This window comes from Cryptomeria japonica, chromosome 10 (genome assembly GCF_030272615.1).
Source record: "Cryptomeria japonica chromosome 10, Sugi_1.0, whole genome shotgun sequence".
NCBI lineage: Eukaryota > Viridiplantae > Streptophyta > Pinopsida > Cupressales > Cupressaceae > Cryptomeria > Cryptomeria japonica.
Genome location: NC_081414.1, coordinates 90,029,209 through 90,173,387, shown reverse-complemented (window position 1 = coordinate 90,173,387; position 144,179 = coordinate 90,029,209). Strand labels below are relative to the sequence as shown.

General features: G+C 38.2%; 1 protein-coding gene and 2 long non-coding RNA genes across 6 annotated transcripts; 1 reads left to right on the top strand and 2 right to left on the bottom strand.

Moving 5' to 3' along the window:
• Nucleotides 1–28,773: 28,773 nt before the first annotated feature.
• Nucleotides 28,774–34,902, top strand: LOC131057832 (uncharacterized). Its single transcript, XR_009359229.1, has 4 exons — nt 28,774–29,103; nt 33,505–33,530; nt 33,654–33,795; nt 34,501–34,902. It is a non-coding gene; the product is annotated as an uncharacterized LOC131057832 (long non-coding RNA).
• A 5,763-nt stretch (nt 34,903–40,665) lies between these two features.
• Nucleotides 40,666–47,034, bottom strand: LOC131057833 (uncharacterized). 4 transcript variants are annotated; one of them, XR_009359212.1, is made up of 5 exons: nt 46,953–47,034; nt 46,488–46,543; nt 42,104–42,129; nt 41,839–41,980; nt 40,666–41,120 (listed from the first exon to the last, which is right to left on the bottom strand). It is a non-coding gene; the product is annotated as an uncharacterized LOC131057833 (long non-coding RNA). The 4 variants fall into 4 exon arrangements; XR_009109075.2 differs by lacking the exon at nt 46,953–47,034 and having other exon boundaries at nt 41,839–41,989; nt 46,488–46,914; XR_009109074.2 differs by lacking the exon at nt 46,953–47,034 and having other exon boundaries at nt 46,488–46,912.
• An 8,464-nt stretch (nt 47,035–55,498) lies between these two features.
• On the bottom strand, nt 55,499–125,789 carry LOC131031533 (uncharacterized). Its single transcript, XM_059213131.1, has 10 exons — nt 125,736–125,789; nt 123,953–124,039; nt 123,480–123,589; nt 114,956–115,006; nt 114,628–114,799; nt 114,176–114,493; nt 86,359–86,547; nt 56,418–56,570; nt 56,231–56,295; nt 55,499–56,042 (listed from the first exon to the last, which is right to left on the bottom strand). Exons 3-6 carry the CDS (start codon nt 123,563–123,565, stop codon nt 114,284–114,286), a joined length of 519 nt encoding a protein of 172 aa, XP_059069114.1. The 5' UTR covers nt 123,566–123,589; nt 123,953–124,039; nt 125,736–125,789; the 3' UTR covers nt 55,499–56,042; nt 56,231–56,295; nt 56,418–56,570; nt 86,359–86,547; nt 114,176–114,283.
• Between the last annotated feature and the right edge of the window lie 18,390 nt (nt 125,790–144,179).

The window sequence follows — 144,179 nt, the reverse complement described above, 5'->3', positions numbered from 1 at the left end:
GAATGGGATAGCCAGCAAGTAGTGACGAAACTTTTGGATGACGTACACCATCCCAAGCACCTCCCTCTCTATTGTACTATAGTTTCGTTCAGCCCTCAACAAAATTTGGCTTGCAAAAAAAATGGGGTGATCTAGTCCTTACATCCCCACTTGTGCAAGGGTAGCACCAATGGAGAAGTTGGAGGCATCGACGTGTATGTGAAACTCTTTATTGCAACCCAGGTACATCAGTATTGGTACACTCACCAGCCGATCCTTCAGTTCCTTAAAGGCTCCTTCCTTCTTTGTACCCCATACGAATGACTCTCCCTTCCTCGTCAGCTTGTCTAGGGGCTAGGAGACTTGTGCAAAGCCTTTGATGAATATTTGGTAGTAGCCCACGTAGCCTAAGGCTGACTTCACCCCTAATACATTCATCGGATTCTCCATGTTGATGATCACTGCTACCTTGTCTGGGTTTGTCTTTGGTCCTTCTTTACAAACAATGTGGTCAAGGAGCTTTCCCTGTTGATGGGGAGTGTCTCACAAAAGAGTTGCTCCTTTGAATAATAGGTTGGAAAAGATTTTTTAGTGGGTTTACAATATTTTTCACACCCTACTCTTGTCTGATCTTAAATCAAACAACTGAACTCCTTTGGAGTTCTCCCTATCAACTTGTTGCTCCCATTTCTCACAAGCATAGCTAGGATTCATTAGAGTAAATCCAACCTTCAAGTTGCCAAATCTCTAACATACACCTGCAGGGGTCTCAGGGGGTGTAGAGAAGGTGTTTCAATACTATTCACATGGTTCTTTATTTGGTTTCTCTCCATGTTCCCATCACTTCCTCCTTTTCCTATTTTCTAGGCCTAGTAGCCCTAAGAGCCCCTATTAGCCCTACCTTCATGGTTTTTGTGTAGTTACTCAAAAACCTCCCAAAAGCCTTAGTGATCTGAATACCCTTTTGGACAAACTTTTAGGTTCAATACGTTAGGATTTTTGCAATGTTCGTACAGGTACGGACCCAAAAATGGCTCTTTTTTTAGGGTTTAAGGATTGTTAGTCTTCTCCAATAGGGTTTATTGGTTTCTACACCCTTTCATACCTCCCTTATTATTCTAAGACTCCATTATACTTCATTCTTTCATTACAAACACTTGGCACATCCACATTTTATCTCCCCTGCAAGCAATGACAAAAATGACAGTCAAATCCCTAGTCGGGCTATGGAAGAGCTCGCCTAGGATATGATGGAAAATGGTTTCCAAGCAACCTCTAGGACACGATAAATAATATGTACATTATTCATAGGTTCCATGACTTGAATCCCAAGGGCCATTGAAAAAACTCAATGGGATTTCAAGTTGGAACCATGTCTAGGGTCTTAAACCCTTGCTCAAACCGAGAGTAGTGGAGAAGACAAGAATTTGTAAACACACACTAAACCTGCACTAATAAAGAATAAATTTACTTCCTAAGCACCACAACACCATATACTAATCCACCATGAAAGGACAATACCAATATTAGATCATCTGGTATGGTCTGCTATAGCCAAATTTACAAAACTTAAGCAAAAACCTGGAAATTGCCTTCAAATTTTATTCAAAATATGATCATGAAACTTCCAACCCATTTACAGTCATGGAAAAATAATTTTATATGCCTCCTTTCTCATAACCAACCTCCCATCAATTTCCTAACCACCGATTTGATCAATTTTAAAAAGTTGCTCAAAAAGTTACAAAAAGTTGTCAAGCAACAATGACAACTTTTGCTCCAATTTGCATTTTTGCAATTTATGAATTTATATTCATTCTAAACCCCCTAGGATGGTTCCCTAACATCAAACTAACATGACCAAATGCCTAATTAGGCCTTACAGATATTTTTACACTAGAATGCAAAATAATGTCATTTTTGGCTCACAAGGGCACATTGGCCAAAACTGAGAAAACAAGCAAACTTTGGTAACAAACACTCTTCAAATCACTCCAAAACACACTTCTGGACCTATGAATAGTCCATTATTCCTTCATTGATCCCAAACATGATCAATCGCTCCAAAATTTTGAAAATGCAAAAATAAAACTAGGTTGCTCTTGCACCATACTCCCCCAATGAGAAAGAAGTCAAGTGACTCTTTTAGGAAACAAAGAGAGGGAAATTACAAGTTTAGGAATGTCTACTTCAGGTACCCAAGTGGCCTTAGATTCTGGAAGATTTTGCCACTTGATCAAATGTTCCATATAGGCGGTATGCCTAGTCTTCTTGAGGATTCTTGAATTCAATACCTTCTCGGCTTGTAGCATAGATGCAAGTGGCAAGGGAAGGTCTGAAAGTGATTGGGAGACCTCTGAGACTCTACTACATTCCTTTGGAAGTGTACCTTTGTACTGCACCAAGTTTGCAACATTAAATATAGGAGATAAAGCCATGTCCTTGGGTAGATCAAGTTTGTAGGCATTTTGCCCATACTTAGCTAAGACCTTACATGGTCCAATCCTCCTCATTTGAAGATTGATAGGAACACCTTTCTGAAGCATTTCTTTGTTCAAATGAACCATGACCAAGTCAACAACAACAAATTGAATATCCCTCCTCTTTTCATCCACTTTGTCCTTGATTATTTGAGAGGTGTCTAGTAAGGCCTTCCTAACTTGCTCATGAATCTCTTTCATGGACTGAGCCATGTCAACAACATGTCCACTCTTTTTTTTCCATCTTCCCAATATCTCTGAGCTTCAACACACCTATGGGATAAAGGCCATAAACTACTTCAAAAGGACTCTTACCGGTTGATCTATTCACACTGTCATTATGGGCAAATTCAGCTTGATGGATGATCTGATCCCAAGCTTGTCTATACTCCTTTGTCAAAAGCCTAAGAAGGTTCCCAAGTGACCTATTTACTACCTCTATTTGGCCATTTGTTTAGGGATGGTAGGTTAATCTGAAAGACAAGTTAGTACCCAATCTCTGCCATAAAGTTTTCCAAAAATGACCAATGAATTTTGTACCTCTATCTGATACTATACTGATGGGTAAGCCATGAATCCTAATGACTTCCTTGAAAAACAAATGAGCAATATGACTAGCATCATGAGTCACCTTACATGGAATGAAATGGGCCATTTCGCTAAATCTATCTACCACAACATAGATGCTATCAAATCCTGATTTGGTCTTCGGTAAACCAACAACAAAGTCCATACTTACACATTCCCATGGACAATTTGGGATAGGTAAAGGTTGATAGAGTCCAGCATTAGAAGAGGTCCCCTTTGCCTCTTGACAAACCACACATTGTTCCACATACTTTCTGATATCCCTTTGCATCTTTGGCCAATAGTAGAATCTTTGGACAAGTTCCAAAGTCTCGTTCAACCCAAAATATTGACTTAAACTGATAACTCAATGATGAACAAATAGTACCAAACCGGTACTGAGAGGGGGGGGTGAATCAGTACAGACAAAATACTGTCACAAACCGGTTTGACAACAAATACTCCAAATGACTGGCAAGCAATGACACTGGTTGAAACAGAGTGTAACCGGTAAGACCCAGAACAACTAAAACAATCATAAACCAGTTACTCACTTAGCTTTCCTCTTAGCTCAATACTATAGTACCTTTACACCCTCATGCATGAACAGGTAAACTATCATCAGATCTTCACAATAGTTAGTTCAATATGTTTTATAGATAGGCATAAAACATAGAACCATCATATAATAAACAGGTAATAATAAAGCATCACAAGATAAAAGCATCACACATGACACACATATTTTTCACGTGGAAACCCAACTGGGAAAAACCACGGTGGGGATGAATACCCACAAGCTGCTTTTTGAACTCTTTAGAAGTCCCCTCTGTTAGGAGCCTTGTCCGGTTAAAGACATTACAATAGGTTCTGCTAGGAACCGATCCTGTTAGGGATCACCCGGTTAAGGGATGGCTATAATACTCGGTTAAGGGTTAAACACAATTAGGGTTACCTTGTTAGAGGATTTCAAGAACTCAATAGCTAAAGGATCTCCAGAGCTCTATAGCTTCCCAGAACTCAATAACTTTGAGTTACCTTGTTAAAGGATTTGTATTAAGCTGGTTAAGGCTACCCTGTTAAGGGATTCCACAACTGTTGAAGTGGTTAAAGATCAACAGGAATTACAATGATCTGATAATAGCACTCAATGCTAATGCAGATTCATTTTGGCTCCTCTTCACCTTCTGCACATTCACTTAGCAGGTATCTCTTCTCTCTTTTGGTCTGGAAAGAATCATGTATCACTTCCCTTGGATACACACATACAACTTTTGCCAACAACTTTAGAAAGAAACACAACATCGACTTTATAGGAAATAGACAGGTCGGTAACAAAAAAAAACCTAAACCCTAAACCTGTTAGGTTAAGCAATTCAAACGGTTCAATCTTGACCGTTGAATCATACTGCATTAAATGCAACAATCTTGAATCGATCTCAATACATTCTCCATCATCCATTATCCATCAATTTCATGGCGGCTGATAAACCATCACGCATTATCATTGTTTAACAAACTTCGCACATTCCCAAGGTAGATAGGGATAGTCTTCTTCATGCAAGATCCTTCACGCGCATAGGGCTTACATGGCAACATGATCTATTCTTCATTATACTGCTAATTCGTCACACAAAGATCATTGATTGAGTCACACAGGCTTGAGGTACTCCAACCGAAAATCCTGAAGTGGAAACTACCTACCAACCGATAGTCATACAATGCTTCCATGTGCCAGTTCCCATTACTACATGTCGGTTCACCTTGAACAAATATACCGCTTCACTTTGGCATTTATACCGGTTCACACATATGCTGGTTCTCTTTTCCCACATATCACATATGTCGGTTCACTTCATATCACATATTGACATCAATGACAACATACAATATCATTATGTCCTTATCCCGGTTCACATAATGCCAACAATCTCCCCCTTTGGCATTGATGGCAATATACAAAGATATCTCTCCACTTCACATCTTCTCCCCCATTTTCTGCAAATATCTTTTCTACTTCACTCCTTCTCCCCCTTTGACAACAATGCCAAAGCGGAGGCACAAGCATCCCTGTTCCATTATGTTGCTCCCCCTGAGGAGTAGCATCCTTCAACACATCAATCAACAAAAATTTGACTATGCAATACCTAACTGATGTGGAACAAATACTTTTAGTTCACCTCCTGAAGGGGCAGTACCCCCAATTCACCTCTTAAATGCACAAATGTAGTCTTTGGGAGAGGCTTGGTGAATATGTCTGCTAACTGCTCCTTACTGGAAACATGTTCCAGTGCAATCTCTTTATTCTGAACCTTTTCCCTCAAGAAATGATACTTAAGCTCAAAATGCTTGGTTCTAGAATGTAAAACCGGATTCTTTGAAATATTGATAGCACTTGTGTTATCATAGAATATACTTACCGATTAAGATATAGGGATTTTGAAGCCATTTAAAACATGCTTCATCCAGATTGTCTAAGTGCAGTTCATGAAAGCTGCAACATACTCTACTTCCGCTGTAGACTGAGAGATACAACTCTGCTTTTTACTCATCCATGAGACCAGTCTACCACCGAGAAAGAATGCACCACCGGTTGTGCTTTTTCAGTCATCCACATTACCTGCCCAATCAGCATTTGTGAATACTTTCAAAATGAAATCATTGTTGTATGGGTACCACAATCCATAGTCAATTGTTCCCTTCAGATACCTAAGAATCCGCTTGACTGCAACCAAGTGGGATTCTCTTGGACTTTTCTGGAACCTTGCAGTAATGCCAACTGCATGTGCAATATCTGATCTACTATGCACTACATAATGCAACTTACCAATCATTGATCGGTATTCTTTCTCATCAACCAGTGCGGAATCATCCTCTTTTGACAATTTGCAACCGGTCACCATCGGTGTACCAACAGGTTTGCTATCTTCCATGCCAAAGGTCTTCAACACCTCTTTGACATATTTAGACTGAGTGATAAAGATTCCATCTTTCATCTGTTGGATCTGCAGTCCAATGAAGAACTTAATCTCCCCTATGAGTGACATCTCAAACTCTTTCTTCATCTCATCAGCAAACTCATGACTCATCTTGTCAACTCCACCAAAGATAATGTCATCAACAAAAACCTCACAAATCAAGATCTGATCTCCTTCAGACTTCAAGTAGATATTACTATCTTCACTTGTTCTCTCAAATCCAATCATCACAAGTTGGGAATGTACACATTCATACCATGCTCTAGGTGCCTGCTTTAGACCATATAAGGCTTTATGTAGCCTGCACACCATATCACTGTCTTCAGATAGGGAAAACCCATCTGGTTGCTCTATATACACCTCCTCTTCCAGTACACCATTTAGGAATGCATATTTTACATCCATTTGATATACCTTGAATCCTTTAAAAGCTGCATATGCAAGAAGCATACAAACTCCTTCCAATCTGGCTACGGGAGCAAAGGTTTCTCCATAGTCTTCTCCTTCTTATTGAGCATATCCTTTGCACACCAATCTGGCTTTATTCCTAATTACTGTGCCATCCTCATTCAGCTTGTTTCTGAACACCCATTTGGTGCCAATGACATTTTTATGCTCTGGTCTGGGCACCAAGGACCGTGTACCATTTTTCTCTATCTGGTCAAGTTCCTCTTCCATTCCCTTCATCCAGTCTTCATCTTTATGAGCCTCTTTGAATGATTTAGGCTCAAATTCAGAGATCATGCATGAGTTTTCTCTGATCTTTCTTCTTGTAAGGATTCCTGTATCCTTATCTCCTATGATCTGCTTAGGATCATGATTCAGCTTGACATACCGGGGAATGGTCTTTACTGGTTCTTCTTGCTTTTCCTCTTCATCCTCATATCCATCAGTATCAACATTCACCAGTTTAGGAACACTATTACTGGTACTTGGTTGACTGACAACCGGTTCCCAGAAGGTTGCAACCGGTTCATTTACAACTTGCTTACTATCGGTTTCCTCAGTTTTCTCAAAGGATTCATCAACTCTTACATTGATACTTTCCATAATTCTCTGAGTCCTATTGTTGTAACACTTGAGAGCTTTACTCTTGGTGGAATATCCTAGGAATATTCCCTCATCACATTTAGCTTCAAATTTGCCCTGATGTTGACTCCTCTTGATGTAACATTTGCTACCAAATTCCCTAAAGTAGCTAACCACATGTGTCTTACCGGTCTAATACTCATAAGGAGTTTTGTCCTTACCTTTCTTGATGAGTACCCGATTCATTGTGTAGACTGCAGTGCTCACCGCTTCTCTCCAAAAGGTGTGAGCTACCTTTCCTTGAATCAACATGGTTCTAGCTACTTCAACCATAGTCTGGTTATTCCTCTCTGCTAGGCCATTCTCCTGTGGAGTTTGGGATGCAGACAGTTGCCTCTTGATGCCAAATTCTTCGCAATACTTGTTGAATTCACTGAAAGTGAATTCCCCTCCTTGATCAGTTCTGAGACACTTGATCCTTTTACTGCTTTCCTTCTCCACTAATGCTCTGAAAGCTTTGAATTTCACAAAGGCTTTAGACTTATCTTTCAATAATGTGACCCACATCATTCTTGAGTAGTCATTAGTGAGAATCATGAAGTACCTATCACCCTGCACACTCCTAGTTTTCATAGGACCACACAAATCAGTATGCACAAGATCAAGCAAGTTGTCAGCAGTGAAAGATTTACCTTTAAAGGTTGAGGAAGACATTTTCCCCAATTGACACTCTCTGCACAAGGTATTATCCGGTTTGCTTAGCACTGGCAACCCTCTAACTGCCTTGATCTTACTAGCCTTCACAATGTTATCAAAGTTTACATGGCAGAGTCTCCTATGCCATATCCAGCTATCATAAAACTTAGCCATAAGACATGTACATATATTTGAGTTCAGATGAAATAGGTTACCTTTGGTCTGCATGTCAATGGCCACCAATTCACCATCTTTTCCATTGATTCTGCAGACTCCATTCTTGAATTCTAGAGTGAGGCCATTGTCATTCAGCTGGACAACACTCAAAAGGTTGTGTCTGAGACCATCAACCTAGTACACATTGTCAGCACTACTCTTTCCATTCAGAGAGATGGACCCTCTGCCTTTGACCATGCATGGTGCATCATTGCCAAAGCAAACCACACCACCATCATACTCCTCCAAGGATAGAAACTTGCTCCAGTCACCTATCATATGGTGAGAACAACCACTGTCAATGATCCACTCATTGGAATTATCAAACTGGGAGACAAGAGCCTTCTTGTCTGCCACATCTTCCTTTATAGCAACAAACACAATGTCTTCATTCTCTTCATCTTCTGATTCCTCATCTGTGACACCTTCATCAACTGCCACAAAACAGTTTCCTCCTTTGAATTTCTTGAACCTTTCTGGTTTGTCCTTGTTATTGCCATTAGGACAGTTTATAGCAATATGTCCTATCTAGTTACAAGAAAAGCATTTCAAAGGTAGCTTACCTTTGTATTTACCAGTTCCTTTAGGAAGCTTCCTGGCAAGGAGAGCTTCAAATGCCATTAGAATCTCCTCATCATTCATTTCTCTTATTTGTCTAGGTTCACCACTAGTGCTAGCTTCTTTTCCTTTTCTGGATGGTATAGCAGAGGCTTTAAATGTTGATTCAGTCTTTTGAACACTGCCATCAAAACTATTTAGCTCATAGGCTATCAACTTGGCTATGATGGAGTCCAAGGATACCTTAGTCTTGTCTATTGATCTCAGCTCCTAAATAGCAACAACCCTTAATGCATAGACCGGCAACAGGGATCTCAGGACTTTGCTTACCACAGTGGAATCTTCTATTTTACCACCTACACTCTTGATTTCTCCAACACCTGTTTTGATTCTTATTCCATACTGTTGGATGGTCTCACCTTCAACCATCTGCATATCTTCAAACTTCCCTCTCAAGCTTTCTTCCTTAGCCTATTTTACATGTTCATCACCACTATAGATATTTTCAAGAGCATCCCACACCTCTTTGGGATTTACCTTGTCCTGAACATCAATAAACTCAATGTCAGATAGACTACTAATAAGGGCTTCCATGACTTGCCCATTTTCTTGTATCTCTCTCTTTTGGTCATCGCTGAGAGCACCGGTAGGGACAACATAGACATTATCAACATAACTCCAGTGTTGAGCACCCATGCTTTTGATGAATATCTTCATCCTATCTTTCCATATACCAAAATTCTCTCTGTTAAACTTTGGACCTTCCCTCTTCATCATTTGACTGGGATCTTTACCTCAAGTGGTTAAGCTTACAACACAGAGGACCTAGAGTGCTTTGATACCAATTGATAACTCAATGATGAACGAATAGTACCAAATCGGTACTGAGAAGGGGGGTGAATCAGTACAGACAAAATACTATCCAAAACCGGTTTGACAACAAATACTCCAAATAACTGGCAAGCAGTGACACTGGTTGAAATAGAGTGTAACCGGTAAGACCCAGAACAACTAAAACAATCATAAACCAGTTACTCACTTAGCTTTCCTCTTAGCTCAATACTATAGTACCATTACACCCTCATGCATGAACAGGTAAACTATCATCAGATCTTCACAATAGTTATTTCAATATGTTTTATAGACAGGCATAAAACACAGAACCATCATATGCTTAATAGGTAATAACAAAGCATCACAAGATAAAAGCATCACACATGACACACATATTTTTCACATGGAAACCCAACTGGGAAAAACCACAGTGGGGATGAATACCCACAAGCTACTTTTTGAACTCTTTAGAAGTCTGCTCTGTTAGGAGCCTTGTCCGGTTAAAGACATTACAATAGGTTCTACTAGGAACTGATCCTGTTAGGGATCACCCGGTTAAGGGATGGCTATAATACCCGGTTAAGGGTTAAACCCAGTTAGGGTTACCTTGTTAGAGGATTTCAAGAACTCAATAGCTAAAGGATCTCCAGAGCTCTATAGCTTCCCAGAACTCAATAACTTCGAGTTACCCTGTTAAAGGATTTGTATCAAGCCAGTTAAGGCTACCCTGTTAAGGGATTTCACAATTGTTGAAGTGGTTAAAGATCAACAGGAATTACAATGATTTGATAACAGCACTCAATGCTAATGCAGATCTGTTTTGGCTCCTCTTCACCTTCTACACATTCACTTGGCAGGTATCTCTTCTCTCTTTTGGTCTGGCAAGAATCATGTATCACTTCCCTTGGATACACACATCCAACTTTTTCCAACAACTTTAGAAAGAAACACAACATCGACTTTATTGGAAACAGACAGGTCAGTAGCAAAAAAAAAAAAACCTAAACCCTAAACCTGTTAGGTTAAGCAATTCAAACGGTTCAATCCTGATCGTTGAATCATACTGCATTAAATGCAACAATCTTGAATCAATCTCAAGACATTCTCCATCGTCCATTATCCATTGATTTCATGGCGGCTGATAACCCATCACACATTATCACCATTTAACAAACTTCGCACATTCCCAAGGTAGATAGGGGTAGTCTTCTTCATGCAAGATCCTTCACGGGCACAGGGCTTACGTGGCAACACAGTCTATTCTTCGTTATACTGCTAATTCATCACACAAAGATCACCGATTGAGTCACACGGGCTTGAGGTACTCCAACTGGAAATCCTAAAGTGGAAACTACCTACCAACCGGTAGTCATACAATGCTTCCATGTGTCGGTTCCCATAACTACATGCTGGTTCACCTTGAACAAATATACCACTTCACTTTGGCATTTATACTAGTTCACACATATGCTGGTTCTCTCTTCCCACATATCACATATGCCGGTTCACTTCATATCACATATTGACATCAATGACAACATACAATATCATTATGTCCTTATACCGATTCACATAATGCCAACATAAATAACCATTGTGCTTCTCTTGCATCAAATTTTCTCTCATGGACCCTCTAGGTACACAAATTTGTCCTCCTTTAAACAAAAGACCATCTTGTAAGGTAAAATCTGCATATTCACCATGAAAATGATTTCTAAACTCTTGACAAACCTTGTAGATGGTAGAAAGGTCTTCATAATCTTGGTATAACCCTTTGAAACTATCCACTCCAATGCTTTTGAGTTGCACTTCTTGAACTGTTAGCAACCTTTTGCTTAATGCATCAACAACCTTATTACATTGACATTTCTTATGTTTAATGGTGAAAGTATAGGACTGCAAATACTCTACCCATTTGATATGCCTATGATTCAACTTTTCTTGCGAGTTGAGAAAACTAAGAGCTTGATTATCAGTATAAAACACAAATTCCTTAGGTAATAGATAATGCCTCCACTTCCTAAGTGATTGTACAAGTGCATATAACTCCAAATCATAGGAAGAATACCTTTTCTTGGCATCGTTGAGCTTTTCACTAAAAAATGCAACTGGTCTATTGTCTTGACTTAGAACCGCTCCAACTGCTATGTTGCTTGCATCACATTCTATGGTGAAGAGCTTGTCAAAGATTGGAAGAACAAGTACCAGTTGAGTAGTCACCTTTGTCTTCAAAAGATCAAATCCTTTTTGTGCCTCTTTTGTCCATTGAAACTTAGTCTTTACACCTCCTTTGATTGTATCAAGCATAGGTGCACATATCTTACTGAACCCTCTAATGAACTTCCTATAAAATTGTGCCAAGCCATGAAAAATCCTTACTTCACTTGTTGTTCTAGGTGTAGACCAACTGATTATGTCTTCCACCTTTGAGGTATCCATCTTCAAATCACCACTTGAGATTACAAACCCTAGATATACCAACTCCTATTTCATGAACTCACATTTCTCTAAATTGATAGTTAGTTACTCATCACATAATTTCTTCAATACAATCTCTAAATGATTAAGATGTTCATCTTTAAACTTACTAAAAATCAAGATGTCATCTAAATAAACAACAATAAATTTACCAATGTAATCCTTGAGTACTTCATTCATGAGTCTCGTGAATGTGTTAGGGGCATTTGTGAGTCCAAATGGCATAACAAGCCATTCATAAAGTCCTTATGTGGTCTTAAATCTTGTCTTCCATTCATCTCCCTCCTTGATTCTAATTTGGTGGTAGCCACTCTTGAGTTCTATCTTGGTAAAATACTCAGCACCCCCTAAACAATCTATCAAATCTTCAATTCTTGTAATGGGAAATCTATACCTGATAGTAATCTAGTTGATGGCTCTTGAATCAGTGCAAAGTCTCCAAGTACCTCCCTTCTTTGGTTCCAAAATGGTGGGAACTGCACATGGGTTGATGCTCTTCCTTATCAGACCATTGTCCAAGAGTTCTTGTATTTGTTTAGCTACATCTTTATTCTTCTCCGGTGTCATTTTGTAAGCTGCCTTATTAGGCAATGAGGCTCCAAGTACGAAGTCAATTTGGTGACTTATGGCACATTGAGGAGGCAAGGTTGCAAGTGTTCCATCACTTATGATGCCTTTGAACTGATTTAGTATTTTTTGCACTTCATTGGGAATGCTTACTTTCTTGTCCTTGCTTTCCTCTTTTGGTTTCACAACAAGGGAAAACCCCACTCCTTCTCCTTCCTTGAGAGTGTTAATGAATTCCTTCTCACCAACTAGTAGCACATTGGAACCTTTAGATCTGCCCTCGTCCTATGGACTAAATTTTATAGGTAATCCCATCTTTTTGAAAAGTATAGGAATTCTTTTCCCCATGGTGTATTGCTTTCCTATCAAATTGCCGAGGCCTACCTAGGAGTAGATGGCATGCATTCATTGGCAAGATGTCACACAAGATTTTGTCCTTATAGCCTCCTATAGTGAACTCCACCCAAGTTTGTTCATTCACCCAAACACGTTGCCCCTTGTTGAACCAAGTAACCCTATAAGGATCACTATGTGGAATTATTTGCAAGTTGAGTTTGCTTACTGCTTCTTCTGACACTATATTATCAGTGGAACCTAAATCCACCACCACTCTATACACTTTACCCATGATCTTGCACTTTATCCTAAACAAGGATCTTCTTTGGCTAGGTTCCTCCTTAACCAGTTCTTTGATCAAAACTCTTCTCATCGTGAGATTCTCTCCAACCTTAGAATGTAAACTCACTTATGATATCTTCACATTTGCTGCATCGTCCTGAATATAGTATACTCTCCTCTCACCTCCTTGGTATGAAGAAGACTTCTCAGGACATCTATAGGCCAGGTGTCCAAGTTGATGGCAATTGTAGCACTTCATTGAGGCAAAATAGGACCCTCTTCCTGATCCACTAGACCTTCCTCTACTAGAGTTGCTAGATCCCCTTCCTCTATAGCTACTCTTGTTATTGGAATCCCCACTCTTCTCTATCAACTTAGATTCCCCTTGGGATCTTTGGTCTACACTTCTTCCACCATAGCTACCTCTATGACCTCTGCCATCTCTTCCACTACCTCTACCTCTATTGCTTTGCTCTTGCTTCTTCCACCTTGAGTGCCAATTGATAGCACTTGTGGATAGTACTAGGACACAACAAACTTAGCTCTTCTTGAATATTCCATCACAAACCATTCAAGTACATGTCCACCTTAATGCTTTCATCTTCCACCACCTTAGATCTCAGACACAACTTATGAAATTCTTCAGTGTAGCTGCTCACATCTAGTTCTCTTTGTCTCAAATTTTGTCTCCTCTTGTGCAATTGAATTTCATAGTGTTCAGGGATATAGGCTTCTCTCACCTTGGCTAGTATTCCTTTCCAAGTGGCAATTGGGTTCTTACCCTCCTTTTGCCTCTCCTCTTGTATGAAATTACACCAAGTCAAGGCTGCTTCTCTCAATTTAGATTTGGCTACCTTCACCTTGTGTGCTTCACTAATTCCATCATATTCAAAGTGATTCTCCAACCCTTCAATCCACTCCATGACCACTTCTGGTTCCATTTTTCCACCAAAAAGTGGCACTCCTTCTAAGGACTTCCCTCCTAAGGCTTTGATGGCTCTAAGGAAAGGTTCTTCAAGTAGAATAGGATTTGGTTCAAGTGTGACATCCTCTTCAACTACTTCTTTACCCTTCCCTTCATTGATTTTGATTGTTACCTTCTTTGTCTTGTCTTCTACTTCACCTAGTTTGTTCTCCAATTGTTGCAATCTTACCCCGAGGAGTCTATTCGCTTCCTCTTGATCTTCTACCTTTTTGGCTAACTCTGCATTGGTCACAAACCTAAGGCTATTTTCACCTACTGACTCAGTCTCTGACATCAACTGGTTTCTTCCCAAATCTTAACTTGCTCTAATACCACTTTGATGGGGAGTGTCTCACAAAAGAGTTGTTCCTTTGAATAATAGGTGGGAAAAGATGTTTTAGTGGGTTTCCAACCTTGTTCACACCCTACTCTTGTCTGATCTTAATTCAAACTACTAAATTCCTTTGGAGTGCTACCCATCAACTCGTTGCTCCCATTTCTCACAAGCATAGCTAGGATTCACTAGAGTTAATCCAGCCTTCAAGTTGCCAAATCTCTAACATACACCTATAGGGTTCTCAGGGGGTGTAGATAAGGTGTTTCAATGTCATTCACATGGTTCTTTGTTTGGTTTCTCTCCATTTTCCATTGCTTCTTCCTTTTCCTATTTTCTAGGCCTAATAGCCCTAAGAGCCCTTATTAGCCCTACCTTCACGGTTTTTGTGCAATTACTCATAAAACTCCCAAAATACCTCCCAAAATCCTTAGTGATCCGAATACCCTTTTGGACAAACTTTTAGGTTCAATAGGTTAGGCTGTCTGCAACGTCTGTACAGGTACGGACCCAAAAATGGCTCTTTTTGAGGGTTTAAGGATTGCTAGTCTTCTCCAATAGGGTTTACTGGTTTCTACACCCTTTCATACCTCCCTGCTTCTTTTGAGACTCCATTAGACTTCATTCTTTCATGACAAATACTTGGCACATCCAAATTTTATCTCCCCTACAAGCAATGCCAAAAATGACAATCATATCCCTAGTCGGGCTATGGAAGAGCTCGCCTAGGATATGATGGAAAATGGTTTCCAAACAACCTCCAGGACACTAAAAATAATATGTAAATTATTCACAAGTTAAATGACTTTAATCCCAAGGGCCATTGAAAAAACTCAATGGGATTTCAAGTTGGGACCATGTCTAGGGTCTTAAACCCTTGCTCAAACCGAGAACAATGCAGAAGAAAAGAATTTGTAAACACACACTAAACCTGCACTAATAAAGAATAAATTTACTTCCTGAGCACCAAAAAACCATATAATAATCCACCATGAAAGGACAGTACCAAGATTAGATCATCTGGTACGGTCTGCTATAGCCAAATTTACAAAACTTAAGCAAAAACCTGGAAATTGCCTTCAAATTTTATTCAAAATCTGATCATGAAACTTCCAACCCATTTACAATCATGGAAAAAGAATTTTATATGCCTCCTTTCTCATAACCAACCTTTCATTGGTTTCCTAACCATCGATTTGATCAGTTTTAAAAAGTTGTTCAAAAAGTTACAAAAAGTTGTCAAGCAACAATGACAACTTTTGCTCCAATTTGCATTTTTGCAATTTATGCATTTCTATTCATTCTAAACCCCCTAGGATGGTTCCCTAACATAAAACTAACATGACCAAATTCCTAATTAGGCCTTACAAATATTTTTACACTATAATGCAAAATAATGTTTTTTTGGCTTACAAGGGCACATTGGCCAAAACTGAGAAACACAAGCAAACTTTGGTAACAAACACTCTTCAAATCACTCCAAAACACACTTGTGGACCTATCAATAGTCCATTATTCCTTCATTGATCCCAAACATAATCAATCACTCCAAAATTTTGAAAATGCAACAATAAAATTAGGTGCTCTTGCACCACCTGTGGTACCATAAACCTGCACTTCTTCGGGTTAAGAGCTAGCCTAGCTTTCTGGTACCTCTCCATACATTCTCCGAGTGCCTTCAAATGAGTGTCTCTATCACTGAAAAATAGACCAGACATCTAAGAACGCTCTGAAGTTCCCTACGAACATTTTGTCAAAGATGTGTAAAATTATTCTCTGGAAGGTTGTCGGCGCATTACATAGCCCGAAGGGCATGCAATTGTAGGCATACACCCCCTCTTCCACCATGAGTGTAGTCTTTATCTTATCTTATTCCACAATAATTCTCTGATTGTATCCCAAAAACCCATCCAGAAATGTGTATATCTTTTGCCCAACTACTTCTTCCAAGATGTTGTCCGTGAATGGGATTGGAAATGGGTATTTGATTGTTACTGCGTTTAGGTACCTAAAGTCTACGCATATCCTTATCTAGTTAGCCTCCCTTTTTAGAGAAATGACTATTGGGGAGACCTAGTCACTCGTCTCCACCTTAAATATAATCCCAGACTCCAACATTTTGTTGATTTCCTCATTCACCTTGGTCACTTAGTTCTTGTTCATTTTGTACAGTCTCCTCCATATGGGTTGGGCTCCTGGTACAAGGGATATGCGGTGTATGCACAGTTCTAAAGGTACTCCCTTCAAGTCCTTGTAGGTCCAAGAAAATACGTCCTTGTATTCCAGGAATATCCTAAAGGTTGCCGCCTTCAATACGGGGTTCCAATCATCCCCTACAAGTATCACCTGTGGGTCCTCGTCCTTGCCTAGATTGACTTTTTTCACATCCCTTTCGTCGTACTTGATAGGTTTGTCTCGTTCAAACTGGTGAGCCGGTGTGTCATCCACCCATGTCATCCCTTCCTGGTACCTACCCTACTCCAGGGGAAATGACTTCTCTTTCGTACTGCCACTTGATTCCCAAATTTCACATATTTGCAGCATGTGGCACTCCAAGTGGAAGACCTCGTAGTCCTCCATCTGCCAACCGAAGAGTCTGACAAATGAACTAGTTCCATTTTCATAGCATCTATCTAGTTCCAGCACTCCTTCCTCATTGGGCTCCCTCCCTCCTCTGTCTCCTTCAGAACCCCATTCCCATATGTTTGATTCCTCTGAGTCGGAGTTAGACAACGCAATCTCTTCATTGACGGCTTGGTTTCTCAGGTCAATCACATACTTATGACCTTCACTCTCGATTGAGAGTATGTTCTTCTTCCAGTTATGATTGGCTCTAGCCATGATCAACCATACCCTTCTGAGGAGGGAGTCGTACACTTTTCTCTCCAGTGGAATGACTACAAAGTCCAGAAGGAATTGTTGTGTCTCGATCACCACCTTTTGTGCCATGAGAGTCCCAAGGGGTTTAATACCATGTTGATCTGTACATACAAGGTGGAATGTTGGTGGCCAGAGGGTAGGCTTGTCAAGAGCCCTCCAAGTTTCTTTTGGTAGCACGTGGACTCCAGATCCGCCATCCACAATGGTGTTTGTGAGCTTTTTCCCCATTATCTCCATCTCTACCACGGCAGGTTTATGTCTAATACTTACGGTGAGCATCATAGGACCTATGGCATTCATACCAAGTTCCATCACCAAAGTCGTACTAGATGGTCTTGTCGTCGTTCAGTGTTCCTGGTCGGTGATGGTGTCACCGACTACATTTTTCAAGGTCATCCTCAACTGCGGCATGGTTTGTAGGAGGTTGGATACTCGTACGGGTATAGTGGTCTGTAACATCTACTTAATGATAAAAAAATTCGGTCCTGACCGAAGTGGGGTACTGGCAGCCAGATGCGAGGCCCTCCATTCTTCTCACATCACACATTCAATGTCTTCCTTGGCTTCCTGGAGTCTTTCCTTCTTCGTGTGAGGGTCAGGATACATGGCTTTCTTGTTTTGCAATCTTGTGATTGCCAATACACCTTCTTGTTGTGCCTTGCACACACTCCCCATCTTCGATAAGGTCCCCCCTTTCTATTTTCTCGTCTTGTCCTCACTCAGGTCCTGAGTAGGGAATTATGGTAATTCGCAGAGAAGATGAAACAATTAGGAATTTGAGGCATTAAGGAGGTGAAGGAAATTCGCCTTGGAGGTTGATCGCAATTTCATTTGCAAAGAAAAGAGGATGAGCAAGTATAACATTTTTAAAATCGGTAAAATGAGTCAAACCTGAGCCAAAGATTTAAAAGTCGGCCTAGTAAGTGAAAATTCAAGTCTGAATGCAACCAAAGGTAAAATTTTGGCCTCTGAGGGAAATGTAAGCCTAAACCCAAAACTCAACCCTTAAAGCATAAATTCAAAATACTAAAGGGCGAAATCGACTTAATAGCCCAAAATGCGAGGTTGTTTCATCAAAAGTCAGCCTCTAAAGTCAAAATTCAAATCAAAATGTCAAAAATCAGCCTAAGTACATAAGATGAGAACTCCAAAGAGTTGCAAATTGACCTCTTAAGCCGAAATAGAAGGCAAAATTTGCAAAATTGTCATATAGGCCGAAAATGACTTAAAAGTCGCACAAAGTCTTCTTGTGACCCAAAAATGGCACAAGGCTACAACTCGCAAAAGAAGCCTTTAGGCCGAAAATAAGACCAAAGCATGAATCGTGAAAAAGGGGTGAAATACCCGAAAAAATCATAAAGGCTTAACTTGCCGAAAATAAGACCAAAGGACAAATCACGCAATTCAGCCCATTTGACCGAAAATATATGACATTTTGAAATCTTACAAAATGGCTAAGTCAGTCAAAAATCGCTCAAGTTCGCGAAAAATGTCTTAGAGGCCAAAATTCAATAAGAGTTTAACATCGCGCAAATCGGTTCTTTTAGCCGAAATAATAAACGAGGCCTAGAAATCGTTCAAAACTTCCCTCTAAGCCCAAACACCAAAAGTGAGGAAATCATGAAACTTGCAAAAGGGAGGAAGAAGGCCAAAAAATAGCCAAAAAATCGCCAAAACTTTCAAAATCTTCTTCATACCCGAAAAGGTTAATCAAGAAATCGCATTTCGACTCATTTGGCCAAAAATAATAAAGAACCTCAAAAGGCCGAATCACGTGAAAGGGGATAGGGTATAGAGTTTAATCGCAAATTTCATTTTCAAAGCCCAAATTTCATCAAAATCATGTCATTTTGGACCAAAACCCCAAAATACCTTTCTCAACCCAATAATCACGAGATTCAAAATCGCATAAGGAGGGCATTTCTATTCTAAATCCAAACCGACTTTGCAAGCCGCCTTCAACTCGTGCAAAGAGGGGGATAAGTCGAATGAAGATTGTGCACTTTTCAGTAGAAATCCTGAAATTCACCAAGCAAGGGGGCATGTAAAGAAGTTTGGCACTTTACCGGTTTGACAAAAGGTAAAATACTTGCATTTCCTTCCAGAGAGTTGAATTTACAAAAGTCAAAAATGCCTGCTAAAAAGATCACATGTTTTCTGCAAAAGAAGCTCGAAGTTGCTAAAGCATGGTGCATACAGGGAGGAAAACTTTGAAAATCTGAGGATCAAAGCCGAGTTTTTCCTTCCAAGGGCATTCAAGATAATCTTTTCAATATTGCTAGGTAAGTCAATAGTTTCCCCAAATCGGTTGTGTTTGTCCAAACTGGTCATTTCTTTCTTAAACTAAGGTTATTATGTTGTTGCATCAGAGAAAAACACTGACTTAACCATCAAATTGTCAAATCCGACCTTCTATCCAAAAATCTTCAAACTTAGGCAAACTCAAGAGGTTCGGTCCACAATTGAAAACATAAACCAATCTTCCCAAAATTTTAAATGCACACTCGAAACGCTCAAAGTAAGCAAGTCTGAAAACTAAACAATTTTGGATATCAAAAAATGTTTGTGATTTTTAATCATCGGCAAAAAATGGAATGATAAAATCTTAAACTTTTTCGAAGTCAACAATGACACATTACCAAATCGGTCGGCCTCTAGTCAAAAATGTAACCTTAGAGAAGTATTAGAAATTTCAAGCCTAAACTAAATTATTGGAGGACTATTCCAAGCCTCCCCTAAACCGTTTGAATCTCTCTTTAATATCCAATGGATAAAACAAGTTTTAGAATAAAGCACTTTTAAACTGAAACCTTTTTTCCAAGTCAATAGCATAAAGAGCAACATTTTGAATTTTCTTAAACCAGTTGCTCAAACCGACCGACCAATTTTCCAGTATCCTAATCGTTTAAAGCACACAAAATTTGAATCGATTAAATAGCTTGTTTTAAAAATTCTTTCAAGTACTAATTATTTGACTGCTTAATAATTTTGGTGCTAATGCAGTCTTCTGGCACTACTAACTCCTATTTTTCGCATCAAGGCTTGCCTCATAATCCATGTCCGGTTGTGCAGGATAAATGCCTAAATCAGCGACAGAGTCCTCAAAAGCACCTGATGCAACTGGAACATCACGGATTTCCAAAGCTAACATTCTTTGCAAGGTCAAAAAAATGAAGTACCAGTACCAAGGAGGAGGAGTCAAGGAGTCAAAGGTCCAGAGTGTGTGGGACAACATAGGGGATACAAACCTAGGACATATTGATATTATTTTAGGAACATAGTGTACTCTCCTAATGTCTATGGCAAGCCGAGACAGATGATGGAGAGTGGCATTGCTCAGGCAGCTGGTTTCCCTTCGGTCGTGCAGAATTATGAATTAGTGGTTGAGGCTGCTAAACATTATCAGTCGAAAACCAAATTAGTGGTATTGAAGAGGATGGTACTAGCTGCCTTCACGCCTGAAGCCCTTGGGGGAGCATTTGATATCTCATTTCCTGATGATCCCATTGCCACAACTATCGATGAGGCTCAAGTTGTTTATGACATGAATCATGTTAAGTGCAAAACATTGATAAATGAGGAATGGTTCAATGAGAGAAGACCACCAAGCACTAGAAACAGTAAAAAGACCCCTAGAAGCAATTTTCAAAATGAGTATGGTGATATGGTTACCTTACTCAGTCGGGTCATGGGACTTCCTCAATCCAATCTCTTTGAGGAATGGATGTTCTACTTCACTGAGCAAGTCTTCGTTGGGAAGTCTAAGTTCGACTGGGCTCAGATCATCAGCGACAATATTCATACACAGTTGGTTGAGCTTGAAGAAAAAAAGTACTTTGCCATGACTTCCTACCTGGTCTACATGTTTGCTCGACACCAGGTGCTAATAGGATTAATTAAGAAAGGTGAGATTGGGAACGGGCCGAATCAGGTGAAAGTATATGATTGCTACCCTCAGTTGCATTACTATGACATTGCCCAAAGAGAAAAGAATAACATTGCATATGCAATTGGTTAGTAGGAGCGTGTTAATGACACTTTTACAATGCACCTAGTTAGATTAATGCAAGGAGGATTGCATATAAGGCTATCAAAACAAGCTACCACCCTGATCCGAAAATACGGTGCATGGTTCATCCAGTTCCCCAGATTCACCTACATCAGAATAGAAGGCTTTGAGGGAACACTATACTGACTTCCATGCTATCCATCTGACAAATTAGTCATCATGGAGGTAGCAAGGTAGGCACACCTAGTAGGTAGCTTACTCAGAGACAAAAAGCAATTGGGGTTCACCTTCCCCATGATTTTGGGTAATCTTGATGTGTATTTCAAGAATTAGGTGCAAGTTGAAGAGTCATTTGTTGAATTGGCGTCCTACTGCTTATAGGAGCATTTCCCTAGGAAACGCTTTGACCATGAGGGATTTGGAAAGAAGGCCTACGACAAGCATTACAGGGCCAAGGCATCGATAGATGACTATTGGAGCAATTATTCTGATGACTTTGAGGTCCGTCGGCTAGAATATTCAAGGTTGAGTGTTCAACAAATGAGGCTTTATGAGTACCGCCAAGTCCCAGATCAAGTAACCGACTATGGAAATTGTTTGCAAGTCTGTGAATTTGAGGCAGTCAAGGACCTCCTGCCACCTATTGATTGGACTCAGGACCCAATCACAAATTTTGAAACAGTCATGGAAGGTCCAAGAAGGTACACAGATAACTGGTTATCCCAATAAATTGAGAAGCTTACCCATGAAGGAACCAAATTCGGATACAATTTGATGGTAGTCTTTATTCCCAGTCATCAAAGGACAAAGGAACCTCAAGCGCGCCAAAGAAAGAGGTTGAGAAACTTGAAAACAAGATAAAGAAAGCAAGGGCCAATAGTGGGACTCGAACATCGAAAAGAGAAAGAAGAGAAAAGATCCCAATCAGGAGGGTAGAGGTTACTTCCTCATCCAAGGACCCCAGTTCAGAGGATGATGTGGTTGAACTTGATTACATACCCACTCCACCTTCACAAAATGATCATGTTGCATTCAAGGCAAATGATCCTCAAAAACAAAATGACCAAGAAGCAGAGGTGAGGATCATTGGTTTGGATGGACTTGGAAATCAGGTCGAGGAGGGAGAAATTGCACCTAATCAAGGGATGGTAAAAAAGAGCTCACGCAAGAGAGAAGGCATGAGTTACAACAGGAAAGCTGCAACAAAGATGACACCACAGTTGAGGGAGAACAGAAAGAAGATGGAACTCAAGAACCCATCAGGATTGAAGAGCAACCATTACTAGAGGATACCCAATATTTGCTCAGTGAAGTGGGAGAGAACTTAGACGTGAGTAAAGGATTGGATACTGCACCCATTCCTCTTATGCTCGATTAGTTACGGATAAGCAGTGAGACAGCTGAGGCCTCCAAAGAACAGAGTGAGAATCTAGCAATTAAATCCGGACAGACCATCCCTCAGGACTGGTTAATAACTTGTGCATAGTGAAAAGCAGTTGTCAAACCACCAATTAACCTGGAGGATATCTTTTCTTGAATAAGAGAAGTAAAATCCAAAGTCGGGAAAAGGCCGAAGACTTCAAGATCACTAAAGATGAGAAAAGGAATTCCATGATTCATATTGCTACCCCACTTGCACACAAACCAACAGATTAGATTGCATTGGCTGATTACAACGTCATGACCATCCCAATAGGGTGAGAAACCAAAGAGCAGGAGAGGGAAGAATTCAAAGATTCCATGCAGAACATGCTCAAACAGTTGGACGAAATGACCGTTGAGAGAGATATTTATCGAGCTTGTGCTGAGCACGCTGAAGGGTACATAGATCACCTGTTGAGACTATTGCAGCATGTCGCTCAATCCCATGTTCCCCCATTGGCATTAGCATAGAAGACTACAGCTGAATTTGACGAAGTGCGTGATATCGCCAAGGTCGTCAAGGAATGGATTCGGAACATTAAGGAAAAGGGAAAGAAAATCTTCAAAGATGTGCGAGAAATGGCTCTCCATAGGGAATCCACTCTTATCAAAATGTGTAAGCTAAGGAAAGAATGTTAAAATTCTCATGAGGCGATTGCCAAGACATTGCCCCTTATAAGGGCTTTATTTTGGACCCACAATCAGATCCCCACACTCCATATTATCCTAGATCCCTATGATGTCAATACTTTCAAAGAATGGTATTGGATTCTCAGCATGAAGAATGACATGAAGGATAACATCAACAAAATACAAAATAAGTGCGATGACGTTTTGTCAAACGTAAAGGAACTTGGTGAAAATATCATCATATCAATGGTCCCTGGCTGGAAGAGTAGTATGATAGATAATGAGGTACAACCACGGTGGAAGGATGGGCTGAAAACCAAAGTCACCTACTCCACAGAGGGCCTAGAATTTGCTAGTGGGCTACAGGTAGATATATTGTGTTTTAAAGATCATAAATTATATTGGAGAGAAGAGTCAGAGAATGTAGATAGCCTCCTAGAGGGTATTCAATATAAAATGTTCAATCCTTCTATACCTCCAACAACTGAACTATTTGAGTCGTGCCTAAGATTACAAGACTATGTTTGGGTAGAACGTGCAACGGATCAGGATATCTGGGGAGAGTAGTTGCACGACGAGGTCGAATTTGTGGAAAACAAGTCTACCTCGGGGAAGGAAAAAGTGCTTTCTTGAAAATATTTGTTTCTCTCAAATTCTAAATGCACTTTTTCAACATAAAGTTCCTTCCCAACTACCAAAGTCGTTGTAAATTTTTTGAGCTCCGTGCAAGTGCACTTTTTGGAGTAGCTTTATGTTTGGTAGTTGGTAGTTATTAGTCACTTTATGGTTGGTGGTGATATTTTGTTTTCCATTTATGGGTATGGGTAGCCATGTTTCACAGGATGAATCTGGGTTACTTGTAGAATCTAATCCTAGCCATTCATCCATTTTGAAACTCTATATAAAGGAGTTGGCTTCTCCTTTATTTTTAGTAAGAAATGGTGGAATGTTGCAAAAGCTTTATAGAAATATATTCAGACTTAATGGAAATTGAAGTTTTGTTTCATGTGAGTGCATGGTCTATTTCTTCACTCTTTAAATTTATGTATGCATTTTGCTTTACAAAATAATATGTGCAAGTTGATATCTGATAGAAATCTTCGTTCATACCATTAAGGATTAGTTGATTTCTAGCTCCGCTGCATGGTTAGTATGAACTTATTAATATGCTTAGTTCGATTTTTAAACATGGAATGTATGAATCTCTCAAATTCAGTGTTTATGTTTAAAAACTTGAAAAATTGTTTCCCCTTTGGAGATTGCATCAATTTTATGTAGTTGTGCGAATTGTTGGCGAAATAAAATTTGATTATTGCAAGATTTCTATCTATCAGCTTGAAGGTGTTATTTTTAGGTAGATTAATTAGGAATTTTCTCCCTCTTTTCCCTTCCTTTTTCCCCCTTTTTTACTAGAGTTGAAGTCCGAACAGCATCGTATTAAAGCAAAATTGGATGAAATCAAATTGTAGGATCCTAGGGAACCTGTACAAACAAAACCAATTTTGTCTAACCATAAGTCCCCTTTGTGTATCCAACGAAACACATCAACTGTTGAGCTAACCTGTAGTCAAGACCTGACAATCAAAACTTTGAGTTCGTCCCCATTGATAAACTAAAACAACATTAGGGATTTCCTTATCTCAAGAAAGGATAGGATACTCAGCATTTTCTTCTGCGTTGGCCTGATAGAGTTATAGAAATACGACTTTAGCCACATCAACAGAATTTGAGCTGGAAGGAGGGCCAAGCTGGAACGAATTGGATCCTTCTCTTTGGAGAGGTTCGAAAGAGTCTTAAAATCCACCCTAGAATGAGAAATATATGTTGGATTTCAGTTCTATAAGCGTGAAAATTACCGCAAGGTTGCAGACCCAAGCGAGCCCAGTTCGTCGAACTAGCAATTTGTTGTCTCAGTGAGCATTGTTTACACAGTCCTAGTTGTTACTGCTTCGATAGCCCCACTCATTCCACCGATTCATCCACAAATGGCCCAAAATCAACCTGATTCAAAACAAATTAGTAGTTTACAAAGTAGATTCAAAGCACTACAACTCTTGTTCTTATTGCTCTTGAAATTTTGAGTGTAACTATCCTCATATTCTTGTCGAAGTTCAAACTTTGTTGATTTTAGAAAAAAAAAAAAAAAAGTGGCATCTTAAGACCCCTTTTTGGTCTCCCACCTTGGTGCAATTACCCAATAGAAACATATAACATATGCTTCCTAAAATATAGACCCTCTCGGGTGGGTACCAATTTCCTAAAAATGGGGATTATATCATCCACATCACTTGTTATGTAGGATGTCATCTCACTAAGAGGTCCTACAAAGTGATATGGCAAGCATATAAAGTTAAAAACTTAGGATAAACTTATGAATTACATAATTAATTAAAATAATTAATCAATGTTAGGACTCAAAGGTTTAGAAACCTTAATTTGACACTCACTAGGGATATTCTTATCATAATCACAAGCCATAGGAGAAATAGGTTCAATATAAGACTCATCAATGGACAAGTGAATTATGTGTAAAATGAAAAATTATAAAAGCACTAATCAATTACTCAATGGAGGAGAGAAATTCTAATACATGATAAATAACACAAGCCATAGAAAATTGTCATCCTAAACTAGATAGCTTTAACATATCACAAAAGGTCTTGAGTATAGAAGGATCATGTGTCACAAAAGATAATAAAATGTCAAAATTAGAAACACATGCATTCATATCAACCAAGAAAAAAATTAAGAGTAGCCATTATGGTGAATTATCCAAGGGGAGGTGGATTACATATAATAAAACCTTAAAGTTAAAAGGATGATAAACATATGCAAAGTAAAGTTGGTGCATACCACAAGAAATAGAAAATGGAGTAATAAATTATATATAAAAACCTTAGGAGAACTTGAGGTAGAATTCTAAGGTCAAACCTTAGGTTGCATATAAGAAAATGTTGGGTGCATACAACAAATAAAAGAAATAAATTACCTTTAAACATAAATAATCTATGCAAATGGAATGAATACAATCACTAAGAAAAAAAACTGAACCTAAATTAAATTAGTTAAGCTAGCAAGTGAACAAAAATAGACGATATAATTAAATGAGAGGCTAGGGTATTTAGATCTAGACTAATGATGGAGTAATGTCACTAATTTGTCATGCAAAATCCTTTTGCCATAGAAAATAAATAGATTGTCCTTTGTTTAGTGTGTCGATTCTATGGAGTGTCAAGATTTTGTATAGTTCAATCTTGCTTCACATGTATTTGATTTGATGCATGAAACTGTACTATACCATGTGTCTTAGTGATTCGATAAAAATAATAATTCAATAGAGCTAATTTTGTCTTTGTTATTTTAATAGTTGAATGTGGTCAAGGTGGTATTTATGAACCCCTTAACAAGGAAAATGTTATCCTTGGCCAATCCCTTGTTTGGTATGGTCAATAAAGGGGAAAGTTGTTAAAGACAACATACAAAAGCATACATATGGTCTATATGCAGATAAAGTGCATTTGATTCTTTGTCCCTTCAAAAAATTGAAGCATGCTATAAAGATTTCACCTTATTAATTACATATAAATTAATAGAAAATTGAATGTCTTTAAATGCTATGACATAGTAACATGTCACATAAACATGTGTTAAGCTAGCTTACAATGATTAGTAGGAGCGGCCAAAAATTAGACTTTGAATTTGAAATTTTAAAAAATGGGTTAATGTCCATGTGCCTTAGGATTGTACTAGGATAATCTCAAATGACATAGAAATGAACCTCAAGGATAAACCACCTTTTTAAGACATGTAGCAATTATGTCAATATGAATCCAAATACCTTATTACATTCAAGACATTCTACCAAAATGGACATGAAAATAAGAAGAATTATTATCAAATTATCAAATAGTATATATAAACACACATCATTTTATAACTATTTAAAATGAAACATGATACTAAAAAAATAAATAAATAAAAATGAAAATTATATACTTTATTATATAATAATAAAATAATAAATAAATAAATAAAATATCTCTTGAGATTTTATTAATAATTTCAAAAAAAAAAATTATATTTAAATAATAATAATTTAAAAAATACTAATATAACTTCAAATTAATTAATATTGCATTATGCATATCAAATAAATCCACGTATATTCATGATTTGGGCCTAGAATTTCACGATCACTCCTACCTATCACATGAAATTTTTATGATGGTTTAGTCCTTTCAATGCCTTTCATTTGTCATTTTAAGAAAAATATTTGTTGTCAAAATAAATTAATTAGTAATATATGCAAAAATATTAAATTTACTAAATTTCTAAATTCATACCAAAAAAAATCTTGCTTACACTTATATTTTGTTTTGAGAAGTTTTTAAATTAATTCATATTTATAAACTTTATTAAAAAATTAAATTGACTAAATTTTTAAATTCTTACTAAAAATTTGAAACTACTCTAAAAAATTCATGTTATAATATTTTAAAAATTAGAAAAAATTATATCTATCAATCTATCATTTCAAAATACTCTAAATAAACAAGTTTATAAATTTATTTAAAATATTTAACTAACAAAATTGAAGAGAGAGAGGGGGGGGGGGGGGGGGGGTGTGGGGGGGTGAAACTTAACTATCCTTCATCAGTCAATTTGGGAGAACAAGAGATACAAATTGTCAATGCAAAAAAACTGGTGAGCACCAAATGATTTGCATTGGGAAACTCTAAGCCTTTGGCTTGGATGACCATTTCAGGCTTGAAAAATAAATTTGAAAAGAAAAAAATCTCTCTTTTTTTAATCATGCTCTCCATTAGGTTTGCACGCGTTTCAATGCAAACAAAAATGTAGAAGTTGATGATACAACAAGAGCCAAGCGTCATCTGTAAGCAAAACACCTATCACACAAAAGAGACCAAGCAAAGATAATATGTTCAATAACAACTTGAGAATAATGTATTATTACACACAAGAATATTAGAGATTCAATATTAGAGATATAATTACAATGAATGAATAAATCCTTATAAAAGGATGAATGAAGAATAAATCCTAAAGCAAGATTAAATTAGAAAGAGCCAAGTGTCACAATCATAATGAATGAGACAACTTAAGCTATTATTAACCTAATTTAATAAAAGGGAAAAACACCTAAATTTAGCTTAAGTGAGAGTAATTAAAGGACCTAATTAATAAATAATTAGATAAAGTGTCATAATTACTCCAACAAAAATTAAACACCATGATGACATTTAGCTCTCTCTTAGGTATCCAACCATATAATTTTTTTGACATTTTGATTTGCATTATACATATCAAATAAATCCACGTAAATTTAGTTGAGTTATTCATGATTTTTTGAAAAGCTAAATATCAGAGACTAAAATGTAGGCGAAGGAAAGAAAATTTCTAACGGTGTCATGGGGAGCGGAAAAAAGCCGAAAAATCAGGAAAAAGGTAAGATAAATAATATCTGTAACTGAAATTCAAAATTTCGAACGTTGTTGAGAGCGGAGAAAAGCTGATCAGGTTAATATAAACAATTGTCTTTTATTTACAAAGATTTCTACTTCGAATGTTTGTTCTTTTCTGTCAGTGTTTTCTTCAATTTTCTCTGTTCTCTCTCTTGTTATAATTTTTGTTTTTCTTAGGATTTTTTCAAATTTTTTCAGGGTTTTGTACAGCGCGCTGGTCTGTCTGTTCATGTTGTTGTTTCTGGTTTGTCTGTTCATGTTGTTGTTTATCTGTGATTTCTTGTGTGTTTTTTGGGGGGGTTTTGATTTATTTATGTGGTAGCAAAGGAAGAGGCTGAACAAAGGAAGCGACAGCTGATGGACGCAACATTCTTCTTCCAGGTATTTCTTCTGAAAGACTGTTTTTATTGTAAGATATAATGGATTGTTTATCTTGGTATTACTCATCATTAGGTTGATTATATTGAGAAAGATAATAAAAATGAAAAAGATGATCTACCCTTGAACCTATAAACCTTGGTTTATATACTTTAATGCTTCTATGAAGCTGATCCTAAAATGTATCTAACCAAACTTTATGCATTTATAGTTATACAATGTAATTTCTGTATGGCCTCACCATGTCTACACAGAAGTCTTAATTGAATTAGACACCCATAATTGTTGGAAAGTTTCCTGCCAATGTCATCACAGATGCGCATGAATGTAATATGATCCCAAAAATCTAATTAGGGCAGGGCAGGGTTAAGACTGTAGGTTTTGAAAATAGAGTAAGGGTTTAGATATTATTAATGCCATCACAGTTGTAGGTATTCAAAAAAATGAACAGTAGGGTTAAGATACTGTAGGTTTTTAAAACAGAGCAAATACAGGGCACACAAGAAACGTAGGAGAACAATTGGTGAATATAAAATGTAACATAAATTTCAACAGTAAGTAAAAATCCTCGTTCAGCTAACCACATCGAGAATTGAAATTATCAGTAATTTCTTCTACAGATTTTTGGTCTGTTTTAGTGCTTCAAGGCAATTACGATTCTCTATGAGACTTTTTTTTTTTTGAACTTTATAATTTTTCTCCATGCCCAGAAGGTTAATTTTAAAACATTATGACGACTTCTGGGGATTTGTATCATTGGCATCTGCTTTGAAAACCTAGAAGCTTCACAATTTTTGAGGTCAACTCTCATCATTTTTGTGTCAAAGCGGCTTTCTCTTTTTTGAGAGCTTGCATGGTTAATCTCAGCAGACAATGCTATTGTTGTTTAGACTGAATTAATAAGCCTCTTTCGTTGTAGTATCATATCAAGAGGGACTCTGAGACCTAGTGTCGGTAAAACTCTTCACATATTATTCACGTTTCGCATGTGATTCTCTCACATCATACAGAAAACAAGATGCATTGTAGTGTGAACGCTTCCTTTTGAAGATTTCTTCTGCAAGGGTGGTCTTGCCAGAGCCACCGAATCCAAAAATCCCTACTATCTTCACTGATTCTGCGAATCTCCATTCAAAACCTCTTTCAAGTTCATCCAGTCCAACCGGATATGTCGTAACATGTAACGATGTCCTCTTTCTAATTTCCTTTCCCACACACGACACAATCTCTTCACCCAAATTGTTGAAAGCCGGGAAGAAGAATTTCAGTTCTTTAGAAAGGCATTCCGCTGTGTATTAGAGGCAGAAAAGAAAAAAGAAAAAACCCCATGAGGCAATCAATACAAAGCAGATAAAGAGTAAACTTGCTCTTCAATCCTGTAATGTTCAAAACCAACTGCCTGTGAAGCATTTTCGGTAAAATAAAATAATTAGGGCAGGGCATGATATTGCAATTAAATAAAGAAATAATGAACTCAAATATTTGAAGTTTAAACCATCTCTAAGGCCAACTTAGCAGCATCTTTCTCAGCATTCTTCTTTCCGATGAAAGGACTTGAAGTTGCTGAAAAATATAATTATTAGCAAACAGAAATGAAAGAGCTAAAATTGTACAAACACATTGAAAGAAGCTTTACAGCAAGAATTGTATTTTTCAGATGCAAGTCTAACATGAAAATTCCGGCATGAAAAACTAAAGATTGTACAGTTAGAAAACAAACCGAATCCATAAATTACGACATCAAAAACAGAATCCCAAAAAACTTGGTTGCTTTATTTCAAATATTTGTATTTCTTTCAGTATAATTCCAAAATTTGTATTTGAATTTTTATTTTAAACTATGACCTGCTCTCCAATATGGGCGCATTCAGTAACAAGTAAAACAAAATTAAGATCAATTCCCAGAAGACTAAAGTCTCTCAATTGGCTCAATAAATTGATGTGTCTCTCAATTGGCCCAATAAATTGATGTTTTTATTTGGTAGCATGATACAGGAGCAAAAAATATAGTTTTTGATCTTCACAACATTATTTCTAGTATAAACATTTAGAATACAGTATACCTACAATACACAATCAATTTGTGATTATTTTTTATAGCACATTGTCTTTTACGATCTGGGTATAGTTTTTAAACATTAAAAGAATGAAAAAACAGAGGAATCAAAATGTTCAGAGCGATAAAACTTGGAGAAATGGTTTGATAACAAAATTAGCACACCCATACACAATTAGCCCGAGACATTTTTTAATAACAGTTCTGAATCTGGGTATTCTTTTTCCGTGTTTTTTCCTAATTCCATACAAAAAGATTCTGGCCAAATGTATTCAACCCCTATATTGGTTTCGTAACACTATATTTTTCTTTGATAACTGTGTCACAAAAGCAAAAAAACCCACTATAGGTTCTATAGTGCATGAACCTCGGGATGACCATGTAGAATATGGCAATACCCAAATAGATCAAAATCAATAACTTTTAGGTTATGTAGGTCAAAGATTATCCGGAAATTAGTCAATCGTCCTGTTTAGGCATTTTTGTTCCATATGCTTATTCTATTTATTCAAATTCCATGTAGTATATGCTCTAATGTTTCATTGAGAATTACATCTGAATTACCATTATGGTATTGATACTGAGTGCTAATACAAGACTGTTTAACATTTTTCACAATTACAATTTCAGAATTTGGTTACATGTCATTCCTAACTACTGAAAAGTTCATCTATCATACAACATTCCTAACCATGTTCAACACTTATGCTTATTAATCACTTTTGACTCCGATCCTGAGCCATGTATCCCTAATTGTGATTTTGACTTGTTGTATGTCCTAGCAATTCCCATCCATCAGTGCAGTGTACGCTCGGATATATTTGTTCATTGTTTCTCAACCTGGCATCCTTGTACTCAAATTCTATTGAAATCATAACAAATTCGAAGGATTTAAATCTTATTAATACTTATTCCTTCATCCTAAAATCTAGATTTTTAATGACATCTAAAGCTAATCTTGCTAAATAGAAAGAACTTTCCACCTGCACTTAAACCTGTATATTGATAATAGGTAAAAGGGATGAAGCTAACTGCAACTCATTGCACAAACCAAAAAAAAGAGTCTTTTTAATTTCAGTTATATAGTACGACACTGCATTTACTGTCTTTGCTTGTCTGAGATATGAGTCTCTGGGCTTCTGTAGATCTTTTTATCCATAATTTTGCCCCAGATCTACTGTGGACCAGGTATAATACAATTCTTATTCTAATTGTTAAAGTCTTGTCGTTGTTTGCAGTAGCTTCTACTGTACTTGAATACCCAATTGGTTGATTATTGAGTTCTTCAGAAAAAAAAATTATGTTCTTCTTTGTTTTGTTTGTGTGCTGTCATGAAACTCCTTGGGATTTTTACTAGGGAATTAGTGTATGATGCTTTGGCGTCTATGAGAGACAGCAATAAGAAAGCCACAACAGAAGAATGAATAAATTAGAGTTTATATGACCAATGAAGAGATTTGATTCCCCTCAGAGTACAGTCCATAGGAGGAAGAGTGATGTGGGTTTTTCCATTTTACGTTAGAAAAATTGCTACACATTTATGATGGGTTTAATGAGTGCAGTACCCTGTACAAAACCTGGAATACACCCATTTACCCAATTTACGATACAAGTAAGGTTGTAACTTGAAAACTAGTTGTTATTTAAGATAACCAACTAGGCCGAGAAGCCTCACATTTTTATTTGAGGAAGCTGATTTGTTTACCCATAATATCACCCGATTGGATGATTTGCAAGAACTAACAAGTGATATTCTGATAAATAATTTATTAACCATTTCTGGTGGCCCTTTACTATATAGTCTATTCCAACAAGAACGAGCCTACATGAACTCGGGTCTCTAAATAGCACATACCCAATACTGAGTGAGGACGCTACCTACAAAAGATTGATGATACAGTCTGCATCTCTACAGAATAATTCAACACTTCACAAGATTACAAGAGTGAAGGCATCATCTCAGAAAATAGCCTACTCTTCGATATCATCAATAACAATACCATTCTATTTTTGAATTGCTCTAAAATACTTTTGTTATCTCCCTCAAATTGTACTTCTGCCAACCTCTATCATCAATATGCGTAGACTTGCATGCTTGTTCATATATAAGTCAGAGACGTTTATTCTTGTCTGTTGCCTACATTATATGATAACTTCATTTGATTAATCATGATGTGCTTTCTAATTATCATGATATGCTTCCTACAACTCGTGATAGTCTATATTCATTGATTAATATTCGTTAGAGGTCATTTTTTAATCTTAATTTTAGATTTCTTTGGAATGAATGTTTTCATTTGTTTTCATTTCTAATAGATTGACTTGTACTTATTTGTATGTTCCTGCAGATAAGATTCTCAGAAAAACGCTGAAGGTAAATTTAGGCTTGTAGTTTTCTTTTTTTCTTTTTTCTTTTTTAATTTTAAAAATTCATTAAATAGTATCATTATTTTAAATCACAAAATTCTAATGTATTGTTTATTTGAAGTACTTCTAGTCAAGTTGTGAAATGCCGAGTGACAATTAAGAGAATTTGTAGCTATCAGAATTGTCCGTGGGTTGATATAATACAAAGAAGCTGAAATCATCGAAGTTGATGCACTTGGTGTTGTTGGCAAGATGAGGAAAAAAGAGACCCGGTATGCACATATTCTCGACATTTTAAATTATTTTGAATGACCATCTTTCTGACTATCTGCCTTTATTTTATATGTTTCTTGTGTATGCATTTGAATATAAATGAATTGCAACTTAGATTGAGAATGATAGGCTGAGTGACATGCCTAGTAATTTATTGCACTATAAATTAGATCCTAGTGATAGACAATATATTTTCCTAGAATCGCATGTTATAGCAATTCTACTCTCCCTCTTTATTGTACCTTGCCTATCTCAAAGACCATACCTTTAATTAGGAGGCAACTGAAGATAAATGCAATTGACAAGCAATAAAAATAGATAAATTTAAAACTATAAGATTAGGCTTCAACATTGTATTTCATGTAGTTAATTGAAGTTTAAAGTTGATATGTTTTGAGTTATATCAACAAGGAAAAACTGGATTTAGATAAACATTAAATGGCAGACGCTTATCAAAACATATTAGTTCCTTTTCACCTTGTAAAAATGGTATAAAACAAATACTATGCACTTCAATAAAAAAAACTTACTGGGTTCTACTTTGTGATTTTTCAATTACATACTTTGAGAATCTTCAAACTTGAATAGTTTTTTCTGCCTTGTTGAGTCTGTCAGCATCCTAAATTTAATTTTTTTATATAGATTATAGATTTACCTACATTATTTATATTTTACCATATCGATAATGTTGCTTTATGGTGCAGGGTTACATGAAATTCAAGTAGATGGTGATGGCTCACAACCCTTCCCGGTGACCTCAATGCAAAATATTGAATCTTGCTGCAAATTATTACCAGCTTGCCGCTCTTGGAACAGGCAGGTTGCCAACAAGGATCTCACTCAGCTAGTTATTTTTCACCATTATGGAAGGATCTAGTATATAGGAGTGAAGTTGCTGGTATGGATTCAAAGCAGCAAGAGATGTAATTGGTCACTTTCCATTTCTTTTGTAATATTTTGATCAATTACATTGATCTAGCTTTGTAAAATGTAAAAAATACAATATCTAATAAAAGAAAGTTATTGAAAGGGGTTAAAAACCCCTTTCAAAGACTGAAGGGAATGGTCATTGGCCTTGGCCATTCCTTAAAGTCGCTTATTTTTTTGATAGCTTAAAGAATGGTCATTAGGCCAAAGCCATTCTTTAAGGTCTGTCTCTTGTGTCCCTTGCATTTTTTGGGTTGGTCTTTACTTTTTATTTTAGAATTTGTTAATTTTGATCTTGACATTAAACTTACAACTCACAATTTTATAAATAAATTTTATCACTTATAATCACATCACAAGTCACTTTATAGAATGCAGTTGTGAACTCACTTCACGGACATAATTGACATCACATAACCATACCCCCATAATAATAATTATGTGTGTTTTGACCCATCATATATTAACATAATAATTAACATTGTTTATAACTTCATAATGTACAATTATAAATAACCCTTCTAAAAACAACATTTAAAAGACAATCATCATTGTTCATAATGTACAATCATAAATAACCCTTCTAAAAACAACATTTAAAAATACAATCATGAACTTGTTTTATGAATGTAATTCATGATAACCTTGTTTACGTAATTATAAGTGTACATTTTGACACATCACTAAAGATGTGACATTTGACTATCACATAATAACATTATTGCAAATGGCATAACTAATAACATTTTAAACTTAAGTAATTTTAATAAAATGAAATGAATGAGTTGTTTTATTGTGTGATGTGATGTGTTGTTGTGTTGTGGTTGTCTTAGGTCAATTAGGGAAGGCCATACAAGCTTCCACCTTCTCGTGGTTGGCCTTGTCAGTAGAGAATATGTGAATAAATATTCTCGAAGCTAAGAGAAGCTACTTGTTTGTAAATGTTTATGGTATTTAATTGTAAACAATGTTTAATAAATTTAAGCTATATTGTATTACATACATTGTGAGATTCTAAAAATAAAGAAAAATGTGATTGCAAAGGTGAAATTTTAAATAATTATAGTATTACCAATTGAGTAGCATTTTTTTAGTTATTGTTGTTTTATATCATATAACTCAATAGTTTTTTAAATGTTCATAACTAAAAATAATTCATCAAAAAATACCACTTAAAAGATAATTTTTGCATGATAGTTTTAATTATAACAAGCATGAATATTCTTGAAGCAATTAAGCATTTGTAAATATTTATGTTATTTAATTGTTGAGGGTTAGTGCCTACCTCATGGTTAGGGTAAGATTAAGGTTAGGGTTTAGGGTTATGGTTAGGATTAGAATTTAGAGTTAGGGCTAAGGATTATTGTTAGGGTTAGGGTTATGTTTTAGGATCATGGGGAGTTATGGTTAGGGTTATGTTTTACATCATGCTTGGGGTTTAGGGTGGCTAAGGTTTAGAGGTTAGGGTTGTTAGGGTTTAGGGTTAGGTTGTTTATTTTGGGTTAAGGTTTAGAGTTTTAGGGTTTAGGGCTAGGGGTTAGGGTTAGGGTTTAAACCCTAAACCCTAACCATTATGTAAATCCTAAAACTTAACCCTATCTTAAAACTCAACTCAACCTTAGAGTTTTAAAGTTTAGAGTTATCTTTAGGGTTTAGGGTTAGGATTAAGATTTAAGCTATTTAGGGTTAGGGTTAAGATTTCAGGTATTTAGGGTTTAGGGTTTAGGGTTTAAAACATGGTTTAGGGCTAGGGTTTAAAATTGAGGGTTATGGTTAGGTTTTAGGGCTAGTGTTGTGGTACATCTAGGGTTTAGGGTTTACATCTAGGATTTAAACCCTTAATCGTAAACCCTAAAGCCCAAAACCTAACTATAAACCATAAACCACAAATCAACCCTAAAACCCTAAACTCTAAAACTCTAAACCTTCCCTAACCCTAAACCCTCTAAACTCTAAACCTTCCCTAATTCTAGGGTTGAGGGTTATAGACTTCACCGTTAGGGTTTAGAGTTAAGGTTTAGAGTTTTTGGGTTTAGGGTTAGGGTTAAGGTTTGGAGTTTTAGGGTTTAGGGTTAAGGTTTGGAGTTTTAGGGTTTAGGGTTAAGGTTTAGAGTTTTAGGGTTTAGGGTTAGGGTTAAGGTTTGGATTTTTAGGGTTTAGGGTTAAGGTTTAGAGTTTTAGGATTTAGGGTTTATAGTTAGGTAGGGTTATGGTTAGGTTTTAGGGTAAGTGTTGTGGTAGGATTTAAACCCCTAAACCAAAAAATCAACCCTAACCCCTAACCCTAAAAAAAAACCCTAAACCTTAGATGTACCACCCTAAACCATAAACCTAACTATAAACCCTAAATACCTTAAATCTTAACCCTAACCCTAAACCCTAGAGTTGTGGTACATCTAGGGTTTCAGGTTATTTTTAGGGTTTAGGGTTTAGGGTTTAAATCCTACCACAACACTTACCCTAAAACCTAACCATAACCCTACCTAACCCTAAACCCTACCTAACAATAAACCCTAAACCCTAAAACTCAAAACCTTAACCCTAAACCCTAAAACTCAAAACCTTAACCCTAAACCCTAAACTCCAAACCTAAACCTTAACCCTAAACCCTAAAACTCAAAACCTTAACCCTAAACCCTAAAACTCCAAACCTTAACCCTAACCCTAAACCCCCAAACTCCAAACCTAAACCCTAAAACTCCAAACCTAAACCCTAACCCTAAACCCTAAAACTCAAAACCTTAACCCTAAACCCTAAAACTCCAAACCCAAACCTTAACCCTAAACCCTAAAACTCCAAACCTAAACCCTAAACCCTAAAACTCCAAACCTAAACCCTAACCCTAAACCCTAAAACTCCCTTAACCCTAAACCCTAAAACTCCAAACCTAAACCCTAAACCCTAAACCCTAAACCCTAAAACTCCAAACCTAAACCCTAACCCTAAACCCTAAACCCTAAACCCTAAAACTCCAAACCTAAACCCTAAACCCTAAACCCTAAAACTCCAAACCTAAACCCTAAAACTCTAAACCTTAACCCTAAAACTCCAAACCTAAACCCTAAACCTAAAACTCTAAACCCTAAAACTCCAAACCTAAACCCTAACCCTAAACCCTAAAACTCCAAACCTAAACCCTAACCCTAAACCCTAAAACTCTAAACCTTAACCCTAAACCCTAAAACTCCAAACCTAAACCCTAACCCTAAACCCTAAAACTCTAAACCTTAACCCTAAACCCTAGCAGTGAAGTCTATAACCCTTAACCCTAGAATTAGGGAAGGTTTAAAGTTTAGAGGGTTTAGGGTTAAGGAAGGTTTAGAGTTTTAGGGTTTAGGGTTTTAGGGTTGATTTGTGGTTTATGGTTTATAGTTAGGGTTTGGGTTTTAGGGTTTACAATTAGGGGTTTAAATCCCAAATGTAAACCCTAAAACCTAGATGTAGCACAACATTAACCCTAAACCTAACCATAACCCTCAATTTTAAACCCTAGCCCTAAACCATGTTATAAACCCTAAAACTCTAAATCGAAAACCCTAAACCCTAATAACTTAAATCTTAAACCTAACCCTAAACCCTAAAGATAACCCTAAACTCTAAAACTCTAAGGTTGAGTTGAGTTTTAGGATAGGGTTAAGGTTAAGTTTTAGGGTTTAGGGTTTAAACCCTAACCCTAACCCCTAGCCCTAAACCCTAACCCAAAATAACCCTAAACCACAACCCAAACCCTAACTGTGAACCATAAACCGTAAATCAACCCTAACTCCTAGCCCTAAACCCTAAAACTCTAAACCTTCCCTAACCCTAAACCCTAATGGTGAACTCTAAACCCTAGAGTTAAGGAATTAGGGTTGAGGGTTATATTTAGGGTTTAGGGTTTAGACTTCACCATTAGGGTTTAGAGTTTTAGGGTTTAGGGTTAAGGTTTAGAGTTTTAGGGTTTAGGGCTAAGTTTTAGAGTTTAGGGTTATGGTTAAGGTTTAAGGTATTTAGGGTTTAGGGCTTATAGTTAGGTAGGGTTTCAATTTAAAGTTTTAGGTTTTAGGGTTTACAACATGGTTTGGGTATAGGGTTTAGGTGTTTACATCTAGGATTTAAACCCCTAACCATCGTAAACCCTAAACCCTAAACCCTAGCCCTAAAAATATAAACCTTAACCCTAACCCTAAACCGTAAAACTCTATACCTTAACCCTAGAGTTTAGGGTTTAGGGTTGAGGGTTATTTTTAGGGTTTAGAGTTCACCGTTAAGGTTTAGGGTTTAGGGTCAGGGATTAAAATCCTAGATGTAAACCCTAAACCCTAGATGTACCACAACTTTAACCCTAAAATCTAACCATAAACCCTAGCCCTAAACCATGTTGTAAAAACTAAACCCTAAACACTATGTAACTATAAACTCTAAAACTCTAGGGTTTAGAGTTTTAAGATAAGGTTAGGGTTGAGTTTTAGTGTTTATATAATCCCTAACCCTAACCCCTAGCCCTAAACCCTAAAACTCTAAACCTTTCCCCTAACTGTAACTCTAACCTTAAACCCTAAACCAAAATAGACTTAGATGTAAACCTCACCCTAAATCCTAACCTCTAAACCCTAACCACCCTAAACCCCTAACCCCAAGCCCTAACCATGAACCCTCAACCATAAATCAACTCTAACCCTAAATTCTAACCCTAACCCTAGCCCCAACAATGATGAAAAACATAACCCTAACCATAACTCCCCATGATCCTAACCCCAACCTTTGTCCTTAACTCTAAATTCTAATCCTAACCATAACCCTAAACCCTAACCTTAATCTTACCCTAACCATGAGGTAAACACTAACCCTTAACCATAACCCTCAACAATGAAATAACATAAATATTTACAAATGTTTACTTGCTTCAAGAATATTCATGCTTATTATAATTAAAACTATTATCCAAAAATTATCTTTTAAGTGGTATTTTTTGATGAATTATTTTTAGTTATGAACATTTAAAAAACTCTTAAGTTATATGATATAAAATGGTAATAACTAAAAAGAATGCTACTCAATTGGTAATACTATAATCATTTAAAATTTCCCCTTGGCAATCACAATTTTATTTATTTTTAAAATCTCACCATGTATATAATATATTATTTTCAATTAAACAACATAAACATTTACAAACAAAAAGCTTCTCTTAGCTTCGAGAATATTTTTTCACATATTCTCTACTAACAAGGCCAACCATGTGAAGGTGGAAGCTTTTATGGCCTCCCCTAATTGACCTAAGACAACCACAACACAACATCACATGAAATGCCACAACACAACATCACAACACAACATATCACACAACAAAACAACTCATTCATTTCATTTTATTAAAATTACTTAAGTTTTAAATGTTATTTGTTATGTCATTTGCAATAATGTTATTATGTGATTGATAGTCAAATGTCAAATCTTTAGTGATGTGCTTTATTATGTGCAAGAATTTTTAGTTATTTATGATAGTGTTTATATATGATATGTGCAAGAATTTTTTAGTTATTTATGATAGTGTTATGATGTGTCAAAATGTACACTTATATTTACGTAAACAAGGTTATCATGAAATACATTAATAAAACAAGTTCATGATTGTCTTTTAAATGTTGTTTTTAGAAGGGTTATTTATGATTGTACATTATGAACAATGATGGTTGTGTTTTAAATGTTGTTTTTAGAAGGGTTATTTATGAATATACATTTATGAAGTTATAAACAATGTTAATTATTATGTTAATATGTGATGGGTCAAAACACACATAATTATTATTATGGTAGTATGGTTATGCCATGTCAATTATAAATAATAAAACTTATCTATAAAATTGTGATTTGTAAGTTTAATGTTAAGATCAAAATTAACAAATTCTAAAATAAAAAGTAAACACCAGCCAAAAAAATGCAAGGGACACAAGAGACATACCTTAAAGAATGGCCTTGGCCTAATGACCATTCTTTAAGCTGTCAAAAAACTAAGCGACTTTAAGGAATGGCCAAGGCCAATGACCATTCCCTTCAGTCTTTGAAAGGGGTTTTTAACCCCTTTCAATAACTTTCTTTTATTAGATATTGTATTTTTTACATGTTACAAAGCTAGATCAATATAATTGATCAAAATATTACAAAAGAAATGGAAAGTGACCAATCACATCTCTTGTTGCTCTGAATCTGTACCAACTTCACTCCTATGCTTGATCCTTCGATAATGGTGAAAAATAACTAGCTGAGTGAGATCCTTGTTATCAAAATACTTGGCAACCTGCCTGTTCCAAGAGCAGCAAGCTAGTAATAATTTACAGCAAGATTCAATATTTTGCATTGAGGTCACTGGGAAGGGTTGTGAGCCATCACTATCTACTTGAATTTCGTGTAACCCTGCCACCCAATATCATTAGCAATTTAGCCATAATTCAATCACCATAAAGCAACATTATCGATATGGTAAAATATAGATAATGTAGGTAAATCTATAATCTATATAAAAAAATTAAATTTAGGATGCTGACAGACTCAGCAAGGCAGAAAAAATTGTTCAAGTTTGAAGATTCTCAAAGTATGTAAGTTAAAAATCGCAAAGTAGAACCCATTAAGTTTTTTATTAAAGTGCATACTATTTGTTTTCTACCATGTTTTACAAGGTGAAAAGGAACTAATATGTTTTGATAATCGTTTGTCATTTAATGTTTATCTAAATCCAGTTTTTCCTTGTTGATATAACTCAAAACATATAAACTTTAATAAACTACATGAAATACAATGTTGGAGCCTAATCTTATAGTTTTAAATTTATCTATTTTTATTGCTTGTCAATTGCATTTATCTTCAGTTGCCTCCTAATTAACGGTATGGTCTTTGAAATAGGCAAGGTACACTAAAGAGGGAGAGTAGAATTGCTATAACATGCGATTCTAGGAAAATATATTGTCTATCACTAGGTATCTAATTTTTGCCATTATTAGAATGGTGGGAAATCAATAAAATGATTTTCTATCTATTTGTTGGACAAAATGGAGGTGAAGATGGCATTTTTTAGAGAGAGCAGAGAAAAAGATGATCATCAAAATAATTTAAAACGTCGAGAATATGTGCATACCGGGTCTCTTTTTTCCTCATCTTGCCAACAGCACCAAGTGCATTAACTTCAATGATTTCAGCTTCTTTGTATTATATCAACCCACAGACAATCCTGATAGCTACAAATTCTCTTAATTGTCACTCAGCATTTCACAACTTGACTAGAAGTACTTCAAGTAAACAATACATTAGAATTTTGTGATTTAAAATAATGATACTATTTAATGAATTTTTAAAATTAAAAAAGAAAAAAGAAAAAAAGAAAACTACAAGCCTAAATTTACCTTCAGCATTTTTCTGAGAATCTTATCTGCAGGAACATACAAATAAGTACAAGTCAATCTATTAGAAATGAAAACAAATCAAAACATTCATTCCAAAGAAATCTAAAATTAAGATAAAAAAATGGCCTCTAACGAACATTAATCAATGAATATAGACTATCATGAGTTGTAGGAAGCATATCATGATAATTAGAAAGCACATCATGATTAATCAAATGAAGTTATCATATAATGTAGGCGACAGACAAGAATAAACGTCTCTGACTTACATATGAGCAAGCATGCAAGTCTCTACGCATATTGATGATAGAGGTTGGCAGAAGTACAATTTGAGGGAGATAACAAAAGTATTTTAGAGCAATTCAAAAATAGGATGGCATTGTTATTGATGATATCGAAGAGTAGGCTATTTTCTGAGATTATGCCTTCACTCTTGTAATCTTGTGAAGTGTTGAATTATTCTGTAGAGATGCAAACTGTATCATCAATCTTTTGTAATCTTTTGTTGCAAATCATCCAATCGGGTGATATTTTGGGTAAACAAATTAGTTTCCTCAAATAAAAATGTGAGGCTTCTCGGCCTAGTTGGTTATCTTAAATAACAACTAGTTTTCAAATTACAACCTTACTTGTATCGTAAATTGGGTAAATGGGTGTATTCCAGGTTTCGTACAGGGGCACTGCACTCATTAAAACCATCATAAATGTGTAGCAATTTTTCTAACGTAAAATGGAAAAACCCACATCACTCTTCCTCCTATGGACTGTACTCTGAGGGGAATCAAATCTCTTCATTGGTCATATAAACTCTAATTTATTCATTCTTCTGTTGTGGCTTTCTTATTGCTGTCTCTCATAGACGCCAAAGCATCAGTTACACTATTTCCCTAGTAAAAAGCCCAAGGAGTTTCATGACAGCACACAAACAAAACAAAGAAAGACATAATTTTTTTCTGAAGAACTCAATAATCGGCCAATTGGGTATTCAAGTACAGTAGAAGCTACTACAAACAACGACAAGACTTTAACAATTAGAATAAGAATTGTATTATACCTGGTCCACAGTAGCTCTGGGGCAAAATTGTGGATAAAAAGATCTACAGAAGCCCAGAGACTCATATCTCATACAAGCAAAGACAGTAAGTGCAGTGCAGTACTATATAACTGAAAGTAAAAAGACTCTTTTTTTTTGGTTTGTGCAATGAGTTGCAGTTAGCTTCATCCCTTTTACCTATTATCAATATACAGGTTTAAGTGCAGGTGGAAAATTCTTTCTATTTAGCAAGATTAGCTTTAGATGTCATTAACAATCTAGATTTTAGGATGAAGGAATAAGTATTAATATGATATAAATTCTTCGAATTTGTTATGATTTCAATAGAATTTGAGTACAAGGATGCCAGGTTGAGAAACAATGAACAAATATATCCGAGCGTACACTGCACTAATGGATGGGAATTGCTAGGACATACAGCAAGTCAAAATCACAATTAGGGATACATGGCTCAGGTTCGGAGTCAAAAGTGATTAATAAGCATAAGTGTTGAACATGGTTAGGAATGTTGTATGATAGATGAACTTTTCAGAAGTTAGGATGATATGTAACCAAATTCTGAAATTGTAATTGTAAAAGTGAAAAATGTTAACAGTCATGTATTAGCACTCAGTATCAGTACCATAATGGTAATTCAGATGTAATTGTCAATGAAAAATTAGAGCATATACTACATGGAATTTGAATAAGTAGAATAAGAATATGGAACAAAAATGCCTAAACAGGACGATTGACTAATTTCCAGATAATCTTTGACCTACATATCCTAAAAGTTACTGATTTTGATCTATTTGGGTATTGCCATATTCTACATGGTCATCCCAAGATTCATGCACTATAGAACCTATAGTGGGTTTTTTACTTTTGTAGCACAGTTATCAAAGAAAAATATAGTGTTACGAAACCAATATAGCGGTTGAATCCATTTGGACACAATCTTTTCGTATGGAATTAGGAAAAAACACGGAAAAAGAATATCCAGATTCAGAACTGCTATTAAAAAATGTCTCGGGCTAATTGTGTATGGGTGTGCTATTTTCTAATTCATTTTCCTATCTATGGCATATGCGGTACAAGAATTAAATGGTGTCGTTTTTCTTTTTTCATTATGATTGTGACAGATAAGAAATTTTGTTATCAAACCATTTCTCCAAGTTTTATCCCTCTGAACATTTTGATTCCCCTGTTTTTTCATTCTTTTAATGTTTAAAAAGTATACCCAGATCCTAAAAGACAATGTGCTATAAAAAACAATCACAAATTGATTGTGTATTGTAGGTATACTGTATTCTAAATGTTTATACTAGAAATAGAAATAATGTTGTGAAGATAACTTTATTTTTTGCTTCTGTATCATGTTACCAAATAAAAACACCAACTTATTGAGCCAATTGAGAGATTTTAGTCTTCTGGGAATTGATCTTAATTTTCTTTTACTTGCTACTGAATGCGCGCATATTGGAGAGCGGGTCATAGTTTAAAATAAAAATACAAATACAAATTCTGGAATTATACTGAAAGAAATACAAATATTTGAAATAAAGCAACCAAGTTTTTTGGGATTCTGTTTTTGATGTCGTAATTTATGGATTCGGTTTGTTTTCTAACTGTACAATCATTAGTTTTTCATGCCGTAAATTTCATGTTAGACTTGCATCTGAAAGATACAATTCTTGCTGTAAAGCTTCTTTCAATGTGTTTGTACAATTTTAGCTCTTTCATTTCTGTTTGCTAATAATTATATTTTTCAGCAACTTCAAGTCCTTTCATCGGAAAGAAGAATGCTGAGAAAGATGCTGCTAAGTTGGCCTTAGAGATGGTTTAAACTTCAAATATTTGAGTTCATTATTTCTTTATTTAATTGCAATATCATGCCCTGCCCTAATTATTTTATTTTACCGAAAATGCTTCACAGGCAGTCGGTTTTGAACATTGCAGTATTGAAGAGCAAGTTTACTCTTTATCTGCTTTGCATTGATTACCTCGGGTTTTTTTCTTCTTTCTTTTCTGCCTCTAGTACATAGCGAAATGTCTTTCTAAAGAACTGAAATTCTTCTTCCCGGCTTTCAGTAATTTGGGTGAAGAGATTGTGTCGTGTGTGGAAAAGGAAATTAAAAAGAGGATATCGTTACATGTTATGACATATTCAGTTGGACTGGATGAACTTGAAAGAGGTTTTAAATCGAGATTCGCAGAATCAGTGAAGATAGTAGGGGTTTTTGGATTCAGTGGCTCTGGCAAGACCACCCTTGCAGAAGAAATCTTCAAAAGGAAGCATTCACACTACAATGCATCTTGTTTTTTGTATTTGTGAGAGAATCACATGCGAAACGTGAATAATATGTGAAGAGTTTTACCGACACTAGGTCTCAAAGTCCCTCTTGATATGATACTACAACGAAAGAGACTTATTAATTCAGTCTAAACAACAATAGCATTGTCTGTTGAGATTAACCAAGCAAGCTCTCAAAAAAGAGAAAGCCGCTTTGACACAGAAATGATGAGAGTTTCCTATAGGTCTGGATGGGCTCAAATTGTCAAGCTTCTAGGTTTTCATAGCAGATGCCAATGATTCAAATCCCCAGAAGTCGTCATAATGTGTTAAAATTTTGTAAAATGTCATTTCCAACCTTCTGGGCATGGAGTAGAATTAAAAAGTGAAAAAAAAAAAGTCTCATAGAGAATCGTAATTGCTTGAAGCACTAAAACAGACCAAAAATCTGTAGAAGAAATTACTGATAATTTCAATTCTCGATGTGGTTTGTTGAACGAGGCTTTTTACTTACTGTTGAAATTTATGTTACATTTTATCTTCACCAATTGTTCTCCTACGTTTCCTGAGTGCCCTGTACTTGCTCTGTTTTAAAAACCTACAGTATGTTAACCCTACTGTTTCAGTTTTTTGAATACCTACAACTGTGATGGCATTAATAATATCTTAACCCTTACTCTATTTTCAAAACCTACAGTCTTAACCCTGCCCTGCCCTAATTAGACTTTTGGGATTATATTACATTCATGCGCATCTGTGATGGCATTGGCAATAAACTTTCCAACAACTATGGGTGTCTAATTCAATTAAGACTTCTGTGTGGACATGGTGAGGCCATACAGAAATTACATTGTATAACTATAAATACATAAAGTTTGGCTAGGTACATTTTAGGATCAGCTTCATAGAAGCATTAAAGTATATAAACCAAGGTTCAAGGGAAGATCATCTTTTTCATTTTTATTATCTTTCTCAATATAATCCATCTAATAATGAGTAATACCAAGATAAACAATCTATTATATCTTACAATAAAGATAATCTTTCAGAAGAAATACCTGGAAGAAGACTTTTGCATCCATCAGTTGTCGCTTCCTTTGTTCAGCGTCTTCCTCTGCTACCAACATAAATAAACCAAAACCCAAAAAAAAACACAGAAGAAACTACAGATGAAAAATTAAAAAAGAAGAAATCACAAATAAACAACAACATGAACAGACAGACCAGAAACAACAACATGAACAGACAGACCAGCGCGCTGTACAAAACCCTAGACAATTGAAAAAATCCTAAGAAAAACAAAAATTATAACGAGAGAGAGAACTGAGAAAAGAGAAGAAAACTCTGACAGAAGAGAACAAACATTCGAAGAGATTGACAAACAAAGAGAAGCAATCTCTGTAAATGAAAGACAATTATTTATATTAACAACGTTCGAAGTTTTTCCTAATATTTCGGTTTTTTCTCCGCTCTCGACAACGTTCAAAATTTTGAATTTCAGTTACAGATATTATTTTTCTTACCTTTTCCCTAATTTTTCGGCTTTTTTCCGCTCCCTTGACAGCGTTCAAAATTTTCTTTCCTTCGCCTACATTTTAGTCTCTGATATTTAGCTTTTCGAAAAATTAATACCTTTTCAACTATTTAAAAAAAATTAATGAATAACTCAACTAAATTTAAGTAGATTTATTTGATATGTATAATGCAATGCTGATTAATTTTAGGTTATATTGTTATTTTTAAAATTATTATTATTATTTACATATAAAAGTGTTTTTTGAAATTATTAATAAAAGTTAAGGAGATATTTTATTTATTCATTATTTATTTATTTATTATTTTATTATTATATAATAAAACATATAATCTAGATTTTTTTTTTTAATATGATGTTTCATTTTATATAGTTATAAAATGGTGTATTTATGTATATATATAGTACTTGGTAATTTAATATTATTTATAAAATTAAATTATTATTTGTAATGGTGATATTTACATAGTCATTTTATTTCTCTCTTATTTTCATGTTCATTTTTACATAATGTCCTAAATGTAATAAGATATTTGGATTCACATTGACATAATTTCTCTCTGTCTTCGAAAGGTAGTTTATCTCGAGGTTCATTTCTATGTCACTTAGGATTATCCTAGTTCAATCCTAAGGCACATGCAAATTAACCCATTTTTTAAAATTTCAAATTCAAAGTCTATATTTCTTGTCTATCCTACTAGTCATGGTAAGCTAACTTAACACATGTTTATGTGACATGATGCTATGTCATAGTATTTAAAGACATTCAATTTTCTATTAGTTTATATGCAATTTAATAAGGTGAAATCTTTAGATCATGCTTCAATTTTTTGAAGGGACAAATAATCAAATACACTTTATCTACATGTAGGCCATATGTATGCTTTTGTATGTTGTCTTTAACAAAATTCCTCATTATTAACTATACCAAACAAGAGATTGACCAAGCATAACATGTTCCTTATTAAAGGGTTCATAAACACCACCTTGACCACATTCAACTATTAAAATAACAAAGACAAAATTAGCTCTATTGAATTATTTTTTAACTAAATCACTAAGACACATGGTATAGTTTAGTTTCATGCATCAAATCAAATACATGCGAATCAAGATTGAAGCCATGCATCAAATCAAATACATGCGAATCAAGATTGAAGCCAGTCATTGCAAGATTGATCTACACAAAATCTTGACATGTTAAACTAAGGAAAAACTATTTATATGCTATGACAAATGGATTTTACATGTTCATTAGTCTTAGATCTAAATATCTTATCATTTCATTTAACCATCTCATCTATTTTTGTTCATTTTGCTAGCCTAACTAATTTAATCTAGTTTCATTTTTTCTTATTGATTGTATATATTCCATTTGCACAAATTATTTATGTTTAATAATAATTTATTTCTTTTATTTGTTATACACCCAACACTTTCTTATATTCAACTTAAGGTTTGACCTTACAATTCTACCTCAAGTTCTCTTGAGGTTTTGATAAATAATTTATTACTTCATTTTATATTTCTCATAGCATGCATCAACTTTACTTTGCATGTGTTTATCATCCTTTTGACTAAGGTTTTGTTATATGTAATGCAATACCTCTTTGCTCCTACCCATGTCCCCTTGGATAATTCACCATAATGGCTACTCCTAATTTTTTTCTTGGTTGATATGAATGCATGTGTTTCTAATTTTGATAATTTATTTTCCTATGTGGCACCTGATCCTTCTACACTTGATTCTTTTTGTGATATTTTAAGTTATCTAGTTTAGGATGACAATTTTCTATATTTATCATGTATTGGAATTTCCCTTCTCCATTAATTAATTGATTGGTGTTTATAATTTTTTGTTTTACACATAACTCACTCGTCCATTGATGAGTCTTATATTGAACCTATTTCTCCTATGGTTCGTAATTATGATAAGCATATTCCTAGCATGTGTTGGGATTAAGGTGTCTAAACCTTTGAGTTCTCGCATTGATTTATTGTTTTAATTAATTATCCTGCGCATAATTGTTTATCCTAAGTTGTTAATTTCCTATGTTTGCCATATCACTTTGTAGGACCTCATGACAGGTGATGTGTATGGTATAATCCATATTTTTTAGGAAATTGACACCCACTCAAGAGGGCCTATATTTTAGGAAGCATATGTCATGTGTTTCTATTGGGTAAGAGCACCAAGATGGGGGTCTTAAGATGCCACCTTTTTGTTTTTTGAAATTAACAAAGTTTGAATTTCGACGAGAAAATGAGAATTGTTACACTCAAAATTTGAAGATGTAATAAGAACAATAGTTGTAGTGCTTTGAATCTACTTTCTAAATTACTAATTTGTTTTGAAAATGGTGGATATTTATTGTTTCAAAAAGAGGGACACACAAAATGGTCCTTTAAAAAAAAACATAACATAACATCTATTGTGCTCCCCCTAAAATGTCAACTGAGAAATTAGCTAACACCATGTAGTTTATGCCAAAAAAAATTGGCTAATAATGAGTATATGGTTTTTTACTAATTTTTTAAGTGGACACATCCTTAAAAACATAAATTTGAGTGTGCTCCCCCACTAATATTGTTGAAAACTAATCGAAAAAATTGAATATGTGTAGGATGGAGTGTAATTTCTAAAAATGTAATTTGTTTCAAAATTCGATGAACAAGTTAAAATCTATGCTCAAAATAACACATGTTGGTTTTTGACAAAAAATGGACACATTAACAAAAGAAATTAGAGATGAAAACCTTAACATAATCAAATTGTGAAAAAAATTATATGTTTGGATAGCTAAGAGAGCGCTAAATGTCATCATGGTGTTTAATTTTTATTGGAGTAATTATGACACTTCATCTAATTATTTATTAATTACATCCTTTAATTACTTTTTCACTTAAGCTAAACTTAGGTGTTTTTTCCTTTTATTAAATTAAGTTAATAATAGCTTAAGTTGTCTCATTCATTATGATTGTGACACTTGGCTCTTTCTAATTTAATCTTGCTTTAGGGTTTTGCATCTAGGGTTTCATTCATCCTTTTATAAGGATTTATTCATTCATTGTAATTGTATCTTCAATATTAAATCTCTAATATTCTTGTGTGTAATAATACACTATTCTCAAGTTGTTATTGAGCATATTATCTTTGCTTCATCTCTTTTGTGTGATAGGTATTTTGCTTATAGATGACTCTTGGCTCTTGTGGTTGTATCATCAACTTCTACATTTTTTTTGCATTGAAAGGTGTGCAAACCTAAATGAGAGCATGATAAAAAAGAGAGTAAATTTTTTCTTTTCAATTTTTTTTTGAGCCTGAAAGGGTCATCCAAGCCACAAGCAAATCCAAGCTAAAGAATTGTTGTTTCCCAATGCAAACCATTTGGTGCTCACCAAATTTTTTGCATCAACAATTCATATTTCTCTCTCTCTCCCACATTGACTAAGGCCTACAGTTTAGGGTTTATGATTGATGAAGCAAGGAGTAACTAATCCTTGAACATAATTGATGGCATGTCATTTAAATTCTTTCTATTTATTGTATCTTATTCATTTTTCTCTACGAGGAGGTGACCAATTAGTTATCATGCATAAACATTCAAAGTATATCACCATAAAGATGTTAAGTTTTGATCAAATTTATAATAGGCAGGTAATTTTAATTTTATTGGTCTTTTAATCTTAATCTAATATCAATGGATGATATCAATCAAATTAGTTGAACAATTCGAATTGTGAGTATATATTCAATTTGCCTTTCACTATCTGCAATCTACCTCAAACGAATATAGACACCCGTAATGAATTCGATATGCTCCAAGTGAATATTAATCTGTTGTAGATAACCTTCACCTGATGAACTGCGTATGTTCATTCAACACCAAATAAGGAGAGAATCAAACAGTTATATATATGGACCCCGATCTAAATGTATATGTATATGATCATATGTTTATACTACATCCAATCTGCAGATAACCGTAATATGTGTTAGGCCCAATATGGAAAGCTAATGTACTGAGAGGGGAGGGATGAATCAGTACTTCAAATCTTTTCTTCAACAATAACTTTACTGTTATGCATAAACTGAATAGTGCAGTAACATAATATAATGCTAAAACAAATAAATAACAATCATACATGATTCACTTCATAACACATATATTTTGGTTACGCAAAAACTCTTGGTTAGAGAGAAAAACTGTGGTGGGGATGGCACCCACAACTTCACTACTGCAATAATAAAGGTTGCTCGGTTAGAACTACATGTTTAGCTATTTCTGATAGCTTACCCTGTTAGGAGTATCAAGATTTGTTAGATCTACCTTGCTAAAGAATTTTACAACACTTAATCTAAATGTTGCACCTGGTTAGAGGCTTTACAATTTATAGACTTGATTAGAGTCTTTTACCCTGTTAAAGGTTTCTCTTACAACTTCAAAATATTACAATAAAATCATTACAAATATCTGCAACTTTACATCTGGAATGTTATAGCAGATTCTATGTGCTCAAAATAAGATTATCTTGCTTATAGCATACCTCGGTAACCCATAAAGTAACTCGGTAAACCCTTCTATTTGCTCTGTTCTTTGACTGTTCTCTGAAATCCTTCTCGGTGACCTTTGTGTCTCTGTAACAATCATAACACTTAGTGCTTTCACATGTCTTGCTTCATATATTTCTATATCTTCCTTTCTGTCATGCTACATGTATATGTGTGATCTTAATCCATGTTGTATAAATAGATCTCTTATGTCGGTGAACCATTCATTGTTTCGATCTTACAAACATGTTTTATCGAATGAATAACCATGCAAAATATTTCATTGGTTAGATGACCTCAAAATCATACACAATCTTTAAGTGCAATTTCCAATGTGATAACGGTTCTATGTTCCTTGATCTTGTAACACGTTTCCATATGTATGTCCAGGTTCAATGAATCTGGTAACACGTTTCACTCGGTGCATATCAACTCAGTGTGTCATCTTTGCTGCTCGATAGACATGGAATGATACTCGGTAGACAGCTCGGTGCATACTGGGCTCTGTGACTACTTTCTTCTATAACCGACTGGATTGTGTATAACGACTGAATATTTCGGTAGAGATAACCGACTAGAGTATATAGAATAACTTTGAACATAAGACTAATGGCAATCTTAGTAAGTAGTAACAATATGCTATCTGGTTTTGATTTGTCAACTACAATAGTCATCCGTTATGTGTTATCTGATAATCTAAGTTGTACATTCAATCGGATGCAATATAAGATTTGTTGATGTCTATCTCCAATCTTCTTGCCACGGTCTGCAATTCGTTTCTTTGTTCTATTTTATTCGATCTTTGCAAAGATTTTATTTTGCACGATATATTATATTCTCTTCGATTATGATTTATATTGCTCTTTATATTAATGATGAGAGTTTCTCATATCGTACCCTTCCATAAGTGTAACGAGTTAAGACAATATCGCTCATTCATTAAAACTACGATTAGTTAAAACAAGCGATCATCTATTATATTTGTTTGCTTAACAATATTCATTAGATTAATAATAACTTGTTTATCAATACCGACTCTAATTAATATTAATAGATATATATCAAAAATCGGCTAAGGCAAGAAGTATGATTAAATCTAAATGATTGAATTACCAAATATGTAAGGCCAATAGGCCATTCACATATTTGGTCTTAGTCGGTTAGAAGGATTACTACTGGCGCTACATCACTAACACTCCCTCTTAGCTAGGGAGGAATCCTTCTTAATCTTTACAAGTTACATCACCTCATTGTGATGTCAACCATCATGACTTATCCATAGATATCACCTCATGTGATATCAACCATTATGGCCTATCCATAGATATCACCTCACGTGATATCAACCATTATGGCTTATCCACGAATATCACCTCATGTGATATCCACCATAGAGATCTCCTCATGTAATATCCACCATTATGGCTTATCCATAGATATCACCTCACATGATATCTACCATTATGGCATATCCATAGATATCACTTCACTGATATCCACCATAATGATATATACAAAGATATTACTACATGGCACGTCCATAGATTTCACGTCACATGAAATCCACCATGAATATCTCTTTATGTAATATCCACCATTATTGCTTATCCATGGATATCACGTCTCATGATATCCACCATTATGGCATATCCATAGATATCACGTCCCATGATATCCATTATAATGGTATGATCAATCAATATCGTAAGATCGTCACCTTACGATAATGATCAAATGTACAAGTGTTCACTATTGAGAGATCGTCACCTCACAATAATGTTCACAGGGGCTCATCAAGCACTGAACCAAAATTGTCATGGAGTCACACACATGACATCCACCATGAACCATATCAGAGGGTGTAGATAAGGGCTTTCTCCTTAAGTCTCTCTCAAAGAGAAATGCAATCACAAGAGTTTACACTTTAAAACATCTTTTGAAAAGCAAAATGCATTAGTGAATAGCATACCTTTCCACCATGTCTCTAACATAGTGGTACTTGATCTCCCCATGCTTTGACCTTTCATGAAGTACAAGGTTGGAGTCTGCATCTCTCTTGATGTATATCAAACTCACCAAGTATTCATCTATCGAACAGTTATATATATGGACCCCGATCTGAATGTATTTGTATATGATCAGATGTTTATACTACATCCAATTTGCAGATAACCAGTATGCTATCTGGTTTTGATTTGTCAACTACAGTAGTCGTCTGTTGTGTGTTATCTGATAATCTGAGTTGTACGTTCAATCAGATGCAATATAAGATTTGCTGATGTCCATCTCCAATCTTATTGCCATGGTCTGCAATTCGATTCTTTGTTCTATTTTATTCGATCTTTGCAAAGATTTGATTTTGCACAATATATTATAATCTCTTCGATTATGATTTCTATTGCTCTTCATATTAATGATGAGAGTCTTCTCATACCATACCCTTCCATAAGGGTAACGGGTTAAGACAATATCGCTCATTCATTAAAACTATGATTAGTTAAGACAAGCGATCATCTATTATATTTGCTTGCTTAGCAATATTCATTAGATTAATAATAACTTGTTTATCAATACCAACTCTAATTAATATTAATAGATATATATCAGAAATCGGCTAAGACAAGAAGTATGATTAAATCTAAATGATCAAATTACCAAATATGTAAGGCCAATAGGCCATTCACATATTTGGTCTTAGTTGGTCAGAAGGATTACTACTGACACTACATCACTAACAAAAGAAATCACACTTTCAGATATAAAAATTCTCCAGTGCTATATCCTGTCAATCACAGTATGAGATCTATCGCCACTAAAGAGCTTTCCATCGTGCATAACATATTCAAATTACATCACTATAAAGAAATCACTCTTTCAGATATAAAAATTCTCCAGTGCTATACCCTGACAATCACAGTATGAGATCTATCGCCACTAAAGAGCATGTGTCACCCAAACAACTAGACCAACAAATGATACTAATGAGATCTTCAGACCATATATGATTATGGATGCTAATGGCTTCAAACCTCACCAGCTTTAAGATAGAAATAGACAAGGAGCTAGATCAACATGAGGTTGGAGACTTATTTGAAGATGGCATGCACATAGCCTTAAAAAACTTGAAGCAATTAAACTCTTATTAGCCCTTGGTTACTGCTATTTGCCTGGCATTCTATTCTTGATCCTTTGAGTTGTATTTCCCATGAATCTCTGACCTGTCAATGAAAATTACAATCTTCATAGCAGAGGCTACAGACCTTAAAAGTGAAAAGCAATGAAAATTAATTTCTTTAAGGGTCCTTAAAAATGCTGATACTGAAATTAATTTCTTCCAATGAATACGTGAATGTGGTCCGATTGCAAAGAGGCTTCCAGTTGCATGACATAGAGTTTGGGATTTCATTAACAGTGAATTCAAAACCGAAAAGTTAACATGTTACACTTGATGCCATGATTCTTGGTTAATTGGGCATTGGTTACCCTGGTACGTGAGAAGCAACAGAAGAAAATTGCAGAAATCTGGATGTAGCTCTAATCATTCTTCACTTGAGAACAATATTTTCTCTCAGGGAACACCTGATAACTTTAGTATCAAAGATTGACAGTAGAGATTATATTCTAACAATTAATTTTACAATACACAAATTTCAGCATATACAACAATTTCTGGTTATTGATGATATTCTTTTGAATTACCCTCATTTCAGGGACTGAATACAAGAATTTCATATGGTCAATAAAATATGATTTCTGTAATTGCTGATGCAAGTTGCTCTCTGCGTTATATATAGAATTAATCTCTCTGAAAGGCCACAGATAGCAGGTTCCCAGGGCAAAAGAATTGTAGCAAAGGCTTCAAAATCTGTAACAACAAAGTGCAAACCTCAGAGGTATAAATATGGATGCCTTGTATAGAGAAAAGAAGACATCAAGGTGGAAACCAAAATATAACAGACAACTGTTCTAGGAAGATATCATGCCTTTGCCACTTGGTTTGGAAGATGTGCAGTTGCCTGTAAACTGCCAAGAAGAGGGTCTAATCTGCAAATTTACTTGCTAGAAAGATGTCAATGTTTTGTATTTCTAAGCAGGGTGATCCTCCATTTGTCTATTCCCAACTTCTGGACGGGGTGGTTTCCTGTATTTACCAAGGGCCTTCTGCCTGTATTTACTGCGCATTCAATCTATTTTTTGCTTGCTCCTCCTCCTTTTTAACATCTTTAAACGGTACTGTTGCTGACGTTCTCTTTCATATATTCCTTGCCAAAATATTTCTGCAGTATGGGGCCATAGCCATCTTTTTTCAGGTTGTTCATAATCTGCTACTTCAGCCAGGTCCTCGTCCATGGCCTTCAGTCTACTAATATTGAACCATTTTACCCACATTTGACCTTTCCGGTTCTCTAGCCTGTGTTGCTCTTGCATTAAACCTGTTTCTGGATTCACATAAACCATCTTTCTTGCACTGTGATATGCCCACACATTTACAAGCAACTCCAGAAGCCTGCAATAGCAATGCTGATTCTGGGAACAAGACAAAACTGTCACAAAATACTCCATTTGAAATGGGTAAAATGTAATCTTTTTAAATCTTAGGATTTCATGGAAGTTTATACTTTATTTAAGGACCTTAAAATTGCCACATACTGAGAAAGAAAATATATATAAGCTGGCAATTATAGGCAAAATGGAGCTTCTGTGATCAAAATTACCTCCATCTTTGACACACTCAGGCAGCATCTACCATTCTTCCGATGCTCTTCATAGTGTTGTGCATCTATGGAATCCACAAATATTATGTAATGTGATCCAAAACAACTAGAAACTGAGGGCCAAGTTTATAAACTACAATATGTCTCTGAATGACATGACTAGATATCATGGGTGTAGCATTAGTACCTAGCAAACATAACCAATTCCATAAACGATGAATTTGGCATTGCCCAACTGTGCAGAACTGACCAGGAGTCTCCATCTAATGGCATAGGTGGAAGGCCGGTCCATGTTTCAGGCAGGTTGTACATATTTTTGAATGCATCAGTGAAGATGGTCCTTCAAAAAAGTATAAGCAGGAAATTGTTAGAATCATAGCTTGCACAATAAAGAAATTTGTCCTAGAATAGCGATATTTGCATTTTATCATTAGTCATGATTCCATGTCTATAATAGAAACTACGCATGCTCAGCTATAACAAGGTTTTTGATGATTCAATTAGTTACTGCTAGTAGCCTGCCATCAAAACACAAAAAAATCTAATCACCTTGCTTAATAAATTCTTGCAAACTATCTGATGCTCTCCTAATTGTTAATCGTTAATTGTTATTTTTTTTATTTTTTTTTGATAGGTGTTAATTGTTACTATGCCTTTTCGACATTAGGTCTTAGCCAATATTTTTGCTGTTTAAGCCTGCCTTCTATAAGAAAGGGAATTGAACATCATGCAGAATGAGATGAATAATTAGCTGGATGGATGAACACCATGGGTGTCACAAGAAACATACTCTTATAATCATATAAGATATTTCATCACCAAATCTCTAAACAATCCCCACTAAATTTACAATAGGATCTCCTTTATACAATTATATGGCACGGCATTCGTCTATGCTTTATTGTCTATTTCTTTGTACTTATATTGATATAGATTTCATTATACATTCCCTTAAGGTATCGATATCAGCCAAGCAAGGCGAGAAAGTGAAACTCATAACTGTAAGAGAACAAAGGACTTCTGTAAGAAATCTGCCACTCTATTCATAGTGACTTGATTTTTTCATTACATTGGTGATGGAATTTTTAATAATGGGAAGATATTACAAGGAATATTCAAATTCATAAATGAAAGATTTCTAGTTGACCAGATATGTGTCCAGTATTGATATGAACGTAGCAAGATTAGAAGGTACAACTTTCGAATGCAAGATAACAGAGGCGTCATTATGTCAAATATCTGCAACTCCAGTATAATAAACCCCAATCTTTTTTGTTACATGGTTGAATTCCTTTTAATAATGGAAAGGCCTTTTGGAAATCTTCTAATTCCCAAATTAAAGTTATTTTTCTAGTTGGCCAGAGAAGTGACTGCTAATTATATACCAAGTTTCAAATAAACTGAAGGTTTACTGCAGACAATGTGCACAAAAAAAATACTTAAGTCCTTAACTAAATGGTGCTCATCGTTTCCTCCTCTTCTATAGTGGGAAACAATCCCCAATTTCAGTTATAGAAACAGAAACTACTTCGCAATAGTGGAACACCATTTGACAGTGAAAGAAAACTTGACTTATTTGTTTCCATCCAAATACAAAGTAATCTATCTTTTATCAGATGGTCCACTTCATGGCATCAAGAAGTGTATCTTCTAAAAGTTAAAAGTAGAAATTGAAGATGTATTCTATGGATGACAAATCAGGCATCCAACTTCCAAAAGTGATGTCTCATAGACTTTGGGGTTGCCGAATGCAGTGTCTTCAGAACATCAAAGTATTCTGGTAAGAGGAGGAATGAGCTTTCTTTAGCATTCACTTACAAGTAGCAGCACTCAACATATAAAGTTGGTTCATGTTACATTGCATTCCACCCTGAAGAAGGGAATGCATGAGTGGCTTATATTTTGAGAACATGCAAAGACAGGTTTGAAGTATGGATGGGATCCACAAATATACTTAAATACTTCATAGGCAATTGTACCTTGAATCCAATACAAAGATGAGTGTACACTGTACAAGCAAAGGGTAGTTAATAAAGGCAACAAATTGAGTGGCTCCTCCTTATATTTGCTCAGTATCTCAAACTGCTACGGTCATAAGGCATACTTATGTGACAATATTCCTAGATTTTGGATTTGAAATCCGGAAACACAAATTGTTGTCCCCAACAAGCCCAGATTTCAAATTTTAGGCCAGTTGTTAATTTAGAAAAACATTGACTGATGATTTTCTTATTCTAATTTAAAAGATGGTCTTAGTAGTGGCTTTAATGTTCAACATGCGTGAATTATTCTTCTCCATTCATTTCCTTGGCACTCATTTTATTTGTTAAACTCATACTCATTCTTAAAATGATCACAAGAAGCTCATATTCAATTCCAATTGCAAAAGAGACAATGTCAGGATTTAAAGTATGACTTTTCCACAAGGGAAGAAAGAAGCTGTACTGGGATCCAATGATTTGCGATGCCTACCACTGATGAAGTTCACATTCTATCACACCCCTACTAGACACTGTTTTATCTTCAAAATTTACTCTTTTCAAAGATGCTAACTCTCCTGAGGGAACTTGCATTGTTATCATCAAATTGTCTCATCATTCATGAATCATCATTGTAAAGGTCTCTTATCTTTCCGAAGTGTGTTTAAGAGATGAACTTTTTGTAAAAAGTGTGATCTATTAAAAAGTATACAGTAAAGTATGAAAGGATATATTTTATATATTCTACAAATACCCACACCAGCCCTTTAGGTGCATGCCCTTTCTTGCCACATGCTGCTTTGAAAAGGTTTTAATGGGGTATGCTTGACCCACACCTTGCCTTTTTCCCTAAAAGCGCCCAAAGCATGCATCCCACATTCGTTTTCCCACCTTGCATCTCACTCAAAAGAAAAGGCAGCAAAAAAGGTGTACAAGGCACATTTGCTGCATCTTACATGTTCATCCACCCTTTGCCATCTGCTGACAAAATTACCTACAGCACATGCTAGATGTTTCTTGGTGCATCTCACACACTCACCACCCTTAGCCATCTTTCGACCAAGATATCAAAAGTGTATGCTACATGCACTTTTGACACCAAACATCAAAGAAACTAAAAGAAAAGGGCATGGTACTTAACAAGTCCAAACCATCTCCTCTCCAAAAAGCACAAGAACACAAAAATGCTTCTTGCACACTTATCCTCTTGAAGCTGCATTTAATCCCTTTCCCTTATTTTTAAACTAACAGCTCCTTATTAACCCATTTCCATTCATCCATTCTTGCTCTGCAAATTCTTAAGCTCCTTGTAGTTGTGTGAATTTCTGCAAGTTAGCTAGGGTTTTGAGTGGTATACCTTGGGGATGCATCCTCGATATTTTACCCGCATTTCTCCTTTTGGAAATGTTTGGGGGTCAAGTATTGAGGATTGAATGGTAGGACTATTGAGGACTAAAGTTTTCTATGTAAGTCTTGGCTTTCATCTCCTGTTGCTTCAAATTTTGTAATTGCTTTAATAGATTTAGTTGATAATTTGTTGGTCAGAACTTCGCCTTCAATTTTGCAATCATTCAATCCCAAGATTGAATCTTCTCCTTCCCTCTCCTCTATCTATCCATCTACATATGATCCCACCACAAGGATGCAAGAGCTTTCAACTTAGTAATGGCAAATTTTACCTTCTTTGAGTCTTCTATTAACTCAAAATCAAAATGATTTTCCGTTTCTAAATCTGATGAAAGAGTTCTTCAAGATTCAAGCTCCCATTCTAGCATGAAATATCTGTCCACAATCTATTTCCTATGTGTGGCATAACTATCAATAATGGCTCATTCATGCAATCTTCCATTTTCTCTTCCTGGCCTACTGGCCTGCTATTGCTTCTTTTTCATATTCACTCATATCTTCAACATGCACACCTCTTCTATGTGCTTCCTCTACTACTTCCAATCTAGTTAGGATTGCTCCTAGCATTTTTATTATATAACATTTTTCTAACCTCTTGGTAGGCCTCTATGAGCCATGTCTTCAACTTTAGCTTTCTACAGCCATCGAATTCTCGCACACACAATTAAAAATTTAGACCTTTCCAAGAATAACTCCTTCAAATAACTCAGCAACCCAATGAGCTAACTAGCTCTAAAACCACTTGATGTAGGCAAGGATCGAGTGCCTAGTGAAAACCAATCAATACTAATTTCTCTACATAACACCACTACTACAAAAGGTGGAATTGAAGTGTCAATCACTAGGAAATAATGGCCGATTTCAAGCTACAACTTGCAACAAGGAATAACCATAATTCAGAAATTAGAGCTCAAATTTTCAAATGACAATTTCCTTGCATGCAGTCCAACCATAAAGCACTTAAATCAAATTAGAAATGTTTCCAATGCCTTCATCTTGGACATTCAGAGTCCACTGATGACCAATAGGGAAATGATTCCTAGCTTCTTACTCCCATGACTTCCTATTACTTGTTTTGATTCACATAAATATGTTTCATTTTATAGCAAAGATCCATCTAGAATAGGCCAACTGCCACCAGCCAAGAATAGGAACATGAAAGTAATTGCCAACCAATATTGATAGGTGATGAATACCCACACCTTTACTAAAAATAGATGCCCAAGAAAGGACACTATCACTTAACATAAAGGACTCAATCCATGATCAATAAATGGAGGAGCAGCTATGTAATGTCCCCAATTTTTAAGGTGACATTTAATTAAATTGATTTTTATTAAGTTATCAAAATAAAAAATAAAATATTCATACGATGATTTAATATTAATATATTTAATTAAATAACAATAAAATAATAAAATATTATTATAACGTCACTTTATTTAATAAAGTTCTCCAGTCAGCTTGATCTTCTAGATGTTTCCTGGATAGCTTTATAAGGAGGTCTTGGGTTGTAGCAAGGCATGCTTGGATTTGATAAACGGTTTATTCTTTCTGGAGACGAAAACCTTTAGGAGTTTGAGAAGAGCTAGAAGAGACCCTAGTTCTTCCTAAGGGTAGATTCATGACGGAGTCTACATATGTGCCAAATTTGTGAAGTCTCCCTTGGAGACAAATTTGTAAGATTTAGGGTTGCTTAAAAAAGAAAGCTGTATGCGTCTATTTTTTGTCAGAAAATAAGGTTTTATATTATGAATATTATTTTACCGTGTGGGGTATTAATATTGATATTTGCAAACATTGTGGCTGGGGTAATATTTGCCAGAAGCTTAATATTGCAAAGGAATCGATTCAAAAGGAATATAATTTTATATTTGGGGCTTGGCTTATTCGGTGTGTTGTTGTTTGTATCTGACATGTGAATAAGCTACATGGGTGCTTCATCGATAAAAGAAGATAATTAAATTGGCCATTGATGTTATAAGTTATGGGACCAATATTAAGGCAAATGGTGGAGTCTTAAATTGGCTAATGCTGGCAGACAAAGAAGCCGATTCAACTAAGGGTTATGTCATTAATGGCAGAATAGGAAATAATATTTCCATGAACAATTCTTTAAAACAAAACGCAACATAAGGAGTTCGGATAACAATGAATATAATACACGACTTCAAAGATAGTTCACCAGCTATGGAGAGTCTCATGTCATGAATATCAAGTGGCTGGCATAATTAGGCGTAGTATCTGTATCGATCTAAGTTCTTTTGAAAGTCTACTTCTTTTGGGCCCAACTCCATTAATTCCCCTTGACGCCTCGTACAAAGGTACCGAGCAACGGGGATATTGTGGAACATGACTTTCGTCTTGGTTGACTCCAGGTGCGATGAAGAGCGGGATATCTCGTATGGATATTGAGATTATATGATTCCACGTAAGGAGGAACTGTGCAGGTGTAGATACTTAAGCTGGTGCATCAATTTTGTGTCTGGAAGAAATCATAGTTTCAAAGAGCCTAGTCGAGAGCTTATATATATCATGGGATAGCTGGAAAGGGGTGTGATAACAAGATTGGTGACTTCCAACACCATTGAATCACTTGTACTCCTCTATCAACACACTACAAGAACTGTATTGTTATTCTAATGTAAGTTTGTCTGAATCTGGAAACTTGTAATACAATCAAGGATATTGGTGTTCCTAAGTACTCGGTGCTTGATCTACATTAAGTCTGAAATTCAATTGTTTTTCCATTGTATTAAGTATGAATGTATGTTAGTCCTGGAAGGAAATAAAATTCTGTTACAAATAAACCAAGGGTAGTACAGTGGTATATGAATGTATGTTAGTCCTGGAAGGAAATAAAATTCTGTTACAAATAAACCAAGGGTAGTATAGTGGTATCAGAGCTTAAGTCCTGCCAGCCTGTGGGAATTGATAGATGAACAAAAGAAAGAAGAAGAAGAGTATCAGCATGGGTGATAGAGAGGAAGATGCTGCTAAAGCCTTCTTCAAGAGATCAGAAGAGCTACACATCACCATGTCTGAAACATTGAAGGAAGTGGCCCAATTGTTGAGAGGACTAAATTGGAAACAGAGTATTGATAAGCCTGCATATGACAAGGGTGAAGGACAACCTGATTAGGCTAATGAGATGGACCAGCTTCATGTTGAATACAATGCTTTGAGTGTGGCAATGCAGGATAATGGCAATGCAGGATAACATGACCTTAACCAAATATTGCGAACTAAAAACAAAAGGAAGGCATAGGAGGAAAGGGTATTGTCTTAAAGACAAGTTGAATAGAGAGACTAACATGAATGAGAAGAATAAACAGCAGAAGCCAGAAGAAAACTCAGTAGCTAGCATTGAAGAAAGGACAAAAAAAGAGTCAATTGTTTATGATCTGCAGCTTACAGATGATCAAGGGAAAGTCAACAATCAGCCATATGAGGATATGATCAAGCAAGAATCGATTATTTCACCTACAAGTGGAGAGTACACAAGTCTTCATGGCGACTAGAAGGTTGAAGAAAATGCTTTCCCAAAGTTGGCCAAACCAACATTGACTGATCAGCTATGTAGAGGTATGAATCCTACTAATGTTCCGTTGTGTGAGCCAACTCTACATCTTATTGGTAAAGAATCAAATTGTGATTTGAATAATGACGATGTTCATACATATGAAAGCAATACAAAAATTTGGTCATGTAGTGAGATTTATTTTCCTTGCTTCATACCCCCGATTACATTAGAGAAATATGTGTCAAGATCATATGAGGTATGTTGTCTTAGAGAGCTGATTGTTGAGACTAGGAGATTGCCCAACAAGAAGGTTCTTCAAGTTGATAATGTTTGATTTGTCATGGATAATTCACCATGGAATTGGTTGGAGGAAAAAAAAAACACATAGCTAAGGAGGCGCAGGTATGGATTGGTTTAATGACAACTAAGGCAGCTAGGAGAATATGTGACTTTCAGCTGGACACACCTCATAGACCGGCAATTATGGGGAAGCAACCTACCTTCAAAGTATATGCAATAAAGGACAGCAAAGACATTTTGAAGAGGTATGAACATGATTCTAATTTTCTGAGAGTGACCAGCAGAATTTGGCAATCACAAAAGCCTCGCATTGTGGACACTCAAGAATGGACTGATAAGTATGAAGTTAAAGATGAATATTCAGATTGCTCACTGTCTGATTTTGCATCAGTAGTTGAAGAAGAGCATGAGGTAAATGATTCTTCTCACTGTTGTGGTGATAATCCTTTAATTGAACATGATGGCCTAGCTTCAAAATGTGAGTTTGTGGAAGACTGGTTATGAAGGGATTTGTTTCTGAATGGCATGATTATGGAGACAAGTCAAATGTATTTGTTTGGTGACGTTAGACTTCACGAGTCACATCGCTTGGAACGACAATTGAGAGTAAACAAAGACATGGTTATTGCTGCCCTAGCTCACATTGATGACACTCATAAGATGATGGATTGTTGTTGGAAGACTCAAGATGGTGACTATAGCCTTGAAGGAGAACTATCTCTTGCACCCTTACAAGTACTCAAAGAAGCTTTGGTTGTGATAGAATTAAATTACATACACCTACTTCCAGATAGAGATCAGCGCCTCCACCTTAATGAGATATGTTTAGATGCATTAAGAAGGAAAAAAGATGAAATTGATAAGCTTAGCTTGGAGTTGAGCTTGAGACATTCTTCATCATCCAAATTAGGAATTCAATCAGCCACATTCAGGGAGCAACAACTCTATATGAAGAGTAGATACATATATGAAGAATTTGTGGGGCTCTGATATGAAGTTTTTAGAAAAGAGGACGAGGGTATAACTTGCAACTGTGGGACAAAAGTTATGACAGGTGATACATTGGTTTTACAATTGGAGACAACTCTTGAACCAACATGTTGGAGCTCCAAATTGCAGGAAGCCAAACCCTAAAGGTATGCCAAGCCTTGTGTTCAGGTTCAACATTCAATTATGGCCCACTGACAGAATAAATCAATGTGATTGTTATTCCCTACTCTTCAAACTCTACTAAACCTAAGTGGGTGCACCTTCCAATTAAGCAAATTTAGTCTTCCTTTAGCCTATCTTCTATCTCTATCTCAGAATGGCATGAACTTCTAAAATAGATTAATTTAACTTCTAACCCTACTCCTATCTCCTACTTGTATCTCCAAACTGAAACTGAAAAATGTAAATGTTTCGAATAAGATTGAATGTAATTTGATAACTGATCAGTGCCTTCTTATCTCTTGGGCTTCAGAGTCACTTCTTTCTAGATTCTCGCGTATAACCCGTGTGAGACAATTTTTACACCCACCCCTTAGATGGATCCTGTGAAACAATTTTTAAACCCGCCCCTTAGATGGATTTGTCAACACATCCAATTCTCAATACTAATTGTGTTTATGTTTGTAGCTATGGTCGGATTCCTTCTATGGCAGACATAGCTAATATAATTGTCTAATTGGCCTATTGGCCTTAGACAATTATAGGTCCGATTTATATTCATTTGTGTTAAGCATAATTAAGGTCTTAATGCATGCCGATTAGCATCTTGCTTTAATAGTAATCGATTGAGGCCGACTTGGATGTCTGCCACCTCTTTGAATTGAGACGTGTTGCTTGGGAGAGGGCCGACTCTTGGAGAAAAGGCATAAGCGGTGCATTTAAAGGAGATCGAATCTCAATTCATATATATATATACACTCAATCATATAGCAGATATACATATTGAGAAGAGATGTGCTCGAGGGTGACGATAGAGTTTATTGTCTATGGTTGGGAGGGCAACGCTGTGTCATTGCCCGTGGTTAATCGAGCTTACCAAAAATCAACATGGTATCAGAGCCAGGTTCCTTCTATAGAGCCTAATCATTTGAAGGTAGATCTTGTGTTTTTGAGGGAGTTCATTACACCTCTCAGAGGAGAGGCAAGGGAAAAACCAAAACTAGAGTAGAAAGAAGAATTTTTGGTCAAGCGAGGAATCATGACGGAAGCTCTAGTATTGCGCAGCACAATGGAGGGGCACTCAAACTAGGTGACGACCATTGCGACACCCATCGACAACTCGGACATGATTGTGTTTGCCTCGCATGACCGCACAATCAACTGTGGAACACTCTGGGCGAGTGCAAGTACACGATCCAGGCCGATGCTGATGTTGCAGGTTGCGCACTTGTGGTTGTGTCAATGTGCTTTTGCATTTGGCGGCCCTACTTTGTGTGGCCCGTATTTTGGTTAACCCAGCTATTTCGCAGGCTCATTTTTGAGCTATTCAAAGTCTTATTTGATCATTGACATCTCAGTCAAAGGACTTGCTTGGTTCCTTCATTGGTATTTTGATTGGCCCGATCAACGTTTGGACTTGTGTTAATCACTTGTGGAGTACTTTCCTTTGGCCGGGTGATCATGGTTGGCAAGATCACGATTTGCAGATCTCTATGGATCCAACGAGATATATTTTGTAGAGATGTGTTGGCGCATATCCCGTGTGATTGATCTGTGTGACTCATCATCCTTGTGGCGGCTGATCCGGTCAAGAGGGGGGGACTTTTTCCTTCTTGGCATTGATTCTTGGAGTTTCCATTAGACCTGCATTTTATAGAGGTGTTTCTTGGCAATTAGCAACGCCATTTCATTGGTGTCGTTTTGCATCAAATCGGGTTTCGTTGCTATTGTGACAGATCAAGTGTTTTTTCAGTTTGGTCAATGCTTATTATCGGCCTGCATTCTCCTTAGTCAGATCAAGTCGATTCATATTGGCTTATTGTTGAGAGTTTGCAGTGACAAATGTATGTATTGTTGCGGACAACATCATCATTGCTTGTGTCGATTACCTCTTGTTCTACAGTTTAGAACTTGCTTAGTCGGCATATGTCATTGTGTGGTCTGCTCTCCATTTGCCTTGGTTCGTAGGTGCTCACATTATTTTGGCTTGATCAATCTGTTCTTGATGGTGGTTTCGTTTATTTGATCTACCCAAGGAATTTTCCTTAGATCAACATTTTGCCCAATACTCATTATATTTTGCAGCTTGCAGTTTTGGGTGATCGATTTCTTTCATCATCACCTATGGTGGTGTTTCTCATTCGGCTATTTTGAATCGATTGGTTTTGGCTTTGGGCGAAAGTTTGGTTAGAGGTCATGTTCGTCTTCTTTTCAGGCACTGTTGAATGGGTGGATTTCTGTCACATTTATGTGGTTAATCCATCACTTTGCTGTGGACGGTATTAAAGGTAGTTCTTCAGATGATGCTTAAGCTATGCACGGAACAGATATTGTGGACAGATGATGAGTGATGGTGAGGGCCAAAGGCCACCCAACCATTAGATCATCACTAGGTGCTTTGGTGTGATCAATCCAAGTGAATGGAAATTCCATTGCTGAGCAAAATTATAAAAGATAAGTACTCTTTATGTTTGAATAATGTTCATGAATTTTCACACTAATTCATGCTACTTTATTGAATAGTGAATCTTGTATTGACATTTCCTCTGACTATCATTATCTCTCTCTAAATGCTTCCAGGACGAATCAAAGATTGCATTCAAGGAAGAAAGATTGCTTGCTTTTCTTCGCAAAGGAAGAATCAGCATTTAGAGGGAGTCTGACATATCGTCAGAAGCAACCTTGGACGAAGAGGTCAGAAGGTTGAGAGGGAGTATGAAATTTCAGCTTCAGAGGGAGCTTAACATTTCAGCTTTAGAGGGAGCCACGCCATCATGAAGATTTGTTAATGAGTTCTTCTTTGTGAGGGAGAAGTTCGAGGTTCAATCCCTTGTTTAATGCATTCTTCTCTGTGAGAGAAGTTTGAGGTGCAAGCCCTTGTTATGCATTCTTCTTTGTGAGGGAAGTTTGAGGTATCAACCCTTGTTATGCATTCTTCTCTATGAGAGAAGTTTGAGGTTTCAGCCCTTGTTGTGCATTCTTCTCTATGAGAGAAGATTGAGGTTTCAGCCCTTGTTGTGCATTCTTCTCTGTGAGAGAAGTTTGAGGTATCAGCCCTTGTAGTGCATTCTTCTCTCTGAGAAAAGTTTGAGGTTTCAGCCCTTGTTGTGCATTCTTCTTTGTGAGAGAAGTTTGAGGTTCCAGCCCTTGTTCCACCCTCTGCGAGTAGGTATGGTGGATGTCATGTGAGAGACTCCATGACTTGGCATTTGTGCTTATTCACCCTCTAGGAGTAGCCATGGTGAACGTCATATTGAGGTGACAACATCACGTTGAGTGACTCCGTGATGAAGCACTTGTATTTACTTACCTTTCCATACATGGGAGTAGCCATGATGGACCCACCCTCTGGGAGTAGCCATGGTGGATGTCACTATGTGACTCAGATATCGAGAAGGATTCCTCCCTAGATAAGAGGGAGTATTTATGCTTGTAGCTATGGTCGGATTCCTTCTATGCTTGACATAGCTAATATAATTGTCTAATTGGCCTATTGGCCTTAGACAATTATAGGTCCTATTTATATTCATTTGTGTTAAGCATAATTAAGGTCTTAATGCATGCCGATTAGCATCTTGCTTTAATAGTAATTGATTGAGGCCGACTTGGATGTCCGCCACCTCTTTGTATTGAGACGTATTGCTTAGGAGAGGGCCGACTCTTGGAGAAAAGGCATAAGCGGTGCATTTAAACGAGATCGAATCTCCATTCATATATATATATATACACTCAATCATATAGCAGATATACATATTGAGAAGAGATGTGCTCAGGGGTAACGATAGAGTTTATCGTCTATGGTTGGGAGGGCAACGTTGTGTCATTGCCCATGGTTAATCGAGCTTACCAAAAATCAACAAATTGAACTACCGTTTCCCACAACAATAAGTCTGATTGAGTTTAACTTTCCCTTGAAAAGACCAATCAGCAAAATCACAAGGATAAGGTCGTCACAAATGATCTTGTTTTATCAGATTATTATGACAATCAGTAATTTTTTCATAAGAGAATTTAAGACAACATTCACTTACTGGAAATGAAAATCACAAGAGAATTGATATCTGAAACATAAGATCTTCTTTAACACAATTGAACTGAAACACTGGATCAATTACTGAAAAAGAGCTTGTAGAGTGTATATATATATTTCTATTTATTATTTTAATTATGAAGACACTTCTTATCGAGGAGACGTATAAAGACAGTGAGACATTCTAAGAGTTGGGCCGATCGTATATGTCTGGCCGATAGCTTTTCTTAGGTTTTCAAAGTAAAACTCTCGTATTTTTGTTGGAGCATATTGTTTTTACCATGGTTCACACGCTTTGCTTTGGAAGATTTAATTGTTCAAAGTTCCCATTCTAGCACGACTGGGAGTATGCTGGTGTAGAGGATTGATCTCAGCTTTTACACCAAAAGAGACACGATTCTGAAATTTTGAAACCAAACCTTCTGGATCATGCCAACCAAGCCTCTCACAAAAAGAAATGATCGTAGATGCAAATCTGCCAGCACTTTCTTGCAACCCCTGGATCATGCCTCCTGGAATTTTGAAATCTTCACAAACAACATTGAGTGGTACTTCTTGCACCAATTGTGCCAACATGAGTGCTACATAAAATCGGCAACATACACGCAATGTTTGCTCTATTCAAGGTGCAGTAGAGCTGTTTTTCCTATTTGCAAGTAATCAAGAATTCTTATTACAAGGGCTTTTTCCATTTCTAGATGATTTGTTATGTTGCAAAATTGGAACCCCATGTGCCATGCGCATTAAAAATGGCTCCATAATCCTAACCCTATTGCCGACTTCCCTTCTCTTTCTCTAGCAAGATCTTCGAGGACAGTCAATGACTCCTCTAGACTCAATGAACTCCCAAATGATGCACGCCCCAATGGTGTTGTAGAATACACTCGAGATTGTTGATCCCATTCCAGAAATTGTGCATGACATAACCAATGAAGTGATTCCTGTGCTGACTTTACCACATTTTCAAATGGCTATGTCAAGTTCAGTTATGTATACCTAACATAGCGGTTTATGTCATTTGCTGTTTGGACAATCCCGCCAGCCACAACTTCTAAAATGGCTCGTTTCATTCCATTCTTGTCATCGGAAAGGCAAGACTATGGTGGAGGAAAGCCTCATTCAGGATATTTGTAATCCGTTTAACTTCTTCAGGCTTGCAGAACAGTATACTTTCACCCTTTATTTTGTGCATATCGACCATTGTTCTATTTTGTCCAGATGACCTTCAAGCATGCTATCAAACAGTTTGTGATTGTACATCTTGCATGTACATCCATCAATGAACTCATTCGAATGCTTCAAAATTTTCCCACCGAACTCATTTTACATATAAATGTCTACCACATTATTTGCTTGATAGTGTGCAAAATCATGTCTATGTACATGATGCAATGCAAGTTACTCATGTAATTAGTGTATTCACAGCCCTCATTTATTAACTGATGCTTTAGCGCCTCCATACAGGCAGTGAGAATGTTGATACAGGCCACAGACCACGGTCTATACACCTGTCGATTGCAACATTAAAACCTAACATATTGATTTGGTGTGCTCGGTTAAAGGTTGTAGATTTTGGCCATATTCATGCTGATCAAATCACCCTATGTTTTAATGAACACCCATACTCCTTTCAGCACAGACCGAGAATATGACAACAAGGTTGTGGGATATGGCTTAGCGCCTACACATTGTATTTGCTTGTAATTCCAACAAATCTATTTTGTGCATATCGGCAATTATGGCAATTCATGTGATTTTCATTGCACTAAAATCATACATAACATCTGCAGATGCAGCATTAGTAAAGAGTCATGTGTTGTGTGCTTCAACGAATGTTCACAACTTGTCCCAAATTAGGGTTTGCCTGGTGATCTCCACGATATGGCGAACTCGTCGTTCTTTTGCTATTTTTTTATGCCATGTCCTAATCCATGTTTTGTCATAGGCCGAGAGGATACTGGAAGGGTGCAAAGTCTGGTTTAGTACCTTTCAGTCGTAAAAGCCTTTTCATTAAATTCATATTGATTTCAATCCACAGATAGGAAAGAATTCAAATGTTTTTTAAATCTCCAGCGATCATGGCATTCCATGAGACCACGCTCACCAACAACATCAACTCGAAAGATTTAAAATATGTTCAACACATCTTGTGCAAATTCTCTAATCATGGTCTTCTCAGCTCCCTGCTGGATATGTAGTGTCACACTGAAATCAATACTTTGGTGTGTTATAGAACACATTTTTAGGATGGATTCCCTTTTCGGCAAGACCTTGTGTATCATTAAGACTCCTTCTGAACCCTATTGTTACACTGATATCTTATTGCAATGATTAAATTAACTTAAAATCCTCACCTTTATCCGCTGATTTGGGGAAAGATTCACTCTCATCGGGCCCACCCAATAGCATTTAGTGGGCATAATCACTTTAATCATATTAATTTTGTGACCTTGGTAAATAAATAATTTAAATCACCTAAGCTTGATTTAAATATTTATTTCACTCGAATAATATCTCATAGTATGTAATCATTTTGTGTGTACATATATATATATATATATATATATATGATTTAAATGGGCGGGCCCACCCAATAGCATTTACTGGGCATAATCACTTTAATCATATTAATTTTGTGACCTTGGTAAATAAATAATTTAAATCACCTAAGCTTGATTTAAATATTGATTTCACTCGAATAATATCTCATAGTATGTAATCATTTTGTGTGTACATATATATATATATATATATATATATATATATATATATATATATGATTTAAATGGATTATTGCTTAAATCACATTGTCTTAAATAATATAACTTTATACCCGAAACCAATATTTGCTTTCACATGCTATGCTACTCATGAGTCCTTTTGAGTACTTTTGTGACACCTGTCTGCCCCTTTTGTATGTTGGGCTCTACCCTTATGGGAGCCACATTTACCCCACATACAGTGAAAAATTAAAATCCTTGTGAGAATTTTAACGTTGAGTCCTCCTATCTTTCTTGTTATTCATGTCTTTCATAAATGAACTTGTAACAATAATAACCTCGTAAGATGATCAAATAAACCATTCTTCTCGAACCAATATTCACAAATTTGAAAAGCCTGATGTCCGCAAGGGAAACTTCAATAACTTTGTGCAAGTGTTGTGGTGATGACATGTGCACAGAGTCTTAGAGAGTGGCTTATTTGTAAGACTTTCAAATCTTTCATTTCAGGAGACATTAAATTTTGCAAAAATTTTACGGTTCCAAGACAACACTTATGGATAATCATCCACTCATAGAAGGAGAAGTAACCAAGATGCATGAAGGCATCACACAAAGGCAAGAGGGAAGGACTGATTTCCTGAATTGGAACTGCAGTCCCTTACATTTGCAGAAGCATGAATTGGCAGCCCTTAAACATAGGTTACCTAGATGCTCCTGTGTCAAGCATGTAAATTACTTCAATCAACCTACAAGCACGTCTACCAGATCCCTTGTCATGTACATGCTATGAAAAACACACTCAAAGAAATTGAAAACATAAAGTGGGTCAAAAAAGTTGTAGAAGCAAAGGAGGTGTATGGTTCATTTGCAACTATCACACCTCATTGCCATTATTTTGATTCTTTTCCAAGGGGAAGTCCTCAAACCATTTGAAACTCAATTGCTTAACACTGTATTCTACTACAAAGGATGCTTGAGTTGCAAGAGCCCTTGCAACTTATGATCATAAAAAAAGATGAGAATAGATGGGAGGAGTTCAAGATAGAGCAAGGGAAGAGGGTGAAGGAGATTGTGCTTAGTGATATTTTTTGGCCAGAAGTGAGATACATCATATCTTTTGTATCCATTCTTTTTAATGACATTATATTTGGGGATTTTGACAATCCTAGATTCAAGGAGATTTAACTCTGCATTGCTAGTATGCTTGGCCAAATGAAGACCACTAATTGTGAAAGAGACATCACCCTATAGTTCTAGCATGAGTATATTCAAATGACCATCGAAAAAGATGGGAGAAGCTATATAGCCATCTACACATTGCTGCATATGCATTGAATACAATGTGGTACGTGAAGAAACTTGACATAATTGTTCCCATTGATGTCCATCAGGTGAGAAACCTCATGAAAGCCCATGAGAAAATGTTTAGTGTAGAGTAAGCTTCATTGGTCAGAGTTGAATAGACAAGATTTACTAAATTGAATGGCTACAAGAGTTCAACATTGGCAAGCACACTTTAGCACAAGGCAAGCCAATTCACTGGCCGTGACTAGATGGACCTCCAAGATTGCTCCATACATTTATCATTCACCTTTTCTCACAAGTTTCTAGTTTCTCTAGTGCTAGGAGGAACTAGTGCACATATAACTTTAACCACTCTTTTAAGATTTAAGAGGAACAAAAATTACCACTAAGAGAACTTAAAAATGGTCCTATGTTCAACTCCCAGACCTTTACAATTACAATGGTCCTGTGTTCAACTCCCAATTCTTTGTTCTTACCCAAAGAATCTTAAATCTCCATTCTAGAAAGGGCATGGCAACTAAAAACTTAAGAGTCTTAAACATAAACATACTTTGGTCTTAGGTTACGGATCTATATTTAGTTGACATGATCAGTTAGTTCAGCCTCCAAAGGAAATTTTAAAGTTGTATTCAATCAACATACTATTATATTGTGTCTCAGATTTCAGAATTTTGAATAGCAAACGAAATTTTGAATGTAAAAAATATATATGCACAATAGCCTGCAAGTTTAAATAGATCCAGCTACTACTGTGGCATACTCCATGGAAGTTTAGTAGACTGAAAGTTAAACAGAGCACCAGTCTTCCACATGATTTTAAAATAAATTTGATCTGATTAATGTCAAAATTGTTAATTTGATTTTTGGAATCATATTATTTGTCTCTCATCTTAACCATAGATCATGTATATTTATTACAAATTTCAAACAATTTTTTGCATAAACTCATCAAATTGATCTCATGAACTGTGAAAACTTGATGCCCAATATATTTTCCGATGCATTTGTGGGTGCATGGATTGCAGTACAAAAAGGGCCCTGAATCACAGTGGTGCACAAAGCCTGCTGCAATGCCAAGGCTTCCATTCTACTGCTGCACATCATCATTCCTTCATTTTTTGTGCTTTTTTTTAATTTACCTTTTTGTTGGCTGGGCCATAGGGGACGGCTACCCATCCCCTGCCATTTCCAGCAAATTGCAAAACATCCCTGGGAACGCTTCTGAAAAAAACTGATTTTTTGACCTTTGCCTAGTTGCTTGTTCATTTGGATCTTTCCAGCAATCTTCCAAAAGAGGTTTGGTGAGGGAATGCATTTGGAAGCAACCTTTATACTACAGAACTAGAGCTCTATGGTGTATATCTTGCTTCTCCTACAGTCATTTAGTGGAGGTTTGTTCACACAAATAGTAGAAGGGTAGCTCATTTGCCTCCAAGTGATCTAGGCCAAAGTGTTGACATTCGTTGGTTTTTGCTAACCTTCTCCTCCTTGCCTCCTCATCCTACTTTGTTTCAAATCCTCCTACAAAGGTTATTCCACTCTCCAATTCTCCTCGTCAATCCTCTAATGTTGTGTGCTCTTCATCTCCTCCTATTGTGGTTGTTTGCCCTCTCGGGTAAACGGTTAAATGCAGAACGTAAATGCACAGAACATAATGGAAATATATTAAATAACCAGCCTCTATATTAATTCCACAGTCCATGTACAATAAGTGCTTATAACATTACATCTGACACGACTAACCTGATCCTTTCGAAGAAAAGGTACACAATATATAATACCCGAAGGGGTGCGACACAACCGTCACGACTCCAACTACCTACCCGTCGGCTAACTAACTGACCGCCGTAACTCATTATTACCGATGACAACATAAACATAATATAACAACATAACATAATGATTATTCCAGTCAACATCATCCCCCCCAAGAAAAGAAGTCGACTTCGACGACTTAATACAAAATAGAGATGAACGGCAGAAACTACTGACGCCAGTCGGGCCCGGATCTTATACACTTGCTACGTCCTCGCTTGAAAACCCTTTTCTGCTACCATCCGATGCTCAAGTGCGGATTTCACCAATATTGCTTCCTTTGCCATCACAGTCCTCCTGTGCCTAACCCAAACTTGTCTGCAAAACACGTTTTTCAGTCTCAGCTTCCACCAACTGCTACTCAAATGATATTGTCTCCCTAGCCAATTTGTCCTCGATAGCCACCCATGCTGCTCTCCCGGCATCCAACTCCTGGGTACGCTAAACTAAGTCTCACGCGACTATTGCCTCCAACCTGGTGGTCAGCTCCTCCCAAGCCCTCTGTGCATCCACCAAGGCAACCTCACGTCCAGCCGAGACATACTCCGAGTTCCTCAAAGCGTACCAGTCATGCCTGGAGGTGGCCACAATCCGCTGGCACAAATGCTAGGAGACACCTCAAATCCTCCATCACACTCCCCAAAGGCCAAAAACTGAACTGAATAACTCCCTAGTGTCATACAACTGCGCGGACCTGCAATGCCTTCCCTCAAACTCTGTTTGTTCCCAACCTCCAAATCCGTCTCCCTCTACGGCTTATGGCTTCCCTGCCAATGCTTAGCTGCGGGCTTCTTTCTCACAATACGGACAACCACAACACTTCCCGTGGTCTGCTGTAGCTCAAAATAAACTGGGGGTCTGGGGGCAACGCCCCCAATGGGGTCGAGGGGCAGCGCCCCAGGTGCGCTCCCTGTCGCAGTACAGGGCGGGGTCAAGGGGTAGCGCCCCCGCCGCCAACACCAATTTACAACCTTCAGAACCCCACGAAAGTCCATGGCGCGCATCATTTCTGTGATATTTTATGATGTCAAAACCCTTCTTCTACACTCCAATATTTTCAATGTCTAGGCTCCAGATGTCATCGAATCATTTTTCAATCCGTCGTCGTTGTTTTTTTGTTTTTGTTTTTTTTAGGCACTATAATGTCCCCGATGGCACCCCAGCCATACAACCTCCCTGTACGGTCAACAACAGCACTGGCACCTCCAATCGTGCGGTCAACACCCTCCACCGTACGACTGTGTTTGTTTGTGCAGGGGCTGCGTTTATGTCTTCGTGCTCCGCGACAGCAGTGGTTTCCACCGCACGGTGGTGGACGTGCTACTGTACGATGGTTCCACCGCCGGTGTTGCCACCGTACGATGGTTCCACCGCACGGTGGTCCCACCGCCGGTGTTGCCACCGCACGATGGTTCCACCGTCGGTGTTGCCACTGCACGGTGGCCTCACCGTCGGTGGGACCACCGTGCGGTGGAACCACCGTGGCTTTCTTCTCCTTTTTTCCGTACGGTCAGCTGACCCGTACGGCCATACGATTTTTTTTCTTTTGACCGTACGGTCGCTGTCGTACGACCGTGCGATTTTTTTTTCAATTTTTTTTTTATAAAAAAAAAAAAATTTGATCGTACAATCGCCTGTCATACGACCGTACGTTTCTTTCTTTCTTCCCACCGAAACGGTTAAATGCAGAACGTAAATGCACAGAACATAATGGAAATATATTAAATAACCAGCCTCTATATTAATTCCACAGTCCATGTACAATAAGTGCTTATAACATTACATCTGACACGACTAACCTGATCCTTTCGAAGAAAAGGTACACAATATATAATACCCGAAGGGGTGCAACACAACCGTCGCGACTCCAGCTACCTACCCGTCGGCTAACTAACTGACCGCCGTAACTCATTATTACCGACGACAACATAAACATAATATAACAACATAACATAATGATTATTCCCGTCAACAGTGGTTTCTTCTCCTAAGAAAGAAGTTCCTCCTTTTGGGCCTCCTCTTTGTCTCTCAAGTGCTTTTGGCGAAATTGATTCCCTTTTGATCACTTTGTAGCTGAAGAGTGTTGTTTAGTTGTGAGGGTGTTCTCCTTGTTCATTCCTACCAGTTCTTGAGCCAAATTTTGACTCTCAAACTAGAGCCACATCCCCCTCTTTTTTTGTGACCATTCTTAGCCTCATCTGATTTGTTGGCAACTGTAATAGTTTTAAGGATTGGTTAAATGGTTAGACTCCTATTTCAAACATGAAATTATTTTTGAGGAAGAAATCTTCTAGCCAAATTATCCTTTGGTCTAATTTTAAGGGGAGGTTGGCTTAGTTTTCTTGCATTTTTTCTAGGTTCACTTTTTTGTGTCCTTGTTGGTTGATTTATCTCTTCCTTTGCTAGTTATTTCTCTTAGGTCAAGCATAAGCTTGTTTTTTGGCCTATGTTCCCTTTCTACTACATCTTATGTATGCTATTGTTTTTATGTATGGGTTGGGGCCCTGTTGACGTGTATTTTGTACACAATCATACACAGAATAAAATACCTAAGGGTAACTTATCCTCTCTTGAATAAAGCCTCTGATTGCTGAAGATGTCGCAAAAAAGGATCAATCAGGGTGACTCCAATGTTCTTTTATGTAGGGTCTCTACGTGTGGATAAGCACCAGTGGTCGTTGTGAATGCTGTTTCATCAAGGGGCCTTACGTCCTCCGAGCTGCAGGAACAAGATTTTCCTAAAACTAACAAGTTCTCAAAAAAGATCAAAGGGTAGAGTTTGCAAGGGATAAATTCTAATCTAATCCTATGAATGACCTAATGTAGGCTAGACTTAGTAAGATTCTACCAATTTCAATATTGCCATGAAATAACAACCCAACTGAAATTGATGGCGATCTTCTAAGGTAACAAATGATTTTTCAATTCATCAAGGATCATATACACTACCACAAAGGCACATATCCAAAGCTCAATGACGATTGAAGGTTTAAGCAATTCAAGTCTCTCCAGTTGACCACACAAGGCGTTCCTACAATCAGTAAGAAGCTAGTGGTTTGGAACGTGAATCTCACCAAAATCAAGCCCAACACTTAGTCCTTCAAACTTAAATACTACTTCGACTGAGAATGATTCAAGAAAACAAACAACCATGAGGATAGCCACAAGAATTGCAATAAAACACCATAACTTCAATATTTTATTGATCTCAAAGCCAAAATAGACAACAATTGTTTGAAATTCTTTCTTCAAACTCAATCTTGCTACAAAATAACTTTCTTCTCTCCAAAAGCTCTAATCTTCTAACTATTTCTTATTGTTCACTATTTCTAATTACAAAATGAAAATGAATGAGGGTATATATAGCATCCTCAATTACAATGAACGGCCCAGATCAAAAGAAGATCAACGGCTGAGATTCTGACACCTAAACCCTAATTAGGGTTTTATTACAAAAGTTGCCTTTTTATTGAACAATATTAAATGCATAGCCAAATATTTAATTTGGCACAAAAATCTAGGAAACATAGACCAATGATAATTAAGGTGCCACGTCATCTATAACAACCTCTCTTCTAGAACCTTATTCCCTTTCCAATGCTCCTTTTTAGCATATGCAATGAATCTGGACACGATTCCCTCAATCTCAGCAATAGGAATCTCAGGAAGATTCCTCATTCGTTCTTCCAAGTGAATAATCTGATCAAAGGCCTTGAGAAGAGCTACGTCCCATTCAGGTTTGAGTTCCTTGATTTTCTCAATCAGGAGCATAGTAGCAAACATTTGATCTCTTTGCTCATCTGTAATCACATTCTCATCTTTGCAAAAGATGACTTTGACCCTTTCTTCCAACTCTTGAAGTTCCACATCTGTCTCAACTTCGATCCTTCTACCAAGAATAGTACATAAAACCCCAAACACCTTGTCCTGGATTGGATGGATGACCTCCTCCACTTGATTGCATTTGGCGCTGGTGTCCTCGAAAAGAACTTCCTTCATCTGGAGTAAAGTAGACCCCTGGAGTAAATTATGAGCTCCTCCATCCATTATCTTTTCTTGTGCTAAGGTCTTCCTTGGTGTTTGCCTGATTACTTGAAGAACAGGAATGATAACATCTTTAGTATGAGCAAAGGCGGCTACTGTTATCATTAGGTTGTGGATGATCTCAAGGACCTGGATAGCCCGATGAATGGTCTGCATCATTCTTGTTGCAAACTCAACGACAACTGTATGGGATTTGTCAATCCAAGAGCTCATAAGCTGGACCAAGCTCTTAACTCTCTCTGCCTCACCAACTGATTCAAGGGGAAGTGCTTGCACAGGAGATACTGCTGGATCCTGACGTCCCAAAGGCTGACTGAGGTGGCTAAAGTAGCCTCTCCAAGCACCGACTTCTTTCTCAAGTTTTCTATTCTTTTCCATTTCTCCTCTAAGCTTGTCTTTAAGTGCCTCAAATGAATCAGTTGCCTCATCCAATGCCTGCTCGGTGGTGAGTGGACCAAGCTCAACGGTTTCTACATCATATTCTTCTGCAAGGATTTCACCCTCGTACTTGTCCACTGTCGTTGTAGCTATCTGCAACTTCCTGGACCCTGTCTCATCTCTGATCATATTGGACATTTTGGTGGCCTTCTTCTTTTCTGTTACTCCCTGAGAATTTCCGACAAGGCTATCTAAATCAATCACATTATCTTCGTCTTCGATCACAATCACCCTTGTTAATCTCTCCTTCAACCAATCGGGAATGGTGGACCTTGTCTCTCTAACTTGTATTTCTTTAGGTAGTGGCTCTTCTTTCCGGAGAGGAGACGTCGCTTCATCGTCATTCTGGTCTTCATGTAGCTCATTGACCTGGGGAGATTGACTTGATGAACGTTGAGATGCCTGTCCTTCTTCATGTTTATCATTCTGAACCATTGATTCCATAGATTCCTCTACTTCAAGTGTTCTTTTCTCTTGTCGAGAAGATGTGCCGGATGAGCGATCTCGATTGGCTTCTTGCTTCTTGGAAGATTCTCTTTTCTCAGGTCTTTCCTTCCTTTTCGCACCTCTAGGATGAGGATTGCTTTCACTTACGCTTCTGGGGTGAGGATTGCCTTCGCTTGTGCTTCTAGGATGAGGATGGCCCTCACTTGCGCTTGCTCCTTCTATCGACCTTTCCTCCAAAGTAAAAGTCATAGGTATGTTTTGCTCTCTCAACTTTTGATGTTGCACATCAACCCATCTGCGAGTACAGGACAAAACTGGAGCCATCAAAGTCTTCAAGTCCACAACCTCAGGCTCGTTCCAATCTATCTTCACTACCTTGTCCTCTCTATCATAAGAGGATTGGAGGTGCCTGCCACTGTCCTGAGCTTGATCGGCCACCCTGTAAACTTTGCATTTCCTGATGAAATCCAAAGGCAATCTAGAATGCATCTTTCTTTTTACCTCTAAATCATTTGAGAGATTCATCCAAAAGTCCTCTACCTGACATTCATGCTTGTATTTTCTACCAACTGTCTCTTCTATATACCCATAAGGATCAAAATTCTCCCTCAATGAAAAGAATGAAAATGAATATAAGGCCAACTCTCTTTCTGCATCATCTAAAGTTGGAGCATTAGGACATACCTCAACTGAATTCCCTAGTATGATAGGTACAGGAATCCCATTTCCATGCCTGTGTCTGAATGCCTTCGCATAAGCTGCCAATTGCCTAGTCACCTCAAGTAGTACTATCCTGTCTATCGGATATCTTGGCAACATATATGGAGGTGAAGGACACCCATGAACTCTAATATATGTAAACTTCTGGAATTGGATAAACCAAGCACCATACCTCTTCACAAGTTCTTGTGCCTCTTGAGATAGCCGATTATGAATCCCGCCTTGCAGTGTCCTGGTGATGTTCATTGTGAAAGTATCATTGACTAACTTGTAATTACTCCCAGGTGGATGATGCAAATGAACATAAGTCACAAACTCTGAATTCTCCAAGTCCTCTTCCAATCGCTCCTCTGTGAGGTAGTCCTGCATATTCAAAACTCCTGATCAAGGCATACATGATGTACGAGCTCATGTGGAAGGATTTAGTAGCCTTCAGTCTTCTCAACTGCACGTCCAAGCAATGGCTAATAATTCTAGCCCAATGAATTGTTCCTTTTCCTTGAACTATCACTTGGATAAAGAAGAACATCCACTTCTCAAAATAGAAGGCTTGAGGAGCCCCTGTAACTCAATTGAGTAAGGTTATCAAATCTCTGTACTCCTCCTGGAAGTCGATCCTATGTGGTGTGTTGGGAATCTTGCTCAGGCGAGGACGACTTTTGAGTAACCAATTCTTGTTGATGATGCTCAAGCAAGTGTCTGGATCATCTTCGTACATGGATCTAGCTCCTTCCAAGCTTTTGTAAATCATATCTTTATGTTCTGGTAGATGAAGAGCTTCACTGATAGCCTCATCTGAAAGATAAGCCAAAGTGTTTCCTTCCTTGGACACGATCGATCTTGACTGTGGGTCATAATGGCGAGCACACTCGATCATCAGCTCATGGCACTGGACTGCTGGAGGGAAGCCGACCGCCTTGATAATGCCACTTTCAATTATTCTCTTTGCGATAGGTGATGGCTTTCCAATGTAAGGGACCTCTCGAAACTTCTTCACACTGAAGTTTCCTAGGTTGGTATCTCCAATGTTACTCCATTTTGACACGATCTTGGTCTCCATTTCTTCATTCCTTTGATCTTCCTTCATGAGGGTTGGACGACTGGTGGATGCTCCTGCCTTTGGGGTCGCCATCTTGACACCTACACAACATTTCATAATGAGCAATATACCTTGGAACGTAGAAATATAGATTAAGTTTAAGCTTTAAATTTAGCAAACTTCATGATAAATCTTTGAATTATCATTTCCTAAATACGATTATGCAATTGGAAATTCAAAATTTCAAAATTTAAACAAGGGAGATCTTGCCATACCTCTCTTTGAGAACTAGCTCTAAAAAGCGATGCAAAAATTAAGAAATTTGCTAGGCAAAATGAAGATCGAAGTCTTCTAGCAAAGGCGCCTCCTTCATCAACTTCACCACCTTGGGTCTTCAACGCCTTGAGGGAAACTCGCTCCACCTCTAACCTTTAACAAAGTTCGCACTCCTTCTTGGATTGAAATTCGCACCTCTCCTTGGATCAAAATTCGCACTTCTCCTTGGATGAGATTTCGCTCCTTCTATTGCTTCTCCAAATCGCATTTAAACAATGATTGAATGATGGATTAAAATGCCTCAAAGTACCTTTCTTATATAGGAGCTCATGCATTGCAATTCCCATAGGCCGACTTGAAAAATAAGCCTAAAATAAATAAAAATTAAATAAAAGAGGAGGCTGACCTCTAAAAAAATATGAAAATAACATCCCAAGCGCTCTCCTTTTTTTATTTAATTTAATAATAATTAATTTAAATGCCTTTGCAATTAAAATTTTGATTTTTTAAAAGGCTTAAATCAATTATTAAATGCCTTATGCGAACTCATTAAATGCCCATTTAATTAAAAAAATATTCCAAAGTTTTAGCGGATTTAGCATTTAATGCAATTCAAAAAATTTGGCGTCTAGGCATGGGAGGAATAAGGGACATCCATCAACATCGCTCTGGTCCCTGGGAGAGGGACAGGAGCGCCCATGCATTTTGGTCCTCCATCCTTCATTTTTTACGTTTGAAACTTCATCCTTGATGTTCGAAATGGCGTTTTCGCTTGGAATCTTGAGTTTGATTCATGTGATCTTTGGAAGGGGCGTACCTTGGAACATTTTCGCCCTGGTCCCTTGGAGAGGGACAGGAGCGATTTTCTACTTTTGCCCTTGATCTTTATCTTCTAGATCGCCAATTCACGTTGCAGGGCAATCAATGATCTGCCTCATTTGTTCTATGCATGCCTAACTCGTTTCTCCAATACCAAATGAGCTCTTCCAAGGATATTCGCCCTAGTCCTTCAGTGAAGGACAGGAGCGATTTTTTGCTTTTGTGCTTAAGTTAGTCAATTTTTTAAGGTTGGTTCCTTGTTCATCGCCCTTCGAAAGACATTTTTGACTTTGCATGACCTCGCCTTGACGTGGTTTTGGAAAGGAATGATTGATTCTATAGAAATCGCCCTGGTCCTCCAGTGAAGGACAGGAGCGATTTTAAATCCATGGCACAAATCCTTAATCATATCAATGTCTAATTATCTTCAAGGCGTAAAACATTGTTCCTTAATCCATCTCGAGTCTTGCAAACGAAAGTAGTACTCCAAAATGTTAGGCAATCAGGCAAATTTGAAGATTTCGCTCTGGTCCCTTGGTGAGGGACAGAAGCGCCTTGGCCATTATAGGCTCCACTTGTGTTTTGCAATCTTTCAAAATTATCTTCAATAGAGCGATTACGCCTTCCTTTACTCATCCTAAACGTAAAACTTGCTTCACCTTTGCCAAAAACTTGTCTTTTGAGAAAATCGCTCTGGTCCCTAGGAGAGGGACAGGAGCTACCTTTGAAATTCGACTTGGTCCCTGAGAGAGGGACAGGAGCGCCTTAGCCAATTTGGATCGATTTTCTCCATTGTGGTCCATTCAAGTTATATTCAATGAGAAAAACACACTTTCCTTGTCCTTCTCAAATCGCGAAATCATTTAAATCTTGCAAGGATAAGGCAAACTTGGCATTCAAGCTCTGGTCCTTCAGTGAGGGACAGAAGCGATTTGGTCTTATTAGCATATTTCCTTGCCAGTTGGTTACTCAAATTATATTCAATGGACAAGACATGCCCTCCTTGATCACTTCCAATCATAAAATTGTCTTGATCCTGCAAGAACAGTGCAACTTTGAAAAACAAGCTCCGGTCCTTCAATGAGGGACAAGAGCGAACTTGTCTTTAGGGTCAAATCTTTATAAATTTTCATCTCAAATTTCCTTTGCTGGGAAAGATATCATCATTTTGCAAGCTATGAACAAGAGCCCAAATCCAAAAACATCCAAGAAGGTGTGTTTGAGAAAAAACGCTCTGGTCCCTGGGTGAGGGACAGGAGCGATTTGTCCTTGCTGGGCCAAAAGTTCAATCTTTCGTTGCCAATGACTAAGTCTGGATACTCCTTTATGCTCATTTCATCTTTCCTTGCGTCCTTGATGCTTCAGTTTGATCAAATGAGGCCCAAAACGAGCTAGGTAAGCCATTTCGCCCTGGTCCTTCAGTGAAGGACAGGAGCGATTTGGTCTTAAACTTAAAAAACTTGGCCCTTTTGAGTCTTCAAAATCTTCAAAACCTTCGATCCACGTTCGATCATGTCCCCTGGCGACCCTGCACAAAATAATTAAAACAAGTCAATAACCAAGATGCATAAAATATCGCTTTCGCCCTGGTCCCTGAGTGAGGGACAGGAGCGATTTTGCCCTTATAAGCCAAAATACCAAAAAATTAGGTCTTCAAATCACTTCACCATGCAGGGTTAGGTCGTCTTCAAGTCCAGGAATCGGTTACCTTGCTTCCAAAATTTGGTTAGAGTTTGCCCAGACAAAATGAATAATTCCATCATTAAAATGCTAACCCCTAGACCTAACTTGAATTTGCCCTCAAAATCCTGACTGGACCCACCCTGAGACATACTCAACTTCCTGACAGACTCAATGCTATTTCAAAATTGCAATCTCCGTGAGGATGCTTAATAATCTTTCAAAATTAGACTGGACTCGGCTTGAAGATATCAAAAAGGAAACTCCTAAGGCTTAACCCTAGTCCAGACGACTCACTCACTTACTCAAAATCCTAAAATGCAGAGAAGAACAGGAAAAACAAAAGCAAAAAAGAGGGGGTCCCCATTTTAATGGGGCGATGTGTGAAATGGTCACAACAGGCCCCTAAAGATTCCCTCCACAAATTATCAGAAATAACATTGTAATTCAAATTAAAGTATAGTAGAATTAATTCATAATTAGTGATCAAGAACTACATGCAAGGCCCCAAACTTCGTGGAAATCTTATTAATAATTGCTTTATCAGAAATAACATTGTAATTCAAATTAAAGTATAGTAGAATTAATTCATAATTAGTGATCAAGAACTACATGCAAGGCCCCAAACTTCGTGGAAATCTTATTAATAATTGCTTTACTTGTGTGAGTGAATTTTGTTACACCAAGTGCAACTTTGTTGTTTAAGTGTTATCTTTATGTTCTATGACTGATAGAATTGTGCAGGTTCAAGGAATACAAGTATCAATGTTGAACTTTGTTACAAAAGGGTATCTAGTGATTAATGGTATTTGTTCTTTGCTATTATTTCCATTGAGGGTTAAATTTTATAGTGTGGGAACATTTTCAGCAGTTTTGAGTTTCTAGACAATAATATTTGTCAGGATATTTGTATCCTTGTTTTGTAAGCGAAAAGTAGCAAAATGCTTTAGTGTGTAACATCTGAACACTATTTTAGCTTGGATCTGTGTGTGAAAATTGTTTCAAATTTTGCATGTTATGTATTTCAGATATATGTTAAAAAATCCAATTGGAAAGTCTTTTGTGAATAGATTTTGTTTCTGCTTTGAATGAAGGGAGCTTCCCCTCATAATAAAAGAGAAATATTACCTCAAATTCTATAAATATTCCATTTTGTCTCACAAGACAAATCAAAACATAATGCATTACATAAAAGGCATTTCATGGTGTTACACTGCCTTAGACAGTCTACAAGTTGGGAGCAGATTACCCTGTGAATCTAATAGTGCTGTATGCTGTATATTGCATAAAGTGCATGGTGTGAATTTGGTTGCAGTAGCGCCAGTAGGGGTATGCTTAGCTCTAAGGTGTTCATATGATGCACAAATATCTTGGCACTTTGAAGGCACTATGACGAGCATGCTTGCAGAATAAGCACTGTGAGGTGCACAACTATTCTAAAAGTTGGGTATGGCACAAATTGGTTGTCAATTGTGGTTGTATGTTGCGTATGACACGAAAGTGCCACAATGGAAGATGTTTGTAGTCATCTATTCATTCTATGCACTCATGCTACTATAAGGACTGTCCAAAAGCAAGAAAAGAGCTTTATAATAGTGGTATTTGATCTCAAAGGAAGTGTAAGTTATGAAGATCATATTTGTTGTTCCTTAGTGCCACAATGGAAGATGTTTGTGATCATCTCTTCATTTTACACACTCATGCTAATATAAGGACTGTCCAAAAGAAAAGAAAAAGAGCTTTATAGTTGTAGTATTTGATTTCAAAGGAAGTGTAAGTTTTGAAGATCATATTTGTGTTCCTTTAAGGTACAACGTTGATAAGTTTTTGAATTCCTCAAGGAAAACTATCTAGGTAAAATCCATATGCATGAATATTCATCATCAACTTCTACAAAAGCAACTCAACAGGCCATGAAATCAACATCAAATATCTAAAAATGGAAAGAATGTTGTGGTTGAACATATTAAAATAATATCTCTATAATTAATTAGTTGATGGTCAATAATGTAATATAATGTACTTTATCAACTGTTGGCTACTTATTTTAGTCATTTCTTACAAACATAATCATGTATGTTCAGAGAATATTTCATAAGCTTAGACAGAAATCAAGACACAAAATCAAATAGAATTGCATGTAGACTAAAAATGACATTTACAATTTGACAACCAAATTACAATGTGAAAGAGTAGAAAGAGTTTAACATGGATGGAAAGAGGATAAGAAATTGTTAGCATCAAAGTTAACTTCTTAAGTGCTTGTAAATTAATCCACTGGAGACAAAGATTTGCATTTGTTGTAATAATAGCCTTAAATCAAAGCAATTAAGAAAATTCCAGAAAACCACAATGATAAAGCATATATGAGACACAAAGACAAATGTAAACCTAGTTAACAAATTTAACAACTCGTTTGTAATCTAAATCCTACCTTTTTCCCAGCTGCCCACCAAGATTGGAAACCAATCCGAGGATTCTAGTGTATTTGATCCACTCGGTTTGCAATGGCAAAATAGGTTCCATATTCACAAAGTGCATCCCGATAGTATGCATCATTAAGAAGTGGAAGTCGAGCAGTTGCATCCACATCGTCAGTCCCATTTCTAAAGCTTGTTTTAGCCTATGGCAAAATCAAATAAATAACAATATCATTGCGTGAGGAATGATCAAGCTTTAATAGCAATAGATGTTGTAATATAGATATTTTTGGTTGCCATGATATACACCTTATGTAAGGAAGTCACAATGAATTTATGTGTGATGTCCCCATCAAATTTCTAATATAAAACAAGATTTCGTTAGATATTGTGTAGCTAACTTAGGAAACTCCTTGTATTATCTTTATAGAACTAAGAATGTCAATAGCCAATACAACATAAGACAGCAGCAACTATGCCACACTTGATTAGTCACGGCAGTAGTTCACCATGGATGAGAGAGATCAGTATATAAGTATTTAGACTACATTCATGGGATATCAAGGAAACTGAAGAAAGTGTTCATATTCAAGGGAGTTGTTGAAACAAATATTATATGTCAAAATAACATACAAGATAGCTACTATATTGACACTGGAGTTATTGTTAAATAGAAAATAAAGATTGGAGGATTTCAGCTTTACATTTTGTTGTGACCTAATGACACATCACCCCATCCCAGATAGGGACCCCCCTAGCTTTTAGGCCCTTTTGGTCATTTGGCCTTGGTTTTTGTGTGTGTTGGTAGCAATCTCTTCAAATCTCTCCGCGTTGCGCGTTGCGGGTGTTCGGGGGTCAATTAGGGTTAATCTGCTTCTCTGTCAAGCAAATTCTATGAAGTCTAGGGCCTGTTTTGTCTTTTTTCTAGGGTTTTGCCTTTTGTCCTAGATTTTAGGGGTTCCTGTTAGGGTCTCGGGAAAACTAAGCATACGACTGGAATCAGGGCCCTTCAAGGGACCTCCCAGTAAAATTTGAGCCCAAACGGAGCAACTTTCTATTTTTAGAAAGTCCCTATTTTTTAGGGATTTTTCTGAGTCCCGGAATGCCGCCATTTTGCCAAAAATCAAACTTACTATTTTTAGTAATTTCTATTTTTAGTAAGTTTCTATTTATAGCAAGTCATTATTGCACCCTGTTTGGAGATCTAATGCTGACACCTGGAAAGTTTCTATTTTTGGAAAGTCAATACTGGCAGGGTCAGTCGGACAAGGCGACAAGGATCAGGCGTTCGCAGACAAATCTAATTCCGGAAAGTCAGACAGCAGAGAAAGATAGCTAGAAATGGGTCAAGTGCTGGAAATCCATGCCTAAAATGGAAAGCTCAGGAAAACACTTCAAAAGCACAGGAGGTCAAAATATTCTAAGTCTGGAAGCCATTCACAGGTGGAAAAATCCATCAGTCCATGGACAGGGCCAAAATGCGCCCAAGGCTAGGCTGGGGCGCCAAAACCAAGATGTCATTCACAAGTGGGAAAATCCATCAGTCCATGGACAGAGTGAAAATGCGCCCAAGACTGGGTTGGGGCGCCAAAACCAAGATGTCATTCACAAGTGGGAAAATCCGTCAGTCCATGGACAGAGCCAAAATGCGCCCAAGGCTGGGCTGGGGCACCAAAACCAAGATGTCATTCACAAGTGGGAAAATTCGCCAGTCCATGGACAAAGTGAAAATGCACCCAAGGCTGGGCTGGGGCGCCAAAACCAAGAAGGCATTCATAGGTGGAAAAATCCATCAGTCCATGGACAGGGCCAAAATGCGCCCAAGGCTAGGCTGGGGCGCTGAATCCAAGAAGCCATTCACAGGTGGAAAAATCCATCAGTCCATGGACAGGGCCAAAATGCGCCCAAGGCTGGGCTGGGGTGCCAAAACCAAGATGTCATTCATAGGTGGAAAAATCCATGAATCCATGGACATGGTGAAAATTTCACCTAAGCTAAAAAATTGAAATCTTGCCTACGACATGGAATCCCAGGGGTCAAGGAGGAATAAAAAGCAAAATTCCCCTCGAGCGAATTTTCGAATATGCTATTTTTAGACACCAAATCCCGACCAAATATGGAAAATTTTATAGATTCGGAATCGAGATGAAATTCCCCATCCAATGAGGTTGACTCCTAAATTTTAGGAAGATCCCTAAAAAAATAGGGATGTGGAGAAGAGCCATGAAAATTCCTTCGAAAGTAGGAGACGACAAGTTGGAGTAGAATCAAGCAAATCCTCAGCAAAATCCTTCAAAATTGGAAAGAATGAAATCAACGAGTTGGCAGGAGGAATCTTCCAAGTATGACGCATGACTTGGAGCATTTAAGGAAAGTTCTAAATTTGAACTCGTTCGCATGGGAAGTTGCCTTTGCATGGCATAGTGATTGGGGAAAGTACGATGCGCCATAAATGCAATTACTAATTAGATGCCTCTTAAGAATTCTATATAAGTTGGGAAAGGCATTTCATTTTTCACGTGCAAGATTCAGGAAAGAAGAAGTGGAGAAGTGAAGAATATTCATACTTAGTCTCTATTTTCATCATTTCAAAGTGCTTCCAAGATGGCGGAACCCAGCAAGGCAGCTACTATCTCCAGGTAGGCATTGATCAAAGCGGAGATGAGGGGTTTTCTTCCTCATTCCCGGTTGAATTCAAGATGGGAAGAAATCAGCGATACTAACCTTGGCATGTTCAACTTGGCTGCATTCAAGATCCGAATGTTCGGAACAGCAGGGCATAATCCATCCCCGACAGCTATCAGAATTGTGAGAAGTGGAATAGTTGCAGCAGCTGGCTTTCCTCCCGCTATTCAATGCCCAGATTTGGTTTTGGAATGTGCAGCACATTACAATCTGGAGCGGAAAACAATCTCAACGCCAGATGGCAAGTTACTGGCAACATTGACTCCAGAGTCAATTGGTGAAGCTTTCGGAATCCCTTCACATTATTCCATGACGTACAGGAATAGCAACGGAGCTCAGGCAGTATATGAAGCAGGCCCCGCTAGGTGTGCTGATTTGATCAACAAGCAGTGGTTGCTGAAGCCTAGAGTGCACGCTTCCAAGATGCTCAAAACTCTCACAATCTTCGAGTTCAAGCAGGAGTATGTGGACCTGATAAAGATGTTGAGCAGAGTAATGGGATGCTCACATTCGGTGAACTTCGAGCCCTGGATATTCTTCTACATAGGCGAGATCATGAATTCAAATACACTGATCGACTGGGCTAGATTGGTCAGTCACTACTTGCATGAACAATTGAAGAACCTGAAAGAGAAAAGGTCTCAGTCCTTTTTTATGAGCTCCTACCTGTTCTATATGCTTGCACGAAGAGGAGGATTCGATGGGCTGCCAGCAAGAGGAATCATGGGCTGCGGACCAGCTCAGTTAAAAGTGCATGAGTGTTACCCTCAGCTACATCTCTCCAATGTTAGCTCTTACAGGTTGGCGAATGACACCTTCACCATGTACCTGACACGACTCATGCAAAATAAGTTACACATGAGGTTGTCTCCACAAGCAAGTGCCTTGGTCCAGAGGTATGGCGCTGCGTTTCTGCAATTCCCCAAATTCACCTACATCAGGGCGCAAGGGTTCTCCTTCCAGTCTTACAAATTGCCCAGATATCCGTCAAACAAGCTTATATTGCTCAAGCTCATGAGGCAGTTAACTGCCTATGATCAGTTGCAGAAGAAGAAAAAGAAGCAATCTATTGAATTTCCAATTGTCTTGGGGGATTTCATGGAGATATGCCCAGGTTTGGAGGCTGCTGAAAGTGCAGCAGGGGAATTGGCATTCTATCGCCTACCATTTTACACATCCAGGGCCCAATATGATCCTTACAACCAGATTAGGAAGGTTGTTGGTGTCAAATTCATACACAAATTTCACTTAGAGGATTACTGGGCAAGTGTCGAGGATGACCTTTGTTTGCCCTCTCGGGTGAATAACTTAAAGCACACAGATAAAACACGTAATGCAAAATAATAATGCCATAGATATCAGATGCAATATATCAGATGTTATTCCATTCATCATTGTCCCCTTTACAAGTTACATTCCGAAGTATATAAAGATACCGAGGGGGTGCGAGCGCCAACCGTCGCACCGCAACTACCACCCCTCGGCTGCCAACTAACCAACACAATTACAACTTAATTAACTAGTTTTATTTCCATGTACAATATTGCCGCCAACAACCTTGAGGTCAGGAGAAGAATGCATTCCAGACTCCCCCTTGACACCATCAGAATAAGTGAAATTCATCAGGTACTGGATCAAGTGAAGGAAGATTCAGATTTGACGCAAACCGAATTCGAGAAAGTGAAGGATCAACCTATCCAGTTGCCAGATTGGTCAGAGTCTGAGGTAGATGATTTGAACATCTTAGCTAGACCAGTGCTAAAATTCACCAAGCACTAGATTGACAGGCAGATAAGAAAGCTGGTAGAAGACAATGTCCATCTGACACACCAGCTTATGGGAAATCTAGACTCCCACAGCGAGGCAACTGAAAGCTCTTCACAGGTTCAAGCAGGTAGAGAAGCCCGGATGGACAAAGGAAAAAATGCCCCAAAGAGGCCAAGAGCAACAAAGATGAAGGATATCCAGCAGGAAATCCCACACGAAGTTCAACAGGAAGCCCAGCAAAAAAAACCTCCACAAAAGAGAGCAAGGACAGGAAGGGAGCATTCACCAGTTAGCTCCTCGAGCATACAGGAAGTGGAGATGTTTCCACATCCCACAGGCCCACTTCCAGGGAACGTTCCAGTGCCGGATATACTCAGCATCAATGCTTCACAAGGCCATCATCAACCAAGAAATCAGAGGCAAGAAAGCCCCCCGCACCAGGAAGAAGTTCACCAGGATAGCTTCGTGGAGACTATCCTTGGTGAAATGGAAGAGGAATCTCAGGAACAGGTACATGCAGACGATCATAGCCATTCCATCCCCGCGCCTGATTGGTTGATAGGCAAATTGGGGAATGAAGCAGAAGGAGGAACCAATCCTACTCAAGAGTTGGAAGAATTATTGAAGAGGATGGATCAACCACCGGAAAGGAAGGCTCCTCGAAAGTTTTCCAAGGTAGTCAGGGAAGAATCCGGATCCCGGACTTTGCACATCGTTGAACTTGCAGTGGATAAAGATAGGAGTGAGATTAGGCAGGAGGATTATGTCATCAAACAGGTTGATCTTGGCCATGCTTCCACCGGTCAAGTTGTGCGGGATTTTGAAAATTCCTCCTTAGCCATGAAGGAGAAGTTGCTGAAATCAAAGGCAAAATGTAAGCGGCTGAGGGAGGAAAATAGATTTCTATGCGAATACGTCAGGAGTTTCAAAAGACCCCTCAGGGAAGCAGGTTCTTCATCCACTCCTCCCTTCCTTCCCAAGGAAGTAGTTGATGATGCAGAACTTATTAGAGCAATGGCACAAAATTCCCGGGAATGGGTAGAGGATGTCTACGTCGAGGCAGGAAAATTCACTAAGGATCCAGCTCAGCTTCATTCGAAGTTCGTGGCCCTCCTAAGCAGATTAGAGACAGCAGAAGAACTATGGGAGGATGTAGATGTTTACCAAGACTTAACCATTTCCCGGCTCAGGGCTCTGACGAAGACTCCAAGGCAAACCCTGGTGGATGGGAAAGTGATCCAAGAGAATGAAGCCTACGACTTTCCCCGATGGTTCTACGCCATTTGTTCAGGAAAGAGCACCCTTGACAAATTCAGCATTGACTTTGTCACCTTGAAGGAATCTATCAGAGGGATACAGGAAGAAATCCTTAGTGCCATGGAAGCTTTATTTTCAAGGAAACTTAGTGACGGAGGAATAACGGTGAACTCCCTGAAATCCCAGTTGCACGATTTCTTCTTCGTCGGCTCATTCCCTAAGGAACATTTTGCAAATGTTTCTTCATTCTCCGGTATGATGAAGAAAATGCAGGAAGTCATGACAGAGTGGGAAAGCTTCTTTTCCAGAAGCAAAGAAGAAATTGCCTTGATGGAATTCAACATTGAGAATGTGCCAAGTGTCTCCATCGGAGAACTAGAAGTTGTCGTCGGTAGATTCATTGCATACGCCATTAATGAACGAGATAATGGTCGTCCATTTTTGGACGCAAGTCTTTTGACTGAATAGTAATGGCATACTTATTGCTGAAGGAATATTGACTAGGCATGGACCAGTCAACGCATGCCACCACCGAATTGGGAATCTTCTTGCATGTCGCCTTCTCATTATGGTTTTATGACAGATTCTTTGTGCATGCCGCCGTCACTTGGAGAATGATGGGCATTTATGATGGTGTCGGTTATATTCTGGGCATGGTCAACATCATGAGGCATTTAATGTGCTGAGTGGGCGCTATTTTAGGCTCTTTTAATTAATTGTGCATGGGCATAATGGGTTATTAATTGCAGATTCCCACCTTGTTGCACCTTGAGTGGGGAATCTTTAAGGCAAACCCTAATTAGGGTTCTTGCATGTAATCATGGCTTGAGGCCTATATAAGGGGGTGACCCCCTCATTTGTAATCAGGAGAGACTATTGTCAGAGATTGTTGCTAAGAGTTTTTTTGAAGCAAACACTTAATACATTGTTCAATTGTTGGTGTGTTCTTGTGTTGTTTTTGGAGCTCGCATGGTCTCATTCTCTTCATAGATTAGATTTGCTTTCATGCTGTTAGACGAACTGGACTTGATAGGATCGCTTGTTGCAAAATTCGTGCTCATACTTTTGGTGTGCAACTGATTGTTGCATAACCGTGCAAAGTTAGCCTGAGCCTCTGTTATATGTGTATGTTTAACTTCGATTATTAGGAGAGATTGTTCGACTTGATGGTTTCTCTTGATGATTTGAAAATCTTTAAGACGCCCTCTGAAGATTGCACTGCCTTTGTGTAGTTGTGCCTTGCTGGCAAAGTGAAGCGTGGTTGGATTTTGCACAAGATATCCCGTCTCCTTGTTCATAGGATTAGATTACTTTTAGCCTAGTTTTCCTCTGCCCTATTCCTATTTACTTTCCGCATAATTCAAAATCCGAAAGATCCAAAACTAGAGCTTTTATTGCAAATCATCCGTATAAAAAATCTTTGAACTTGCACAAGTTTCTTCAACATACGTAAGGCCCCTTGGGTTATCAGCAAACCCATCAAACAACTGAGTCACATCCATGCACTGAAGGAACCTTGGGAATTAGCCGTTTGAACTTTAAGTAATCCTAGCATACGGACTAATCTTGATCAAGAGAGGATAAGGTGACCGTTGGTGACTTTATTTTGTGTTAGACGCGGTCATAAAAAACACATCAACACATTCCTGTAGCAATACAATTCCTACTACAGCTAATCACGATAATTCATGTTGAGGAAGACCAAGTATCCAGTCGACCAAACCAATATCAATAACCGCTGCCAATGGGATGAATGTAATCAGCAGACTAAATAATCAATTGATTAGTTATTCAATGTATGGTTAGAACAACAATAGTAATTAGTAATACACAAACAGCATATCGAATTAAGAAATACTTATATCAATATCTTCTTAAAGGCATTCGATTAGGTCAAATATGATATCGTAACAAATAGCTGAGGATGATCCGCATAAACAATGGGGGTTTAGTTATACTTATGTGACAATGGACACTACTTATTCTTATCGAAAATGATCATTAGCTTATGACGATCCATTTCCGTACAAGAAGAAGTTAATAAGTTAATCATACAATTAACATCGTAAGCCATAAACTTATAAAGGGTGGGATTACCATGATACACCCCAAAGGGATGCATTACTATACTTCCTCAAGGCTACTATGGTTCATAACTTTTAATTAGTTTCCAAAGAGGAGCGAATACTAGGGAGGAGAAGATATGACTTATTTGAAAGGTTGTGACCATTTGGAAGGAGATATTCACCAAGGCAGATATTTATAGAAAGATTATAACAGATTAGAAAAAAAGAAGGGAGGATCGGGCAATAATCAGATATATGGGAAATAACATTGGAGGATTTCAGCTTTACAATAACATTTTGTTCTGGGGGTATGCATAGGGGATGTGCCTGATACGTATGCCTAATATATAAAACCCGATACAATGTCTATATGCAGAATTTAATAATAATATTATTATAGACTGCAATACGTATGGGTTACATTTCAATTTATATACATATTGGCAGACCAGATCTGTTTGTCTTTACCAACCATTAAATATATTATTAATAATTAATATTTTTAAGCAGTAGTAGTATTAATAATCTATAGAATAAGTAATTAGCAAATACATAAACTATTGGTATAATTAATTCATTTATTTATGTATATATATACTCAAATCTGAATAAGAATTAAGGAAGGGTTATAAATATGGATATTGGGATATTGATACAATAATAGATATTAATATAATAATTATAATTAATACAGTATCTTTAGAAACTACTCTACAGTAAAACCATAGAGTGTAATACTATCTGAACTTAAATATATATATATATAGAAACAGTAATTTGAATGAACAAATAAATGTGAGATTATTAATTTGATTAAATTATCAATTCAATATCAGGAAGAAGATTATGTTATCACTGAATGAATTCCGGTTAAGATGGTTTTGTCTCCTAGTCAATGTAGTTTAAGTCATAAGTATGTTGAGATGGATTAATTCTGGTTAAAACAGGCTTAAATCTAGTAGGGTACATTACATTATGTTTCTCCAAGCTTCCAAGATGGGGGAATATGTTTCTAGGATGGGAAAAATCCTAGATTTTGGGGATGGCAAGGATATGGAAAATATATTATAATTAAACTGTTAAAACATTTGAAGAAATAAATAATAAATTTCAATAACATTAAGCATCTATGACATTGAACATTCAACATTAACTATAAAAAACTGAAATCAAACAATTGAGTGAAGCAACAAAATATATAAAAATAAAATAAGTATGAATATCTGATTGTTATATTATCAATTATTATAATAATTTCTGTTTGAAAATATCCCCCTTACCCAGCCTTTTTAACTTTTGCAGATATGTTCTATTTCTATTATTTTCCTAAGTTGTCAGTTCAGTTACAGGATATGGATATGCTGGTATGGCAATTTTTTTTCCTTGGGTATGGTGTGTGTGTATGTATATAATATGTATATATACAAAAAAATTAAGAAAATATACAGAATTGTAAAACTAAGTACATTTGATAATATGATACTTCAGCATTGATCAATGCCAAATGCCAAAATGGTAGTGATAAAGATAAATATTAAGGCCAATTGATAGTTCAGAATAATTAAGCTTTTAGGGTTTTCGCATGCAAAAAAATGTTAAAAAATGTTATTTTTTCACTTTTTGGCATTGAGCGCCTTTGGGTACTCGTAGGTACGCCCAGGGTGTGCCCCTAATGCCCCAAGTTCCTTGTGGGAACGTGGTGGGTACAAGGAACCCAGGGCATCGGAGGCGCACCCTAGAGTACCCACGTATGAACCCACACTAGGATGCACCTCGTACAGGTATGGGACTGATTCTGAGTGGACCTGGCAACATAGTTATTTTGTAGCTGTTGATGTGAAGGGTGTACCCCAGCAGACTTACGTGTATCCCTCACTGTCCCACAGACAGTAGATATCCCCCAATACAACCCCCACCTCCTCTTAACACAGGAAAACATCCCAAGGAAGTGAGGAAAAAAGGAGCCACCCAGGGGATTGTGATATAGAAAAGCAAAGGAGGGATATATGTCCCTGAAATGTCAAGGATGGCTCCAAACACTAGGGTGTGTATTCTTGTGGAATATTGCAACCAACTGATATGTAGTTTCCTTATTGTTTTCAATGTCAAGATAAAGGGCATTTCTTAAGCTTGATGTTTTATTTGGAAATAATTAATTATTAGTAATATCTTTCCATGATAGATGCTAGTTCTGAATAGACCAATTATTAGTATATCAATGAATAATGCCTTGTACTGCCAATTTCAATCAATAACAAGAACAGAGTAGTTTACTCTTGATGAGAAAAATAATTGAAGTGAAGAAAATCTGCAAAACTTCTAGAAATGATATTGAATATATCTTAGGCCTTTTGTGAATAGAAACTAAGAAATGAATTCTAAGACTAGCTAATGGCTTACTGTAAAAGGAGTTAATTCCATTGGTAAAGGTATCTGAAGAGAGATTGTTTGTTTTAGTGCCCCAGGCATTAAGATTGTATCATAGTGAAGTTCAGCTGTTCATTGGCATTAATGATGTATGATGTGGATTGTTCTAGAAAGTAGAAACATACATGTTATACTCAATGTGTAGCTTTGGAACTTTGCATCTGCATGTATTATTATCCCACAATAATATTTCTATTTGGTTTATCTTCATTAGCATCTCAAAAAGAAATAAATTTATGACAAGGATGGTACCAAGCTTACAAGTCCTATTCTACGGTAGAGTGCACCATGATGTAGAAAAGGCAATGTTCCATGTCCATGGTAAGGCTCGTAGATGCATAGTGGCTGCCCCGTTCTTTCCAGTTCACCATCATCTCTTTCATGCAGCTCATCTTTTGTTCTCTCGATCCGTTTAACAGCCCGATACAAATCCTCCCAAGTGTGTTTTGGCTCCATATTTCTCTCTTCCAGGTGAATCACTATAATGTCCCCATTTTAGCAGTTGACCAAGTGTATGTGCGTTAGCCTAGCTCTACATGGTCTTGAGGGCTAACGAAGGGTTTAAGGGGATCCTGGAGTGTTTTGGCCTAGTCATTTTCAGTTTGGGCTAAAACGGAGTTGATTTACCTAGTTTCAGGCATACTTACTATTTTTAGTAAGTCAGCAGGACACAACGGAGGCTAGCTTTGGTGATTGGATTCGATACTCCTTGGCGAGAGCTTTCCGACGAGCTATTACTCGCGCTATTCGAAGTCCGATTGCTAATATATTTTAATGCCTGAAGTGTTATTAAAGTAACATTTAATTTAATTGTAAAATATTAAAGTGTTACTTTAATATTTATTTTTATGGGGATGTGTGCAAATCAAAGGGGAACCCAAGGGAGACATATGTGAATATTTTAATATGTTTTATATTGCACATCTTTTATCCCACATTGCTCAAGTGAGTTGGGTTGACCCTTGGAGAAAAAATAAAAGGAAGCTTTTGTGGCTTCATTCGGCATGTTGAATATGAGAAGAAATTGATGTGTGAGTTGTAGATCCGTTCTTGGCATTAGGGGATGTCTATCCTCTCTTGTGGCATTTTAGACGTCATTCCTTTGGGGTTTAGCCTTTGGAATCCGTTGCTATCAGCTTCATTAGCAGGCAGATTGGGTGCATCTCCAGCTACAGGCAGATTTGGTGTTTTTGCTCATACCTTCTTCACTTCTTGTCCAAATGCTTATGCCATTCTGAAGGGATGATTTTATGAAGATATTGGACTGATTGAAGACTAATTAATACTGTAGCAGCACTGTAGCACAACACTATTCATGTATTGTAGCACGACACTATTCACGCACTGTAGCGCGGCACTATTCACGTTACTGTAGCATGGCACTATTCATGTTACTGTAGCAGCAAGATGGGAAGTCATTGTTGGAACATTATGTCAAAAATGCTGGAGTATTTAGTGAGTTGAAAAAATCTGCTATGTATTTGATTTTATTAATTCTGGAAATAATATCATATCAACAGTTCTCCAATCTTCATGTTGCATATTATTGTAATTTCCTTCTAGTTCATGTTATGTGATTTCAAATCTATGCAAAGACTTAAAAACAAACAAACATTTCACTTCCGAAGCCATAAGGGGGTTTGAACATTAAACGGAGAAATAAGGAGTTGGATGCAAACTGTTTGACTATATTCCTATCAGCAGTTGGTTTAGTTTTTGGGCATTCTAGGGTGTCCATTACAATGGTATCAGAGCTTGTTTTTCCTACCATCCTGTGAGGGTTTCATGCGTCCAACACATCAGTATTACTTGAGGAGAAACAGGTCAAACCCAAACTTACAGAATTCACCAGAGATTGAAGAGGAGGGTGACCCTTTTTCAGCACCAGCCATGGGTGACAGAGATGGGGAAAGGGGAGAACCTAGCACTAGGGAGATGCTCACTGATCTTGCTATGGGTCAGAGGGAGCTCCAGGCTACATTGCAGCAGATGGCTATAGCCATTACACAACATTTGACGAGAGCAGATCAAGGCAATAATGCCAACCAAGGTAATAATGGCAACCAAGGTAATAATACCAATCAGGGTAATAATGCTAACCAGGGAGGTGGACAGGGTAATGGAGACGCATCGGTTAACCGGGGAACCAGGACATATGCTAGAGCAGGTTCTTCTACTACGAGACCACTCATGCCACAGTTTCCTCCGAGACAGAATGACCAGAATAATGTCGGTCCTACACAGCAAGAGATTCAAGATATGATTATGGATGATTGGAGGGACTCTAGCCCTGAGTTACAAGCTGAGATGACATTCAGGGAATATATGGATGTTAGACTCAAGAATATGCCCATGAGAGGAAACTGACAACAGAATTATGAGATGAGGAAGAAGTTGGGAAAGTTGTCTATTCCATACTATGATGGTACAGGGAAGGCTTCAGCACGGACATGGGTCCAGAAATTAGATACTTATTTCCAGCTTAATCCCATGCTTGAGGAGGATGCGATTAAGTATGCTGCATTGCACTTGGATGGGAGTGCACACGAGTGGTGGCACCACGGTATGGTCACATTGGGCCATAACCAAATAGACACATACGCAGAGTTCACTGAGAGGTTGATTGACAAGTTTGATACGAAGGATCCAAAACTCCATTTCAAGGAGTTAGCCCAATTGAGACAGTGGGGTCCTATCGACAGTTACATCTCAGATTTCCAGAGTCTATCAAAGTTGGTTACAGACATTTCGGAGAGGAGGTTGATTGTACTGTTTGTGGATGGATTGTTAGAACCTCTTCATGGTTGGGTGAAGGGACATGATCCCCTCACATTGCAGGATGCCATTCGAAAGGCGAGAGATCTTGCACCTTCTGCTTCTAGGAGTAAGTTCACTCCTAAGGATCCACACTTCAAGAAGGATAAGGATAAGAAACCTCCACATAAGGATTCTCAGCCTCAGAAAAAAGAATCAAAGAGGTTAGACGATGAGACACTGAATGAGTTGAGGCGGAAAAAACTATGTTTTCAGTGTAGGGAACCGTGGGATTTATCTCACAAGTGTCCTCTGAAGGCTAAGGCCAACCAGATGGAGTACTTCTCTGAGGAGTCACAGTCAGAGGATGAGGAGCAGCAGTCAGAGTCTGATGGTGAGAGCAGTGCCACTGAGGAGGGTTCAGGGAATGAGAAGTCCCTAGCTAGATTGATAGGTGCTCAAAAGGCAATTACTTTTAAGGTGCGTGGCACCATACAGGGACAGAAGGTGGTTGCTTTGTTGGACACTGGGGCCACACATAATTTCATAGATTCACAGTTAGTGGCTAGGAGAGGGTGGCAAACTAAAGAACATTCAGGATTCCGAGTCATGGTAGCTAGTGGTCACAAGTTACTATGCACACAGAAGATTACAAATCTTCGCATCAGATTGGGAGATGGTTATGAGCTCCAGGATGAGTTCTATGTTGCGGACATGGGTGATTATGACGTTATCTTAGGGCTGACTTGGATGGCATCGTTGAGAGAGTTTACTCTCAACATGGAGAGAGTAGAGATGAGGTTCCAGCATGAGGGCAGGACCGTGGTACTCAGAGGATTATCAGATGGCAGTTGTAGGATAGTTTCTTTGAGGAGGATGGAGAGGTTGTTCAGACATGATGATGTTGAGTGGGCAGCGGAGTGCTTGATTATGCTAGCATCACCAGAGCCACAGGTTAAGAGTCATCCGCCTAATATGCAGGACATCCTTGATAGACATGCCAAGGTATTTGGCAGTATTCCACATGGCGTTCCTCCAGATAGGAGGATAGAGCACGTCATTGAGTTAGAAGAGGGGGCTAAGCCCATTATGATCACGCCCTATCGTCATCCAAAGAAACACAAGGATGAGATAGAGAAAGCCATCAAGGAGTTGTTGGAGATGGGGCACATTAGGCCAAGCAAAAGCCCTTTTGCTTCAGGAGTTGTTTTGGTTAAGAAGGATGGAACAATGCGCATGTGCATTGACTACAGGGCCTTGAACAAGAAAACCATTAAGAACAAGTACCCCATTCCGAGGATGGATGAGCTGATAGATGAGCTACATGGGGCATGCTTCTTCACAAAGATAGATTTGAGATCAGGGTATCATCAGATCAGTATGAGGGCAGAGGACATTGAGAAGACAGCTTTTCGGTGTCACTATGGTCATTTCGAGTTTCTAGTTATGCCATTTGGGCTAACGAATGCTCCTGCTACTTTTCAGAGTTGCATGAACCAAGTGTTCAGGGGGCATTTGAGGAGATTCGTTTTGGTTTTCTTTGACGATATTTTGGTCTTTAGCAAGACATGGGAGGAGCATTTACAGCATCTTGAGGAGGTGCTATCTATCTTGGAGAGAGAGTCACTGTATGCCAAGGAGTCTAAGTGTGAGTTTGGGATGACAAAGCTTTTGTACCTTGGTCATATTATCAGTGCAAAGGGAGTTCGGGTGGATCCGGAAAAGATTAGAGCTATTGTTGATTGGCCCACGCCTACAAACCTTACTCAGCTTAAGGGGTTCTTTGGCTTATGTGGTTTTTATGGGAGGTTTGTTAAGGGGTTTTCTCAGACAGCTGCTCCCTTGACAGATCTTACTAAGAAGGGGGCCTTCATATGGACAGGGGCAGCACAGAGGTGTTTTGAGCATTTCAAGCAGGTGATGTCTTCATGTCCAGTCCTAGCTCTACCAGACTTCACGAAGCCCTTTGAGCTTCATTGTGATGCATCGGGTGATGGAGTTGGAGCAGTATTGATGCAGGAGAAGCACTCCATCGCTTTTGAGAGTAGGAAGCTCCGAGGTGTGGAGAGGAGCTATTCTATTTATGATCGTGAGATGTTGGCCATCATGCATGCCTTGGCCAAATTCCGATCCTACTTGGTTGGAGGGAAATTTGTGATCAAGACGGATCACAACAGCATAAAGTATTTCATGAGCCAGCAAAACTTGAATGATAGGCAGCAGAAGTGGGTCACTAAATTGCAGGCTTATGACTTTGACATTGAGTTTGTCAAAGGGAAGAAGAATGTAGTAGCTAATGCCTTATCCAGAAGACCTCACATTTGTGCTCTTGCAGAGATTACGGGAGATTGGAGGGATAAGATTATAGCAGAATATGTCGGAGATACTTGGGCTTCTGGTTTGATTTCAGGTTCTATACAGGATGATCACTATGAGGTGATAGATGGATTGATCAGATTTCAGGACAGGGTTTATTTGATTTCGTCATCACAGTTGAGAGAGGCGATACTGAGGGCATTTCATGATGCGCCTACAACTGGGCATCCGAGGGTCTTCAAGACCTACAGGCAGATCCGATAGCGGTTCTCATGGAGAGGGCTCAAGGATGATGTTCAGAGGTATGTCAGGGAGTGTGCAGTTTGTCAGCAGAATAAGGGAGAGCACACGTTTCCTGCAGGTTTACTACAACCCTTGCCCATTCCGGACAGGAAATGGGAAAGCATTTCTATGGACTTCATCACTGGTTTACCACGAGTGCAGGGAAGAGATGGCATTTATGTGGTGGTAGACAGATTGATTAAGTTTGCTCACTTCTTTGCTATTCCTTCTACTTACACAGCAGCTCAGGTGGCAGATTTGTTCTTTAGAGAGATTTTTAGGTTGCATGGGCTACCGAGATTTATTGTTAGTGACAGGGATAGCAAGTTCATGAGCACCTTTTGGCAGGAGTTGTTCAGGCTACGCTGTACAGATCTTACACCTAGTATGAGCTACCATCCTCAGACAAATGGGCGGACGGAGATAGTAAATAAATGGGTGGAAGGTTATTAACGGAACTATGTGACTGCGCAGCAGAGAGCTTGGGTCAGGTGGTTACACATGGGGGAGTATTGTTACAATACCACATATCACATGACCATCAGGATGACTCCATTTATGGCATTGTATGGGTATGAAGCACCAAGCTTCATGGATTTGGCTTTAGGGGACAGCAGAGTGCCCAAAGCCAAGGATCTGTTGCAAGATAGTCAGGATATCCTGAGAGTGCTCAAGGAGAATATACAGCAGGCTCAAAATCAGCAGAAGTTGTATGCTGACCGACATAGGGTAGAGCGCAGTTTCAAGGTGGGGGACATGGTGTATTTGAGGCTACAACCATATAGGCAGTTATCGCTCAAGAGGAACGGAGCAGAGAAGTTGAAGCCTAGATTTTATGGTCCCTACAGGGTGATTCGCAGAGTGGGCGAAGTCGCCTATGAGCTTGAGCTTCCAGAGGGCAATTGGGTACACAATGTATTTCATGTGTCTAGGCTTAAGAAAGCCATTGGTCAGAGTGTAGTACCTTCTGCAGATTTACCCCCTTTGGATGAGGAGGGGAAGCTCGTGTTAGTACCTGAGGCTATTCTGGACACCAGAGAGAGGAAACTCAAAAACAGGATAGTGAAGGAGTATTTGGTCAGATGGAGAGACCTGTCAGAGGAAGATGCTACATAGGAGAATGAGCAGGTGATACAGCAGGCTGGACTGAGATTGCTTGAGGACAAGCAATTTCAAGGGGGGCGGACTGTAATGTCCCCATTTTAGCAGTTGACCAAGTGTATGTGCGTTAGCCTAGCTCTACATGGTCTTGAGGGCTAACGAAGGGTTTAAGGGGATCCTGGAGTGTTTTGGCCTGGTCATTTCCAGTTTGGGCTAAAACGGAGTTGATTTACTTAGTTTCAGGCATACTTACTATTTTTAGTAAGTCGGCAAGACACAACGGAGGCTAGCTTTGGTGATTGGATTCGATACTCCTCGGCGAGAGCTTTCCGACGAGCTATTACTCGCGCTATTCGGAGTCCGATTGCTAATATATTTTAATGCCTGAAGTGTTATTAAAGTAACATTTAATTTAATTGTAAAATATTAAAGTGTTACTTTAATATTTATTTTTATGAGGATGTGTGCAAATCAAAGGGGCACCCAAGGGAGACATAAGTGAATATTTTAATATGTTTTATATTGCACATCTTTTATCCCACATTGCTCAAGTGAGTTGGGTCGACCCTTGGAGAAAGAATAAAAGGAAGCTTTTGTGGCTTCATTCGGCATGTTGAATATGAGAAGAAATTGATGTGTGAGTTGCAGATCCGTTCTTGGCATTAGGGACGTCTATCCTCTCTTGTGACATTCTAGACGTCATTCTTTTGGGGTTTGGCCTTTGGATTCCATTGCTATCAGCTTCATTAGAAGGCAGATTGGGTGCATCTCCAACTACAGGCAGATTTGGTGTTTTTGTTCATACCTTCTTCACTTCTTGTCCAAATGCTTATGCCATTCTGAAGGGATGAATTTATGAAGATATTGGACTGATATTGGACTATTCACGTTACTGTAGCACGGCACTATTCATGTTACTGTAGCAGCAATATGGGAAGTCATTGTTGGAACATTATGTCAAAAATGCTGGAGTATTTAGTGAGTTGAAAAATCTGCTATGTATTTGATTTTATTAATTCTAGAAATAATATCATATCAGCAGTAGTCCAATCTTCATGTTGCATATTATTGTAATTTCCTTCTAGTTCATGTTATGTGATTTCAAATCTATGCAAAGACTTAAAAACAAACAAACATTTCATTTCCGAAGCCATAAGGGGGTTTGAACATTAAACGGAGAAATAAGGAGTTGGATGCAAACTGTTTAACTAAATTCCTATCAGCAGTTGGTTTAGTTTTTGGGCATTCTAGGGTGTCCATTACAATCACTCATCAAAAGTCAGCCTAGCTGTGTACTGGCATAGCATAAACTAAAACATTAGAAGAAAATGTTGTGCAAAACATAGCCTAGAGATAAGAGAATATGTTTTGGTTCATCTTTCAACACACATGTGCTTCCTCACGTATCTTGATGCCCTCTGCAATTTCATTGCTCTCTCTTCCTCCCAGGAAGGCAAGTCTATTGTTTCATCCTTTCTGTAGCTAGATTTTAATAAAGACTTTGCCATGTGATGCCAGTTTCTCCACAGAGCTTCACTTGGAATATCACGCTGTGTTTTTTAGAACTTTGGTGTAGAAACTCAGACCTTGATTTGAAGGTGTCTGTAAATAATTCCCATTGCCATTCCTTTTTTACTTTCTCTGGGAGCTGTGATGCATGTAGGGGAAGCAAAGCTTTAGAGGGAAATTGCAAAACATTCTCAACTAAAGTGGCACAGCCAATGATAACATCCGATGCCATTACATCCCTCGCATGGAATCTGCCAGCTGAAGCAATTTGATGAGCTAGAAATGATAATCCACTATTCCATATTGCTAGTGACATTGCCTTTGTCATCATATTAACATTGCCAACAGGGAAAAGAAGCCCATGTTTTCCATCCTTAAATCTGCATAAGATCAAATTCATTAATTATTAAATTTCATGTTTGGAGGCCACAAACAAATATTTGAAATTAGTCAAAGAGTGAAACTCATCAGAACCAATGAAATCTTTTTTGGGTAAAACTGGATTGGCATTTACATATTTTTGAATCATGGTTAGGTTGGGAGCAATAATTGGTTTTTCAAAAGCCATGGCTTGTAGCAAGATAGCCGGAAATGCCTGTTCTTCATGCAATGAGCTGTATATTACTACGTCAGCAATTCTCAATATGATATTCTCATGTCCATCAACCCCAACATGTTGTATACTTCCAATTGGAAATCCCAATTGACGAGCAACTGCCTACAGCCAGAATGCATGGAAATTCAGTTGCATGTTTGACAACATGCTGTAGCATTGCAACTGCTGAGTTTGGGCATAGGAGGTGAGGATGCTCCGTGAGCAAGGCTCTAGCCACTACTACTCCCTGAAACCTTAAAAAGACTCATGCAATAAGCCCCTAAGCAGCCAGAAAGAAGGCACAAAAGCTTAGAATGTAGGACTTTCAAGTTTCACATCAATAATATTCCTTCCACAAATTTGCAGGCAATATACTGACAGAATAGAGATTTAGGTATTCAATATGCAAAACATTAAAAATCTTCACGTTAAAAAGAATAGAGATAGTAATGGAGATTGAAAGCAATGATATTTCTATCAGAATTCAAGTGTGTATTTTTTGAGTCAAACTCATTGATCCATGTTTCATGAGTAGTGGTTCACAAGAACCCATCTCTCATGAGAATGAATGGTCCACTTAGCACTAATTGCATCTAGGTGATGCTCACAGAGGTGAAGCATTGGGCCTTCCTGGGAGGTCACCCATTCCAGTACTACAACTCAAGCCCGCTTAACCACAGAGTTTCCTCCAAGGTTAAACCCACTTAGATTAAAAGCTGTCATATCCTTGTCTTTCCACTAGGCATGGAAGAAAAATATGTCACATCTTTATTATGTGCTTGGCAGTTGACATCATCAATCAATCAGCATAAATGCAGGCCTTCCTGTTTGAGAAGGAAGGAAAAACCTTTGTTGTATTATTGAAGTTCTCTCTCTATTTCCTAATGCATCATAGACCATATTCAACGAGTCAGATAAAAACAGCACTTTCATCTACTTCTACAGCATAGATATTGACTCTAGTCTTTTGTGGCTTTTAATAGCCTATGAGATCTAGTAGACAGCTACAAATACAATATCAAAGGCTCTCAATATGATTTTGTCAAGATACAATATAAAATACTGTAACATAAACTAAACAAAGAAGATTGGAACAAACTATCGATAAGCCCATGAATATAACAAACGAGTAAATCTTGCTTGTATAAGGAGTAACATAGTTATAAATCTACAATTTCAAGCAGAACACCATAAAGATATTAAAATAATCAACTTTTACATCTGATATAAAAATAATAATAATAAGAGTGATAAAGAAAATAGATTCTCATAATTGGAACCCCATAAATTCTAGAGCTGACATGGACAGGGTAATATTGTTTTTTAGGCCAGTTTAAGCATGTTCCTGTTTGATAATCAACTTTTTTATCAACAATGATTTGTTGGAATGTTATAAAATTGGAATCCCCTAATTTTGTTGAATGTTTAGAAATGTGATTTTTCGTTACAGGAGATGAAAGTTAAAAACTTTAGATCATTATTTTAAAACTCACAACTCAGAAGATCCAATTTTGAATAGGACTTGGCAGCTTGGCAGATTAAAAATATTTACTGAAATTATTAACTCGGTAAAATCAGCAAAACTTAGTGTTGGTGTAAATAAATATTCATTTTGGATATTATTACACTTTACTTAAGTTAACTTAGGATAATGGATCTCTTCGTAGTTTGGATTTGAGACACTTAGGGAAGTGTGCACATAGGGATAGAGCTTGTAGGAGAAATTCCACCTTTTATGGTCTTATTTTGCTGTTACACTCCACATTCGATGGGTCATCCACCTCTTGTGGAATATTATATTATTTCTCCTACCTACCCCTAGTATTTCTTACCTACCCTTGTTTCTCATTGAGCCACATGTCATAATTGTGTGCTCGTACATCCATATGGCCTTGCCTATATAAGCAGGCCTATATTCATTGTATTGGTTAATCCAGTTGATCATTTTGCATATTGATGAGAATACAGTTTTATTCTTGTCATTCTATTGTCTCTCTTTTTATGCTTTTCATTGTGCCCTTGATCTTGGCAAAATCCTACATGGTATCAAAGCCATTGGGGCTTCATTGATTGGTTTTTTGGAGAGATTTTGGAGGCTTCTATTTTCGGATTTGGGGATCTTCATTTTTGGGGGGCGTCGTACAGTGATTTGGACATCACCGTTGAATCCAGGAGGTCATTTCCATGAATTTTGACTATAAAGTCGACCTATTTTGGTGAGAAATTTTTTTTCCCCATTTTGGCTATTATTGTACGGATTTCGAAAAAAAAATTTATTATTTTCCGAAAAAAAAAAAAGGAAAAAAGAAAAATTTCAGAAAAAAAAGCGATCAAAAAAAATTTTAAAAAATCAAAAGTTTTTTAGGGGGTCCGCAGACCCCCACCCCGTACCTGCGTGTGTTGCAGGTGTTGTAGGTCGTACCTGCGCTGTCGGAGCCGTCGTCGCCTCGCTCCGCATGCCACCGCCGTGTACCTCCCGTCGGCCGCTCCACCTCCCGCTAGCCGCTCCGCCTACCGCCGCACCTCCACCTCCGGCGACCTACAAACTCCCGGCCCACCGGTAACCTTCGCCAGCGCTTCCCTCCTCTCCAGCAATCCTCTAAACAGGCAGACCCGCGCCCGCCACGTGGCAGGCGGCCACTAGCCCGCAGTCAACAACCGGCAGCCCAGTCAGCTACCACGTCACCCACCACGCAGAGCTGACGCAGACCGCCACGTCAACAGTCCGTACGGTACGGCAGCCCAGTCACTGCGCCCAGTCAGTAGTCCGTACGGTACGGATGCCCAGTTAGCAGGGAGGTGAAGTTTTCGCGACGGTCATACGGTCGTCAAATTTAAGCTCGTAAATTGCTGATGTCAGCGCCACATCAGCAGACTTTTGAAATTTTTTGACCCCCTCTCCATTGAGCTTTTCAGTTTTGCAGTCCAACTTTGAAAGGCCATATCTTGCTCATTTTTTGCTCCTTTTTTGGTGCAATTTTTTTTGAAATGGGCTAAAATTTCGTGATCTTCGCAGTGGTGTGATTATTTTCTGATTTTGGTGCACAGGTTTTTCGGAATTTTTGGATTCTCTCAGCTGTACCTGTCCAATCCTCAATTCTGCAACTTCAAAGGCCTCGTTTGAGCTCATACGACCTCCCTTTCAGGTGCCCTTTTTTTTTTAAAGTGCATGTTTTTTCATCTACTTTCATAATCTATGATCAGATTTCAGAGATTTTGAGTGAAAATTGTACTTTTAGAAATTGGTCTTATTTGGCCTATTAAGTACTTGTAAAGTGCTTGGATCTTAGTTTAGATCTCTTGCATTATCAGTTTGAGTCTCTTTTGGCCTTATTGAGGCAGTTGTAAAATTGTAATCAGAAGTCCACTTTGCCATTTTTTGCAAGTGGCCCATTGTATACGCACTAATTATAAAGTGCCAAACCATCACTTTTGGGGGTGGTTCTTTGATTGAGTGAATTTGGGGGGGGTGTCTTGTGTGATTGTGCCTCTCTTTGTGCTCTTTCATTTTTGTTGCAATGAGTCCTCATAAATTTCCACCTTTAACTCCACATAATTATGCATCATGGAAAATTAAAGTATGGAGTAAATTAATGGAAAAGGGTCTCACGCATTACATAGATGGAACAATAGCAGCACCACTTGATCCTAAGGCTGATCCTAACGCTGAGTTAGAATGGCTCACAAAGAATTGCATGGCTCTTGGAACTTTGCGCAAGTATGTATCAGATGACCTCATATTTCACATTGAGAAGTGTACAATAATCAAAGAGGCTTGGGATATGTTTCAGAAATTGTATGGTCAAGTTGATGAAATCAGAGGCTATAAGATTGACAATGAGCTCACCAACTTGGATCCCAAGAGTTTTGATACAATCCAAGATTATGTCACCAAAGCAAATGAGCTAAGAGCAAAGCTTAAGGATTATGGAATTGACAAAAAGGATGCTCAGTTGATATTCAACTTGTTGGACAAGCTTGCACCAGAATATGCAGCATTTGTGTCTAGCTTCCAAACTCATCGTTTGATAGTGGAGAGTTCCTATGTTATGCCTTCATTTGATGCTTTCACAGAAATGTTAATATTGGAACAATCTAAGTTGTTGAACATGGGACTTCTCAAGTCTTCAAAGTCCAAGGCTTTGGTGGCAAATCAAGGAAATCAAGGAAGTCAAGGCAAAGATTCCAACAAGAAGAAGAAGCACTCTAAGTCTAAGCCACACCAGGAAAAAGGACAATCATCCTCTCCATCACAAGGCGATTTTTCATCCTCTTCCAAGAAGGGGACACCACCTAAGAAGGATAAACCAACTTGTGCATATTGCAAGAAGTATGGTCATGATGAGCATCAATGCCACGCAAAGCAAGTTGATGAGTTAACTAATCTTCTTAAGAAAAACAACATCAACTTGCCATCCACCTACACAAAAAAGGATTCATCTCCTTCCTCTTCCTCACAGTCTAAGGGAAAAGGGCAAGCATTTGTGGCTACCACAGGTTCTTCACAGCAATGGATACTTGACTCGGGTGCCTCATATCACATGGGTTCTACAAAGGAGCAGTTTTCTTCATTGGAGCCATCAAAGGTACCTCACATTTACATAGGTGATGATACACAAGTAGAGGTTGAAGGGAAAGGTTCAGTTGACATGGATGATGGAACATTTGAGAATGTTCTCTATGTTCCTAACTTGTCTACTAACCTTCTCTCTATCTACCAAATCACTCACTATGGGAATGGGAAAAAGGTTGAGTTTACACCAGATTCAGTTGTGGTAAAGGAACTTGATGATTATGCCTTGGTAGCAGTGGGACAAGTCAATGACAACTCAAGGCTTTATTCATTCTCCCACTTTGTGCCAAGTTCACCTTCTAGGGCCTTGCTTACTCATTCAAATTCAGAAAGTAAGCTATGGCATGAGCGGTTTGGTCACCTCAACTACCGCTATCTTCAGCAGCTCAGCACTAAAGACATGGTCACAGGTCTACCTCGAATCAGTTTTTCAGAGGGTGTATGTTCAGGTTGTTCCATGGGCAAGCATCCCGAGGAGAAGTTTGATAAAGGGAAAGCTTGGAGAGCTTTGGAAGTTCTTCAACTTGTTCACAGCAATGTAGCAGGTCCATTTCCAGCACCTTCATTTAGCAAGGCCTGCTATGTCCTCACCTTCATTGATGACTACTCCCGTTTCACTTGGGTCTACTTTCTTATTCATAAGAGTGAAGTATTTGACAGATTTCAAGACTTCAAGACTCATGTGGAGAAGCAATCAGGGAAAGTGGTCAAGATTCTTCGCACAGATAATGGAAGGGAATATGTGAACAAAAGACTTGAGGATTTTTGTACATTTGAGGGGATTGATCTTCAGCATTTTGTCGCATACACTCCACAGCAGAACGGGGTTGCAGAACGCAAGAATAGAACTCTCAAAGAAATGGCTAGCTGTATGATACATGCATGTTCTCTTGATCCCGCCTTTTGGGCAGAGGCTATCAGTTGTGCCACACACATCCAGAATCGGGTTCCTCACAAAGCTTTGCAAGGTATTACTCCTTTCGAGGCTTGGGCTGGTAGGAAACCGATTGTGAGACATTTCAGAGTCTTTGGGTGTCCAGCATGGGCTCGCATTCCTCTGCAGAAACGCAAGGCATTGGAACCTCAGAGTTGGCCTTACATATTTGTTGGATATCCTAAGGATGTTAAGGCATATCGATTGATGGATCCTGAGACACATGAGGTGTTCATTGAGAGGAGTGTTCACTTTGAGGAAAGCTCTCCTAGCTTAGCCTCTCTACCTCCTCCGCCTTCCTCCATTGTGGATAGTGATGTTAGTGATTCAGATGATGAGACTCCTACAACTCCGACTCGCAGGGTTACACCTCTGCAGGGTCCACTTGCAGTTGAGGAGCCTCGTTCTCCACCTCCACCTAGACCTCATTGGGCTCGACAGACACTTGAGTCCGCGGGTTCTCTTGTTGGGGATCCTTCAGATACCCGGAGAACTCAATCACAGCATCAGAATCTACCACATGCATTCATTGCTACCGCTTCCAATCCACAGACATTTAGGGAAGCATCAGGGGTTCCTGAGTGGGACCAAGCTATGGAGGAAGAGTATAGTTCCTTGATGAGGAACAACACATGGGATTTAGTCCATCTCCCTAAGGGGAGAAAGATGGTTCGATGTAAGTGGATCTATCGGACCAAGTTTGCAGCGGATGGTAGTGTGGATAAGTATAAGGCTCGGCTTGTTGCGAAAGGTTTCTCTCAAGTTGTAGGGGTTGACTATACTGAGACTTTTGCACCCGTAGCCAAGATGAACTCCATTCGTTTGACACTTGCTATTGCTGCAGCTCATGGTTGGGCTGTACATCAGATGGATGTGAAGAGTGTTTTTCTTCATGGTGATCTTGATGAGGAGATTTATATGGAGCAGCCACAGAGTTTCATCCAGGATACTTCCTTGGTTTGCAGACTAAGGAAATCTCTTTATGGCCTTAAGCAGGCCCCCAGGGCTTGGTACGCCAAGATGGATTCCTTTCTTCTCTCCGCAGGGTTCACCAGGTGTCATTCCGATCCGAATGTCTACGTTTTGCGACAGGATGACTCTCACTTGATACTTGTGCTCTATGTTGATGACTTGATCATTACAGGGAGTACTTCATCCATCATTAGCAGGGTCAAATCTGCTTTGCATGACAGATTTGCTATGACTGACTTGGGTCTTTTGCACTACTTTCTCGGGATAGAGATTTCACAGTCACCTTCCGGGATTACACTCTTGCAGCCCAAGTATGCTCTTGATCTACTTGCACGCTTTCATATGGCTGATTGTAAGCCTGCACCGACTCCCTTTCTTTCAGGAGTCAAGCTTGAGGCTCAGTGTTCTTCTCCACCAGTTGATGCCACTTTGTATCGTCAGCTTGTGGGTAGTCTCATCTACTTGACTCATACACGCCCTGATATTTCATTTGCAGTTGGCATGGTTTCCCGCTTCATGCAGGAACCACATGAGCTTCATTGGAAAGCCGCCAAACGCATCCTTCATTACATCCAGGGTACACATTACTATGGGATTCACTATGCAGCAGGCACAGGACTTCGCTTGGTTGGTTACACAAACTCCAATTGGGCTGGCGATCTTGATGATCGTAAGTCTACTTCTAGTTATAGTTTTCACCTTGGTTCGGGCCCCATTTGTTGGCAGAGCAAGAAGCAACATGCTATTGCTCTCTCTTCGACTGAGGCTGAGTATTGAGGCGCTGTTAACACAGCGACTGAGACCATTTGGCTCCAGCAGATTCTCACAGAGTTTGGATTCACCACTCCACGGCTGACAGTTCTACATTGCGACAATCAGAGTGCTATTGCGATCTCGAAGAACCCGGTCCAACACCAGCGGACCAAACACATCGAGATTCATATGCACTATATCCGAGAGCTCATCCAGGAGCAGGTCATTGATTTGCAGTATTGTCCTACAACAGAGTAGGCTGCTGACATATTCACCAAACCTTTCACCGAGAGTAAGTTCCAACAGTTGCGAGCTCTCTTGGGGGTGCAGGATGTGTCATTAGGGGGGGTCAGCTGACTTCTCCTTCCTCTCTTATGGGGGGGACTTTTTCCTCTTTGAGGTTTTGTCCTTCTTCTTTGAGAGTCTTTTGTACTTTCATCTCTCTTTTGGGGGGGAGTTTTTTCCCACTGGGTTTTCTCCCTTTCTCCGTTTGTGAGAGATTGCATTGCATAGTTTTGCTTGCATTTGCATATTGTACATGAGTACCTATCATGGCCTCGTAGCCGGGACCCATCTTGCATTGTTGACTTGAGTCTTCATTCCCCTAAGTTGCACTTAAGGGGGGGTGTTGGTGTAAATAAATATTCATTTTGAATATTATTACACTTTACTTAAGTTAACTTAGGATAATGCATCTCTTCGTAGTTTGGATTTGAGACACTTAGGGAAGTGTGCACATAGGGATAGAGCTTGTAGGAGAAATTCCACCTTTTGTGGTCTTATTTTGCTATTACACTCCACATTTGGTGGGTCATCCACCTCTTGTGGAATATTATATTATTTCTCCTACCTACCCCTAGTATTTCTTACCTACCCTTGTTTCTCATTGAGCCACATGTCATAATTGTGTGCTCATACATCCATATGGCCTTGCCTATATAAGGAGGCCTATATTCATTGTATTGGTTAATCCAGTTGATCATTTTGCATATTGATGAGAATACAGTTTTATTCTTGTCATTCTATTGTCTCTCTTTTTATGCTTTTCATTGTGCCCTTGATCTTGGCAAAATCCTACACTTAGTGTAGGCAAGTAAATGGGCAAGGTACTCAGCTATGATATTTTCTTGCAAGTTGTCAATGAGTTTTCAGTTTATGGTTATTTAAATTTTCAAAACTGCGTTGTGTATTAAAATGTCCATGGATAGGTACTCAAACTATTGTCTATGATATTAGGAAGAAAAAGGTTGGGTTGCTATTTTCATATCTCTTGCACTTTAGAAAGGTATAGATATAGAGGTACATTCTTTGCCAAAGACGTGAAGGCTGTTTTGGGTGGAATAGTCTCCCATTCCACCTCAGGATTATTGGGCTTATGAATAAACTTCATCTTCTGTGTGTACTGGTTTGCTTGAGCAGGAGTTTGGAAAAGTGTGATGATGTGCACCATAAAGTTTAGATGAGGCTCCAACTTATCTGCATACGGCACACTTTTGGGGATTAATAATTAGGCTCCTATTATGTCAGATTCAGTACAGGTGTTGGATGATCAATGATGCAGCCTCAGCTCCAACTGATGACAATATCAGCCAAAATATTGCTGCTCTCCCTTGCTATATGATTTGGAATCTGAAAGTTATTGAGCATTGAGGATATCAGTATTGCTGGTGGTGATATATGTCTTACAAATTCTCACATCTATTAAACTTTTGTGTACCTGTTAAATGGTATAGACTTGAATTTGGTATTAAATTATCATTCCATGACCAAAAGAAAAACTAAATAAAGACATCCATTAAATCTAACTCTGCAGAGTTATAAGGTCACCAAAGTTCCTAACCTGTAAAGCTGTGTCATAGGTACTTGAGTTGCCACTCATTCTTACAAGTTTTAATGGCACATCTTTATCACTGTCCTTATTAAACTCTGACAACAGGGGCAGCATTGCCTACATTACTAGTGTATGCTCCAACCAAATTCCTTTATAAATGAACGGACTTCCCACAACCACAATAACAAAATCTGTCAAATTAAAACCAAGTTGTTTACGCAAATCTTCTTTCTTCTGTGTAGCCATGAAATGTTCCAGCTCCCATGTTTCAATGGGAGAGCCAGGAATAACGACAAAGTTTCCAGAATCAAGAGCAGAGTAAATCATCTGCACATCAAAGATAGAAATGAAAATCAGAAAACATCACCCCAAACATCCATCCCAAAGTTAATTTGCTTAACTTATAATTTCAACTATTTTCACCAAACCAAATTCAGTGGTAGAGAGGCCTGTCAAGCTACCGGCTTGGTATAATCATCAAATACAACCACATCAGCACGACGAAAGGTTTCCTTCCAATCATTCAGTATTTCCATCTGTTGACTAGATGCATACTCCTTAAGGTGTATACCGAGTTCATTCTCATAAATGGCCCATATCAGAGGCACTGCATTAAAAGGTTCCAGCCTAAGACTGTAAATAGAAACTAAAGTTATTTTCTTTGAAAATATATAAAATTAATTACTTCCCACTACAAGGTATGGTGAAAGAATATTTTTTTTGCAAAGATTATCATCAGGTAAAAGAGAAAGAAGTTATCTAGAGTAGATGCTAGATAAGGACTCCCACCTACTAACAAAAATTTTAGCGTCAAGACTGTTCACGAACACACCATCAAAACTGCATCAGAAAAAAATAAAACAATGTTTATCAGGCGACTTAATGATTTTAGAAATTATAAGAACTTTTTCACTCCTCCATGATGACCTGGAATTAATAAACATGAAAATACAGAAAGTTATACTAACAAAGAAAGATAATTGTTATTATTCTATGTCTGACATTTAAAACGCCAGAATAACTTGAGAACACGATAAACTTGCTTGTTTTCTTACTTTGTGACCTGGTATAGTAGGTCTAATGCTATGCAATATAGAGCCCCTAGAAGTGGCGACAAACAATTTTGTGTCAAACTAACTAGAAACCTTTTTCAGATACAACTATGCTGTTCAAAACGCAATGACAAAAGAAGTGCACAAAAATCACACCTTTGCTTGACTTTGACATGATTCTCAAATTTTTCAATGGAAGAGCTTGTTAGGTCAAGAAAACAAGATTCCCTGGCCTTTCAAAGAGAGTAAAGATGATGGAAGACAATTTTGCAAAGTATTAACAAATAAGTATTAAGATATTAAGAGAAATCATTTTATATGTACTAAGGGCATGGTGCCTGTTGACGTGTATTTTATACACAATCATACACAGAATAAAATACCAATAGGTATCTTATCCTCTCTTGAGAAAATAGTCTCTAACTGCTGAAGATCTGCAAAAAGGATCAGTTAGATGGACTCCAAGGTTCTTTTAGTGGGGTCTCCACGTGTGGACAAGCTTTTTTAGTGGTATGATGTGATTTGCTGTTTCCTCCAAGGCGTCTTACGGATTCCAAAGGCTCGAAGATTCTACTAAACTAAAAGAGCTTTCAAAAAAAAATAGCAAAAGGATAGGGTTTTAAGAGGTCTAATCTAGCCTAACCCTATGAATGACTTAGCATGGACGAGATTTGGCAAGACTCAACCAACTTCAATTTTGCCATAAGATAACAACTTAATTGAAATTAGTGCGATCTTCTAAGGTAATAATGATATTCAATGCATCAAAGACCAAGGACACTACTACGAAGGTACATATCCTGGATACGAAAATGCTTGAAGGTTAAGGACTCAAAATGTTCTCCAGTCGACCACGCAAGGCGTTCCTACAATCAGCAAGAAGCTAGTGGTTTGGATTGCGAATCCTACCAAATATCAAATCCCACACTTAGTCTTTCAAATTAACAAACTACTTTGATTGAGTGTGATTCAAGTACATCCAACAACCATGAAGATAACTTAAGAAATTTGCAACAAAACACCATAACTTCAATATTTTATTGATTTCCAAGTCATCATATACAACAATTGCTTGAATTTCTCTCTTCAAGACTCAATCTTGCTACTAAATAAAAATCGCTTCTAACACTAATCTCTCTATTTCACTCTTATCTGACTATTCGACTATATTCTATTTGAAATGAAAAATGGGGGTATAAATAGCATCCCCAGTTACAATGAAAGGTCCAGATTGAAAGTAAATCAACGGACAAGATCATGACACCTAAACCCTAATTAGGGTTTGTTACAAATGACCTCCTTTTTACTGAACAATATTAAATACATAGCCAAATATTAAATTTGGCACAAAAATCTAGGAGGTATCAACCAATGAGAAATAAGATGTCATGTCATCTCTAACAACCTTTCATCTAGAATCTTATTCCCTTTCCAATTCTCTTTCTTAGCATATGCAATGAATTTTGTCACAATTCCTTCGATTTCTGTGATTGGAATCTCGGGAAGATTCTTGATACTCTCTTCTAAGTGGATGACCTGATCGAATGCATCTAGAAGAGCTGCGTCCCAAGTAGGTTCAAGTTCCTTTGTTCTATCAATCAGGAGCATGGTGGCATACATCTGATCATACTGCTCATCTGTAACATCTGCGTCCTTGCGAAAGATGATCTTGATTCTATCCTCAAATTCTTGTATATCCACATCTGTCTCGACCTCGATCCTTCTGCCAAGAATGGTACGAAGTACCTCAAATACTCTGTCCTGGATCGGATTGATCACCTCCTCAACTTGACCACATCTAACACTAATGTCCTCGAAGAGAACACTCTTTATATGGAGTAAGGTTGACCACTGAAACAAACTGTGAGAATCACCTTCCAAGATCCTCTCCTGCGCTAAAATTCTTCTGGATGTATGTCTTATTACTTTCAAGACAGGGATGACAACGTCCTTGGTATGGGCAAATGCAGCTACTGTTGCCATCAATCTGTGGATTATCTCAAGAACTTGGATAGCCTGATGAATGATCTTCGACATCCTTGTAACAAACTCTATGGCCACTGTATAAGATCTATCCATCCAACTACATGTACGCTGGACCAGGTTCCTGAATCTTTCTGCTTCATTGATCGATTGAAGGGGCAATGCCTGCACTGGTGATCTAACTGGATCCTGACGTCCCAAAGGTTCATTGATGTGACTGAAGTATGTCCTCCATGCACCGACCTCTCTCTCAAGCTTTCTATTCTTTTCCACTTCTTCTCTAAGCTTGTCCTTTAATGCCTCAAATGTGTCGGTAGCATCATCCATTGTCTGCTCTGCAGTGGATGGTCCTAACTCAATAGTTTGTATATGATAGTCTTCTGCTAGGATCTCACCTTCATATTTATCTGCTGCCGGTGTAGCTATCTGCAGTTTTCTAGATCCAGTCTCATCTCGAATCATCTTGGACATCTTTGTAGCCTTCTTCTTCTCTGTTATCACATGTGAACGTCCAACAAGGCTCTCTAAATCAATTGCATTGTCCTCGTCCTCAATTACGATCACCTTGGTTAATCTTTCCTTCAACCAATCTGGAATATTTGATCTTGTCTCTTGAACTTGAATTTCTTTATGTACTATTTCTTCTTGTCTGGGAGGAGATGTTACTTCATTATCATTATCTAAATCATAGTCTTGAAGAGATCCATCTGACGAAACATGCTGTGCCTGTCCTTTCTCCTGCCTGTCATTCTGTACCATCGACTCCATGGACTCTTCCACTCGAACTGTTCTATCCTCTGGTCTGGAAGAAGTACCCGGCGTTTGATCTTTGTTGGCACCTTGCTTTTTCTTGGAAGACTCTTTCTTCTCTGATCTTTCCTTTCTCTTCGAACCTCTCGAATGGAGATTGCCCTCACTGGCACATCGAAGGTTACCTTCACCTGAATTCCTAGGATTAGGATTGCCTTCACTAACACTTGCTCCACCTTCGGCTGGCTTTTCTTCCAAAGTAAAAGACATAGCTATGCCTTGCTCTCTCAACTTCTGATGCTGAACGTCTACCCATCTGCGAGTACAAGACAAGACTGGTGCCATCAAATCATCTAAATCCACGGCCTCGGGCTCATTCCAATTCAAACTTATTGTTTTGCTTTCTCTATCATATGAAGATTGGATGTGCCTGCCGTTGTCCTCAGCTTGGTCGGCCACTCTGTAAATCCTACATTTCCTGATGAAATCCAAAGGCAATCTAGAATGTATCTTACGTTTCACTTCAAGATCATCTAGGAGGTTTATCATAAAATCTTCAATTTGGTGCTCATGTCTAAATCTTCTACCGACCGTCTCCTCTAAATGTCCATATGGATCAAAGCTCTCTCTCCAAGCAAAAGATGAAAAAGAATACAAGGCTAACTCCTTCTCTGCGTCATCCAAGGCTAAGACATTAGGACATACCTCAACTGAATTACCCAAAATAATAGGTACCTGGACTCCATTCTGATGTTTGTGTCTGAATGCCTTCACATATGCTGCCAACTGCCTTGTTACTTCAAGTAACACAATTCTGTCTGTCGGGTACCTCGGCAACATGTATGGAGGTAAAGGACATCCATGCACTCTAATGTAAGTGAACTTGGGAAACTGAATGAACCAAGCACCGTACCTCTTGATGAACTCCTGGGCATCCTGAGATAATCTGTTGTGAATCCCTCCTTGCAACGTCCTTGTGATGTTCATCGTGAAAGTATCATTGACTAACTTGTAGTTTTTCCCTGGCGGATGATGCAAGTAAGTATAGGATTCACAAACTCTGACCTCGCCGGGTCCTCTTCCAATCACTCCTCTATGAGGTAGTCCTGCGTACTCAACGCTCCTGATTAAGGCATAGATGACGTATGAACTCATGTGGAAGGACTTAGTAGCCCTGAGTCTCCTCAACTGTACGTCTAAGCAATGGCTAATTATCCTAGCCCAATGTATTGTACCCTTTCCTTGAACAATCACCTGGATGAAGTAAAACATCCATTTCTCAAAATAGAAGGCATGAGGTGCTCCTGTGACTCTGTTGAGCATGGTAATCAAATCTCTGTATTCCTCCTGGAAATCAATCCTGTGCGGTGTGTTCGGTACTTTGCTCAGACGGGGACGACTCTTAAGTAGCCAGTTCTTGTTAATTATGCTTAGGCAAGCATCTGGATCATCATCGTACATTGATCTGGCTCCTTCAATGCTCTTGTATATCATGTCCCTGTGCTCTGGAAGATGGAAAGCTTCACTTATGGCTTCCTCTGAAAGGTACGCCAAAGTGTTTCCCTCGTTGGACACAATTGTCCTGGACTGTGGATTGTAGTGACGGGCACACTCGATCATCAACTCGTGGCACTGAATAGCTGGAGGAAAACCGGCCGCCTTAATGATGCCACTCTCTATTATTCTCCGGGCGACAGGTGATGGCTTGCCGATGTAAGGGACCTCTTGAAACTTCTTCGTGCTAAAGTTCCCCAAGCTTGTATCTCCAATGTTGCTCCACTTCGACACGATCTTGGTCTCCACTTCTTCGGTCTTCTGATCTTCTTTCATGAGAGCCGAGCGGCTGGTGGATGCTCCCGCCTTTGGGGTCGCCATACCTACACAACATTTCATTATAAGAACTCGATTTTGCAATAAATAACGTTGATTAGAGAGATAAAGTTTTTAGGAAACCTTATGATAAGTCTTTAGAGTTATCATTTCCTAAACAACGATTGAGCTAAGAGATTCAAAATTCAAAATTTCAAAATTTGAAATACGACGATGAATGAATAAAGCAATAATAATTAAATCGCCATACCTCGATAGAGAGCTAACTCTAGAATGCAAAAACAAAATTCGCCTAGGCAAAAATTGAGGTATAAAATAATCTTCAATGTGGTCTCCTCAAAATCGACTTCGCCACCTCTGGAGAGAATGTGATCTTCAAGTATCGCCTTAGACGTGGTCTTAAATGATCTTCAAATTTGTCCTTGACAAATCGCTCAAACAAATCCTCCAAGTCTTTAGCAAATTCGCCTTAATGTATCCTCAAGCTCGCATTTGGTGTGGTCTTCAAATTCGCACCACCCTTGATGTATAAAGCGCCACCCTTTGGATGAATGAAATTCGCACCACCTTTGAACACACTTCGCACTATATTCGCCTCTTCTCAATTCGCATGAAGAAAGGTAAAAATGATTATGTGAAAATGAAATCTCTCACCCTTCATATATAGCGCGCTCATCCTTTCACCCCTTAGGCCGACTTGCTTAATAAAACCATTTTTTAAATGATTTGCAATAAAATAACAAGGCCGACTTGCTTAATTGGGCGCTTCAAATCGATTTTTATATTAATTAAATAATTAATTATTAATGCCTTGCGTTTTTTTTTTAAATGAGAATTTCGATTTTTAATAAAGGCAAAAAATAATTAATAAAAGATAACGCCATATTAAATGCTAAATAAAAATGGATTTTCAATTTTTTAATCGATTTAGCATTTAAGGAAATTTAAATTTGTTTATTTGGCGCCAAAAATTGGAAAAAGGAAGGGACGTACCTCATCGCTCTGGTCCCTTGGAGAGGGACAGGAGCGATCCATGAGTTTGGTCTTGGTTTTGCATTTCTTACGTCCAACTCCTTCATCTTCACGTTGAAAATCGATCATCATGATGAATCCTTCGAATTTGATCATCTTGCATGCGTACTTAAATGCCTTTTGAGTGTTCATTGCCCTTGTCCCTTGGAGAGGGACAGGAGCGATCTCCAAATTTCCACGTTCAATATGCATCTTTGCTCCTCGATCTTTCATTGTTAGCGAATAACATCTATGCTCATTCCTTTTGCGCTTATTCCATTTGTCTTCATTATGTGTTTGGACGTATTAAAGGGATCATCGCCCTTGTCCCTTGGAGAGGGACAGGAGCGATCCACGTTTTTTCCTTGACCTTGGCAACTTCCAACTTCGATCCTCGTTGTGATGCCCTTCAAACGTCGTCCCTTGCCTTGCTTATCCTCGCCTAGCTTTGATCTTGAAGGAATACGCGTGCTTTTGATAAGATCGCTCTGGTCCTTGTCCAAAGGACAGGAGCGATGTGAGGCTTTTACATTGTTTGGCGATGTTTGGACGTTGAAAACCCTTGCGAATTATCTTCATACGATGCCTTGGACCTTGCATAACCTTGTGAATCTTTAACTTAGCACGCACTTGGAACAAAACGAGGAATCCAAAGCAAATCGCCCTGGTCCCTTGGAGAGGGACAGGAGCGATATGGTCCATATGTTCATTTTGGTGATTACTTTACGTTTGAAATCTTCATGCATCACCTTTCTATCTATCCATGGACCCTCTAAGACGTTGCGAACCCTTGATCTTACGTAAATCTTGCATAAAATGGCCAATATATCCAACATCGCCCAGGTCCCTTCCTGAGGGACAGGAGCGATTTAGGTCTTAGAATGTGAATTTCATCATTGTGACGACCTTTTAATGTTTGTGCTTGCTAAAGACGTCTTGAAGTGTCCCTCGCCACCTTGTCTTGACTTGTATCGACCTTGAACTTGCATAGGAAGTAACATCACCATTGTATCGCCTTGGTCCCTTGGAGAGGGACAGGAGCGATCCTTCCCTTGTGGCCTTCATCTCACTTTGCCAGGTTCCAAGTCTATATTCAACGGATTCGTCTTTCTTCACTCCATTCGTTCATGCCTTGACATTGTTTGTAACTTTGCAAGAAAATCAATTATATCAAAAATCGCTCTGGTCCCTTCCTGAGGGACAGGAGCGAACTAGGCATTTAGCACTGTTATGGACGTCCCAAAAATCTTCAATTTATATTCAATGCGTCCATCTCATGTTTTCCCTTGTTTTTGAACGTAAACTTGCCTTGACATTTGCCTGGATTCTGTCTAATGAAGGAAATCGCTTTGGTCCCTGGGAGAGGGACGAGAGCTACAAGGTACCTCGCCCTGGTCCCTTGGAGAGGGACAGGAGCGATTTGGTCAATATAGGTCATTCTCCTTCGTTTTTGCATCTCAAATTATATTCATTTGGCAAAGCATCTTCCTTCGGACCCTTTCAAATTGTTGAGTCATCGAAATCTTGCAAGGACAAGGCGAAATTTGATTTGTAGCTCCGGTCCTTCACTGAGGGACAGGAGCGATTTTCCTCCTGGAGGCATTTCTGTGCTCATGAAAATCTTCAATTTATATTCAATGGAAAGATCTCGTCGTTCCCCATCACTTCGAACTTGAAATTTGTCTGGACTCTGCAGGGATGATGAAATATTTGAAAATGAGCTCCCGTCCTTCACTGAGGGACAGGAGCGATTTTGCTCCTACAGGCCAAAATAACATGATTTTTCACATTTTAACACTTCACGAGGTGAAAACAAATCAATTCCAATGCCCAGGATCAAAAATCAAAAAAGTCAAAATTTGGTCAAAATATTCAATCGGACAAAAATTCACATTCACTTTCAATACTTAGACAAATTTAAGCTCTGCGTCAACATTCCAATTGAAAATTAGACCATTTTGGCGAATTCATTGCATTCAAAATTTGCATCCTAGAAAGGAAGCTCGAAAGCTCTCAAAAAACGACTGGATTTTGGCCTGAAAAGACAGTAATTAAAACCCTAAGGCTTGACCCTAAATCCAAACAACTAACAAACTAACAAAACCCTAAAAACGAAAGCAAAAAACGAGCGAAAAACAAGCAAAAAGAGGGGGTCCCCATTTGCAATGGGGCGATGTGTGAAATGGTCACAACAGTGCCATGGAAAGCACTTCGAAGAGACTTGAGAACAGATTACAAGTGTAAGAACTGCCAAACTATCACTATCAGAATCATAGATGGAAATTTAATTTGTATGGGGTTTCTGTAAGATTATTAGCCTTGAAGCATTGCAGTTTCTACCTCTTTCAAAATGTTCATTTGTTTACAAAAATCTACATACTATTCTAGTTATTTAAAATGAGAAGGTAGAAGAGAACTAAGGAACAAATATCAAATGGTACATATATAGTGTCCACATGAACAAATATAGATATTAGATGAATTTCTCTATATAAAAAATCAACTGTGTGCTATGCCAGTTTGGAAAACCAATGGCCAAATTCCAAGGGAAGGCTGAGAACAAGATTATATATAACCTTTTCAAAAAAAAAATTATGAAAATGTTTTTTGTTTCCTATCCCAATAATAGGGTTTCATCAGAAGATCAAAAGAAACTTAAAAATATTAAAGATTCCTTTTCAGCTTACCTTAACCAGTCTACTTTGAGTTCTTGTTCTGAACCACCTTGCAGGATATTAACAGACGTTCTCAAATTCTCCCAGACAGCATGCATTGGCCCATCTTCAAGTGAAAATAACTACAAATGAAATTTGTTTAATAATTTAGTACTGTAATTGTTCTCATTGCCTCTGGATGAGGAGAGCTTCAAATCAGTATAGGTTTTCTGTTTTCATTTCACCAAAGAAGACCCCTCTTATGCTCATTGTTTCCAAAAGCAGCAAAACCATGTCTTATTAACTGTTATGTTGTTTCTAAAAACAGCAAAACCATTTCTTATCAACTATCATGTTGTTTCTAGACATGAGAAATTGATCTGTATATGCGAATGGCTGCATTATTTTTTATTTCTTAGACCAGGATTAATGCTACCTTTGCTCTACAGTTACTTTTTGTTCTTTCAATTAAAGAAGTGAATCGATATCTCTTAGTGCAACCATACCTCTAGGTCATATCCAAGAGCTTGTAGACTGGTTTCAACAGTAAACAAAAAAAGAAGGCCAGGGCTTCTTGAAAGATCAGAGCATACCTGACAAGCAAACATATAAGTTAGTCAAGGCAAGAAACCATTCTGCTATGTGATAAGTAATAAAACCAAACTAATTTCTAAGATATTTATGTTAGTACTACAAAATTGAAAGAAAGATATAATAATGTTCAAAGATAACCAATATAAATAAATTTAACTCCAAAGTACAGTAAGTTCCAAAAGCTAATCATGAGTGCTGAAAGGAACACCAACAGCTAAAATTAAAGTATATAGAACTCAACTGGAAATCAATTAAAAAAAACATAATGAAAAGAGGGTGATATGAAACAGGTCAACATGACATAAGCCATTATCTATATAAGCCATGTTGTAAGAGATAGTTCTGCAAATGAGAACGTCCCTCAACAAAAAAAACTACCAACGGATCCAAGAAGAGGGAGCCCGAACAAGAAGGCTCTGATCTACATCAGAGACAGAAGCAGAAGAAGGGCCACCATCCTTGTCAAGCATCATAAAGAGCCAGTGCATGGTCTAGTGAAGTTACAGGAGAATGAATTGGCTGAGAGAGACTGACTGAACAAATTATCCTAGGACAAGGACAGGTGCTACTACTGGTTGATCTCCAGACATCCAATGCTGAAATAGGGCACCATGTCTCCCAAAAGGTCGTACCTGTTTAAAGCACATGATAGGCAGAGAGAAGTAGACATGACAGGAAGAGTTGTCCCGGTATACTTGGCAAAGAAAATTGGATTGCCTTGAGTGTCTCTCACGGAATGAGTACAAGGACAATCATTTTCTCGTTATGAGAAGGCTTGAAGCAAAAATAAATCTACAGAAACCTTCTAATAGCTCTGTTCAGCAAACGAAGCAGGTTTGGTCTAGTTTCACAGTGAAGAAATAATTATCCAGTTCCAGTGGGGTTATTGGTTCCATTTACATGGAACTGCCATGTGACAACAATACACCAGAAACCTGCTGCATTTCATCACTCACCGATGACATCTGTACCAGCAAACATAGCTTGCAGCATTGTCCTCAATCAGCATTTAAATTTCATTAAAGTCCAGTCCGAAGTCCTCAATATAGATCAATTTTTTGGGCCTTTGAAAATTGCCTGACAGTTTTGTGGGTAAGTAGGTCCCTTTGGTTGTGTAGTCAGATGCCATGTAGACAAATCACTGTGAGTTAAGTTGAGGTATCCAATCCCACTGCAGTAACTTCCTTGTGGAATGTCGGCATGGGCTATTAGGCTAATGCTACTCGACTTTGCCAACTCATGCTTTTTGGGCTTCATTCGGTCTATTTTAGGGACCTGAAAATTAAAGATCATCCTTTCTATTTTAAGATCAAATGCTTGTGTTTTTTGTTTTTGGTCTAATTATAAATGCCACAACAATCTAACAATGGCAATACGTCAAATTGACAGAAGTGGTGACTAGTTACAACTGTAGTCCATACAACTCTGGCCTAGAGCTAGCCAGCAACCTCGATTTAGCATTATATTTGTTTGATCCATGTTGATCTTCCCCAAATCTAATATTAGATTTTCTTACTTATTGCATCAATAGCATTATCTTGTTTTATCTAATTTCTACAGTTTGAACTTTTTGCTCGTTAGAACAATAACGCTATCAATCGCGTGTAATTTATGCAATGTATGGTAGTTCTCCAAACAAATTGCTTACCATAAACAAGCCAAAACGGAAAGTACTTATGAGCTCAATATACTTACAATTGCAAGACGAGGATGCTTGATTGGATGGACATGGGGCTCTCCGTGCCTGTTTTATAGATTTCTGCCACCTCCCAAATTCTTTAAGGCATGAACTTGATGTTATCTCCAAAATAAGCAGGATTTGCCAGAGCAGACAAATTCACATTGTTGGCATTTTCCAGAGATTGAGAAAAGTCAACCTCAACCTCATGACTATAACCTGGGCGAGAAGATTCAATTGGTCCCATAAATGTCGTCAGAGTGTCTTGCAGCAGAGACTGGGTCAAGAAGCACATAATCACAATACAAATCAGAACGCTACAAAGCCACGAACTACCACTCTTTCTGCCAGACCCATGAAGCCCGCCCCCCTTAACAACACCACTGACTTTTTGCGCTTCTTGGTGGAGGTCCAATCCATTCGAGTGAAAGCGCTTGATGGGATACCCATTTCCATTTTCTCTCATAGAAATCCCCACATCTCTACTCCAAATAACATCATTATTTTCTGTTGCACTTAAATCCAAATGCTCTTCAGAGCGTGTTGCAGACATGCTCATTTGACCCAACTCTGAACCCAAAATTCAATTTCTCCCAACCCAAAAAAATGATTCCGATGTCATTCGGATGATAAACAATGCTTATAATGTAAGCAGACCAGTCCACCTACGCACAGACCTTCTCTCTTCTTCTAACTAGATCTATTTACATTCGGTACAAACAAATATACAATTAAATTATATCCCACTGCGTGCAAGGAAATCTGCAGAGAACATTAAAAATTCCCAAATATATAAGAATAATCCTGAGATGACGTTACTCTTGTTGATTATGTCGGTTACGTGTTCAGTGAGAAAGCCAGTCACGAGAGCAGAGGAAATTGGAATACTCACTCACTCTTTTTCTTTTACTTTTTAAAACCGTGAAAAAATCCGCTGCGGAACGGAACAATCCTAATAATGTCTTAGGATTTTTGAATTGGACGCGTCTATTATGGGTTCCAAAGTGATCTGTCGTACCGACAACATGCATCAACATACATGCATATCATGTTAATTTGGTGCAGCTGTCGGACCTACAGAAAATGACATGGACTGAACTCGTTGTTTCAAACGTTGGGGCTCACGTCTATTTGGTCTGTCATTTCTAGGTGAAACTATTCGGACTTTCTTTTCGCTACAACCTTCATATTTGGTGACATTTCCACTATTGCGCTTTTCGGTTGTTGGTTAACAGATTTGTCTCCTCCTTGAAATTTTAATTATTATCTTCTTAAGCAAAATGTGATTCCGTTTTACTTTTTTAGAAAGAAACAAAAATACCAACAATTGGAAGAATTAATGATAATTCAACCTCTGCATTAGAGGACAGCTCCTCATATGATTTACAATGAATTCACTGTACAATTGATTTCTTTTTATAACACTTTTAACCAGAAAGTATTGAAAAGGCTTTAGCATTTATCCATCCGCACAAATAAACACCTAAATTTTTCTGAGAAATTGCTCAAAGAAGAGTTCACAGACTCTGATTAGCATACATTTATTGCATACATTCAAAACAAAATGGGAACTCAACACGAGAAACTAGCAGTTTAATCAAGACTCTCTCATGCCTCACAGGGCAAGGGGGATCAAGTTGATTAACAACATGCGACTCATCCAACAATCTATAATAAATATGAACAAAAAGAAAATGCAGAGATAACTGATTATCAGATTAAATTATGCCCACATAACAACCTAAGAAGAATTAAGAATCTCAAAATGCACAGATCCAAAGATGTCCCATCATTCCATTAATAATCAGTCATTACTTCATTTTCCACAATTCGTATCAAAAACTCTTCTATTGTTTCCAAAATCACAATTTCAGAACCTATTCAAAAGCAAGCTTTTCAGCTTAAATAGCCACCAGGCCATACTTTTTACATAACTAACAAATAACATTTATTTTCACCTTAGTGAAAGAAACTGTTCAGATAAAACAAAAGAAAGCTAAACTAATAGTCATTGAAAGGTCGGCATTTCATTGTAGCATAACTAAGTAGCATCTTCCGCAACTGAGGAAGTTACGGGCTTGTCCTGTTTTGTCACAGATCCTCGTCATTCAAGGTGTGCAGTCGAAAAGTTCAGGATAACTTGGAAATAGGGTCGGCCAATGTGTATGATCCTTTGCTTCCACACTTCCTTGTCCATATTCACCTACGTGGCCCTTGCCTTGTGAACCTCCAAGTGATCTAAACAGACAATGAGCATTGATTCAATCCTTGCTACTTTCGAAAAATCATCGATAGTCAAAGATTTAGTGGTCTGAATGGAATGAACTCTATCTTGAAAGACTTTGATCATGTCTGCAACTTCCTCAATCACCTTAGCTCCCTCCTTCATGAGTTGGATATCAATACATTTAAGGTCCTTATGTATAGTGTCAATCAAATCAGTCAGTCCCCTAAGTAGCTTAGTAGATTCTTCATGACCCTGCCCAATGATTGAGTTGCGCCATTCCACCTTTTTCTTTGACACATATAGCACATTATCATCTAGGTTCTCTACTGGTTTCTCAGCTAAGAACTTCATCAATCCATACTTCTGAACATCATTCATTTGTGCGAGAACCGCTACCCACTTGACCCTTTCCTTTTCCCAGGCGACTGTCTCCAGCTCAAGTTCTTTACTCACAGGTTCTGCATCTTTATAAACCTTGACCAGATTAGTAATATATTTTGATCCTTGTTGAATTATTAGATCCAGCCATTTGTTGAACATCTTTGTCACTACCCTATTCCTTTGAACTTGATCAAACATCTTTTGGTTTGTTGGGGACTTAGGATCAAACGAAACTGGTATCTGTGACAATGGCTGAGGATTTGGATTATGAACAACATTGATGTACTCTGTCATTTGTGCGACCATTTGTTTCATTTCTCTCGTCTTTTTCATCTTTCCAAGTCCTGGAGATTATCCTCTTTGTAGAAGATTCCAAATGTTTTACATCCACGGCTCTTGATGCGACTCCCAAATCTATTTTCTCCATAGTAAAATCTTCCTTTGTGGCCTTATTTGCATCTCTCCCAAGAATAGGCTTGGCCACTTCAGCTGTCCAATGTCTTGTTGTGTCATCCACATCGAGCATTGCTTGTATTTTGAGCTTTTTGGGCTTTAATGCTTTTCCTAAGCATTTACTGACCATGTCCTCCAATGGGATGGTGATCGGCACCACACTCCTTTTCTTTCCAATGGCGGCTTCTAGCCATCTCGGAGCATTGGTAGATCCTTTAGGTGGCGGGGTGACCTGTGTATCTAGAGAGGTAACGATGACCAGGGCATTCATGGGATCCTGTTGAGTTCCTACCCCTTCATTTGTATCCATTTCTTGTATCCCAGGTTCACTTTGATCCTGTGAGTTCATTATTTGTTCAGGCTCTTCACTGGGGTCTAAATCCACTATGACCCATTGCAGAACAGGCTCTCTACTCTTCTTCTTGCTTCTTGACTGGGTTACTCGGGCAGCTGTAAGACTGGATGGCGACCTTCCTGACCTTCTTGGTTGTATTTTCTCTACAACGGGCTTTGAGACACCTGCAATATCAACAATTTTATTAGTGGTAAAAATAGGAGATTGAACCAGGATGTGTGAATCACTTCCTGATTCGTGTGGTGACATGGAAGGACCCTCCTTGAATTTCAGTTTCCTCAGCCATCTCTCTGTTCTCCTGACAACATTGAAGGTCCTTATTTGAATGTTATCATCTTCTTTTTTGTTCCAGTCAATTTCTGGAATCGGTTTCCCTTCAATCTCAGTACCAAACTCAGGGTCCAGAACATCTTCCTCTGTATCTTCCAATACACCTGATGTATTAATTAGGAGCCTCAAGACAACTATCTGCTGCAAAGTGAATCTTGACCACAGCCTCTTTCTCACTTCATGCTCATCCTTGCAATTTTCCCAATAATCTTCTATCTGGGGTTCATGGTAGAAATAACTGTCTATGTTAAGGTTCTCCCTTGCATAACCTTTGCTGTCAAATCTTCGCCTGGCTACATATGGCTGTAGATTCATCCTTTTGAACTCCAGTTCTAGATTCAAAGCATCTGATACCGATTTGCAACTGTAATACCCAAGCTCAACGGGAAAAACCACCCCAGATTCTCCCTTTGCCCCTAGTCTTTTATCTATATGGGCTAGCTGCCTGCTCACCTCTGTAAGTATGAAGCTATCAAAGGCGTACCTAGGCAATTTGAATGGTTGGCCTTCAAAACCACCTACCCCGTATGTAAGTGAACTGTGGAAACTAGATAAAGAAGCTTCCATAAATACTCACTAGCTCTATAGCCTCTGCGAACATCCTCTTGTTGGCATCACCCTAGATTTCAAAGGTCAGTCTTCCCGCAAAGACTCCATTCCATTTGTCAATTTGTTCAACATATCTTTGTTGTTGCAACAAAGGGTAAAAATCATAAACCCTCATTCCATCAATCCAAGGTTCATTGGGTAATCCAAGCCAATCCTTTGTGCAAGCTAAAATATAAAACAGGTAAGAAGACATGTAAAACCCACTCATACCCACAAAGTTGCTTAGCCCTTTGTGCAGCCTCTCCGCAATTACCTGAGACCAATCCAGAAATCTGTCGCCAGATAGAACCACTTGGACAAAAAAGTACATCCAATCTTCCCAATAGAAGGAATGTGAATTCCCCTTTACTCTGTTTAAAAGCACAACAATGTCCCGCACCTCAGTGATGAGGTGTTCTCTGGTTAAGGGTTTGGGTAGTCGGGACCCTCCTTTCTGAACCCTCAAGAGCCAGTTTCTTCCAATTACACTTATGTACTTGCTCTTCTTCTCCGAGAAATAGGCGTATGAATTTCCAATGGTCCAATCCTCATACTCCTCTTTATGCGGAATACCCATTTTCACCATCACTGTTTCCCTATTAATATGGACTAACACTTCCCCATCACTAGTTCTGATACATCTGTTCTCAGAATCATATATGTTCATGCAAGCCAACACTAAATCTGGACACGGCACCTAATGGAAATGCAGCAGCTTCCACAAGACCACTCTTAACTATCTTCTCCATTAGCGACCCAGCCTGAGGATTCTTAGTCTTTGCAAGGAAATTTCCCAAATCTACATGAACTAATGAGGTGTCTTCCATTTCCAGCAAGATACTCACTAAACATGAGGTTCGGTCAAGCTTTGGCAGCACATGCCTCATTCTAACTATCTATTTCCTTAACCAAGAAATTCTAACAACAATACAATACGCTACCCCAACAATTTTCAGACCTTCCCTTTTTCAATACTGATAAAACTTCAGTGCACAAAGAAACACAACATAGGGGAAGACAACTGAACTTACCCGATAACACCATGAAAACTGGAAACTCTTCTGGAGAACAAAGCTGGATTTACCTTCGGCGCCTCCAATTAATTGAAATCAGGCAACTGTGACCTTCCTAAATACGGAAATAAACTCATACATCTTCCTTTAATCAGACGGGCAAATATCAATAGGGTTGCACACGCTTCATCATGATTTACTTCAAGCATGCGAAGTAATGGTGAAATGACAACCCTGACACCTTCTTAATTAGCCATCACTTCCACATAAGAAATTTGATATTTTCATGATTACTTTCCACATTTAGAATTTCAAAAAGTCTAATAAGGGAATATTCCTTCTTGTCGCGCCGCTTTCATTTCCACCAAAAAGCTTTTCGGATTAGTTTGAAAAGAACTTATGGACCTTGAACCACTTGAACACGAGGTTCAATGGTTCAAGTTCATTTAAGCAATAAAATAGTAACAGTCGACACATAAACAACACCGGGAACGAGCGACAAAGAAAAAGGAATAATTAAAGTGAACCTTGAACCACTTGAACCGCTTGAAATTTGGTTCAAGGTTCAAGACCGCATATCAACTTAACATAAAAAGAAAGACTTGTGCTTGTCATATAACAACACATTGTCGCGACCCATTAAAAAGGCATTATTGAACCTTGAACCTTGAACCACTTGAACATGAGGTTCAATGGGTTCAAAACTTAAATGACCGAAGACCAAGTGAACGCATTTGAAGTTTTGGTGACGAAGATCGGAACAACTGACTTTTTCTTTTTTAACACTACGCTTTGAACCTTGAACCTTGAACCTTTGAACCTTTTGAAAAAGAGTTCAACGATTCAAGTCCAAAGAGAACAAATGACTCGATAGAACAAAAGGCACAAAAAGACAACCCGCAAATTGGAATATATTTTTTAAAAGGAAAACTTACGAGTGGACTAACATCGGTATAAGTCTTACCGATAGCCTCATCGGTTATTGGCAAGACAATTTTATGCTTTTGTCGCTTATGTTCACTATACCGATGAGCCTTATCGGTATATGCTTCTCTGATATAATCGTTATTGACTTCTTAATTTAATCGGCGAGAGTGATGCCGATAGGTTCGACCTTAGATTTCCATGCATTGTTATCAGTATATGATACGTCGATCAATAGCTAGTATTTGTTGCATGCTTTTATCGGGGTTACTTATCCCGATAGTGTAACTTTCCATTATTTATAATTTTTACTTCCATAATTAAGCAGGAACTTCTTCCATCCATAAGAGGGCACCTTTTCTCATTATGCTTCCTGAGATGTGCACTCATCTATTCTGGCTCCAAAACCACAGTAAGGATTTACTAGAATAGTCGCACACATGTTAGTCACGCAATAACCGCGACCATGCAGACTCCGTCGTACGGATTGACTAACACGTGTGTTAGTCCTTCCATGATTAACAATTATATGTACCTGTGTAGGGGAAAAAGCGAGACTAGGTTAACATGCCCTAATCCTACCTTTTGACACACATTACGGAATACGAAAGAGCCTAGAGATATCGCACAATTGGCTACTTCTTTTTGTGAAAGAGAGAGCCATGGGATATCTATTAGGATTTCTATTCCCTTGTTGAAATTGGAAGATCAAATGATGCAAGTTCAATCCCTAACCCCAAAGTGCAAGTATGAACTAATAACAAGATTACAGAATTGAACTTAAATGATGGAAAGCTGTAAATACAAGGATGAAATAAGAATGCAGGTGCGTACCCGGAGTTAAAATCTGACTGAAAATGTTCGGGACGGGGGCGCGGGCGCCACTGTCCTGATTCTGCCCCTGAAACTGCTCCGGAAACTGCTGTTTTTGCACTTTGGAAAAAGCTGTCAAAAATGCTGAAAATGCTGTCGGACCAGGGCGCCCAGTGCCCCTGTCCCAGGGACCAGGGCGCCCAGTAGGGACCAGGGTGCCCAGAAGGGACCAGGGCGCCCAGCGCCCCTGTCCTGGCAGGACTAGGGCGCCCCACGCCCCTGTCCTGGTCTTTTTCTCTGAAATTTGGTGGGAAGGCCGGTCTCAGTCTGCTTCTTCCGGATCTGCAACCTGCGGCGTCGTCCGAGTCCCGAAACCTGCAATAATATCTGAAAAGGGGAAGGGGCGGCTATATAGGGTTTTGCCTTAGTCAAACCCCCGCTTCGGTGATTTCCACCTCCACGAATAGCCAAGTTGTTTTGTAAAATGTATTGTGTGTGCAGACCTAGTGTGTGTGCAAGGTCCAAAATGCAAGAAAGCAAACTAGAGCAACCTAGAAAGTAAACCCTAATTGCTTGTAAATGATGATGCAAATGCTCTAAATCAAGATGCAATGTGATCTAAAGCATGAATAAATGATATATCAAAGCTTATGTAAGGACATGAAAACAATATGAAATCATACCCAACCCTCAAGGGAGGAGTACAAGCCAATCTTCAGTCGGTAATCTCCTATTGTTCTTCAATGTCTTCCAAGCCCTAAATGGATGAATGAATGAATTTGATAGATGCTTGATAGAGTGATGTTGAATGTTGTTGAAGTCTTCAAAGATTTGCTCTTTCGCTGCCTATGAAGTTCCTGGAAACCAAAAATCGGATCCCTTCAAATGAGGAAAGAGAGCTTTTATGTATGAAACCCTAGGTCGTAAATTCGTATTTTGGCCGACCTAGAGATTGAATATCCCGCCAATTTCTTGGGGTTAAGCTTTATTTTATGATTGGATCGTGCTCCCAAAAATTCGGGAAAAATGTCCGGGACCATGTTGCATGGGCGCCATGGTCCCGACAACTTTTCACCAAATTTTCAGGGCCGTCAGATATGATGATTTTAGAGAGAATCCCGAAGTTACAGGTGATTTCGAGATGTTTTGACCCCCGAAATCAAGCCCCCAAGTTCAAAATAGGACCTAATTAGGGTTTTTGATTAAATGATGTATTGGAAGAATAAAATGAAAGGGGCACACTTTAATGAAAGGGCCCAACTTTATGATATGGGAGATGATAAAATAGGACCTTAGACCTAATTAATTTAATTAATTAAGTGCTAAAGGGGAAATGCAATGCAAAATGCAAAATGCGCCAAGGCGGGTGCTAAACTAGGTGTGAAATTGTACCACCCTAGCAAGTGCGTACAATTTACGACGCTACAGTACCCAATTAGGTTGACAAGCTTGTAGATCTAAGATCTAATACCACTCATTCTAAGACAACAATATACATAAAATATATAGCATAATACTAATATTCAAATTATCTTCAAATGATTCAAATCAATATGTAGAAATATCCATATAAATTTGTAGATAATTTTACACAAGTTTTTTGGTCTTCTTATTTTAATATGATTTACTATTTATTACATAAATAGTCTAAAATAACAAAAAAAAAATTTGTTTTGGAGTTGCGGCCGAATGCGTCTATCTTGGCTCCAAAAAGACAATACGGATTGACTAACACGGGTGTTAGTCGCGTGTGCGTGTATTCTGGTTCAGAAATGAAGTACATATTTACTAACACGGGGGTTAGTAGAGCGTTTTACACTGTCGATTTTGCAATTAACAGCTGCGATTGAGTAACCTATCGCTAACACATTGTACGAAAGGTCCGCTTTGGAGTGGGAGCACCTATTGTACAGCGTGTTAGCGTTGTGTTAGTTAATCGTTGCTTGTTCATTGCAAAATTGATGGTGTAAAACGTGCGACTAACAGGCATGTTAGTCATTGCGTACTACCGTTTTGGAGCAGTGATGTGTGAAAGCGCATAACGCACCTTGTTAGTCGAAGAAACTTTTTATTAGCTGTGTGCATCATATGAATCCAAGGTCTTCGTAGGATAGCATGATATGGAAATGTGTAAGTGTACAAAAACGTCCACAGACTATTGTGCAGAAACTTAGATTCTAGAATAACATGGAACATGTGGTAGATGAACTTAGTTATTAGAAAGCACTAAAAAATTAAGGCATAGGTTGATAAAAATTCAAATAATTTATAGACGTCGTTGTTAGTCTGACAGATTTGCATGTCCATTTTGGAATCACATGTATCTCAATTTCAAATATGGAGGCCAACTTTTCTTTAGAAACAAGCAAAACATAGGTCGCATTTTGGGGACGAATAAGCGATGATAGGTTGATGAACCTGTTTATCTATGAAGACACCACATTCCTTTCCACGATGAAGTTGATCCTTGGACCTGAGTACGTAGACGATGGATGGAAGTATAGAACGAATGCAGACATAGTGTCTTTGTTTATGGCATTGTGTCTGGAGCTCCGACCTGTTCTAAAAGTCAGAGAAATCATGAACAAGTGTGTCAAGAAGGAATGGCTAGGTGAAATGAAAGCTTTATTAGGTTTGGCACGAGACATGGACAGCTTTGAAAGTGTGGACAGAGCGTGGATTCACATGAGTGAATTCACTCCTCCCTTGAGACCGTTCTTGTTCTAGAAAGCCACATTCGATAAAGAGGCTAGAAGAAGTGTAGCACAGGCTAGAATGTATGGTATTTTGCAATACCTTGAGATGGTCAATGTCTAGGAAGCGCGTGTGGAGATGGCAAAATGGGGACCTTGGTCAGAATATAGAGCACTTGTGCAATGAATGGTTCCTGCACACACAAAATGATGGGGTCGACCTTGTGGAAGAACAACTAAGAAGGGTCGTGTGCTGCAGTTCGGTGAAGGCTCCAGCAGGGAGACAAAAATGAACCAAGTTAGGAACATGGAAGTGTTGGATGTGGAAGAGGGCAGGGTCACTTTTCACGTGGAGTAACGAGAGGGCACATACAACCTTTTTTGAAGCAAGGACTGTGTTTTTTTTTAAATGTTTTTGAATGTGTTATGTATGGACCGTTATGTATACCGTCCACCGACTTCGATGGTCCAGTCGGCTAGCCATGGAGATTTATCTTTTAGAATGTAAACATTTTCAAAATTAATATAAAATATAGCTTTACCGGACAAAAATAAAAATTGTTGACACCAAGTGGTACTCTTATCTTCTCTGTTTTGAAATTGTTGTTAACATTTCATTATATATGGTGAAAAAATAAATGTTTTTGATTGTATGTGCATGAAATTGTTCTATAACATCAAACTCAAGCATTTCAATATATATGACTACAAATTAAATTATATTCATGTAGCACAATTGAGTTTCTATTCTGGCTCGGTAAGAAATTGGAGGGTTTCAATATATATGGTGGAAAAAAACCGATAACCTTATCTTCCTCTTCTGTGCTCGGCTTTGTCTCCCTCATCGGGCATTGACATAACCCAAAACTCCTCTCACCGATGATTTGAGTTATCCCGATGACTTAGTATTTCTACCTTTCGGTATTGCCTCATCGGAGTAAGTTATGTCGATGATACCGCCTTTTGCCGTCTAGCCCATCAGGTATTGGAGTAGCGTGGGATGACATTCTTCGATGACCCTGTTGGTCGCTGAGTCGCGATGGGTAAAAGGACTTGCATCTTCCCATCGCGGTCTCGCGACCACCGTTGATTTTCCTTGGACCTGACCACAGTTTAAAGCGCTTTTTCCTCCACACTTTTCGGGCTCACCATTCAGTCGCTGATCCGCAAAGAGTAAAAGGACTCACAACTCTTCATCGTGGTCTAGCAACATCTGTTAGATCAAATCCTTACTGCTCGAACTTTAAGATCCCTTCATCACTTAACCGCCAGCGCTTAACTGCCAGCACTGGATCTTTGACCGGCCCCGCCACTAGCGGTTTGTCACTGAGTCGTGATGGGTATTCAATGTGCAACTTCCCATTGCGATATCACGACCACCATTGGATCAAAGCATACCTGCCTGACTTTTAAGAACCCAATGCATACATTAGAAAACCATTCTTAGACTTAGGAAAATTAAAGCGATCCAACGTAAAAGATGAAAGTCGCCTAGACTTAAAACTCAAATGGCCCCTTTTCAACGATATAAAGACCCTTCCGATTAAGTGGAGGAAAAGGTAACGGACAAACATATTTTCCTTAGAGACAATAAGACATGAAGGTTTTTTATCAAATATTCTCGAAATTATTAAACCCAAAATTCATAATTCATGGACAAATTGTTGCTCATGCCATGGGGCCGTAGCTATTTTGGCTCCAAAACAGACCTTTCATACAACATGATAGCGATGTGTTAGTCAATCCCAGTCGTTTATTGCAAAATCGATGGTTTAAAACGCGCGACTAACATGTGTGTTAGTCAAACTGCTCATGAACCCTTGCTCAAGACGAGAAATACAAATTTGTAAACACACCTCAAACTTGCACCAAAATAAATTACAAACACCTCCTAAGAAATAAAATAACATACACTAAATCACTATGAAAGAACAGTAGCAAAGTCAATCCATTTGGTACAGACTGCTGCTACAAAAATGACAAAATTACAAGGTAAAATCTGGAAATTATCTTCAAAATCTATTCAAAATTGCTCACAAATGTTCCAACCTGTGTAGAATGATTCTCAGAGCATTTTATATGTCATTTTGGTCATAACCAACTCTTCATCGGTTGCCTAACCATCGATTTGCTAAAAAAATGCAAAGTTTCTCAAAAAGTTGCAAAAAGTTGTCAAGCAACAATGACAACTTTTTCTCAAATGTGCATTTTTGCCTTTTATGCATTTTTACTTATACTGAACCTCCTAGCATGACTTCGTAACATTAAACTGACATGCCTAAATGCCTAATGAGGCTTTACAAGTCGTTTTACATCATAATGCAAATTTATGCTATTTTAGGCTTATAAGGGCTCATAGGCCAGATTTGAGAAAAGTAACAACCTAGGTGACAATCATCCTTCAAATGACTATCGAACACACATGTGGAGCTCTGAGAATTCCATTATTCAAACACCTAATCCAAAATATGGATCATCACCTCAAAATGTGGAAAATGCATAAAAAATGGTAAATAGTTTCCTAGCACCTCACTTGGTATGATGAATCTCCTTAGCATGGTCTTAATTTCCCCATCTCTTCCATTTGGTGGAACAAGCTATTTTATTATAAGGAACACCCTTTATGTCGGTGAATGTGGATTGAGCATGGGAGCTTCGTTTTAGCTAGAGGTAGGCCATACCTTAGTGGAAGGACAAACCAGAGACCTCTGTGTTTTTTCATGCGCTTTGGCAGATTGATATCAGGCCGGTTAGATAAAGTACGTAGGAGAAGGGAACTTGACAAGTTCTCATAATAGTAAAGATGTGTTGTTCGGATGAACCTTGACTGGAATTCGGGCCTCTTTTGGTTTGTAGACTTCTCTAGAAATTCTGAAACTTTATATAAGGAATGGTTCAGATTGCAGTCTTAAGCCTGGAAGTATCGATCTGAACCGATGGTGCGTCATTTTGGTCTCAGTTGCCTGTGTAGAGAGGAATCGATCCAGGCCCAATGCAGCCGGCTATTTCAAGCAAACGATGTGCTCTGGAATGTTGTATGGTAGGTGGCTAATGGTATATTGGGTGCTAATCGACACTGGTGTGATGGGTTTGTTTATGAGGTTGTCACTTGCCCTATGGTTGACATATTCAATTCAAAGGAAGCAACCATACAAAGGATCGACGGCTTTGTCTGCCCATCTGATGGGCAAGCCTTGGGAATTGCCATTCTAGAGTTGGATTTTGATTGTTGGGTAAGCACCCTTGGCATCTATTTTAACCACACCAACTACATCTCCTCTGAATCGGAGGAGTTAGACAATGAAGACGAGGAAATTGCCCGAAAAAGGGCAGCACAGGAGAGGAGGAAGAACTTCATCTAGGAGGCATGGGAGGTGTTTAGGGTAGGGGTGAGGAATGAGAATCTGGATCCCTTCCGCAGACTACTCAACTCTGATGATAACTGGCTCTCGACACTAGCCATTGTCAAAGTAATGGAGATTGGAGAGAACATGGTTGTCATACTCCAATACATTGGGAATTAGTTTTGTTGTTTATCTACAATTTCCTGTTTTGCATATGTCACTCAAAACTACACTTCTATGACCCTATTGCAGACAATAGGAATAATTTTGTAAAATTAGCAGTAGCACTATTTTAGGTACTTACCCACTATGTTATAAAACATCTTGTTATGGTAAATAGGAAAAAGTGTCAACTGACACTATGTTAGAAATGGCTCACCATTGTAGGTGCATGGAGCGCCTTCGATGGTCATTTTGTAGCCAATATTTTTATGTTTAAAGATGTCATTTTCATCTACATGTACTGATGACGGATGGTGGACATTACAATTTGTAAAGAACCAATGCTTCTTACACACTGCTGCCAATTTTTTAGCACAATGTTTGTTAAGTATTGATGTAGTCAAATACAAATTTTCTGTCACATGAAGTATTGATCTATAGTTGTTAGTTTTGCCTTTTTTGTAGTTTAATATTGCTTCAATCTCTCTGTTAGCTTCAAATTGTTATGCAAAATCATTGTACCGAATCATCATATATGGATTTGATGGATTACAAGCATTTACTCAACTGAAATCCTCCTATGATTTGCCTTGTGCGAACACCAATCTGCCCGTTCTCTGCATTTAATAATGGTGGGTTTAGGGTTTTGCAATGGCTAATCGACATAACTTTTCCGATAATTCGATTATTTGGCACCACCCATCCTTCAGTCGGCATAGGTCTTACCAATCACTTCGCCTCCTGGCTAGGTTCTGATTTCACCTTTAAATCACTTCTATTTGCCCGTTGCTTTTTTCACTTAAGTGGAAGGGTCATCGTGTTGTCGAAAGGGCCCATTTTGAGTTCTAGGTTTGGGTGGGTTTTAATTAAATTTGAAATGTTTCATAGTTTCCTAAAGTCCTAAGTATTTTCCTTTATGTATGCATTGGGTTCTTAAAGGTCGGATAAGTTTCCTTTGATTTAACGGTTGTCATGACACCGTAATGGGAAGTTGTGTATTCAATATTTATCGCGACCCAATGACAAGCCACTAGTGGTGGGGCCGGTCAAACAGTTAATGGAGACTGCTAGCGGTGATAGTTTACTAGTGACGGCTAAGTAACGAAGGACCTTAAGGATTGAACGATTAGCTCATGATCTAACAGTTGTCACTAGACTGCTATGAAGAGATGCTCGTCCTTTACTCTTCGTGAACTAGCAACTGAATGGTGGGCCGAACAATGTGACAAAGTCTAGAGGAAATCGACAGTTGTCGCTAGACCGCAATGGGAAGATGCTCGACCTTTACCCATCGCGGATCAGCGACAAAGAGCAGGCGAGTGATGAAATGATGGGTCCACTTTGAAGGCTAAAGTGATTAAAGGGAGCGTTGAATCCTCATGATCTAACGGTTGTCGGTAGACCGCGATAGGAAGATGCTCGACCTTTACTCATTGTGGATCAGCGACTGAAGGGAAAATTACTCAGAAGAAGCCCTTTTGGTTCGTTGGAGCCAAAATTTGAAATTTAAAAGAATTAATTGCAGAAGTGCGCAGCCCTATTGATGATAATTAATGCTTAGGTGTCGCTAAGGTGCCTCCATAAGACATTGTTTTGAAATTCAAATTGCAAAAAACTGTCAAGAGGATTAGCAGAGACTAGGTGTGCAGTTTTTGTGATTTCTCAGGTGACAAGTAAGTTTTTTTGTGATTGTGCTTTGCAATACCTATTTGTGTGGCATTGTTTGGTGCTGGAAATTTAGAAGGGGTTATTTGAATAACAATTGAAGTGATGATAGCTTTAGATTGATAAGATGGCACCGCGAAGAGAATTTAAGGGAAAGATAGATTACCAAGAGAGGGCTATTTGCGATGACTTTCTCGAACAATTTATTCAATCCACAAATAGTGCAACCAAGATAAAGGAACTTGTGCCCAAATATCCCCGCCTGCGGATTGGTGACGGTTTATATGACAAGGGATGTTGGCTGAGAGATCCCCAGATAGGCATGACAGGTTTAGGTCTGTTCAGGGTAGGGTCTGGCCAACGAAATACACCTGGTCCTATAAATAATATATGGGAATTAGATTTTGGGAAACTGGTGGTCCCTGGAGTTTTCATGGACATTGATTTGTTGACCCAAATTGAAAAAAGTTATGACTCTATCACTAGGACTGTGAGGAATGTAAACGGGGGCCCCCTAATTAAAATAACTGATGATGAACTCACAATGGTATTCTAGCTGAATGAAGCCTCAAGTTATTTAGAACCCATTGATTTTGAAATGCTCAAGAAGGTATATGATGCTAAGAAGGATCATCTTAGGAATGAGCCATTGAAGGAATTTTTTGCAAAGATAGGAGGGTTAACATTGGTAGGGCCTAGCACAATGGAGCCTTTCCCTATGAATTTCTTCACTTTAAGGGCCAAGGGTGTATATTGGTCTCTATGTCAAATTTTTGGAGAAGATGCAGAGAATGCCATGCCAACTCATTATATGCTTATGATGACACAAATTTTGAACCCGTCCTTAGTAGTAGCATATGATTTTGCACCTTATCTTGCAGATGTCATTCATGAGGTTTTAATTGGGATAAATAATGCTAAAGTGGATCGACCTTTTGGCTGGTATTCCATGTTTATGCATATGTTCTTGTTCAAAGGCATGGAATATTTTGGAAAAGATATGGACCTACTAAGAGAAAGGGATGGTGAAGACATGCCAGTTCAGTTATCCAGTGCAGATCTGTTTTGGGAGAGAGAAGATGCTAGCTATCTGAAATTTGATAGATGCTTTGCATCTAAGCTTAGAATTCTTCTGTGTCAAGAGAACCCTAGGATCCCAAAGGCTCTCCTTGAATTCATCAGACCTAAGGAGTTTGCAAAGAGCATCAAGATTGTGCACAATTGGGGTGACATAATCTTATATCCCATTCCCACCATTTTCAAAGTATATGGTTTCAGGGGAACCCCATATTTGCTCCCCTATCAGGTCCCTTTGAAGATTGGTATTGTTGAGATTATGAGGCAAATTGGAGGACTCCAAGAAGTAGAGATGACAAATAAAGGAAGAGGGACAATCTTCCCAACAATCACCATGGCACATCAATTTGTAGTCACCAAAGGTGGTTGGCTACATTTTGAGAAGTTCCTTCAGCCATACAGATTGTCAACGGTAGTGGCTACGTTTGTTGATCCTGAAGACTTCTTCAATGGTATGTTTAGGAAGAAAGTCAGGTGCGGGGGCATAATTCATCAATTTCACTTCCCTGAAGATCTGATAAGAAATGAATTTAATTTGGATGAGTAGGAAGTAAAAAAGGAAAAATGGTTGGCATACAAGAAGACCCTTGATTTTGTCCAATTTTTTGACAAGAATTATGATCCTTTGAAAATCTTTCACCCATTTGAGGAGAGGATCAATTATTTGATAGCATACTTTGAAGATGAAATGCACACTCTAAATGAGAAGAAGGATGTTGTAATGAAGGCAGACCCTAAGAAAGCAAAGCTTGTCTTGACTAAGCCCGCTTTGGCCAAAGTCATTCCCCTTGGAGAGTATGCAATGTATAAGAAATCGGTATATAATGTGGTAATGCCTAGGAGGGATGAACCTTCTACATCAAAGGGAAAGAGGCCAATGGAGGTTGCCCTTTAGTCAGAAGCTTCCCCAAAAAGGCAGAGGTTGGAAAAAGAGGCACAGTCAAGTGAATCCCTATATTCTCCCTCTCAATCCCCATTATTTATAGGTGATGAGCAAGAAGTTGTTGAGTAATTACTGCAACGAGGAAGCTTAGGGGAGATTGCATGTACATATGGAGAATTGCAAGAAGGGATGCCAGAAGAGCCAATAGGTGCCAAAATGGACCTGACTGTTGAAGAATTCGCAGGTAGAGAACTGGATCATGTCATTAAGCAAGCTACTAATGAATTTTTGGCTGATAACAGTTTTGTAAAGACAGGAGCCTTTCTACAATTTCTTTGGCGAAGGCATATAGGGCAGTTTAAAGAAAGGTGTGAAAAGGGGAAAGTTGAACAACCCCATAAGGATACATCTGTTGTTGAAGCAGAAATAAAGCAGGAAATGGTGAGAGAGTTTGAAGTAATTACCCCTGAGGAAGGGAGAAAATTGATTGCAGATGCTAGAGTGCTATTCTCCCAGAATGGGACATAGCTGATGCAATAGTTTTTGATGCAATAAGGAAGGAGACCAATCCTTTAGAGGGAATGAATTAAAGTATTGACCATGCAACCCTTGTAATGTGGTCACTTAAAAGAGAGGAAAATAAAAGGAGAGATTTCTTAGAATCTGATTACTCAGGGGGCATGATTGTGAAAAGAGTCAGAGACACAAGGGTAGTAGAAGCTGCTAGCACAACCTTAGAGTCTGCTAAATTTGGCATGGCAATGGCTGAAAAAGAGGCCAAGCATAAAGCTGATCTCCATGCAAAATTAGAGGTAGTCCTAAAGGCTTATAATCAAACAAAGCTTGAGCTAGCTTCTAAAGATGACACTATTGCAGAGTTGAAGAGTAAATTGGAAGGACAACATCAGAGGGGTGAGTCTTCTCAACTGATGATTGCTTCTTCTCCTGCTAAGCCCCCTCCTTCCAGCCTAATTATTGAATTCCCTCCTTCTCACATGATTCCTGGTTTCCAATTAGCTGAGAACATTCAGGATGAGATTGAGAGATTGAGGCAAGCTCAAACAATTTTTGCAAATAAGTATGAGGAAAATATCAGGGGTACTATTTTGAAGTTTGCCGATACTATTGGGCCAGCAATTGTGCATATACATATGGAAAGGGTAATGATTCTTTTAGATTCTTTCAAAGAAGAAAAGGCTACTTTGGAGCCAATTTTAGATAAATGGACCACTAGAGAGGTGGATTTGAAGACTATATATTCTTTGTCCCAAGGAGAAGAAGGTGTTGATGTCATAATCAGACCTACTTGTGAATTAGAAAATGAGTTGTCCAGGTTTGCGACAGATGGACTTTAAGATCGAAAGGAGGGCAAACTTGTACCGAAAGGAGTATGCAAGTGAAAAAATTGAATTATTTCCTGGAGGATTTTTGAGCGCCAACAAGATAAAAGATAAAGAAGTATGGATTCAGGAGTTGGGTCATAAATTGTGTCAGAGAATTAATAACATTATAAACATGGATGATACTTCTTTATTTATTCAGACTATTGAGGA

What these genes read in the sequence shown, in the direction of transcription:
- LOC131031533 (XM_059213131.1), bottom strand. Translation starts at nt 123,565, where the DNA reads ATGCATGCTGTCTGGGAGAATTTGAGAACGTCTGTTAATATCCTGCAA. An exon ending in CTCAAAGTAGACTGGTTAAG is followed by an intron (nt 115,007 to 123,479) that starts GTAAGCTGAAAA and finishes TTTCTGATGCAG; the next exon opens with TTTTGATGGTGTGTTCGTGA. An exon ending in GCTAAAATTTTTGTTAGTAG is followed by an intron (nt 114,800 to 114,955) that starts GTGGGAGTCCTT and finishes TTCTATTTACAG; the next exon opens with TCTTAGGCTGGAACCTTTTA.